The 144,179-nt window shown below is 43.0% G+C and overlaps 1 protein-coding gene across 1 annotated transcript; it reads right to left on the reverse strand.

Annotated features, from left to right (window-relative positions):
- Positions 1–57,944: 57,944 nt before the first annotated feature.
- Positions 57,945–104,975, reverse strand: MDFIC2 (MyoD family inhibitor domain containing 2; the record flags this gene model as incomplete). Its single annotated transcript, XM_082487816.1, has 4 exons — positions 57,945–58,204; positions 62,523–62,744; positions 76,632–76,670; positions 104,888–104,975. The coding sequence occupies 4 exons, from the start codon at positions 104,973–104,975 to the stop codon at positions 57,945–57,947; spliced, it is 609 nt and encodes a 202-aa protein (XP_082343942.1).
- Between the last annotated feature and the right edge of the window lie 39,204 nt (positions 104,976–144,179).

The raw sequence follows: 144,179 nt of genomic DNA on the forward strand, positions 1-144,179 counted from the left end.
GTTATTTCACGTTGATCAAAAAATGAGCACAGAATAAATGCTGGCCATGGTGTGAAACGCTCTTTGTAGCAAGCCAAAGGCCTCCGAATTCCGAGCAAATCTTTAGCACGTGCGGAAAAAAAAAAAAAGGAACAGAAATTGTTGCTGCCGTCACGTGTGTGCTTTAAATCTATTCACAAACATCTATGTTCGAGGCAAAGGTCCTTATTCGCATACATGCTCAGTAATTTGCAGCAGGGCTTTTTGCTCTTTCAGAGTTTGGATAACTCAATTTGTTACCGTCTTCTTTTCACCCTTTAAATTGACACTCTCGAAACCAATCGTTTCAGTCAATAAAAGCAATTGTGGGTACGCCGGGATACCATGGACGGCAGTGATCTAGAACGGATGCGCCAGCTTCACTTCATAAATTAAGACCAATTTAATGCCACCTACCAGTGCTGCTGCCGTGCTTTTATCAAAACGCGGTGGGCTTTGCCTGCTGTACCGTGCCCAAACTCAGCCATTCGCTTTCTTCCAGGGCTCAGCGTTCCCTAACCCCACGGGCTACGATTGTGTGATTACCGGTATTAGCACTGATTTTTTCCCCCCCTCTCCTTCCACGACAGCATCGGCATCTCGGTGGTGCTCAGTACCAATACGGTGCTAATTATGGAACAGTGCTTTGCGCTGGATTTGTTTACCGAAGGCACGACGGCAGCCAGAAAAGCCCAAGGAGACCTCCTTGTGGGTGTAAATCCCAACAGCTGGACCCACTGGGTTTGACTCCCGTGGGTTTAAAGCACTTTACACCCACTGGGGATCGGTCCTTAAGTAGCTTTCCTGGGAATACTGCAAGTGCGAGCGCTGGTGGAGGGGCAGAGCCACCCGAGCACACGGCACTAACAAGCTTGAACACGGTAATTAGCAAGCCGATCATTTTCCCCTCTCTGACTGACATGTGACATCTCTGAGACATTTTCAAAAGCTTCGGGTTTTGAAAGTGGTGGGTGTTCTGAATTTTTGGGACGCGCCTGTGCTCACATCCACACAAACACTGATTAGATAATATGATGTGTTTGCTTCAGACTATGGGTAATTTAAAAATTAAGGAGAATAATTTGTTCCAAGAGGCTATATATAATGTAATATGTTATATAAAATCTATTATGCATTATATCATGCATAATATTATATTATTTATATACATTTATATAACGTATATTATAAATTATAATATAAAGTATGATATAATGCACAATAGATGCAATATTATATTATTACTTTATGTTATAGCATATTGCATTATATCATATATTATAAATAACATCATTATGCTATATTTTATTAGTACTAGAGTGTACAAGTATTTTGTCTATAAACAGACGTGTAGAATAGATGAATGTGCGTGTGTGTATAATATTACTTCTGTTTCTCGGGAGGAGTCAAATATTGCATGTGCGTGTTTAATACATTGGTTTTGGCTTTGCCTAAATACGGACCTTCTGAATTTCTTCACGGCTTTATTTTTTTCTCATTTTTTTTTCTAGTAGCCCAGCTGCCGAGGCAAAAAACTTTAGATGGCAAAATGCAGATTTAGTGTTTTGTGTTGTGGGTGGGTAAATTCTTGTTGCTCCCTGCCGAGTACCAGGGAAAATGGCAAAGAGTTCATCTCAATACAGGGGATTGTCCATGTAGCGCCTAAGCTATCTTAATTTGTGGAGAATAAATAATTTTCGATTTCTGAATCCCTTCTAGTGCCGCACCCGCAGAAGCAGTTGGCGTACAACGCCTCGAAAGCCGGGGTCGTAAAATTAACCCAGACATTAGGAACCGAGTGGATTGACAGAGGAGTAAAAGTCAACTGCATTTCCCCGTAAGTAAAACACAGTCTCATTTTGAAAGTACAAAGAGAATGAAATGTTCTAAAAAGCTCAAATGAACAGTATCTCGGCAAATAAAGTTTCTAATTAGCAGGTGGATTGCATCCCTTTTTATGTTGTCTTTGCCTTAACAAAGGTTTAAATACTTAGAACCGAGCCTGCTCTGTTGCTGTGTATACTCAGGGATTTAAGAAGAGGTTTTAGCATTTGATAATAGGTTTTCCAATAACGTGAAGGGTAGTTTTTAGCATTTCTCTTCCAGATGAAATATTTCCTTAGTCTGTCCAAGCCTTCCGCGGTTAAAGAAAAGGCTTTTGACACTTAATAGACAATACTTCTTTCCCCCTCTTACTTGAGACAAATACATAGGTGCTTTAAAAGCCGCATTGTACTGCTGTAATTGAGATACTGTTCAGCTCTGACAATCACAGGAGGCCAGGTGTAATTTTGTAAATATATATATATATTTATTACAAATTACTTTTTCCTTATTTTTAGAGGCTTAAAGCTGTATGTTTTATTTTATGGTATTTATTCACAAAGAAAAGTTTCCTTACCGCATGCACTTTTTCTCTCCCCGTTTCTCACGCACGTACCCAACACAACACAGGCATTTTATTAAACAATTAACAGCGTGTGATAGCGCTAAGCAGAAACCCAAGTGGATAGCGTTAATTGGAAGTGGTCAAATTCCGTAGACCATCGAAGTCAATCAGAGTAAGTAAGAAGGGCAGGATTTTAACCCAGGAGTTAAATTGTGATAATGAAGATATAATGTACATCAAATTAGGAAAAACAAATTACATATTTTAATCCACAAAGTGGAGTTAAAAAAAGAAAATAATCACAGAGCTCAATGGCACACGCCTCTGTTTTCACTGTCGGTCTGCTCTGCACTTCCCTGTGCTAGCTGTCTTCCTTATGATTATATATTACTAATTATACCAGTGACTCCAGCCGTCGCTCTGTGTGATCCACAGATTCTTTAAACAGCGTCTTACTTTGTAATGGGATTTTTCCCATGCCAATGCTGTCAGCTCTGCAGCAGCGTGCTCACAACTAGCGCTAGTGAATTTACGCTGGTTTTCGGGAGCCGGGGAAGATGAAGGGAATTAGGGGAGCTCAGCAGGACCTGGCAGGAGTTGTGTCTGAAAATACACGGGTAATCTGTACCAACAGAGGTGGGATAGCGGTGCCACATTCACAGCGATCACGGATAAGGAGGATCTTAGATGAGGAATTACCCATTTCTAGGGGGGTTACATAATTTTTAAAAATATCCACCGAATGCTCAAAACTCGTTGTTCTGTATAAGTTGGAAACACACTCGTATTTGAAGAAGTCATGTTTCAGGAGGCAGTTGTCAGCGCATGGAGAACAAATAGTCACGCTTCTCTTTTTCTACTTTTCAAGCCAAAATGGGGTTGTACCTTGGTCATCCCTACCTGTCTTAAACTCGAGCTCTGAGCTCAAAATCCTATAACAGGGGTGTGTGTGTCGGGAGGGGTTCTTTGTGGAGGAATAGCCAGAAAGTGCGCACAGAGGACAACTGTTTCTGCTGCCTTTAAGGTCCCCTGCTCTGGACAGAGCTGTCCCCCCTCACGCAGCGGGGGGCCCCGACTGAACGGCCCCGGCAGCCGGGCAGAGCTTTTCCCCCTGGCAGCCCAAAGCTTCTGCCGAGTCCCTCGTGCCGGAGCAACCCGGGGAGCTCTGGGTGGCATTCAGAGGAAGGACCCTGCAGTGGTTTGTACAGCTCAGATCACTCCTCACCACAAGCAAAAGCCGCGTATGCTTGAGAGTGAATAAACATTCATGTTTACCTTTCTGGCTATATGGGACGTGAACCAGTGTTCCAACGCAGATTTGGACTTACCCTTAGAACCACGGACCCCACCGGTCTTGTTTTACCTCTTGATGTGACTCACCGAGGCGTAGGGACATCTTCAGCCCTCTTGAGCTTAGTACCCAACGCCAGGCACTACCCTCAATGCAGCAGCACATCTGTCGAAGCCATCAGAGTACTTTGCAGGTTGAAAGATGTCCCCTGTGCACAAGTCTTTCTGAGCACGGACGTCCAACCGAGCACGTAGTCATCTTACAACAGGAGTGAATTTTGAGGGGTGTGAGGAGCACAGAGGTAGATACAGGGCGTAATGGTACCCAAGATAATCTCTGGATAAGTAAAATATTGAAGTGTGTCCTTAAGTCCTCTGCCCTTCCCACTCACGGTTGCATTAATGCTTTAAGGCCCTCTCGGCATACCTCTGTCTGAAGCTCCCAACACTCCCGTCTGGCCTTAAACATTATTTCACCATGCAAACCTTTTGGCCTTTTTTCCCTCTTCCTATCTGGTCACTTTTTATCAACTTAATTTCTTAATGAGTGCATAAAACTTATGCAGAGCAACGCATAAAAGTTATCAGCGCATAAAATGTTATGGCAGCCTCCTCAGGGTAATTTATTGCATTTATAAAATTGACGATTCAGGCTTCTCTTGCTGGCCAGGCAAGCCCCGTGCCCATGGGGAGAAGGTGGACAAGACTCCCTGGATGCTTTGGCTGACTTTGCCTGTTGCTCTGTGGGGTTGGAACTCGATGATCTTCAAGGTCCTTTCCGACCTAAACCATTCTATGATTCCATGACCTCTGTGTATCGTGGAAACTGTGCTCGGCCCTTCTGCCACCATCTGGTGCAGTTGCCTCGTAGCCCACTGCACAGCTGACGCCGTGCAAAATTAAAAAGGTGCTGGAGTCTTCCTGAAAGGGACACGGGGTCAGGCTGCAGAGGGGACCTGGGTGTGAACAGAGATCTTGACAGAGCACTGACGGGCGGGCAATGCCTGGCTGCCCATGGAGTGTTTTAGTCCCTTTCCTGGTCCCTGCACACTTGAAGTGTGTTGGGTGTGATGGAACAGAGGACTTTTGAGGGCCTCTGGGTTTTGGCATGGGCAGCATTGGAACACTTCATTTTTGCAGCCATTGTGGCAAATCAATGTCCATTTTTGGGCTAATTGTATCTCTCTGCTTGATTTGCATGGCATAAAATGCCATTGTGTGATGACCTTTGGGATGGGTAAAGTTGACGACGATGACCAACTTTTGGAACTTGATCTTCAGCTCAACCCACAGCCACAGCCAGGCCAGCTTATCGGAGATCCAGTGGAACTCAGCAGTCCCAGGGGATGAACCATGTTGCCCACTGCTGGGCTCCAGGGATTTGGGTTTGGGCCACGATGGGCAGAGAGGCTTCATCCCCTGCATGCCTGCCTTGCTCCCCTGGGACGCTACGGAGGGACCATAGGGTGGTGTACCAGCTTTTAGCCTGGTGGGTACGAGGAGTCAGAAAGCAGGTAGGGCGGGATCACCGCTGGTTTTGGGTGTACTCCATCACGGGGGAAGGAGAGGCAGAGCTGGCAGGAGAAGGAGCACCCCAGCATCACCTGAAGGTGTCCCGATTAAGCAGCATTACTATCCCCATTAAGCAGCAGTTGTTGCTGTTGAGTATCTTTGGACTTAAATCTAATTCCTTGGGAGATGTCCCAATTAAGTGCATCTCTTGATTAAACACTTCCTGATTAAGTGGAGTGTACTTAACTCATTCAAATTAATAACTCATCTGAAAGAAATCAAGTTACACACAGATGGAATCCTTTTTTGCTCTCATTTGGGGATTGAGCGCACGTAACAATTCCAGTTAAGTATCTGGTAAGTGATATTTTTCCTAATGTGTCTCTTGGAGTGGAAATGTTTTAGGCAATTTTTTTTGGTTGTTGTTTTTTTTTTTTTTTTTTTCCTAATGTCTCAAATTGTCCTGTGTATCAATAATGAAATATTGACGCTCATGTCTAACGTTAAGGAACCAGCAGTTTGATATTACATTGACATGCAACAGAAAGTACTGATAGGCTCAGCACTGCATACGAGATGAGGTAGGGAATTAATGCATTGGCAGTTGTCTTTGCTGGAACTGGTTAGAAGCCAACTAAAATCTGCCTAAAAGGGTTCGACAACATTAAATTGCCCAACTTGGCACCAAAGCTTTCCCAGAAGATGTGTAGTATCAATGACATGCCTAATATTTATAGTGCCATCAGTATGTGTGTTTGCAACTTTTAAGTTTTGCGCTATATTTTTTTCTCATTTCTATAACGAAAATTTGTAATGAAGTTTTGTTACACATCTAAATTTTTGCTACTTGAAGGGAACCTCAAGAAAGGTCCGGCGAGAGGCACAGCGCTGTGATTTACAGGTTGCAGCGATCAGACCAAAGATCATTTTTCTGAACAGACTGAAAAATGTCCTCTTTCTAGCAAAATCTGTTGTGCTGGAGGACTATGTGTCGTGTTCCCTAATCTGCATTCCCTTGGGCTTAAAACATATATGTGAACTAAAAAAAAATAAATTATAAAATCACAGGGATGTGATCTCTGACAGTGTAAAGCCAGAATGATTATGTTGATGGCTTTGTAAGTACGGTGAGAGGCACGTAAGGGAAAGGAGCCCAACATATTTCACGTCTGCTGCTCAAAGCACGTTGCTCTGAAGAAAACCAGTTCTCGAGGAGTTTGGGTGAGCGAGGGGGGAGAGCGGGGGGCTGTGCTTTGGGGGGGAAATAACTAAACCCTCTGCAGTCCTATACTGGAATGTGTTTGATTTTATTACACCGCCAGAGCTTAAGCGAGCTGCATCGCCCAGTGTTTCTGAACTGCTCTGGTGTTTATTGACAATTACAATAAAAAATAAAGCCGATATTTAAATCCTGCCCGGTTAGCGAAAACAGAAATGTTTGGGGGAAAGTCTGAATTAGTTCCACTCCGTAACAGAGTAAATAGCAGATTTCAGCCTTCATTTAAAACAAAAGGTAAATCTCATACCCAGAATCCAGTGTGTCTCAAAAAATTATTTCCTTGGAAGTATAAATTGGGATGCCGATGAAGTTTCAGAACAAAACGGGTATTTTTATACTTTGTTCATTTCATATTTATCACTAGCTTGTTTGCTAATTTTCATTTGCAAGAGGCAATTCTTCCAGCTAACTGGCTGCCTCAATGGGCCACTGATTTCTTTGAAGTGACAGTCTGTAAATATGCATAAAAAAGAGATGCAATTAGCGTGTGTGTGGTTCAGTGCAGCCTGATTTCATTGGCAAGTTTACCCACAGTGTTGATAAGCTACATTATCTAGAAAATTGGCCGCTGAAAAACAGCACCTCTGATTGCCAGCAAAGGTTCCAGATAACAGGGTGCTGAAGAGAAATATAATTGAGGTTGAATATGTTAACCAAGGTGTCACATGCTCCTTAGAAGCGCTAATTTATCAGCATGTTGGAATTTTTATTAACATTTGGAATGCATTTCTACCACACTAATGAAGTGGAATTGGCAGTTCAGGTTTTAGTTATTGTCATTTCTGAGAAGTTAAATGTAATTTCTCGTTAGACACAGTTATGTAAATATATTTGTTCAGGGGCTGAAAAAATTATACATTTTGCAAAATACAAATATGTTGTTAAGGAGGAGTATGACAAATCAGTCGCAGTTTAAGTCATAAAAGCCAGCCAAATGTTCGCCCTGCATTGTGCTTTCCGGAGCATCACTCATTTTTAGGGCACCTGAAGAAAATGAACTTAGCCGAGTTTTAATAAATGCTGTAGTCGCTCATTAATGTAAAAGAGGCGAGACAGGTAAATGCTCTTTGTCGGGGTACTGCTTGAAGGGGAATTGCACTTGGACATGCCGCGCTTATCTTTACCTCTCCTTTTTTTGTGTGGAAAGGGTCGGGTGCCCAGAAGGGTGCTGTCTTTTCTTTCCCCCATTTTTTTGACACATGGAAAGTCGGGCTGTTTTCAGTTTCTGGGTGGTACACAAACGCGCTGTGTGACATTACGCTGCGAAGCGATGGGAAGAGACGTTGGTAGAAGGGTGACAGTTCCCAAGAGCTGTGACAAGACCTGGTTCAAGGCGCTTTCGGTTGCAATGTCATGCTTGTTTTCTATAAAAAAAAAAAAAAAAATAATTGGTGACTGTGAGTAACCTAAAAGTAAGGGGTACTGCATGTGTACATAGCATGTGTGTACTCACTTAAAGAAAACCACTCAGCCTGCCCCTCGGCAGCAAAAGGCAATAGGAAAGAAGCGCCACCAAAGTTTGCATCATGGCTTTCAGCAGAGGCAGAGCAGGTCTGACTTGAGCATCTCCTTTCTGCTCTTCCAGTTTTCCTTCCAAATTAACACCTCGCACACCTTTAAGAGGGAAAACCCCGTCCTCACCTCTTGGTGTGTTTGCTCGTTTGCAGGGGCATCGTCGATACGCCGCTCATCCGCTCCAAGGACCTGCGGCCGCTGGTGCGGCGCTGGCTGGCGGACATCCCCGCCGGCAGGCTGGCTCAGGCCACCGACCTGCAGGCTGCCGTCGTCTACTTGGCCTCCGAAGCCTCGGATTACATGACGGGCCATAATCTGGTCATCGAAGGTGGCCAGAGCCTGTGGTGAGGGGCATCCTCCAGCCTCACCTCGCAGGAGCGTCGGTCACTTCGGAAAGTGCGTATTAGAGTTTCGCTTAGCCCCAGTTTCGGCCTGTGTGGCGAAGTGGCCAGCTAATACGGAATGTTGTTTTCTTCTTTCGGGTGTTGCTTTGGAGACTCTTATAATGAAAAAAAAAAAAAAAAAAAAAAGAGGGGGGGGGAAGAGCAATTCTTCATTTTTAACATTTTCATATTTTCACTATGCATTCAGATTTCTGTTAAATTAGTATTTAATGATATAAAGGCACATTTACTGCCGTGAGATTTGGCTATTATTTAGTTTAACCGGGGGCATTTTTAAAGCAATCAATATTAGCTGGTCTGTGTAGTATATTGTTCTTAGGCAATTTTTTGTATTCAAGTTGTTCCAGTGACATCTGTGAGTGGTGAAAAACAGTTGGATGTAGTGTTAAAAAAAATAAATTAGTTCATTGCATTTGAACCTGAATGCTGCCGTTTTATATTTACTGGTGTTCTTAGTCTTTGACAGTGTTTTTATACAAACACCCACATAAATGCCCCTGAAAGAAAAGTACCGCACTTAATAGAGAATCGTGGTTGGTAATTGTAATGGCTCTAATCCAAAGCCCATTGAGGTAAGTGAGGACCGCTCATATACTTTAACTTAAACACATGTATAAGTGTTGATACAACTGGGTCTTTGTTTTCCTTGATAGGTAGAAGTAAGCAAAGGTCGTCTTCCAATTTTTTTTTTCCCCTCCTGTAAAATTCTGAAGACAACTCTCGGGTGTAAATCAGGGCCAGCTCAAATGGTATCAATACAGTTCTGTTGGCTGAAGAGCTCATTTCAGCAATAGCGCTGGGTTCGCTGCTTATAGGCAGTAAAACGCGGCACAATAACACCGTTTTGATAACGCTCTGAATTTATACAGACTTCCATCCTGAGGGCCTTTAACCATAACCTAAGGAGAATTTACGGGAAGGAATTCACTTGCAAATCCTCATGTCATTTGTTTTGCGTTTGGCAGCTCTTTGTTACCATAACATAAATAATTGTGGATGAATGTCATTACTTTGATTAAGTGCTACAAGTCCATACATTGGCTAGCCATTATTGTGGTGAATTGCTATAATGGCTTCAGACTTGACATTCACCGCCACATTGTAAGGTATGCATCTCGCTGACGTACTATCATCGTTATCGTGGATAAAGTGCAAGAAGATACTTGTCTTCATTAAATTTTCTATTAGACCATTGATAATTAATACATATCTCATGTTTCATCTCGAGTCGTTTTTCTGGGGAGTGTTGCTGTTAAGCGACTCAGGGCTAGAGCTTTTTGGCTTGAAATCCTTGCCTTGTGTGCATGATCTAATTTATTGACAATGCTCTGCAAACTCACAGGCTTAAGGAGAGCTCAGTTTTGGATAAATCTTCAAGAAAAACAATTAAGGATTTAAACATTTTATTATTTTTCTGGGCTCACAAAACCTTTTCTCTCCGAGCTCCCACACTTGCATCATTTTGTGTCATGCTCTGGAGGGCTCGGTGGAGTTCTCACATCCCTCTGGCTGGCTTTTCACCCAGAGGTTAATGTGCAAACATTGGTGAACTCATCAGGAGCTCTTCCAAGGGATCCTAGAGGGGCTTGTATACTATCGCTCGCACTGCCGGTGAACAGTTTGTTGCAGCTCCTACCTAAAGTGTAAAATAACAAACTTTAGCTAATTTGAAACATGAACTGCAGTTGGCACTGGGACTGTAACCAATGTTCTCGCTTTCTCAGTAGAAAGACAAAGGGCCGAACAGGCTGCCGAGGCTCAACTCCGGTTCCCTGTCCGGCCACGCTTGCGGGTTAGCACCCAAAGGCGCTGGCGGGGCGTTGCAGGAACCTGAAGTTCATTGCCCTGGTGCCGGGTGGTTTTGGGAAGAAGATTTTCAGCCAGTGAGGGTGGCTTTCACGAGCTTCAAATTAACTTTAAAAACAAAATCCAGACAGAAAAAAAACACCCCAGCCTTTAAAAAAAAACCAACACAAAAAAAACCCCAAATGATCTCTTAACTGAGCAGCCTCCAGTGTTTGGACTAGAGCTTGTCTCGCTCTGATCCGTTTGCCCCCAGGCTCTGCCTTTGAAGGGCTGAGCGGGCAGAGGAGTGAGTTTACCTGCGCAGGCTGATGTGGGGCTTGGACCCTGTCTGGAGACACGGCCGTATGCCCATGCGGACCCGGGCTCTGCCCCTTGTTGGCCCGGAGGGGCTGATGGAAGAGGCCCTTCTCATCGGTACTCACTCCCTGCTGCAGGAGGGGCTCAAGGCTAAGCTGCCCAAGGGAGCGCGGCTCTCGGTGCCAAGTGACGGGGGTGACAGGCGAACGCCCTCGCGGCACTTTTGGTTTGTGTGGCATCCTCACTTTGGCCAAGAAATGAATCCTGGAGGGCAGCAGCTGTCAGGAGGGGAATGGCTGTCCCCACGCGTGTGCGAGCTGGTCTGTGTCCTCTTGAGGACAGACCGTGCCCAGGGGCTCCAGCGAAGGCATTGTGGCTCTTCATGATTTCCTGGGGGAAAAGGCAGATTTCCACTCGGAAGCAGGGCTTCTGTCTGATGGAACCGACCTTCGCGTTTGGGTTGGGATCTGTGCCTCGCTGCGTGGTGGCTGCTCCCCGGGCTCGGGGCTCCCTGCCTTGCGCAGAGGGGGAGCCTCAGCGCTGCGGCCGTAAAGCCCTAAAGAAAGTGGAAGCTGTGATTTCCCCTTATAAGGGAAAAGCAGAAGCTCAAGAGGGATGTGGGAAAAGCTTTTTCCCCCCTCTTAGCCCAGAAGACCTGGGGGGGGGTGGGGGTGGGGTGAGGAAGGAAACCTTTTGGAAAAAAGCGCTTTTCTGGGGAATGCGGGTGAAGCAGTGAAATGGCAGCATCAGTGTTTAGTGAGGGGGTTCAGGGCAGACTCGGGGGCTCGCTGGGGTGGCGGCGGTGGGGTGGCAGTGGGATGGCGATGGTGGCAGTGGGGGGGCAGTAGGGTGGCATTGGTGGCGGTGCGGTGGCAGCGGGGTGGCAGTGTTGGCAGTGCGGTGGGGTGATGGTGGTGGCAGTGGGGTGGCGGTGGTGGCAGTGCGGTGGGGTGATGGTGGTGGCGGTGGTGGCAGTGCGGTGGGGTGATGGTGGTGGCGGGGCGGTGCGGTGCGGTGGCAGGCGGAGGCGCCGTTCCCGGCGGTACCTCTAGGAGGAAACCTCAACCTGTGTTGTGTCTGCGGGAGCCGTGCTTCCCGGCTCTGCTATTCAACTTTTATATTGTAGCTAAGTTAGTACTTTTGATATTTCTAAGTTTTTTTTTTTTTTTAAACATTTATGTAGAACACCACATAATTGCAGAAAAGATAATAGTCACATACCCTAGGGCTTGGTGTACACTTATGTTAAAAGTACAGCTTTTATTGGCAACTAAAGTAATAACCTTTCCATGTCAAATTGCTTTAAATTAAACTTAAAAAAAAAAAAAATGCTGGCTGATACCCACACTTAGTAATTGTCAAACATTAGCATAATGTGGAATACTAAAGCTGCCTAAATCTTGGGTTTAAAAATAATTATTTACTTAGGTAAATTCTCTATTCAAAAGCATAATATTAGATTTTTTTTTAACACAGTCTCCTCGATGTATATGTTAAAATGCAGACTTAAGCTTGACACAGAAGCGGGGCTGAATGTTTAAGTGGCCTCTGAGAGGAAAAAGGGGGATTTTATACCTTTAGCTCATCCATCCATTCATCATTAGTCACCCTGGAAGAAATATGCTAAGGTGACATCACCAAAGGTGTAGGTGCTGCAGGTGACATCTGGTGACCCAAGACCAGTGACCTGGAATACCTGCTGATGGCACCCATGCTGGAGCCCTGGAGCGCACACGTGGTGGAGGGGGACATCTGGGAGATGGGTGTCCCACCTATGTGGGTATGCAAAGCCAAGGGCAGCAGGTCGGTGAAATGTTTCATACAGGTGCATTTTACTTATCTTTGCCTGCACATAACTGGAACAAACGTGGTGGCGATCACGCACATTTCCAGTGCGAAGCAGGAGAGGAAACTGTGCACTGTGAGATGTGGCTCTCGGGGCTCCCTGCTGCTCGTGGGGGAAACTGGACCTACCAGGTGCCATGAGGACACAAGTCCTCATGGTTTTCTGCTTTTTGGGAGGCCCAGGCTCCAATGTGCTCTGCTGAGGACTTCCAGCCCTCTGCTAAGGCTTCCCTGTGGAGTCCGCCGTAGCACTGTGAGTCCACCAGTTCTTCCTCAGACACATACTGATGTTTTGCAGGAAGTTCAGCAAAACCCGTTTTGGGGTATTTTCTTAAAAAAAAATATCAGCATTTCCCTTAAGGCAAAAGGTTTTGTGGCAAATTCCTGCACCTTTGGCTAGCAAAATAGAAAGGAATTGCCTTTCCCACTCCTCTAGGTAGCAAGAAGCTCTGGGAGGCTCTTGCTGCCTTTCCGGCCAGAAACAGAAGGGAGCGGTAGCACCTGGGAACAAGAGGTTTATGATGTTCAAGAGAGAGAATGAAACAGTTGTTGGGAGGGAAAATGCAGGGAGCCGAGGACTGAAAATTGGATACCTTTCCCAGCCTTGCTTAATACCATATGTGTTTTACACTGTGGTTATAAATCTGATTATATATTAATTTCCACACTGTTTTAATTCTTTAAAGCAAGGAAGGAAAATACATCTTCTTCCTTGGAGAACCCCAATGCAGTCTTACAGCAGATGCCTTCTCACCAGAACAGGTTGAAATTCTTCAAAACTCTGAAATCACAGTGAGTGTTTGCTGTTAGATTTTCACCTACTCGGTGTCTTTTCTCCATTCAGTACCTCTTTCCTCTTTCTCTAGCGCTCTCCCTTCCCAACCTGTCCTGTCTGACCTCTTTCCCATGCTCTGCCGCCAGCGCTGCTGCTGTCGCCCCACGGCACCAAGGCAAACGGAGAAGAGCGGAGAGGGACTACGCAGAGTACGCTGAGAGTACGCACAGGTTACCCAGAAATACCTCCCGGTGCCAAGGCCTGGAGTTAGCCTTCATTTACTTGCACCCCAAATGACTCCATCACAATCCATGAAGCTTCTGGTACCAGGACTTTATCAGCCGTAGCGAGCGCAGGAAGGCTCTTGTTCATGGGTGAGTACGAGTAACCCCCACCTCAATCCCTTCCCATTGAATATGTTCTTGAATCCAGGGGTGGCCTGAAAATGTATTCGGCCATAAAGGAAATCTGTAGATCCCATTCCCACTTTTATTTAAGTCCTTTCCCAAACTGGGGCTTGATGAAGACTAATGCAGCCCTTGCTGGCTTGGGCGTGGGGACAAAATGCCCTCCCCTGGAAGGTGTCCTTCGGGACACAACCCCACGCCGGAGCCGCAAGCGCTTTCTGCCATGCTCTATTTGCTCCCCTTTCACCGGCATAGCGTGCTGTCTACAGACGCAGTTTGTGTCTTTAGGAAGCCTCATTAATTCACAGGATACATATTTTTTTGCTTGACAGTTTGTAACAGCTTCTTAAATGTGCAAACTAGCATTTTCAGATTTGTATTGAAATACCGACAAATAGATTTATGTTTCCATAGGCTACTTCCTATGTCTGGACAGACTACTGACACTACCTCACATGTACCGTTGTTGCATAAATGATATGTGAACGCATGAGAGAAGCCATTCATTTGAAACTGTTCAGAATGATTAAGGGCTTTAATTACAGCCCGGATTAAAACAAGGCTTTTAGTAAATAGCAAAATGGCAAATACTGTGTTATTCCGTTACAAACCTCCCTTGGTGACTGTGTGGTTTGTCTCTGTTGTTTCTCTTATTGTCATATCACTCATCCAAAGCTGATGTTCAAATCCCACCTAAGAAATGGTAACAGGCTTTACTTCGATGCTTACCTGTGAATAAGGTGTTGGAAGTGTTGGTTCACTTTTCCTATGCTGCACAGTGCCTGTGCTGTAATAGACGAATGAGTTGTGGCACTCGGTTCACTACCATCTATTGCTTTTTCCAAATCTCGGGTAGAGGTACTCACCATCCTGCATGAAACCATGTTAATGCTCTTCAGCAGGATTTCTCAGGGCAGCGCGATGCTCTGGGAGATCAGTTTTCTCCCCTTTTGCAGGGGACTGTTGCCCCTGGTGGCAGAAACGTTGGTTATATTTAGAGCCTCTGAGCAGCACCACACAGAACACCAGCTTCAGTGAACTTCAGCATCTTTCTGTCCAAGCGTTTCACATGCTCCTTAATCCTCTACATAAGGTGTTTTCTTTGTTTCTAATTTTAAACAGTTCTTTCACTGCAGAAATGTTGGGAAGTCTCTTCTGTGTGATGGAAATGGCTTGAGTGGGTCGCAAATGCTCAGAAGTCGTCCTCCCTCCTTCTCTCCTCCGGTACTTTCTGGAGTTAGTCTACTGGTCCTGAACGAAGAAGCAAATCTTCTCTCTTCTGAAGCTCCTCATAAATGTGCTTGCAGTTAATATGAGTCCTTTTATATTCTCTCCCTTCAAATTCTTTGGATTAAAACAAATACCGTCTGGTTCTTTTAGCTCTTTTGATTATATATTCAGAACTATTGTGTATCCTGGAAAATGAGTTCTTTTCAGTTTTCACTTTTCTTGACAACAAGCTGAAAAATTTCCCCAAATGAAAATTTTCTGCAAAAGTCTTGGTTTGTTCCAAGACCCATTTTTCAAATAAGTAACGTTTTGATGAAAAAATGCCAACCTGTTCTACTTAACAACTGTTCGTAGAACTGACGAGAGAAAAACAAGGAATTGGAGAAAAAAATTACCCAGTCTTTTATGTAGAGTTAATCTTTGAATATTCCTGTTGTTTCAGTAACAGACAAGATGTTGGTACAAGTAGATGAATATTTAAACATTAGCGTTGACACTGACTTATCTTCTCGATAACATATTGATCGCATTCTTTCTATAGAGATTATTATGGACTTCCCATAGAGTCAGTGAGCAGCTTAATGAAGTCACAGGCTGGATGTTTATGTAGGTATCTCCTTAGAGGTCGGTTACACAGGCAATCTATGTGCTGAATAAGCCCCCACAAACACACCTCAAGTGTAAAACTGGTTCGTGTTTCTGCTTTTTTATCACCGCTAGCACGTGCGATCGGGTAGAAAGGTTGGCGTTGCGAGGCAGTCTTAGCTTAGTGTCCGTTATTCATTGCATTTAAAATGACCGATAGCTTTTCTCTTTACCAAAGCATCTGGAAGCTGATGTAGGCTGTCCTTCCTAGGGAAACTGATGTTTTTCAGGCATTAAAATGATGCCTGAGAAGCGAGAAACTCCACAGCCCTTCCCATGGACACCTGTAAATTTGCGTCCACGCTTTTGGGAAGTCTCTGAAGGGTGCTGTGCTCTCAAGGGTGTCCCAGCGCTCCCAAGGACCGCAGGCAGGGAGCTGACTGCTGCCCCTGACACCAGGTGAGCCAGCCGGGCGGCTGTCACGGATACGAAATTTAACAGCGATAGAAGCATGCCGCTTGGATTAATACAGGATCTGTGCTATGTTAGTGGCACCAAATGAATTTTGCAGTGGATGGAGATGTATGGAAAGAGAGGATCTAAAATGAAAAACATATTTAGTGCAGTAGAATATATGCTAGTGTCTTTTAAGACAACTTTTTTTTTTTTTAAAATGAACAGTACTAGGAAGGAAAAACATAAGTACATAATAAATTATGACTCAGAGCAAAACTCTCATCGACTTTAAGAGGAAGGCACGATTTAATTTTCACTGTAGTTATTAAGAAATTACTCTCATTGACATGAAGATGAGAGGCGGAGAACACTGGTCTGTGGGACAGTGAACAGTTGTTAATTCCATTAATATTTAAACTGGACTGTAGGTTTGGAGTTATTTTTATAAATAGCTGCTTTATGCAAGTCTTGCAAAGTCATACCACTGCTTCAAGATCCTAAAAATCTTCAACGAGTAATTTGTCAGCCTCGCAGTTCTCAGCCGATGACTGTCTCTGCACACCTGGATGACGAAGAGTGTCATACAGGCAAGAGGACTTCTGAAAGGTGTTCAGGACAGTAGCGGTTTTGGGTTGTTGAAACTATTTTTGCGTGGAAGGTGCCCCCCTCTAGGTTGGAGGTGTCAGTTCTTGGTGGGGTGGGCATGCTCTGGGGAACAAGCGGGTGGGTTTTCTGAAGCTAGGTAGCGTGGACTTGCCAAGCAGAAATGTCTCCTTGCTGATATCCCACGCTGAAAACCATCACAGGGCGATACTGGAAACCACCTATTCCCCAGGGCGTTTGTGTGCTTCTCTGAAGATCAGCTTTGGGCAATAGGAGAGACCTTATGTCACGGCGTTGCTCTAAATATAGTTAGTCAAATTGTCTTGCTTGGCCGGGTTCCGTACAGACGTTTTTAGGTTTCAATCCATGTAGGTTTATCCCTAATTTGAGCTCCAGCCTTGAATGAACCCTAGATTTGGAGTCGAACTGGAGATGTATGGTACAACTTTTGACAATACAAGGACCTGAAATTTGGACAGTGCCAGAATAAATGCATGTATTGATCCAGGGTTGATTTAAATTAAACTGGGTTCGCTTAAAATATTCATGAACTGGAAAGGGTCAGTTAAAAGCTCCAAGCTGTGAGATTTATAACAGGCTTATCAAAGCAGATGCGTTTTGCATCATTTCTAACTTTTGACTGGTGAGAAGTTTAGATTTTTTTATAAATACATATACATTTTCTCTAGCAAATGTGTGTGTATATTTATATAGATATAATTTTTTTTCAAATACATCCCCATATGCACCCTCATTCTCGGAACATTTTGCTTTTACTCTCCCTGCGTTTCAGTAACTTGCCTCAGCTGTGCGCCGTGTTGCCTTCCAAATGTAATGCATCATAAATTTGTGATGGTTTGCCAAGCAAAAGAGGGCATTGAGCTTCTTTATGAAGAGGATATTCTTGCAAACTGGACCTCATCTATATCCCAGTGGAATTTTCTGATGCTTCCATATTACTCCCACGCAAAACTTTTAGGGAGTTATAGATTAGACATCAAAAACAGTAATTAAAGTCCAACTTACTCTACTTCAATATCTGTCTATCCTTTTCATTAGGGAGCAGAGACGTACCTTTCCTCTTCTATAACAGTCAGATCCAAACAGTCAGTCTAATGACCAGCCATCCAGTGCTTCTGCTTCTCAGGTTTCCAAACCTTCTTGGTTGGAGGATATTGCTTATGCTGTTGTGTGTACCATTAGGTGTACATCATGTAACTCCCAGATACATAGCTGCGTATTCAAAAATATTTGCATATGTACAATTAAGTGCAAAAAATTGTTACCAGGTGGACAGTTTGGTTTTGTGCTTGGAGCCTGGATGCCAGCAGTGGACATGGGTGTTGAAACTACACTGGTACCCTTTGACTGAGAGTAGTCACAAGGGACTGGGAAATTCTGAAATGTCTAAAGTAAGCCTGATCTCTTTTAGGGATGCATTTTTTTTTTTTTTTATTCAAGCGTATTTTGAAAGCTCACAGAGTGAAATAAACCTAAGGAGGTCTGTACGTAGTACTGAGAATCAAGCCCAGTTTGATACTGGAGGTCATGGCATTGCTGCAGTTTTCATCACTATCTGTACCAGCTTTGCTGTACCACTCTATACGCTCTACACACATGTGCTGCTCCTCCTAGTCTGCTCTCCTCTGCCCATGCCACCCCAGGTCACCACCTGAAAACTTAATGAAAACAATGAACATGAGAACACAGCACAATTCTGGCAAATGCATCTCCTTGGTTTTTTGGTTGGTTGTTTTTTGTGTTTTTTTCTCTTTTTTGGGTAGTGCTGGCAGAACCTCACTTCAAAGACTGTAACCAGCCATGCAGATGCTTCATCTGGTTTTGAGTCTGAAGAATTTTCCAAGAAGCCTGGAGAGAGGAGAAACCTGCCCATAGCCAACTGATGGATCTTGTTCTTAGTACTGCTTTGGTGCCTTATGGAAGAAAAGCCACCCTGGGAATGCAATGCAGGTTTGGTAGACCTGACCTCACAGATAGGAAAAGATCTCACAGAACTCTAAAACCCACTTTTGACTTCAGGAATGGGGCTGGGAAAACCCTGTGAAATGCATCACTACAGTGTTATCTGCATCGGTCTCAGAAGGCGGCACATGGTCTCTCTGGAGACCCTGGGTCTCCCTGCTTCAGGAACCAAGTGAGCCTTTATCACTGGCAGATGAGAGCTCATGCAGAGTACAGCCGAGGATTTCATCAGTCTGTGGCCTCTGCTTTAATGACCTCTGATTTAATGTACTCAGGAGCACGGAAGTTCCTGGAGCTCTTGCTGGGATGATGGGTCTTTGCAAAGATCTGGCTCTTCGCTGCTATTCAAGCCTTAGAGGGGTAATTATGCTACAACTGACTCACAAGCAAGAGAAAGCTTGTAGGCTTTCAGCTGTCTTTAATTTTACATTAGACAAAAAGCGATAAAGAACTTGTTTTCTGTAATCTATGGATTTAACTTTGAATAGCAGGTGGTAAATGTTCCAACAAATATGTATATATATATCAAATCTGTGAGTGCCCAAATATTTACATCTTCAGCCAAACAAAGGCTGGAGACTCACGTTGCCTGAGGGGAAGATTGTTTTAGAGAAACAGGTTGAAGGGAAATCAAGAACGGGAATTACAAATTTTCTTTCAGAGATGAGTGGTTGTGGTAAGGAGCAATCGCGTTCCTGATGGATCGCTGGCTTAGAGAGATAAGCCGGCTTGCAAAACGGGGTGTCCTGTTGTCTTTTGAGCCATGGTCTTGTTTCTTTGAGTACTGTGCACATTTGAATTGAAGTCTGTACAAGGAGCACGCCAACATTAGTCAAAGTTTGTACCAGCTTTCCCAGCATGGGCTGTCAATCTGGTTATATGGCAAGGGTACATGATCCGTAGCTGACGTATGGATCTGTGTTGGATGGCAGCACTGGTAAGTCTATCAGTTCTCCATTGCTAGGGTGGGAATCAGTAAGAACATCAGTGGATTTGTGGTGGTCCATGAGCCCCAAAAGTCTAGGAACTCTAACATTTGTAATGTAAAACCCCACAATAAGGAGAAAAGAGCGCTTTGCTCCACACTGCTCTGCCATTTCAAAATCTAAGAATGGCTAAAATCATGACATAAACATGGTGTTTACCAGGTGGCTGTTAAGCAGAGCTAAGGCTTCTCTGGGTAGTGAAATGTGTACAAATGTCCGGTCCCTTCCTGAATCTTGCAAGGTTGTAGGCTTCACGGCCTGCCTGTTGCACTTAAGCAAATTGGGAAAATTTGAGTAACTATCAGTTTTTGATTTCCCATCTTTTAATGTTGCCCTTAGGTTTTGAGTCAGGGAGACCAGAAGGTCCTAGTCGATCTCTATTACCCACTTCTTTCGTATGCCTTTTTCTTTAAGGTGAAGAATCCCAACTCATTTCCAGCTCTTCACATAAGGGTTTTTCCACAGCACTGATTATTCTATCACTTGCCTATAAACTACTTCTGAGTAACACTGATGTGCTAGCCCATAACACAGTGGTTCTGGTCCATACACTGGAACTATAATTCAGCAAGTTTTATGGTTTCTTCTCCCCCAAACTGTGCATCAAATGCAGATGCAGAACTTCAGTTGGACTGACAGAGCTCAGCGGTGCAACGCAGCGGTGTATTTTCCCAATGGAAAACTCCCCATTTTTTCAGTTAGTATTGCATGTTTCTGTCATTAGATTATTGGTAGCAGAAGATAAATATTTGTGTGTGTCTCTGCACTCAGTGGGAAGTCTTAACCTTCAGGAAGGTTTTCCAGAGTGTCAAGAAAAATACCATTAGTCTATAAACACAGGGGATAAAGCCTACCTTTGACCTTTGCTTGTGGGCTATTTACAGCCCGCTGGAAGCAGACTCGGACTGCACTGCCTAAGCAGCGGCAAAACCAAGGCAAGTGCAGGATAAATGCCAGGACAAACAGGTATACTTCGCTACGCTTTGATGTGTTCAGCGACAGATGCTGAAGCTTGGGTTTTTGCATGGGTATGTGTCACCTGTCATGAGCTGCAGATAGATCCAGCACTCTTTTAAAGAATTAGGGAAATGCAGGCAGGTGCAGCACGCTAAGGCAGAAGGAGGGAAACGGGGAAGAATGTCGTCTCTCCTCCCACCACGGCTGATGCAGCCTCTCCTGTGCATCAACACCCGCTAAATCTCTCTCATCCAGACTTCCATCATCTTTTATCTCCTTTGCTGCTATATCTTTTAGTCTCGGACACAAGCTGCTGATTTTCGTATTCAAGGCTCCTCTTGATCTATCTTGATATATCGTTTATCACCAAAATTTCACCATCCTCTCTCCAGTAGATAGAGATGGGGCTTTTTTTACCAACTTAGTATAACGGTGTAGAGGCTTCATTGTATGTTAGTTGAACGCTCTGTAACCACGTGCAAGCCTCATTTTCTTCCTCCAGCTCCTTCCCTTGCTTCCATGCTTGCAAAAATAGTTCTGGCTGGAGTGAGGTGTTACCCACCCATTCCCAAACAGGAGTAATTGACACAACGGTGACAGTGCTGATACCTGGGGCTTCTTGACCAGTATGGTTGAGGTAATAAAGAATGTATTAGTGATCCAGCCGTGAAAGTAGGGGTTTGCATCGTATAAAAATAAACCTGGGACATCATTCAATGGCAATGTAATATGTGCAGGATTCTGAATAGCTTGGTAGAAGAGAGAGCGGATGGAAAAATGAAATGATTAATTGTTGTACATATTTGAAATAGAGCAAGTAGAAAATAACTGTGAAGTTAAAGGGACATTCAATTTTTTTTGGAATTAGATTCCAATGTATCTGTAACTTCATGAAAAGAAAGATAAAAACATTCTGGAATTCAGCTTTTCAGTTTGCTATATTTTACCATATGATTGAGTTTAAATGTATTGGTGTATTGGATATGTTTTTCCATTTAAAAAGCTCTTGTAAATGAACTATTTATTTACATGAAAGAAAGGATTCCCAGTGCAGCCCACGATACTTCTCCCTCCAAGCCTGCCTTGAAAGAAGGTTGCCGTTTCATATTTGGCTCTAGCTTTCAATGTTCTCAAAATTAAAAAAAAAAAAGAAAGTATTCTTAAAACTAAATAAAACATACATATCAGTATTTCTGGTTGAATGAATGAGCCCTTCCCCTGAATAGACCTATTTGAATGGCTACTCAATGTTTTGTTAGAAAAGTATATTAAAAAGTTGAAACAGCCTGCTGAATGAAGGTGAGGGACAGAAACAAAATATAAAATGTGTCATGTGAAAAAAGAGCCCCTTATCCAAGAAGATCTTGGTAAAACTTTAAATGGAAAAGTGACATTCATCAAACGATTTCTATATCATCTGCACTGAATAATTTAGTTTTGGGTGAGATTCACTAACATCATTGCAGAGGAAGTGTAATTGAAAATTATGAAAGCTATATCTTTATTGTGTATTACAGCACATGCCTTTGATATGGCGTTATGTCTGCCACAGCGGGAAGTGTTTTTCAGAAAAAGTAAAATCTTGGGGACAGATTCTCAGTGGTGTAAATCAGTGTTACTCTGCTGAGAGCATCCTATGTGAGCAAGCTTCTGCCTGTACACCCAGAGTCCCGCATCTCTGTAATCACACAGACAAATTACTGATTAATTTCAGGGAAAGTTTACATGGGTAGAGCTAAGGAAGAGCTCTGCTGTTTTGTTTATAATGGAGAGCTCCAGTGTGATTTTAAAATTTCAGGGTCTTCTGCTCAAAGTTTATATAAATATATATTTTCTCCAAGTACAATTTCAGTTAAGTCTTGTTATTAATGATCACTATACAATGTCACAGGTCCCCGTGTCACTGCGTGCATCCTCGATCTAAGCAGCCTGTTATGTGAGGTCTTGACCGGGCACTGGCTTTGATAGCACAGACCCTTCGCTTCAAAAGGTGCTTCAGAAGTAGGATTCTGAGTAGGAGCCGGTCTGAATACAGAACTGGTGTCTAAATCGATGAAGATGTGCTGGCTGAGGACTTGCTAAATGTCTTTTACGGTGTACATGGCAAGTCCAATGTAATTTTTAATTCCTCCAAGAGTACCTGAATGGCTAAGGCCTCATCCCCAGGTGATTTATAGAAATCCACCCCTTGCCAAGGGCTGGCAAAAGGGGCCGATGCTGGTTTGATGCACTTAAATAATGTCTGAGCAGGGAGATTTAGCCTGGCCACGTGCGCCGGGGTAAGCTCCGACTGGGCAGAGCCCCGGTGCCCCAGGAGAATGGCCACCAGCTCCTCCAAGCTCAGCCGTTTCCCAGATGACTTGTGCTGGTGGAGAAAGTCTGCCCAAAGTAGAACACCATGAGTGACATTAGCATTCGGAGAGCATCTGTTCAGCCATCCCCAGTTAGCGTATGACTGTCAAACTGAGACACACGTCTATTCCCAATCCAACTCTTTAACCCCCGCTTTGCCTAACCCACCGCCACGTCTCCCGGGGCCGTTTCTCAGGGGAGAGGCAGGCCAGTGCTGCGCTCATCGGTAGGCACATGAATTAATTATGAAGGCCTGACTGCCTTATTAGCAAGCATCTTGCTTGCCAGTGCAAAGAGAGTGTACATGAACCCCCTATGGACACTTCTTTGATGTACCATATATATGCCTTTCTTGGCCAGTTGCCCTCTCCTCCTGTACAGGGACGCGGTTTTACTCTACGGGAAGGAGAGGTGGAAGTGTCGGCAGCCTGGGTAGCTAGGAGGTATTAACCGTCACGAGTGAAAACATGCGAGTGTGGTGTAAGGAGCTGGACCCGGTGAGGTACAGATTCCGTCCTGATTTCTTCGGGTGAGCCTTGGCTAGAGAAAGGCTGGCAACCACTCTCACAGCCCGTGTGAAACGCTGCCTGAAATGGCCCAGGGTGCAGAATGGCACACCAGCACTTCCAGGATTTACTGGTACTTTTCTACAAAGGGCGATGACACAAAGCATTTCTTTTGCAAGGGCTTCCGCATCTCCTTAGCGCAGCTTCCATTTCCATCGCTGACGGAAAGCCTGACCTGTCCTCCCCTCCCAAAGAGGGTGCGTGTGTAGATGAGTAGAATTTGAATGTTAATCAACACTTGCATGGTTCTTCAGAGCTCTTTGTGCAGCAATTACCTCTTTGGAAGAAAGGACAGTGTTTTTATTACTTTTAAAGAGAGGCTGATGGAGAAGAACTTGTCTTGTTGGCTCTGTGTTGCAAATATCTCCACTGTGAGTGTTCATCACTAAACTGTCAGCGTTTTCCAGGAGACACCACACCATAACCACAGGTTCAGCCATGCTACCCAGCGGGGAGTGCTGGTTCCCCTGAGGAGCTCAGTGCAGGACCAGGACCTGCGATATCAACCCAGAGAGGCTTTTGGCTTTTAATATCCTTTCAATGGCAGTCACTGCCAGTCCTGTGAGATCTGTATCCCCCCAGTTCACATCGCCGCATCACATGCTTCATCCCTAGGCCAGCAAGGATGTTTGATTAGCGGTTGGCCTTGTGGTAGAATATTGGACTGAAACCCTCAGGGCTGCAGATTTGACTATCCAAGGGCCTCCTTGGATGACCTTGGGCAAATGCCTTAATCCCTCTGCTCGAGTGGCCGCCTGCGCCATACGCAGATGTTTGGGGAGGTTCTGGCACACTTGTGCCCTGATCTTGTTTTGACCTCTCGCGGTGCAACTGGAACATGAATGTCAGTACTTACAAGGATGCATCACATGCTTTGCTTCTCTTTTAAAGGCAAGAGATTTTGAACTTTCCATGAGTTCATTTATTTATTAGCACAGAATGGTTTTTAATAGAGTTTGCTACTTAAAACTTTGCAAGCAATTAAGTGGGTTTGCTCAACAATGACAAATTATTATTTTCCAAGACTTGCGAAAAATGCCAGTGTGCTTGTATTCCAGTCCCCAAACTGTTAAAAAAACCTTTCTCACAGGTGTTTTAAATGTAATGCATTTTCAGATACCATTTATAAATGTCCAGTGGATAGAATTTTATTATTTTTTTTTTAATTTCCTTCATCTGATCTAGGTCTTTGATAAATACTACAGACAAACTGAGTGCTGTAGGATCAATCTTGACAGTTCTTCAATAAAAGGCTGTGTGGTTCTTCGTCAGTGTCTTCCTTTCAGTGACAGCTGCTTTGTTCTTTTTCAGTCAGATTTTCTAGTTAACACATCAAAAGTGTATCTGTGTACACGCAGTACTGAGAAAACAGTTCAAAGAGGCAGGAGATTCACTTTTAACTCTTCACTGCATCTCCCTGCACTTGTCACAGAAGATAGCTTATACAGAAAGCTTCAGAACAAGGTGAGGAGTTCACCAAGGAGCACTGTGAAGTACAGCGCATGTGGATTAGTCTTAAAACACAAATTGGTCAGTCAATCCACTTACCATCCCAAATTAGCTTTCTTTCGAGCCAAGCCATTAAGTGATAAGAAGTTTTCAGGTTTAGGCAGCAAAAGCCTCGCATCGGACACAGATAAAGCCATATGTTTGATCAAGCACTGAAGTTTTGTCTGATGGTTCTTGCTGTGGTGTCAATACCTTAAAACTAATTAAACCGAGTTCAGTGTTCGGTTTAAACTCGTTTCTTTGGAGGGTTGCCATCGGCTTCTAACCCAAGGTAAATAGTAAGGACAAGCAACTGCTTTGCATATCTCTTCTCCTATCTATTGTGGCTGAAAACTTATTTCTGATTACATTTTTAATCACCCATGCTTCACCCACCAGCTCAGCAATGTAGCACACAACTTGCAATGCTTTCTGCTACTTTACGGCTATTAAGCATCGCTCAGGTAAGGAGCCAGATCAGCAGAGTAAAGTGCTAACTCAGGAGAGCGTATTGCAAGCACCGTATCCTAGTCCGAGCAAGGTATCAAACCTGTGCTAAAGTCCAGTACTGTTAAATCTTACGGGAAGGTCTATTTTAAAGTGCCTGTCCACATGAGCTGTCTCCTGAATAAGACCAGGGAAAATGGTTGTGATCAGCAGCGATGGGAGCCTTCTCCAGGATTTCTGTCAGCCTTACAGCTCTGCACCAGTCACAGTTGCAAACTGCTGTTGTACCCTCAGGTGGCCCTGGCTAACCATAGAGCCTGTTTGGATGTGGGGCTGTGACCCTCAGGCATGAGTGAAGGCAGCGTGATATTTCTGGGAAGCGCTTGTGCCTGTCGGGGGGAATCATTCGCCCACCATGATGTCCCGCTTGAAGCCCCACTGGTGGGTTCACTGCGCCGTTAGGTGTCTGCCTCTCCAGTTTGGAGGCAGAGTCTTGTCTGGCAGGTGGGGATGGCAGGGACACCCTGCAATGTGGGTACAACAACGGGACCCACTTCACAACTACATCATCAGTAACCGGGGAGCAAGCATGTCTCCTGCCAGCTCGAGCTTCTCCTTTCTCTTTTTATTGTCCCCTTCATTGCTCCAATTTCTCTGTTTCATTCTTGTTTTAATTGCACAGAAGTTCGGAGCATCCACGTGTCTCTGTACCAAAAGCTACACTTCATATCTTAGGCAAAAGGATGCGTCACATGTTGGTGGGAAGGAAGAGGACATCCCATTGTCCCAGCAGCGCCAGGACGCAGGAGGTGAGCAGTGACCCCATCCTTCCCTCCCTCTGTTCTTCACCCAGTGCTGCTCTACTCCCTTGTGTGGTCTGTGTCTGCAGGTAGGGGCTACAGCATCTGGCGGTGAAATTTCCTGTGTTACCCAGACCTTGCCTGTGAAGTGTAAGTTGTTAAAGGCACACACACACACTGTATTGGTTGAGACGCGGCTGTGTTCTCCTTAGCTCAGCACTACCCATCAGCTCGCACTGACACGTCCTCTGTTTGACTCCTGCAGATAATGGAGACCAGAAACACGCGTCTTCCTGGAACGAGCCCCACCAGACAAGCTCTCCTCAGGCTGCCCTTGTTGTACCCTCCTGCGGTACGTACAGCCTCAGACACGAGGCGACAGAGCGTGTGGGAAGCCAACATCAAAGCCAGTGCTTGTTACGGACCCTTCCTTGGGTCCTGTCATCTCAGGAGTGGGCTGGATACCCCGGTGGCAAAATCACCACATTTCCACAGAATGGGATTTATAGAGTCTGGGGATTTTGTGTAGCAATCCTGGTAGAACCCATCAAAGGAAGGACAGCTGGTTACAGGAACAGATAAGGAGGTACGTACCACAGAATAAGGATTCTTCCAGGAAAGCAAGGGGGAGCCGGTGATTTATGTGTGGTGGAAATTAGTCATCATTAAAACAGATGGGTGGGAGGAATGAGAACAGGAGCTCAGTCCTAGGGTGGACTCCTGGGAGGTGGAGAGTGAGTCCAGCAGACACGTTCTCTGGGAGAAACACAAAACTGTGCTCAGCTCCTCTTGGGTACAAAGGACGTGGAAACACGTGCAGGACGGGGCCTCTGGACCTTAGCACACGGGGACATCCAACTGCTTCACACCAGTGAACGAAGGACCATCGCCTGGCAAGGGTCTTTATCCCAGTTTCTGATGGGACATAGAACTGTAAATGAGGCGGCATCTCTGGAGTGACTGGAAAATAGAGGCGGCTGTGTCTGAAATTTTGTGTGGACATATTTTGGTTAGAGAGGAAGAGTGACATAGCGAAAAGGGGTATAGTTAAAGACAAGAGGTAAAGAACACACTAATGAATGGGAGCCTTTGGTACAGAGGATATGTTTTCCATTAAGGAGATTATTTCTGACTGAATGTTACTGGAATAGATTCTAATAGGTGACCAGTAGCCATTATTTCTAGAAAAATAGGCTTCTCCCTCTCATCTGCACTGTATCATCAAATATTACGTGAAATTTGCCTAAACCCAACAAAATAAAAAGTACAGTAAGTATGATTTAGGGTGGAAAATTAGGCACTGAACAGGTGTTATAAATTATTTTAATATTTAAAACTGCTCAATAGAATACTCCCTTAGGGTAGCTGAGTATATGTTTATGTATTTTTTTTTTTTTTTTTCAGAAAGATGGCTTTGTAGCTAGCTAATGAAGGAGATATACACAGTACAGGGCAGCTCCTTTCCAGAGAAGGTGCTTGGGTGCAAGAAAGAGGTGTTGGACCAACCAGGTCTATCACTTTGTCCTCTCCCAATCGTTTCTGTGTGCTCACATTTCCAAAAAGCTGGGCACTGTCCAGCAAGTTGGCATCTCCTTGGTTGGTTTCTTGTACCTCCACCCCCATCTCACCTCCCTCACAACACGCCGGCTGAGATATAAAATCTTCAGCGCAAGGTTTTAGACAAATTCCTGAATTCTTTTTCCACACTGGAAAGCATCAGCGGGAATAGGCCCATTAATTTCAACGGTCCTCTGCCGTCAACTGGCATTAGCAATAGTGAGTGAAGGATCTGGAAAAATGTTTTTTATATACTGTCAGCCAGGTAGAAAGGTGGCAAAAGGAGTGCATTAAAAAATCTGCATTTATTTGTCAATATCAGAGTGTGCACTGTCAGTAACCTCTGGCTTACATTGTTTTATCATGTCAATATTTCATAGCATCATAATGCTATTATACGGCTGACTAATGGGAATGGCTATTAGCAGTGTTGATGTAGTTTGAAAATAGCAATCCATATTTTATGGACCAGAAAGAGACCAAGCCTTTACCTTAGACCTTAGCAAGCGTAAAAAGGGAGATAATGTAAATGAAATTTACCTTCTCATTTCCATCTTCCCCCAATTAGTTCATAATTCACATATTGTCCGTCTGCTTTCATGCTTTGAATGCACTTACACAAATTAAAATATCCTGAGGAGGTCTGTTGAAAACTCATCCTTTTCTAGCTTGAAGTAACAAAGACAGCTCTGCTCTGCCCAGCCTGAGAGCCTTACTAAATCACAGCTGTCCTTTATATTATGGGCTAGACGGTATTTCGAATGATTTACTAAAGTTAGTGACTAAGTATATGGACCGTTGCTGCGGGGTCTCTGGGCAGGGAAGAACAGGGGACTGTGACTCCCCAAGGTCTCAGCTGCTGATTGTAACATCTGTGACCACCATCAGGCTTGGTGCAAGTGGAACAGTCTAATTGTGAATGTGCATGACGCAGACCTTACCGAGAGGGAATTCATGCCGACGGACTGATCCACAATGCGCTCGGCTTGAAGCCTCTCCCCAGCACCCACTTGGTCCTAAACCCAGGGCTGCAAGCACAGGCTCTTCTCCTCGGTGGTCACGGCAGCGTTGGACCTGCTCGTGCTGCTCCGTCCCCTCCGCCCAGCACGTGGGTGGCAGATGAACTGTGCTGGTCCCTGAGCCGAGCAGGAGCTTGCGTGCATCTGTCTTCTCGGTCAGGAGGAAGCACGGTGTTTTGAACCAGTGGGATGCAGAACTGGAGCTGTACACATCATGGACAAGTATGCCCTTGGCCATGACCCCAACAGGGGCTGAGGTAGGAATATAAGAGAGACGTAACGCACGGTTTCAGATGTTAAGTCCTCCCACAGTGGATGGGACCCTGTTAGCTCTGTGGGCACTAGGTTTAATGCACTGGCCCTGTTTACCTGCTTGAGTATCCAAATATATTGAACACTTTGGTGCCTAGCAGAGAACCACATAGCTCTGCCTGAAATCCCAGCTCCCAAAACGCAGCTCCCCGTTACCGCGGAGGCCGGGAGGAGACGGACACATTGCTGCTCTGAATCCGTGCAGGTTTCTAATACAGGCTGTGGAGGGGCCAAGAAAAAAAAAAAACTTATTAGGCTGTCATCGTCAATCTTCTGCACTAACCTGCTCTAGACCTTCATGAAGTTAAGTCTATGACATTAGAAGAGAGAAGAGGAATGAAAATTGCAAATGGCCTGTGAATAGCCTGACTCTGAAAAGCTGCCATAATGCGGTTTTACACAGACCGACTAAATATACTTTAATAGTAACTTAATGGTGGAGCTAGAAATTAAATAGATTGTGTGTTAATTAGGTATTGGTTAATGCTATTATTTCACTTCATTATTCCATATTCCAGCCTGAAAACTGGAATCCACCCTCGGGCTGAGAGGCTGAAGTTCTCCCAGGCAGTGCAGACCTGAAGAAGACCCTCCTCGTGTATCACTTACACCCTAGTGAAGCTTTCGGTGTGCGACATAAGCGCATTTACTCAGTGAGAACAGCTTTAACAACACAGCTGAACTTTGCTACCTCAACAATTAGCAGCATATTATTAGCAGATTAGGAACTTGTTTCTAAGAAAAGAAAAATAATCTCCCCAAGCTAGAAGATCATTAGTAAAGTATTTAGGGAAGGTGATGGGAAGCTTTCATCAAGACATCCCATTAAAACAGTTCACAGTTTTTACCTTTACCTTTATTGTCCTCATTACACAGTATGCATTATTTATTAAAAATGCTGTCCACAGGGTAGTGGGCAGCAAATTGCCCTTTAAGCTAAGTGTTAATGAACAAGTGTAAGAACTTCCCAAGAAGGGGAGGATTTGGAAACCCGGCGGTCAGCCTGCTGCGTTCCAGAGAGCCAGATGTGTTGTCAAAGTTCATTTTTACAGTTATGGACATGATGTCAATGCTTCATGAGAATGCAGTGAGTTGTCAGTGCCGAGGTAAGCTTGGTGGAAAGGGTGGGAAAGTAGCTTAAATTAGTGAAAACTGAATTTATCCCAAGGCTTCTTAAAACTTCTTTGTCGTCTATGTTTCCCTTTGGATCAACGCGCTAACCGTACGCGGCGTTTTCTTTTAGTACAGTCATTGATGGTCCATAAAGGGTGAGAGTTACACTACATTGTTGCAACAGTAAATTGTAGAATGAAAAGTAGAAGAATGTAAAGGATAACTAGGTATTGCCAGGGAAAAAAAAAAGGGAAGTTTGATGTATTTGAGTCAGCATTATAGGTGCTTAAAATGAGATAATTTTCTAGTGGAATTTTGCAAAAAATCTATATTTTCTTTTTTTCCCCTGAAATCAGATAATTTTATTGTGCTGGGTATGAACAAAACTCCTTTTTTTCTCTCTCCCTCTTTTTTTTTTTTTTTTTTTGTAGTCATGTCATGTTTAAAAGCCTACACTTTCAAAAACAATTGGCATGCCTTCACCTGTCCCTTGGGATGTTTTATTAGCTCCTGATTCACAGTAAGCCCAAGCCTTTGCTCTCTAGCAATCAATTCTCTTGGGCAGCCACCCAAAAAGAGCAACTAAAACCAGCAATCGTTTTCTGAAATTCAGAGTGATGTGATGGTACGATGTTCGTACCATCAGCTGTGCTCGGGTGGATTTTCACATTCCCCTCGTGCCTGCCTGGAGGCACCGGCTCCCCCCGGGAACTAACATACGGGTCCAGCACCAGGGGACAGGACTCTACAAGTTCAGTGACACGATTTTTACCCCCTCTGAGATCTTACCCAGCCTGAACAATTGCAGATGTAGGTTTGCAGGATAGGAAGACCAGATTATTTTCTTCCTTGGCTGTTTCACTGTTAGCCTCCCTTAAGCACTTCGTTCCACGTAATCTGTGTGACTCGAGTCTATATTCTCCCTAAACTTTATCTAACATCCTTTGCATACTTTAAACTTTTACTACCATGGCACTTGCCAAGTTAATTTCCAGTCTTTTCTTTGTTACTCCTGGCTTACTGTTTCCCGACTCCTGCCCTGACACAGCTGTAAATCCTCTGATTCAAAGTCTGCACCGTCAAAGACCAACAGCAGCTTATCCGGGCCAGAAGGGAAGAACCTGGTCTTCAGTAATTAACGTAGGAACCATCAGATCATATGAGACCCCAGGCTATGGAGGCCTAATTTTGTGGGTAAAAATGACCCGTAAGAACTGCCCTGGAGCTAAAGGCAGTAATCTTTGCAGTAGGTCCCAAGGAAAGAGCCGGCTGAACGCAATGCCTCCTCCTTGCGCACGTTCTTTACAGGCTGGCGCACGTCTCATATTTTAAGACAATTCACGCCTTTTCTACTCTAATTATGTATAATGGTCTCTTCCTTCCTCCCACCTCCTTTTTTTTTTTTTTTTAATGTTTGCTAAGTTCCTTCTTTCGGGCATGTCTTTTGGCGAAGGGCTTCATCAGCTGCCTACCATGCGGCATTTCTGTTTTACCTGTTCCAAACTAGCGTTGCTCTATTAGCGCAGCTCCATTGCTTTTCATCCCTCTCAACTAGCTGGCTTGGAGTGCTGCAGGAAAAGTGTCTCGGTCACAGAGTGAGGTTTAAAAGCCTATGATTTAATCTAGGATATTTGAAAGGAAATATTTTTGGGGCAATGTTTTCACTTTTCTGGTAGTTGAAAGGAAATGGGAAATGGTAGCTTGGAGAACAGAGTGCAAACTGAGCATTTGTACAACATAGGCAAATTATTATCACCCCAGTTCAGTGAAACAGAAATCATAAGTTTTCTTTTTTTCTAAAGGAAATTGTAAATATGAATTTGTAATCCAATATTTATTGGCCTTGGTTTCTTCAAAATACATAGTTTCCAATCTGAATTTAAATATTTATGCAGTGGCACATATTCCTGTTATAGCTAATATAAGTAATATATTTATCTTTCAAGGCAGCAATATTTTTTCACTCAACCTTGACTTTTAAGCTTAAATATGCGGATAGGAAGTGGTGTTATCTAGAAGTTGTTGTCACTTATTTCCATGTACAAATCAAGATAATTCAGACTGCTCTTTTAAGAGGGAGCATTTTTTATTTCTGTGCTCCAGCTGATCAAGCAGATTATGATGGTTTATTGTCAGTTTTCATTTTTCTTTCTTGAGCTAGACAGATTTCTGTTACGTACCTTCCAAAATGAGAAGGTGAATTTCCACAGCCAGTGGAACTGCTGGGAAAAAGTTTAATCATAAATTATGTTTTTCCCTGCAAAAAGCCAGGATAAGATTTTCATACACGTGAAGTCTGTCTTGCATCATTCTCACACTTTAAAAGGCATACGATGGATATATATTTAGAAGAGCATGAGAGGGATTTAGGGTAACTGAGACTCTTGTCCATATCTCTGAGTAGGTGGAAACATCTGCTTCTGTAGGACATTTTTGATATATCCCTGACATATTTTTGTTTGGTATTAAATCCAGTGCAGCTATAGCCATGTACTCCTGCCGAGGAAGTGGTCCTGAGACCTTTCCAGTTCTTGCTCATTGTGTTTCCAATTCTCAGTTTTGCTTTGGCACTGAATTTTCTTTTTATCAGACAATCCTTACATACGCTAAGTTTTACTTTATTGTCCTAGTGCCCGAGGGATAACTTTTCCCCGAGAGAGTCCTTTCCTCCATCAGTTTTTCCTCATTTCCTCTGTCTTTCACCCAGCTGCATAGCAAAGGCAAGTGGTAGTGGAGTACGTCTTTCCCCCTCTGGAATAGGCCACTTTTGCGTGCATTGGTGCCGTAGTCAATGAGCCCCTGCCAGGGGCCATGAGCTCCCTGCCTGGGGAAGGGGCCGGTCTGTGATGCAGCAGGCGACTCGCTGGGCATGTGGGGAGAAACTGTGACAGATGGCACCCTTGTCCTGGGAAACAATTTTGTCCTCTTTTGGGAGATGGCAATGTTGGTTTCCTTCTGTCCTGCTGAGGAGGTTTGAGCCAGCTTTGGGAAACACCGCACTCAACTCTTCAAGAGGCGTGGCTTCAAAATTGATCCTTGGCCTTACTGTCCCAATAGCAGAATACACATAAAGTCTCATTTTCAGAGGTGCTGGTTTGCAGATGGAGCTCCCATTGGTTTTCACTGAATTTTTGAGCATGCATCCCAATTAGTCCAAAAAGAATTTCATGGGCCGGAGACTGTGGCTGCACCGCTTTCACTGTATCTTGAGCTCTTCATCCAGGAGGACAGCAGTGGAAGAGTCCTCCCTTCCCCCTTCCCCAAAAAGAAAGTCTCTCACACACCAGCATTGCAACAGAAGTATTATTCTGTCAATACAGTGGCCCTTGGGATGTCAATGGAAAAAGTTAAAAAACCTGAAGTCAAGAGAAAAGCCTAATACAGTTGCACTGACTTTGCATACACTTTCAATGAGCCATCACTGTGTCAATCAAGTGTCTAAGACTGAGCAATCTCACAATGTCAATGCAAGCTCTGTGCTAAAATCAATGGCAGAGTTCCTATTAATATTTGGAATTTCTATTTTCTTAGACTTTTAAAGCTATTTTCATATCTTTTGAATATTCAGTAATGCATGTGAGAAATATTGCTGCTCTTCAGCAGTCGTCTTGTTTTGTGCATTAAAAGTTGTGTGACAGTAAGTGAACCCACTTGCTGTCTCCTTTTTGTACAAGGGTGCCTTGAAAAGATCTCTGATCAGCTCTGTGCACATATACTAAAAGAACAAAATGTTCCCTGTGTGGTGAAACTCTCTGTGGTTTCCAAACCTGTCATCACCCCTTGCTTGCTCAGGCCTAGCAAAAGAGTCCAAGAAACCTTAGAGAAAATGTAATTTGTGCAAAGGCTTCATTGTTGGTACACGCAGACTTCCTTCTGCTCCTCTACAGACGACAGCCCTGACCTAAATGCCTGCAAGAACTTTCTGCCTAAACCCAACCACCTGGAATTATCCGGCTTCTCCCATAATTTTGTAAACTATAGGGAGACTTATCGATGGCTTTAAAATCATTATCCAATGGCCCATTAAATCTCCCTGCAGCTGAGTTATAAGGTGGGAAATAAGAGGCGGCAAGCGGAGAATATCGTTCCTCGGCATGGTATAGCCACCTACCCTACCAAGAGAGCAGAAGGCGAAGCAACACCGGGTTTCTGGAGATAATGCCGGCACATCAGCATTAGGCAATAATGGAGAATGTATTCCTCATCCTTCTTCTCCCCCAGACAGCTAGAGGTGATATATCTTTTGGCACTGTCAGCCTAATCTAGGTCAGTCCTATTGTCAGGCTCCTCAAATAGTACCTGTCCACAGTTAAAATTTATGTTGGAAAAGCATTAATGCAAGCTTTTAATAAGATGAAGAATTTAACAGTATGCTGTTATCTGGAGATGATATATTTTATATACAGGAGACATATTTAATTAGCTTTGGAATAGTCAAAGCGGCTCATGCAGAGGCAGGCATAGCTGTACCTCCACTCCTTCCCTCCTGTAATTAAAGACAGCAAATGCAAAGCACATATTAACTTTTCTGGTGGCTGAGCTGCCTTGCGTAGACCTTCATACACACTGCCGCTCAAATATAAATTAGCCCTTGCAAAGCACGCTTGGTGGATAAATACAAAGGAGGAAAAGGACTCCTTGAAGTTTCGCTGTTAGGTACCGATAGCAAGGGAGAAGGCCGGGAGCTGCGCGACCTGCGAACGGCTCAGGTCCTGCAGGGAGGAGGACGACCCAGAGGTGGGTGAGATGCTCCGGGTTCCAGGCCATCCCTGCACTCGGGGCTACTTCTACAGCCAAACCTTTCTCAGACATCTCTTGAAGTGGTGGGCCCAGCAGGAATGCAGGGAGCTGGGATGTCCCTGTCCTTGGGGAACCCCCCATTTCCTCCTGCTCAGCCTGTTTCAGAATAGTGATGTTCAGACACCCATCAGATGTGAGTGGGTCACCTCCCTCCTGCATGGGAAATGCTCTGGAGCCAACAATGTGGGTGAAGTCAATGACACCGTTCACTAGAGCTACCGTTGATGATCCTGTGCAAGTCATGATGAGCAACACTTCAGGTGATCCCTTTTGTCTCTCAGCCCTCATCTCTTCTTCTCTGTGTGTGCCAGAGCCTGTCAGGAAAACCTACATTTCACTGCCCCGTGCCTCCGGAGGCCCCATGCAGAGCAGTGGCCAAGGATGTCCTTGAAACCACATGAGCACTTCTGCTCTTCCAGTACAGCACGTGCAAAGGCTTCGCTCTGGATTATGGCCCACCTGTGCACCAAAATGCAAGTCCATGGGAGTGAGAAGGTTGCAGGGGTGAGTATGATGCTAAATGACACTACACCTGGTTTCACCTTCCTTATCTTTTCCTGCCCAGGAGACGGTAGACACTCTTGGCTAACAAGATGACGTTTCTTTGAGCCACATTGAGCCCGGTCACCCACGTGCATAGCCCTGGCATCGGGGTGCTCTGTACCACCGTGGATGGGGTCACGTCTGGCAGCGGATGGCTGAGAGACTCTTGCGTTGGGACCTCATAGCAGCGTGACAGCTAAGGTAAGCGCAGCTCTGCCGTGACCGTTGTCTTTGGGACAGCTTCCCGAAACACTCTGTGAGGGAGAACTTGTTTTTTAATACCAGAACAATTTTTAAGGACTGGTGATAAACAGCAAGTCTGTTTCAGAGGAATCACATTTATTAATGCATAGCAATGAAATAACTGTGAAAAGTCAGGAAAAATGCTTTAGTTCTCTCATAATAATGATACATCTGAGGTTAAATAGACAAACATGTTTTATAAATACAGTCTTCTAGGCTATTAAGGCTTTTCTCCTGGCTGAAAAGATACAAGAAATCACCATAAAATAACTAAATTTAAATGGCTTCTGTTCGAAAAAAACAGTTCACTCTTAATAAGTTGTTGAATAACAGGCATTTAAAGAAAGACATAACTATGATATTAAATAGATAAATGTAAAATACTCTGTGTGCATTTAAATGTGAAGATCACATTAGGAGTAGAAAATTACAAAAATTTAAATACTGTAGGAGGTTGTTATGTAGGTAGTCTATAAAAAACAGGCAATTTGGAATTCCTCTAAAGAACATAAACCCTAGATAGAGCTGCTAGTTCCTTTGATAAAGACAGGTCTCAAGCTGAAGGTTTGATGTTTAAAACCCCCAAAAGGTGTCTGAGCTATCTTTTTCTAAGGGATTATATAAGATAAAAGCTTGCACTGTAAGTCCCTATTTTAAGAAACAGAGTTGCTAGGAAGTTGCTAATACGAAAGGCTAATTGTGCATGCAATAAAAGTATCACTCCATTCACAAAATAAAGTGTTAACATTTTAATAAGGGTTGAAAATTGTCTGCTCAGGAGCTGCTGCGGGGTGTCTATCGCTCAGGGGCTGCTGCCCTGTCCCCCCTGGCACCATGGCTGCTCCTAGTCCAGTACCGTCACCGGGATGTCCCATGGACACCATGGAAGCACTGTTGTCGCTTACAGCAGTATTGAGGAAATAAGAGGGTGACATATCTAGGTTTTGTACAGTTCAGTCTTCCCAAACTGTTCCTGTCCCAATTACCTACTTCTTTTATTCAGTTCATCATGTTTTCTTCCCCTTCCAAGCTCCAGTTTCTCCCCCAGAAGTTCCCATTTGCCTGCATCAATTAGCTTGTTTGCCCTGGGATGTCTTCTCTTTCGGATATCTGGACTCGGGTGTCCAAGACACAATGCAGTTGCCAAACACTCCCTTTGCTGCCAGTGAAATGAGGGGCGCAAACCTCATTTCATACCTTGTGTTTCATATCTTACAATGTTTCATATCTGAAAAGGGCTGCAGCCCCTTATGGCTGTGCCTACCCCTTTCTGTGGGTTAGGGGTGCAGACCTAGACTGCTAATTGAGGCATTGCAATTAGTCGGATTTCTGCAGTTTGGTGAACCTAATCTAGGCTTCGGGGGATGAATCCAAAGCTGGTGCGAAATGTCATTCCTCCTCTGGATTTGCTGATTTAGGTGAGTGAGATCCAGGAGGGGACGTGTATTTTAATGTGCAGCAAAGGGAAACAAGAGCTGAGCACGATTGGGACAGTGGGGACCTTACACCCAGCACCACCCCCCGGCCCCGTGGCACAGGGCAGACCCCTCTCCTTTCCTCTCCTCTTCCTGGGCTGATGAACACATCTGGTTCAGAGGGTGCAGTCATCCCTTCCCACCCCCGGCATTTCAAGGGCTCATTTTATCCATCGAGGTCTTGTATTCCTGGCAATGCAGCGAGTTATCTCTGCGTACAAGAACTTGTATCAGAATTAGGACCCAGATCCTCAGCCAATGTAAATCGGCGTCGCTTCGTTAATGTGGCTTCCCCGGTGCTATCAGTGTAGCTGGGTTGATTTACAGCAGCTGAAAATCAGGCCCCAGAGCTTCCTTTTATTAAAACAGTCTTGATCTGTAAAATAAAGTTGCAAATAAGATGATGGTGACAGAAGGGGATAGCCTGCTTTGTAGTATCTTGTTCACTAACATTATAAATGATATGGAAATTCAGTTGATGTTTTGCCTTTAAAATATTAGTTAAATCATTCTGTCAACACATATTTTTTAATACATATCCTCCCTGTCAGATTTTGCACTTAATCTTGGAGTCTGTAGACAGCTCAAGAGCATCGCTTTCTGCAGCGACTTCTGCATCAAGGTCTCCTTTTCTGTTATATTCAGCTTGCATCTGTTTAAACACAAGATAGGAGATAAATGATAGTGCCAAGCTCAAACATACATCATCAGGGCTCTGATGTGAGGCTCTGGAAATGGCAGGCCAGATGGCGTAACGCAAAACTCAGACATCACAGTTTGTCATGCCGTGCTCCAGTCCACCGTACTAAAAATGGACTTCCCTGCGCACTTAGTCAATCATCTCTCCGGTGACCAGAAAGCAGGGGTCAAAGCAAGAGATGTCACGAAATAAAGGTTGTGGTCCGGCTCGGCAGCTGTTCAGCCCTCCAAATCTGGACGTCGTCCTTGCTAGCTACAGAGATGAAAGTAATAGCGGAAGGAGATTATTCCAGGTGATATTACTGGGTCTGAACAATCGCTGTAATGTTGTTTTTTTTTTTTATTAACATAAAAGAAAAAGTGCTTGCTAATTTTGTAGTACAGAGTCAAGAATGTAAGGACCCGTCTGGAATAACGCAGTATTAGAGAACTGGTTTTTTTGGAGGACACTGGTGAGATCAGTACGTAGATAAGTTCCTGAAATGTTTGCTGTAGGGAAACTACATAAATGCCATCCAGAGGAAAAAAAAAAAGTACCTCACTATATTTATGGGAGAAGAGTTAATTCGGGAGAAGAGAGGAGTGTCAGAACCAAAAGACACTCATTTGAATGAAAGTTTTTGCCGTTAATTTTGATTTACGATATACAACCGCATTTGAAATGTGGCCACACTTTACATTTTTAACATGCTGACCTCAAGACTGTATTCAGAAACTAGTCTTGCTGCTGAACAGGAGTCAAGATTGTATATATGAAGCTGCTAGAAGTAATTGCATTTCATTTTCGTTAATAATCAAAATACTTGTGCTTGGAGGCTAATTCATCACCACGTTCCTTCAGATCTCTGTGTGTGCAATTTCAGTGAAACCTGACAGTTCAGTTCTTTTGAAACCCTTTGAAAACAGCCGGCAGTATAAGGATCCTTCGCTCCACTTGTGTAGCAGTGTAAATCCTGGAATAACGCGGTAGCGAACTGAGCTTTCTGGTGCTAAAGGCGAGCGAGGAAAGGAACCGAAGCCTGCATCGGCAGATCAAACACCTCGCAAACCCACTGAATTTGAAACGTTGCTCCGAGTTATCAGAAGAATGTTTGTTATATTATGGAGGGCAAGTTTGTTTGCTAAGCTCTGTCAGCTGGGGAAAAGCATTGTATGCTGAATTTCTTTTGATTTAGCAAGGCAAGCTACTCCTTGCGCTGTTACACTTTGCGGTAGAAGAGATTGTTTCTTAGCTCATAAAATGCTCGTCTCTGTGAGATTTTGTTTTATCAGGCAGCAACTTCAGCGTGTGTGTGAGGAGTGGAAAAGATTCAACTAAAACATACCGGCATTTTTTTTTAAATTTGCTTCAATTTACTATTCTCTCTATATTTTCAAACTGCCCTGAGCGTAGACAGGGCTGAGTTAAGAGCCCAATGTACCTTAAAGCTTGTTTACCAACATTGATCAATGCACTGTGAAATCCAGTAGAACCCGAAATAAGACCACAAGAAATGCAAATGCTTTACCCAGACTCCTGCTATCTCCACACAGAGGCTGGACTTGCTCATCTGGGTAAGTCCTTTGAACAAGGTAAGGGATGCGCTGGTGCAGCAAAATACTGTCCCGTTTGAAAAAAAAATAAGAGTCAGAGTTGTCCCCTGAATATAAGTGAGTGGAATTGGTTCTTTACTTTACAAGGAGCAGATCGGTATTCGTTGCCGAAAAAGAGATTTTGGGAAGTACATGTTGACGATACAGTTAACTTGGTGGAACGGGCTGGTAAACGTAGAGTCAGCCTGTTTTGGAAGCGTAGAGTGAAGCTGAATTGTTTTTGTGGGAGTAAAACGCCAAGAGCCCATTGGTATTTTATAGAGCTTTGATTTGATAGGTTATTGATTTTGGCTTCGGGGCATATAGCCCCTGTTGAGAAAGTATCAAACTCACACTGAATAAAATCGTCAAAAGCCTTAAAACCAGTAGTGAGGGACTGGCTAGCTCTAACTGTGGCGCTTCAAATGGAGTGGGGAAGATGTGCCTTATTGCCTTCAGACCTCTGGAAGCAGTTATGTGTATTAAATACTGGAATAACTTGATATTTTAAAAGCTTATACGCTCATCCAAGTAAAATGGGTTTAGAAGACTGCTGGGAGTTTCATTATTTTATGACTAAATCGATACCCAGATTTATGCCTTTTGGACATAGAAACTTGAATTTAATTGAGAAAATGGATCTAATGAGGATAGACATTTTTTATGCAGGTGCCCTTGTTTAAAAACACACATGCACACAATTTTGTACCGCATGAAAAAAAAAAAAGCAACTTAGTTTTAAGGGTCGAATATACCCACCAAAGACGGAGACACACCCAGAACTGGGGAAAAGGCTACAGCAAAGAAATGGCAGTACTTCTGAACACCTGAGAAACCAAAGGATTTTTATTTTTTTTTTAACTCCTGAATACAAAATTAATTAGTTAACACAGAAAAGCATGTTATTTTCCAACCTACCAGCAAAATTAATGGCCAGGTGGCAATAACCTGGCCATCAAAATCGGCAGTACTACTGATTCAAGTGCCGCATCAGTATTTCCTATTTGCCATTCTCTGGGAAGCGTGTGATATTTATGGTACGCTTTTCGTAATACAAGCTATTATCTATAGTGATGAAAATCAGAAGGAAACTGTTTTTAATATATTTAGCTAAATTCTGCTCCTTGTATGGAATCAATTTAAAAAAAAGCCCCAGACAAGTATGTATGTATGTGCTTAATTTTATTCCCGTCTCCAAGACCAACTTTAGACCACATGCTTTGCCAAATCGAAATCAAAATGCAGAGTAACCCCATTGACTTCAGTGAAATAACTTGTGATTCAGTCCCATATATTTGTCTCAGTATGTGTTTCATTGGCTATAATAGGCAGAAACTATTTATGACACAAATTTCCTGGACTTTTACAGGCACAATTAGCACGCTGAAGGGCAGAAGAAAACTAGTAGGAAAAGCTAACAAGTATAGAAACGTAGATGGAGAAGTCATTAACATTTCATTTCTTCTATACATATACTCACACACACACACAAATGACTCTCCACTGGGAACGTACACATCTTGAAAATCTAAATTACACACTGAGAATAGGTTTGTGTTGCAATGTACTGCAAGAAATTTTCAAGTTTATAGTTGGCAAGAAATTAGCATTTACTATATAGAGAGACAACATGATGGAGTATATTTTGCTCTTTATGCTAAACTTCCATTGATTGCCATGGGAATATTCTATGTGTGGAAAGGCGGTAGGAGCTGTGCCTTTAACAGTAAACAACAGTGATAGTCGGTGATGTTTCTGTCTGCACTGAAATAAAGTGCTAATAAAAAAAATCTGTGTTCTTATTGTTTAAAAGCCACAGTCGATAGATTTTTATTTTCCCTACTGACTTGAACAGTAAACTCCTGTAAACAAAATCTGACGTGCCTCTCTTATTAAATGTAATTTAAATGAGCACTCTGAAAAAAAAACCAACCCAAAGACGCCTTCAGTGAAAAGATGCAAGGGATGGGATTTGGAAAGTCTCAGGCGGCGCTGCTTTTTCCCACGTATCGAGTTTTCTGTTCCTTGCAGAAATACTGCGGAGCCCCGTTCCCACGAGGTGCCTGGGACAGTGCGAGGACAAGTTGTGCCGGGGCTCGGCATCGTGCCCACCGGAGCTTCTGTGGCTGCGGGTCCCGTGCTTCGGCGAGCTGTACCCGGACCAGGTTTGACCCACGGAAACACCTCCCCCAGCAGACAGGGAGCCTAAGCAGGAGCTGCACGATTCCCTGGTGCCTCCTCCCTCCCCCTGAACTCCCCCGCATCCCAATCAATGGCTATTTTCCTTCCAATGCCAGCCGGGAGTTTTAATGACCGTTAATGGGATTTATGTATAGGCTTCAAGGGTAATGCAGAGCCTGCGGTGGCGCACGGTGTGTGCTCCACCCACCCAGCCGACCTGACCGGACATCATCGCTTTTATTTGGCAGCCAAATTTGTCCCTGAAGTTAATGGCAGGTTTGGGTGCAGGTAGAAGGTTGCACATGGCACGCAGAGCACTGGCTGCGGCAGATAAAGCCGGGGAGAGGAGCCAGCGCGCCTCTGCTGCGCTGGGGATCAGGCCTGGGGAAACGCGCTGTGGTCCAGGCTGGCCCGAGCATCCGCAAATGTGCAGCTGCTGATACTTCTGCAAATAGCTCCCAATAAAAATAAATCTCCAGAATGAATAACTGCAGGCTGCGCGCTTTGTATCTATTACTGCTCACTGTGCTGATAGAAATTCCCCGGCAAGTCTGTCTTGTTTTATTCAAGCGAGCAGATTTCTATTGGAGTTAGTGGCATGACTGTCATGTACAGTGAGCTGGATTTGTGCCTCGTTTTGCCCCAAGTAATTTTATAAGCAAGTGAATCCTGTGACGAGCCGATCGGATACCCTGCACAACGTATAACTTTGTCCCGTGACTCCTGTGTGAAGCCTGACTGTTGCTAACTAATTCTGTAAGTGTGGCGTGCTCAGGAGGAATTAGCTGCCTTTTAAAAATAGATTACTTCCCGTCACATTCCAGTATTTTTACTGAGTGTTTTTCGCACTAATTTTCTGTGTCTCGCTGATACTAACATTTCTGAAGATTTTTTTTTTTATAAACAACATACGATTAAAAAAAAAAAAAAAAGCCCTGGAAGAAAATCTGTAAGGATAGTGCCAAGGAACTGTGGAGTACTGGAAGAATGAACTTTTTTTTTTTTTGCCTGGATGCGAGTTCAAAATGGATCTCATTTTCCTGAAATGTTTGCATGAAGCAGGAACAGAGGGTAACGAAATTGCTGTAATGGCTATTAAAATCTTTCAGGTCGGTTGCGCCCACAAGATTTGCCGCGAGGACCAGTTCAGCATCTCCGTGTCAGGGCTGATGCTGGGGCAGAGGCACCCAGCGAGGGCTTAGGAGCAACGGCAGATCTCTGTGCAGGGCATACAGGACCAACCCAAAGCCTAAACTTCTGCCGTAACATCACCTTAATAAACCCGCTCACAGCCTCTCTTACAGTTGCAATAGAATGTAAAATATAGATGGGAAGACAAAGGATACACTTTTGCCTGTTAGCAGCAGTTTATGTTGGGATATTCAGAGTCTCTCTGACAGTCTCATCCTCTCTCCCCTACAAAGAACACCCAAGCGAGGGCTATTCACTTGGCCTCTCCTCAGAGAAGAAGGAGGCTTTCAGCTTCGTGATTAAACCTAGCTAAACTGCTTAAAAAAGTCTTCACTTTCATGCTACAGCAATTTGCATTAGGTTTTTGCCAAACAATTTTTTTTTTTCAGGCATGTTTTTTTGCTTTATTCTGCACATGAATAGAGTCCAGGTAAAATATTTTTAATTCATTTCAGGCTGGATTAGTTATTGGAAAAAAAGAGGTATTTTTTTTCCTTGTTGTTACTTGATTTAATTAGTGCTCTGTTTTTAAAGTGGCAAGCCCAACTTTGCCAAGTCTGGCTCTCTGACTCATGCTAACGGGGTTTTATAGCCCCACCTGCATCTAAGAGAAGGAAAAAAGCCCCAAAGCTTTATTTTTAACTCCACCTCGTCCATTCCATTAAAACACACACAAGTCCCAGTGCCCACTGCCTGCCCAGCGCTGGTCCGCAGGGGGCTGAGCCGAAGCCCACCGAAACCCACGGCACTGGTGGTCTGTGGGATCTGCGGGAGACTGCTGCTGCGGGCGGGGGGGAGGCAGGCAAGGAAGCCTAAACCATGACACTGCTGTACCGGGTTTGCTATAGACGATGCGTAAGTGAGCTTCAGGGAGAGAGCTTTTAATTTTGTATTATTAATATTCTTCTTCCCCTATAGGAATTTGTGTCCTCGCACCCCTCCCGCAGCCGAGCACTGTGTGGGTGGATGAGGGGCTGCCTGCAGTGGGTGACCCAAAAACCTCTCTGCTTTACCCAACCTCTATGTCAGGTCCAAGAAAGAGAAAAGATGCGACTGCAATTCCCATCTTTGGTTGGTTTTTTTTTTCATTCTCTCTTTTCCCTTTCTCAAACCAGACTGTAGCTGTGCTTTGCACTCCTGGACCACACGCAGATGTGGATGGAGGCTGCAGGGATGAGCGTGCAGATGTGCACGCGTGTGCTCCACAGTCCCCTTCCCACCTCACGGACCTCAGGGCAGGTCTCCCTCTTCTGACTCACCAGGAATCTGGGCATGAACCTTTAATCCCATTGGGAAAATGACATATTTACACTTGCTGGGGCTTTTTGCAGCATGATGGGGCCTGTTGTGGCGAATGTCTTCAGTCTGAAAAGGTTTTGAATAAAAGAAGGTTTTTTAAGTTATGAGAACTATCCAGGTTTTGACATTTAAAAATTTTCCTTTTTGCTTTGAAATTTTCATTTCTTTATACTTTAGGCTAAAACAAATAAAAATTCTATAAGGTAAAAGACTGAAGAAAAGATTTCAAAATTATCAAGGTGAGCTATTCGCTTTAACTCTGCTTTTTTTTCCCCAATGGTCAGCTCAGAAACAATTATTTTTTAACATCCCTCCTTCATTTATCTTGAACAGGGGCAGAACAAACCACTGAGATGTCAAAAACTCCGACAAGGAGGGAGAACGCCATCGTCCCAGGCTTTGCACAGAGGAACCCTCCCGTGAAGGTATCGGTGTCTCCTCCCTCCGTGGGTCCCAAATCCCTATGCCGGAGGATCGTGGATGGAGAAGGATGGAGGAGAATTGGGCTTTGTTTATCTGCTCTCCCACCACCTTGCCTCATCCCGTTGGCCCACGAGGGCCCCGATCCTGCTCTTCCCAACGCCGCTGGCAACCTCCCCGCTGGCTTTGGCAGGAACGGGCCTTTCACTGTTGATTTTTTTCCCTGTCAATCAGTTACTTTGACATCTAAATGTCAAATGACACCACATGGCATTTTTTTTTTTTCCTTTTTTTTTTCCCTTGCTTGTAATTTAATTGCAAGCACAAAATGGTGGGTGCAGCGCGAAGGGTTTCGAGAGAATGTATCATTAGCAAATTCAATTAGCTGGCACTGGCGCTTGCTGGCATGGAGGGCTCTGACGACGGTGCCAGGGAGGCTGCTGCCGCACAGAGGGGGCCACGGCGGAGCGGCAGCTCTCCCAGGCTTTTCTGGCTCACCTTTTCTCCATCCCCTTCGGGAGCAGGAGAGCCATCCCTCCTCAACAGCTCGGTATGAGAGGCTGTGCGGTCAAACTCTCGCTCTGCAATGATAATAATACGAGGGTCTGTCCTGCTTCCAGGAATTGTCTTACTGTATGAGCAAATCAGCATTTCTTCAATTGTAACATCATTCCTGGAAATAGTGTTACGTGACATGCCCTCGCTGCCTGTCTCGGTGTGAATGAGAATACAGCAAAGCTCATGTTTTCCATTGTTGAAATACTAGCATAAATCTTTCACTAATGCACTGCTGTCTTTTATTATAACAGTCACTGCAGCATAGAAAAGTACGTCAAATCTCTCCTTGTTGGTGCAGTCAGTTGTTGGCATCGCCCTGACATGTTGTTTCTTTCCTTAAAATGGCTTTGTAAAGGGACTAAAATGAGTTGCTCAGCCTCTGGCAGCACCTTTGCATGTTTTGACAAATCTGAGCCTTCAATGTTGTACGTAAGAAGGTTCAAAACAGTGGGGAAACAGAGTCCTAATGACAGGTTTTGACAAAAGTCAGCCCCGTGTCACAAACGACAGTCCTGGAACTCGTTATGGGGGCAGATTCTGCACAACGCGAGGGAGGTGATGCGAGGGACGAGGGCAGGCTCCAGGGGAGGGATCTCCCTCTGGCCGTGGGGTGGCCGGGAGCATCCATCCTGCGCCTTCAGGATGCTCCTGTGTTCTCTGCGACACCGCGCGTGCGGGGCCCTCACGTCAGCATGTGGACGGCAGCTTGCAGGAGCCCAGGGTAAGGCACAGCTGTGTTTAGGTGAAAATCAGCTGTCCTTTGCAAAGGACAGATTTAGGCTGCCCTGCCAGGGCGGCAGACTGGGAGCTGCCTTTGCCTGTGCTTTCTGAGGGAGGCTGAGGTTGCTGTGAGGTGTGACGGTACCTCTGCGCTTTGTCTTTCCCCTTCAGAGCTGAGTACTTCTGTTGTGTAGGAAGGGGAGCTAAGAGTCGGAGGCTTAAGGCCGGTTAAGCAAATGGTTATATAGAGAAATAATAAAGCCACACCGAGGTAAGGAACTAATGAGGAGCTGCCTGAACCCCGGAGCATCCCGTATCCCTCTGTCTGTGCCTTCTCTCATCACTTGTCTTGTGTTGTTGTCGCCTTCCTGTGTTGTAAGCTCCTCAAACAGGCTCATGCCTTCTTGGATATCCGTGTGGCCCCTTGTGGCTTTTGAATGCTGCCCCAAGAGAAGAAATTACTCTTTTGTGGTAGAAGGCTTCACCGCAGCTTGCAGCGGCACCAGGGGCTGGGGCCGCCCTGCTGCCGGGGAAAAGGCTGCTGAGGCAGAAGCAGGCCTCATGCTTTACCCCAGGCCCCCAGGAGCAGCCGGCGGGGAATGACCACTGGCAAAGGCAACAAAATACAGAGGGAGAAAGTCTATTCATCCAAAAAGTGCTTATCTTCACCGCTCTTCCCCTGACCAGTGCTGGGCTGGCGCCTCGCTGTCTCTCTCGCTCCCCGTGCAGCGCAGGATGCTCCCCGTCAGCCGCCCCCACCAGGACACCGGCTTTTCTCTACCACTTAAAAAATTGCTGTGCTTAAAACTGCCTCTTCTCTCTCTGCAAGAGGCGAACGCAGCTCCTCTCAGCTCCTTTCCGAGCAGCAAAGGGCACAGCCTACATCAGCTCTGCCCTTGGTTCTCTATCTCTCCAAGCTTTCTTCCTTCTGGGCAAGAAGGAACTTCTTCTTACCTGTAAGACCTTCGTCCTACACCCCAGACTGGGAAAAGCTGCTTCTCCTGAAGACAAAGGTTCTTGTTAGCTGCGGAGGAGAGCTTGTCTCGTAGGTCCTTGCAGCACAGCGTGGGCAGCAGTGCCAAACCGCTGCAGAAGCTCAAGCCCTCTTCAGAAAGAGGATAGCTCATGTCCCCTATTCTCCTGTTTCTCTGCTTCTTGGTTTCCAAACTATGTGATTCCAAAGCGGATTTCCCTTCAGTGCCCATGACAGCTGCGTAAAGGACATACTGACATTTTTTTCCGCATGGGGAAACTGAGGCAGGACTTTTGCATGAGTCAGCCGGGCTGCAAATGGATTCTGTGGCAGGACTGGGATCAAATGGTGCCTCAGATGAAAGTTTTCTCCCCAGAGGCATCAGACAGCCTAATCTCTATGCAGACAGCGCAAAACTACTGCAATTTCTCGGGAGCACGAGCTCTGCCCCAGCCCTTTTCCCAGGCCTGCTTCCCAGGGCTGCTGCGGGGTAACTTTCCGATGCCCCCTGCAAAAGACTGCAAAGCACTTGGCACGGGTGCAAATAAGCAGAAAGCGTTTGGCAAAGCTCCCTGGCATTTTTGGGGGTTGTTTTTTTTCTCCCTTCTCTCTCCCCCCCGCCCCCCCCCGCCTTCCGCACAAGATGTTTTACAGCCTTTGTGCGCCCATATAGATGCTGGTTTCTGGCATGTGGTGTGCCGGAGACTGCAGGCGGTTGCCGGAGCCTCGGGAGTGCAGCTGGCCTTTAAACCCGGTTTTATAGGAAGGAAACTCTCCAGTCCCGCTGGAGGAAGGTATGATCTTGTGACACTTAGTGGAAATAGAACAGGTTTAGTTTGGTCAAAGGGGGAGTATTTCCAAGGAAACATGAGGTTTTTAGGAGGGTTCCAAAGCCAAGGCAAGTCCAAAAATTTGCAGTCCAATTGTCCTGCTTTCCCAGACTAATTTTATGGGGAGGCCCTAAGATGTGAACGAGGAGAGATCTTGTGCAGCCTGAAAAATAAAATTAACACCAGTATGAAAAGGACTGAAGCCCAGAGAACCACCAGCGTCTTATTTTTTTTTTTTAACTGAAGGATGCAAAGGCTGAGCTCAACGTGTAACTGAGGTCCATTTGGAATAATGTATTTCATACCTGCTTATGAGAAGAAAGTAAAGTAAGATCCTTTTGGATGGAGGCAAGCCGGGTTTGAGTGCAATAGATGAGAATAGGGATGTTCTTTCTCTTTCTTCTCTTGTAGGACTTTCTGCCCTGTCCGGGGTCCTTTCCCCTCAGCCCGCCATTTCTCCCTCTTTTAGGTAGGTAACTCCATCCCTCAAAAATCAGCGTGTCCTTCATTTCAGTGCTTAGCACCATTACAGTTCTCAGACAAAGTTCAACACAAACCTGTATCCCCCTGGCCAAGAAGCAAGCCTGGACTGTACCACCTCCCTCCACAAAACTGATGGTGACGTTTCTCTTTCTTGCCAGAGACTTTGGAGCTCCCCTTGAGTCTCCGTACTTTTGTTTTGTGCCTTATATGTGTTTTGATCCCCTCTCTTTCTCTTTCCCACTCCAGCCCTGCACACCAGCTCACCCTCTCGCTGTAGGCATCCCTGGTACGTCACCTCCAGGGTTTCAGAGGGGTTGTTAGAGAGCAGGGAATGACAAAACCTGGGTACCCTGGGTTGGGATGGATGGCTGCAGCGTCTGCCGGCGGCGGCTGCTGTAGGGAAACCAGAGCACTGATATTTATACCACTTAAGTTGCCTCACTCCCCCGAGTGACTCTCCACAGAGTTGCTTTCCCAGGTGTGACTGTTTAGAGTACAGTCCTCCCTGTAAGTCAGATATTCTGTAATAAAATAGACTTCAGTGACTTCATTGCTATATATAAAGTTTCCCTCAAACCTTTTCCGAACTGAGTCCTGTCTCCTCCCTAGGAAGCATCTGCTTCCCATTGCCAAATTCTTCTGCGTTCCTGTCCCTTTGGTCGTGTTTTCTCTGAATCCTTTAAAAAATGTGCATTTTGGCTGCGCGGTCATGCCAAGGAGTGTGAGAGTTTGCACATTTCGAGCAGGGATTGGCCCGTCTCGAATTGGTGCATCCAGAGAACCTGTCACAAGTTCCTTGAAGCACTTCTGCCTTCTGTTGTGCTGGCACCGAGCTGACGGGCGCTCATTTTGCATGTCTCGGCTCCGCGCTTGGCTGGTGAGGATATTTGCAAGGCTGGATATTTCTGGTTCTACTCCACGGAAGCCTTAAATGGAGTATTTGCTGTGCCCTGCCTTACGAAAAGGAGCCTAGTAATAAAACTTTGAAGGCTCCTGTTCAAAGCCCTTATGTCAGACCTGCCTGGGCGGTGGTACGTCTCTCTCTCTGTTTGCTAAAGGAGTTTCTGGATTTTTTTGGCTGTCGCTACACTCCCTTAGCTCCCCTGCAGCTCTCCTTGCTTTGCCTTACCAGTGGGTTTCATAGGGCTTACCAGTGCCGTTTCTTCCTATACCGTTCAAGCCATTTTTCACACGTAGATTCAAAGGTTTGGAAGTGGCTTGTGAGGCCGTTCTGATTGTTTGCTGTTGTGCGGGACTGCACTGATGCTGTTCCCAGTGCTTTGAACCACCCTGTAGGGCCAACAGCAGAAAGTGCTTATGGCCCGAAACCCCAGAGCAGCTCCTTTTCCATGAAAGACGCCTTCAGAGCCATAAAAGCTACATTTCTGCTCAGCCCCTTAGGACTTTTCCCTCAGGCGGCGGCAGAAGGAGCCTGTGCTGACCGATTAGCAAACACCAGCAGCTGTAGATCTCTATCGTCCAGTTGAGCCACATCCCTTTGAGGTTACCAAGCTAGAAGTGATAGCATACGGATGCAGGTCTATCACCTGTCTCATCTGTCAGTGGTGACTTAATTATCTGACACCTGGAATCCTCTTGCTGCCCAAACAGAAGTAAGAGGAAGGAATGACTGATTTAAAACCTCCTTTCTCCGAGTAGATGCCGATCCTGTGTTGCCAGATAATTTTAATGGTGCCTTCTGACCTTAAGAGGGATGAATCTAAGTTAAATATCAGGCATTTGGATCTCGGCAAAGTTCAGATTTCCAAAATGAAGAAACACAAACAGCTAGAAAGGCGACACTGCGCCTTCTCTGGATGGCTGAACAAGTGCCATTAGCGCTTGAGTGTATTCCCAACTAGATATAAAAGGAATCGGGAGTGTTAAGGAAAAACAGAGTAAAGTGAATGCCTATTACAGCTGTCGCAATAGGAAAGTTGCAACATTTGCTTGTAGGAAAAGATGCAGAAGCACACGGAGTACCTGTTAGTGCGAGCGAAGCCAGACTTGGGCAGGATTTCAAGTGTTACAGACACAATCCTGAAGGCTATATGCAGAGCAGCGTGACTTTTCCATGATGCTGGTTAAGAAGACGTGCCATTGCAAAATCTTTTTTTTTTTTTTTTTATTTTAAGGCTGCTTAAGTTTTCTTGGGCCTTTGTAGAGTAGACACATCTTAGGAGTGTTGAGTGCGCCAGGGGATTGAACCGAGGGAACAGCGTCCTTGGCTGGGTTATAGACACGGCTTGTCCCTTGGCCCCTCTCGCTGCAGAGCAGATTTCTAGCTGAGAAATAAACTTCTCAGAGGAAAAAATCCACCCTCGGTCCCTTTGTTCTGCTTTCCCGTTTGCAGGCTGTACAGCCTTGTATTTCTTCCTCTTTCATCTTTAAAATTAGGACCTCTCTGGGTCTATAAAACACTGGGCATGACAGAGCCGTTACAGGCAAAGATAGGGGAGGTTGTTCCACCAGAGATTCTGGAGTTTGGGGAAAAATACTGGTTCAGATAGATGTTAGAAAATGAAAGAACTCATGTAGAAGGATGGTCAAAGAAAACTCATTCTGAAAAAAAAAAAAAAAGGAAGGTTTCTGTTCTAGTTATCATTTTGTATTTTAATGAAGTGGAACAGATGGTTGACCTGAATCTCAAGGACTTCCCAGGCTCCCAGGAAAGCACCCGGGTCGTTCTTCTTTCTGTGGGCTTCTTTCTGTGGGCAAAGCCCCATGGAGCCCTCCAGGGAAACGAGCAGTTCCCAGTGTTACCTTTCCCGTGATGTTGCAAGGTCTGCTTTAGAAAATGACCACTCTGTCATGAACAACAATTTTACTGGAAAACTTTGCTCAGCCCTAGCTCTGATAATTATACAGCTTCTAAAGGTATTAACAAATAATGTTGGTTCTGGCTTTGTCTTAAGAAGGTTTCTGTCATGATTAATCTTTGCCCACTCTCCATCCTTCCTTGCTTCTTGGAACACAGAGGTACTGCTATAAACATTTGTGAGTATAAATATAGATTTCTGTGTACACATATACACTCAAGTGTACAAATTGATATTTTCTCATATCATACAATCGTGTGTCGTATAACTTAATATAATATTATGTGTCTGCAATGAGAAGACACATTTTTCTGTCCTGGGTAGTCAAAGTGAAGAATCAAACGTTAATTTCTTTCTGCTTGAAATTTGCACAAAGTAAGTTAGAGCCGACTTTGCTGCGCCATGATAAACTTTGCACAGTATATCTTGTATAAAGGTAAAATACATTTTCCATGACTTAAACCTTTGTGGATCGGTGCTATGCTAAGGGCAATTAGATTTAACATCCCTGGAAGCTCCAACGGCATTTTAAAGGACTCGCTCTTTTGTTCCAACTCTAGCGCTCAGAGAGACTGAGACATTTTTGGAATGGCTTTTGATGGACTTAGATGAAAATTTATACGACTAAGAACTGGATTTGTTCCTCTGGAATATTATGGATTATTTTTATGTGGGAATTACATAAGTGTGCAGAGCTGCATGCAGTTGGCTTAATGTAGCTAAAAATATATCTTCTGACTTCCATTTGGAAAGGTAGCTGGATTTTTCCAGCTTCCCCTCTCAGTGATGACTTTATGGTGTGTATGGGTTATAGATTATAGGAAAAATTGAAATTTATAGTAGAATCAAGAGTTTTAAAATGGATTATTTTTGATTATATCTTTGAGAAGATGAATATTGATGCATGTCCTTCTCCACTCCCGATTTTGAACTGTGTTGAACTCCATTACAAATGAAACTTATTTCAGAGAGCCCATCTGGCTGTAAACAAGGACAGGAGTGGGCAGCGCGTGAGGAAGCCGAAGTCTCCAGGAGCTGGGGCAAAGGCCCGCTGATGCTTGTCCTGCTTTCATACCATGGCTCATTTGCCTCTGGTACAGCAGGAATCACAGAGATTACCCAGTTCCAGGGAGCAACCGGAGATCACGAGCTGCTAACAACTGCTATCAGTTACATTAGCCAAAGCTACCCCATCTCTTTTTGCTTTCTAATCATTTACCTGTCCCTCCTTCTGTCTCTCTCTGTATATACAGTAGACTTTGTTGGACACTGTACTATCAAAAAAAAATGCTTCTTGGAGAGACATTTTTCCAGCTCCATTTTTGATGAAAAGGTTCATGAAGTGGAGGGTGAACTCTCCTGTTCCAAAGCACAACAGATTAGAAAACCTGATCCTTGTATTTCAAACAGTTGTCTGTCCCATGTAACACCAACCTTCGGCACATTGTGCTTCACCCTCCACGTGGAGCAAAGTTATAACACCCCAAAAGTTTTTTAGGAGCTGAAACTGTGGTTTGTGGGCAGCTTTGCTGTTTCCTGAGTAGAAGAGTTTGTGTGGATGAGGATCGTATCAAGTGATAAGGCACATTGACACTCTGAGGGAACGAATGATGCAATTACACTGCAATAAAGATGAACAAAGGGTGTCTCTGTAAACTAACTGCACGCTTGTTACTTACCTAGAACAAGTACAGTATAAAATTGACGTGCTAACAGGATACTTCCACTGGTTTTTTAAATGCTGCGTAAGATGGAACACGTTTTACAGCACAGAACCAAAATCCCGCTTTTCTTTTGCTTCTTCTGTCCCAGTGTGTATGTTTTCTAAAAGGGACATGTCACTTGGGCTGTATAATCTTATCATATTTAGATGTGATTTAAATCCTGCCTTTTCTCAGCTGCGCTAATGGAATCACTCACGCTTTTTATACAGTTGATCTAATAATATTTTCTTCACTGCTCTCTGGTATTATTTTTTACTTCGTAGAAATCGTGGCAAAACTGGCAATATAAATTGAGTCTGCATTTTAATGATATTGATGGTGATTTTCTGGTGCGCTTGTATAAGGTATTTTTTTCTCTCTCTCTTTGTACCATGGTCATTTTAATATCCTGTGGCATGAGCCACAGGAATGACTGTTTCGGTTGCAAGATTCTCCAATAAGGAAGCAGACTTTTCCAATATTACTTTGTCACTTAAACTGCTCTGTTCAGGCAGGCCATCAACAGAAGGTCCACGTGACACCTTCTTTTTTTGCTTTTTATTTTATAAGCAAGATAATCTAGCGGCCTGTGAACTTGCCAGTTGGAAGTCCATGGTCCCTCTTCATTGCACAGAGAATGGTGGCACACCGCTGGAAAGCTCTAGGAGACGATAAGTCAGTGACTTGTGGCGTTTTCTGATTTGTAGATTTCTTAGATTTCAAATGGGGTTGATGAATAGATGCTTTTTATTTAGTGACAATAGATTTTTTTTTTTTCTGGATACACCTAGAAAGAGGACAAAGTATCTATCGTAAGAAGGACTGACTCTGTTTCAGTTTCTACTTGTGCAGCCTCCATGATGACTTTAATGGGTGTGGGCACGATGAGTGTGTCCCTTAAGAGTGAATTTTCTCCTTATTTTAAAGGGGATCTGAGATGCCAACTGCTGCCTCAGGAGAGCGAAGCCCTTTACAGAGGCAGCAGATGCAGTGAGGCATTGCTCCTTCTATTGTGCTTCAACTCTGACCACAGAAGAGCGAGCTCTTGGGACAGAAAGTGCTCTGTTTACACTCAGCCCTTGGCATTCTTCCTAAGGGTACCAATTATAACGGTGTTTTTTTGTGAGGCGGGCACGCATCCATTATGACTTGGCTTGCACCCACCAACTCATTTTGCACAGGCCATGGAACATGCATCAGATGGCAACGATTCCTGTTCGTGTGCAAATTTAAGGAAATCTAGATCCTTACCAGCAGAATGATGGATTCCATAGAATTGTTCTGTTGTGCAATTATACAAAGTATGCTAAGAGAAAGTGCAGTTTCTCAATAATTCCCTCCCTCTTTTTTTTAAAAAAAAACCAAACCCACAGGAATGATAGATTATTAATCATGATTAATACTCAGTTACTGTGAATTACAGTGGAGCGGTGCCTGGAAATCCCAGTCTGTTTGGTAAACTTATTTTCTTGCATAATATTTCCCTGCATTTAAGAGGCTTAAAATACAGCTTGTCATAGATGAAGATTAAAGCAATGGAACCACCCACCTCATGTAATTAAAAGAAAAATTTAATAGATACATACTCTCTTAGTCCAAAGCTATTGAATGTTTTTCAATACTGTACCAGCATAACAACAGGAGAAATACAGTTGTGAACATCTTAATTATTCCCGTATTTTGCTTTCTTCCTGAGAACCAAAGTCTTCTAGAGCTCAACTGTAGCGTTCAGCCTGAATCCCTAAGCAGCACTGGAGTTACGGCAGAGTTGTGCATTGTCTCGACATTTGGAAGATGTGGTCATTCTGGTTGTGATTGCTTAAGAGAGTATGAACAACCAAAATGCTCCAGGAAGCAGAGGAATGTCAAAGGAGATAATATACTACGCTCCAGCCCTGTATTTGGGGGTGTGCATGGGCTAATTTTTGTTAGCCCATATCTAAAGGGACTTGTAGTGTGCACGGAGATTAAGGCACCAGAATGACGTTATGGAAGGGCTCATGTTCAGCCAGAGAATTTCATTTCCTTTGAGATAACTGCTCTATAACCTTTCAGAAGCACCCTGAGGCCTTTCACATTCAGTCCTCTGTGTGCGGGGGGCTGTGCAATATTTAGCAAATGACAATTTCTGCTGCAAAGAGCTTGCGTCCTAATCTGTATTGTGTCCAGAGAACACAGTGAAAGGAGGTGAAAAGACATTTTCCTCTTAAGGCTGAGACAGCTGGGTCATTTCCAAGAGCAGATCCTTAGAGAGCATGCCATGGTCCCTTCCTCTAGAAGGTAGCAATATAGCTCTTCATTATTATCTCTGTCTCTCTCTTCCCCCAACCAATCTGTCAGCGCATTTATGGTGCTGAAGGGAGGCGTCGTGTCGGAGCGATGTTCCCGTTTGCAAAATGGTAACTTCTATTTGTTGTTCTGAGGAGCTGGTTTCACACGCTGCGGAGCTGACATCTCTCCGGGAGCACAGCTGAGTCCAACATGTTCAGAACAGCCATCCACCCAAACGCCTCCTACTCAAGCGCTCAGACCTTCCTTCCCAGTAAATAAAAAATACAGAGACAGCCTTGAATTGTTCCAAATATTTCTGTTTCACTGGAATGTCTACCCAAGTTCAGATCTGATAAACGGCTGTTTCTCTGGCCTAGGAAGTCAGTTTAGTGTGGGAATAGGATGGCTCTCCAAAGAGGAAACTCAGTTTCTGGAGTAGTTAATGGAAAAGTCAGACTGGTTTTCTCTGGTGTCAATGTTTTAGAGGGTTCCTGTATGTCATGAAAAAACAATGTTGCAATTAACGATTTTATGACAGAAAGCAAAATCATCTTAAGGTGCTGCTTCTACTACGTTGTAGGAAATAACATTCTCTTCAAGGTTTGATTGCTCATACAGAAGACCTCTAAAAATCTACTTCCTAAACCAGGAAACGGAGCAACGTGCCATTGTACGCGTTAGGCAAGGAGATATTGCTGCATTATTTAAAACACCACCATTCACTACAACAGCAGCTCTCAATATATCCCACACTGTGATTCAATTCATATTGTTGGGACATCCTGTCTAGCCATGGCTACGGCCGTCACTATTGTAATTCTGTCTTTGAGCTTACCCATGCCCTATAGTAGACATGACTTCAGTGTGTCAACCTACAGGTTACAATGGGAAAAAAAGCTCTTTTGAATAATGATTCCTTGGAAAAGAGTTGAAAAACAAATTATTTGTGCCGGCAGTCCTTAATTCAGCTCCACAGCTGATGCATGGAGACCCACTTGCCATTGAGACACACTTGCCCAGTGTGGTCAACGTGTATTACCTTGCAAAGCTCAGAGCTGGCTTGAAAGACGAGTTCCCCATCTCTGAGTCCCTCACCAGCAGCATTTTGGGGTATGCCACCCTCTGGTTTCCTCTCTTGGGCTCCTTCCAGCCATTGCGTGCGAAATGTCTCCTTTTGGATGGCAGCATCAAGACTGGTACTTCCTTGAGAAATGACACGTGGGGCAAATTTTCTCCTTTTCTGACTCTTAAATGCTTTGGGTCGTTGTCTTTACTCATACATGCCCACTCACCACTTTGTCGAGGACAACCTATGGTAGAAAGTAGAATGACCCAAACCTCTGTGGCCCGATAACGTTGCACTGAGAGTTTAGTCGTGAGTCTCAGGATTGGGAGATTAAAGATCAAAAATCTATAGGAGAGCGCAAACTGGAGCATTATAACTCAGCGTTGCCCAGTCCTGGGTGTGTAAAACCAGTGCCTCCCAGGTGGTGGTGGTTAGTGCTTTTTGGGTTAGGGTCCAGACCCAGCCGGCAGGCTAGCACAGGTGTGGCCATTAAGAACTAATCACTTTCTTCCTTTAGGCGGCTACGACTCGCAATATGATGTCTCAATTAAGCAAACCTCTTTTACTCCCCACCGATGTCCTGGAAGGAGCACAGAAAGGAGGTACGCTGGGCTGCTCGCTGCATTTCTAACGTCTGTTGTCCTTAAGTCACTGAGTCTTGTAAGATACCTGCACAGAGATCGTTAACAGTTCTACCAGCTTCTTACTTTCTGATTTTCTGAAAACATTAATTTTTCAGAAGTGCGGGGGGGGGAGAAGGGGAAAGGAAATTCACAAGGATTTTTGTTTCCATTCAATATCCATGTGTCAGGACTACGGATTTTAAGCTCAGACTATTAAACGAGTGGCTTCAATGATTTCAGCAATGCTGAGCATCCCAGCATCTGGTCCAGGATTCTTGTTTGGGATTCCCCAGGCCCTTCTGCACTGTGGGGTTTGGGGGAGAAGTTTTAGTGCCTACACAAAGCAAACACCGTCTTTGCTGTTAGTCTATAAGTATCAAATGTGAGCAAGCAGCTCTGTATTCCTCTGCGCTTAATACCTGTGTTCTGCACCCTCAGGCAGCTGCATTTACATGCTTTTGTTGTCATACGTGTAATGTGCAATGTGTATTTCCTTTTTATTAATCAGACCTGCCATCAGAAAAGAGATAGAGGGAGTTTGAAAGCACAAGCAGGATAGATACTGTCATTTTGCAATCTTTTGTGCACAGGTGGAGATGCCTGTTTCCCCTACAACGGGTGGCAATATTCTGCTGCTCGCAGGAATCTTACAAATGAAAAGCAGGCAAAAGGAGTTACTGGCTATCCGCGGGGTAATTCTCCTCTGGAAGTGTGCAGTCAATTCCCATTTAGGCTAATTACACTTAAGGAGCCCTTTCCTATAACTAATGAACAATAGGCATAACCTGTTATTACATAACCATAGGCACGCACATTAATACACCGTCGAATTGCACTACCCTGTTAAAATGCTTCCTCTACAAAATTCACTGGAGATTTTTAGAGGCATTTGCTGTAATTACCGCTAGCATGGTTTCTAATTCATTTAATTTTCTTTTCTACCTAAACTGAGCATATAAGTGTGTTTTAAGAGATTGAATAAATAAATTTTTAATTATAAAATGATGCTATATCATACATTATTAATAATAACCAACAATGTGTAATACATGTTTAGGTATGAATCCATTAGGAAGATGAACAAATATATATCAGTCCTAAAATAATGTCCTAATTTGTCCTGTGTTTATGAATGGGGAAATCCGTGTTTAAAGCAATTAGAGGTTTATAAAAACCTTGGATTGACGGCGGGTAAAGCATTGAGCACGCTTGGCACTGAGGAATTCTGTTGCCGTCTATGGCAAAGGAGAAGACCCTTTTTTGCCCTTTATTGGTTTCGGCAGTTTGTGGAATCATACAACCAGAATGGTACAGGTATACAGACCTCCAGGGTGGGGGCAGCACGATGCACATAGTCCTGGTTGGCAAACACTCTGGTTATTATTGTTATCTTTAAAAAATAAAATAAAATAAAATAAATCTCCTTTGTTCTCTGTCAGTTCACTTTCAGGCAGTTTTGAGGCATTCTGTCATTTATTTTCCTATTAGCGATAGCAGACTTCGGAAATCTCCATGGCAAGTTCCAGACATTCACCAGTCTCGTGGCAGGACTCAAAAATGCTGCAATCAATGTCACAGTCACAGTTGCAGTCGTTGTTGGTGTGGTCTTCGTTGGAGGTCTGGTAGTATCTATTGTATGGACAACAGGTATCTGTCAGCCAATGTTCACAGGTATCAGGCAGCATTATAAGAAAGTCCCAAAACTGGCAGAACAAGCAGGCCAGGATAAGCGTTGCGCATTCATCTAAGGAAAAGGAAAAGCAGTGAGACATAAGAGAAAGGGCGTGCGCAATTACCCAGGTTCAGGCTGGTGTGACTACACAGAAATGAGATGCAAGACAGCACGCAGGGCAGGCTAAAAATACATTGATGATAACTACTCCCATAAAGTCAAGTGAAAGGATCTATTTTCTGTGTTGTTTGTTCTGGAAAAAGAACAGCGGCATGAAAATAATTTGAATGAAGATATTCTGCGGCAGTGAATTTCAGAGGAACAAGTACTCTGAACCAACTTTACGGTTGAGACCTATGAATTCAAAGGTCTTTTTCAACCTAAGTGATTCTGTCATTCTGTACTCCTAAAGTGTTTGGGCTACAAATGTCAGCACAGGAGTGCACCTCATGCAGCAGGGATGCTCTGCTGGGGGGTTGCAGCCTTGCAGGGGTCTGGAAGTGCTGCTGTTTTGCGATGCCACATGTGCTACCTGATCAACACACGTGACATTGCAGTTTATTTTCTTTTTCACAAGAGTTTGCAATTAAAGATAAAATCATCAGGCGGCTCCTGCTATTTCTAAAAAGGTAAAAAAATAATAAAATCCACAAAAATAACCCCAAAAATCTTTCAGGGGCATTTTTGTCTGCACACGAAGAGTTCGGAACTGAATCCTTCTCCTTTAAACAATTCCTTTTTGGGCTGTAGGTCCGTTATGGTCTGAGTCAATCCTTGCTGGAAGTTGGTGCACAAACACCCAAAGCTTTTGTGGAGAGTGGATGAGTCCCTCAGACTCTCCGGGTCTCGTTCTTACTTTTCTACCTGGTCAGTCTGGATGGATGGGGTAGCGCGTCCCTGGCTCATGAACTCGATGTGGCATCTGCATAGGGACTGAGACGATCTCATGAACACGACCAAATCCACACACACAGGGGACAAAAAGAGTGCAGATTCGTCATGTGCTTATAGTTTGGGTTTCTGTAAGTAGTCTGTTTCAGTAAAAATGTTTAATGACAGCTATATTGCCCAACCAAAGCCAGTGAATATTCCTGAAAGCTTGGTCACTGTGACAAAAACTTTGTGTTATATTTGTTCCCTTCACAAATCAACTAATTAACTCCCCACCGTTCAATCGACAGCATCTGGGGAGGCTGCCTCCGGGTGCAGCAGGGCTCGGAGCAGGTGTGAGATTCTGACGGTGTGAATCCAGTTGGAGCGCCAAGACCCAGACCTTTCAATTTTTTTTCTTCCCTCCTTGTTTTTGGAAAGGAAAAATGCCTTCAACAATATGAATGCCTTTTCATTGGTTCTTTCAGGAAAACATATGGTTATAACCACATTTCTTGCCCTAGGATGACTAACTGTGAACTCATTCAACTGCATTGGTTCTGTTGTGGCATTTTCTATCTCACGTAACATAAAGTTCACTGCCAGGAAGTTTCCAGAATTATGCTTTTTTTTTCTTCTTCTTCTTTTTAAGAAAGCTTTCTTGATGAAAAACAAAATTAAAAAATCATTCCAGTTTCTTTATTAAAAAAAAAAAAGCAGTTAAAGCAGGTAGCAAGAATAAATAACATGTGATTGAACTTCTTTCTAAGTAGCATATCATCACCAATGCTATCAATTTTAATACTTATTTAAATATGTCAAGATCTATTTAAGTTCAGACAAGCACAACTAACTTCTAAGTCAGTTCTGTAGAATAAGAATGACTAGATTTCAGTGATACTTAGTAAATTCGCGCTTATATTTTTTTCTAACTAAATGAACTGAAATAATTATAAAATTGAAACATTTTATAAGGTGACACTGCTGCATTTAATTGTATGAAATTTGCACTGTAGAAAATGTAATCATGTTATCCAGTAGTCCTTGGTGTAATTAAGAGTATTCTTTCTAGATATCTTACGTTTGTGAAATTTCCTTTGTATACATAGATGTGAGAGGTGAAATTCAAAATTATATATCAATTAAGGATCTTTCAATTTTTTTTTCCCTCTCCAAAGATCTGTTTTCTAACAACAGGGTTTTTTTCCTGAGTACGTTAACCATAATGGTGCTTATGTAATCTGGAAGGAATAGATATGATTCTTAGGGTTTCATCCAGGAAAGAGAGCACACAAAAAGCAGAAGATTTTAATAATAAAGTAATGTTTCAGCACAGAGTCTGTGATGTGCAGTAAAGATGCTTTTAAATTCCCATCAGAGCACACACCATGAACTGTGATAATGGATGTAACACATTTCGAAAAATCTGCATGTGTGAGGCTTTTTTGTCCTGTTTTAAGTGGGGTAATGTATATAAATAATAGATATTAGCAATTAAACATCCATTCCTATGCATTCATTTATATATTTGAAAATAAATTAGCCACAAACTACTTAAAAGAAGATGCGATCTCCTGTTTTCTCCTCTGTTTTCCCTGCTGTTTGTGAAACGGCATTTCTGCGTTTATCTCACCGAGAACAACGACCTCGGCTCTCATTCTCCACATTAGTAGGTTAATTAGCACAAAAGAAGAACTTCTAATAATTTTGCCGGCCCGCCTCATCTCCACATTTTCCTGCTCTTGTTTGGTGGCTGTCAGCTCACCCAGGTGATGCCCTGGGCAAAGCCGGTGCAAAGCTCGTTGAAGCCACGGTGATCACCCTGGGTGAGACCTATGAGCTTTGGATCCGCTCCTCTCTGAGCGCAGGGAACAAAATAATCGCCGATTTCCGCAGCTATCGCTCTGTCTTCAGAGGTTCTCCATGCACCAGCGAACAGGATTTGGCCTCGTGTGTGTGGAATAAGCAGTAACTTGTCAGTAGAGTGAGCAGAGTATGCAGTGACAACCACAAATCTGGCTTCCTTTGGTTTTCTTGGCTTCCGTCCAGCCCTTAACATTATTAATTGAGCACAGATTGGTTTTTTTGTTAATTTCCTTCACTTTTAGCTTTTTTAAGGAGTATGAAATCTGTTATTTGCATCACATGGTACACACCTGTGTGCCAGTAATGGTTGAGGGGCCCGATCCGGTAGTCAGCAAACTGAGAAAATAGTGAGTGTCTGCACTAGAGAACGAGTCCCTTAAATGAAATAAATACTTCAGATCCTTCATTGAAATTAAATGTTTTCTAATAGATGTATCAGAGACATCCTTTTTATTACAGGGTCAGTAGTACAACAGAGATGGTAATGGTTCCTGGAGAGCATGGCGGTTTATTGTGTTGATCTGTATTTAGAAATTCTTAATTTAGGAATTGTTAAATGATATACATGATAGATCCTAACTCCATTTGATATAACACACTAAGTCATTATTGCAAAAGGCACACATAAAAAACTTGAAAAATGCTTCACATCCACTGGAATAACCAGGAATAGATAGTTCTTGGCATAATTCCACGGAAATCGGGGATGTTATATCACTTAGATTAGCAGGAGTCTGTAATGAGTGTCCACCACCCGTTCTATTCCTCAACTCTTGGTTATACTGCTGCCTCTGAAACTCTTACAAAAATGATGCAGGTGTTCGGCTCTTCAACTTGGGCTTTTACACAGCAGAAAGGATCAGATCCTCTTTGGAAAAGGTAAGACGACTCCGATCATTAGCCCCGGAGCAAGCGGTGGTTTAGCAATGTTCATTTGTGACAATGCACTTGACCTATTGGGCGTCTGCTGCAATTTTGGTTTGCAACTATCTTTCACAGCGCTTTGTTGCTTCTTCAAAATGCAGAGCACACTGAACTAACCAGAAGTCCCATCCACGTGTATCCGCCTGGCCCAGCCATCAGAGACAGTTTTCTGCAGAAGCAGGTCAGAGCATGAAGGGATCTCCTCACCCACATGGGTTTTGCAGTGCAGTCAGCGGAGGGAGGATGGTGATGGGTGAGCAGAATGGTGGGGTTGGACGTAACGGTCTATACAAGAACCGCATATACAAGTCCATAGAAGTAATATGCTGAGCACCAAACACAGCATCTGTTCAGCAACCACGGCAGCTGCTGCAGTACCAACGGCAAAAGCAAGAGCCTCTGCTGTTGGGCAGAAATGTGTCCACGCGAGACATTCTGTTTATGTGATACCGACACTAGCACCTCTGTGCAAACGCTCATTACAAAAGTACAAATGCTCTGACCTGCTCTTCTATGACTCTAATATCATTGACAATTTAAGATCACCTTCTACAGGTTCTCATCTATCACAAAAATGCCTGCAGGGCAACTTAATGCTGCTTTTGGCTATGTTCTGGAACCTCCTGTTCAGCGTGTAAGCATTTATTTCAAAAGTTAGATACACATAGTGCTCTTGCAATGGGCATTATTTAGAAATCAGCTTAAATGTGATCTGTTTTATAAAACATACCGTCACTGTCTCTCTGATGTACTGATGCGTCATCTTCAATGTAAGTGAATTCTCTGCATTTCTCCAGGGAAGCGATGGATGATGTACTCGCGTCTGACAATTTCTTCTCATTTTTGGTACCCTTTGATGAAGCGTCTGTGATGCTGAATTCTGCGACAGAACTCATAACAATATCTTTCATAGGCTTTTCATCTGTATGTTTTTCATTTGTAAGCTGGTTATCTGCTGGGATTAGGAATAAAACAGACTTGTTTGCAATACTGAGAGATCTAAAAGAATAACGTATGCAGAATTTCCAAGCCTACAGTTGTTTACTTCCAAGGCCTAACCCTACTTACCTAATGATTTCAGTCTCTTTAGGCAAGTAAAGTTCATTCATAGTATAAGCATTTGTGAACTTGCATTCCAAGGTTTTCTCTTAAACCCAGTGGACTTTGAAGCTAAATAATAATTCACTCCCACTGGGTGGGTTCAGGGTAGGAGAGAGGAACAGAACTATTGCCTCAGTCGACACCCATTTCAAGTGTGATATACTGACTTCAATTTGTGATGTAAAAGAAAGCAAAAAAGAAAAAAAAATCTTGCGATTTTTCAACAGCAGCTCTGTTTCCCTAAATTTACAGCCAACAATGTGTGGGTAGGTTGTACCTAGATGCAGATGTGCCAGCTCGCCATGGCTCGTAGTCTAGTAGCAAAGAAAGCCAGATGGTCTTTGTTTAACATCCAGATTCGTTATTTCGTAACTTCATCCACACTTGTGTTGTTGGCCTGGAAGTCAACTAGAAGATGGGATACTTCACATGCTGTCAGCGTGCCAGAGAGGCAGCTCAAAAACCAGAGGGAGAGCTTAATTTTAAGCCCCAACTAGGGGAAAGGTTAAGAAGAGTTCTGAGCTCAATTTATTCTCAAAGAACTTCTCAGGCACAGATAAACATGGGTTGATATATAGTTTCACTTACTCTGCGAAGTGATCAAGAGGCCAAGAAACACAGTCATTCTCTCTATGGTTGGGATGATAAAACCTCATCAGTTCTTATCTACAGCTGATTAACTCCTGCACCTCACATCAAGCACAGCCTCACTTTTTATCTTACTTAAATCTGGTGATATGCTTGCTCTTGAGCTATATACAGAAAATCAATCTTTACAAACACCTCAGTTTTGCAAACATTACTTTCTGAGAGGAACAGTAAGTCTGCTCTCCGCTGCAAGGAGCCAGGAGAGAGACCCTGCATATCTCTTGTTTTTCAGGTACCTCTGACCCCTGACAGATATTAAAGAAAAGCCAAGAAAAGGTTGATAGAGAGTGAAACCTTGTTGAGACTGCAGTTGTGTCCTATGGTATCCTTGCAGCCAAAAAGAGGAAACGTGGATGGGATGGGTGAATTGTAAGGTAGGTGAAAAACCACCGGGACCATTGGGCTCGAAGTAGGGGGAAACAAGGATTTGAGGTCTAACTGGTACCTGGAGCAAGTCCAGTGAAGGCCAGCAAGGTGGTGAGGGGTCTGGAGCATCTGATGTATGAGGAGAGGCTAAGGGAGCTAGGCTTGGTTGGCCTGGAAAAGAGAAGGTAAAGAACAGTGCTGGATGCTGTCTTCTGCTTCATAACGAGGGTGATGGAGAAGCCAGAGCCCGACTCCTCCCAGCAGTGCACAGAGGTAGAAGGACAAGAGGCCACGTCACAAGCTGCATCAAGAGCAATTGGGATTGCATATGGAAACAAATTCTTCATCATGGGAGGAGTACAGCACTGGGGCAGCCCCCGGTGAGGCTGGGGAAGTGTGGAGAGCTCAGCTGGGCACGGACCCCGGCAACCTGCTCTTACTGCGGAGTTAGCCCTGGTTTGAGGCAAAGGCCAGACGAGGTGACTTCTAGAAGTTCCTTCCAAGCTAATTTTTCTATGATTCTATTTACTTACAGAATGTGTGAGCAATTCACTTAAATTTTTTACTCGTAGTCAGATTCCATGCTGGTTTAGAACATCTTCATGCAGTGAAATACGTAGAAGCAGAAAAGCTGGGTAAAGGTTAGCAGAGTAAGACCTTGGGAGAGGATAAGAAGGAAAATTAAGCTACCATTTTCATTTAAAAATGAAATTTTTAAATTTCATTTAAAAATGTGTGTTGGCAGATGTTTTGGCTTGATTTTGAACTTGTAATAACGACAAACTCTACTACGAAGGAAATGTGGTTTTTCCCTGTGCTGGAGAATTTACAGGTTGGCCGTAGGCAGGGAGTGACCGGTGGGATAGAGAGAAGTGGAGGGAAGGAAACAATAAGACGGCAGTGGCTCAAAGAGGAGTCTCAGAAACTTGTAACTGTCAGTTTTTGTGAGTGTTATGATGAAGGAAAGCCACAGGCAAGACTTGGGAAGGGCAGGAGAGGCGGTGGCTCCTCCGGCTGTGAGCAAGTAGTGCAAAGCACAGCGGTGTTCGCCTGCAGGTTGTACACTTGGTCATAGCAAACCAGCATCCCGTGCAAAGCACATCTGATTTTACCCATCTTTGATAATTTATTGATGGTTTTCCCCCCATAGTAAGTAAATACAGCTTTTTCTTTTTCTCTTCTGTGACTTCTTGGCCAGCCTCTCGAGTCCAAAATGTGAAAATTCATGCATTTTGGATGTACTTACAAGTGCAGTAACCACTGTTTTCCTGTGTTTATAAATCAATGACATACCATAATTTTTCCTGCACTTTCATTCGTTAACATACTTTCTCCAGGAAAAGTTGTGCTGATTGAAGTGGCAGAGCTCTGGAGGAAGCAATGTCCGGCTTATGCATTGGATTTATATAATAATTGATTTGTGAGTCCAAAATACACATGCCCCACCTGTTATTCAGGTGCCAATCTTACAAATGGATCTTGTTTGTCCAGGCTGAGAGTTACAAACAGGCTGAGCTGTTGAATACACACAGATCAGATTGAAAGGCCTCGGCAAGAATGACGTTTTCTATCATTTTCCACTTTCAAAATTGCCCCAAAAGTCTAAACTGGATATATTTTAAATTGCAATGTATCTGTTGAGTTCCCCATTTCTGCAACAATACAATGGCCCACAGAATGCATTTACGCATTCAGCAAACGAGACTGAAAGAAATCAGACGCAAGTAATCAGTAAATGCCAGACTAACATTTACTGTATCCACCGACTTCTACTATTCATGCTTCGAGTCAATTTTTATTCTTGAAGTGCTGTTGAAGAGAAATCAAAACCAGAAATAGAAAGGCATAGACATAACCTGAATTTTTCAATACAGCACCATCAAACAAAAGGGTAACAAAAGCTGTCATTCAAGGACTCTTCTGTTTGTTAAAGCACACTACATCTTTGAAAATACAGTACATTTTAGTGTCAGACTCTTAGTTTGAAAAGCTCCCTTTAAGTAATGTTATACTTGTCTTGTACAGCTAGATCAAGTCTTCATGCAATCACCGTAACAAGCAACTTGCTATGACAAGCGAGATCCTTGCTTCCAGAAAACAGTGCGATAGAGGCTAAAGCAGTGCACAATTATAGGTCTCCATTTCATTTTATGCAATTACCTTCAGTTCAGCTGTGAGCCCATCTACATTATGTCTTTTATCAATTTAATGTTTGCACAAAGTGTCTAAAGAAATAAAGATTATGCTAGACCAGCATAAAAAAAAAAAGCGGTTAGCACTTTTTTTTTGGTCTTTTATAGTTTGCGGCTGCATGGAACAGTAGTAGGTTGAGACTTTGAAACAAATAAGTGGAGCCAAATAGACTTTAAAATATATTGTGTACAACTGATATTATTTATGATTTCTGTTAAATGAGAATGTAAAAGAAAATAATTTACAATTAGAGATGGGCAGAGGGTCAAACTTTGTTACTGTCTTTTAAGAGCCTGTATTCAGTTTCGGATATCCACAAATGTCTGTGTTTTTAATGTGTAGAAATCATCCACAGAAGTGAATTAAAAGGGAAAAATAAGTGTATCATGATGAAGAAAGCTCAGATTATTCAGCGCTAGACTGCGAGGAAGAGGGAGCTAGAGGTAAACCCCCACAATGAGCCATTTTTAAATAGTATTGTGAAGTAGCAACTTTCTTCCTCACGCGGGGAAGCTGGGGCTTGCCTTGGCTGCTGCAGTGGAAGACTGGGATCATTCACCCGTGTTTGTATTACAGATAGGTAGTCTCAACACCCACATGAAATTTCTATTTGTTTTTTTTTTTTTTTTTTTTTTTAAAGTTGGGTTGTTCAGGCAGCTGACTACAGTGTCTAAATTCATGAAGGCACGAAGTAAATCACTTGCTTTCCACTGATGCCAGTCCCAGATCCCCCCGGTTAATGGCGAGGAGCAGTGATACCAAGGCTGCTGTTTACAGTAGGTCCCCTGACATCTCTTTCTTTTCACTGGCTTAGGCACAAACCAGGGTCTTGCAGCCCTGGAGAATAGGAGGCTGGAGTTTCCTAGCACAGTTTTGAAATTAGCTTTCATATAGTGGCATATAAGGGCTCTAAGTCTGATTTTGGCAAGGGACAGGGGGTGGGGGGGAAGGCGCTCTGTTCTGCTGGATGGGGACTGCAGCAATATGGGTAACGCCAAAGAGCTGTTAGGAACGCCAAAGAACTGGCTAGGGGGAGTTGCCACTGAAAGAGAAGGAGAACTGCTCTGTCGCCCTACGTAGGGCTCATAAGCATCTTGCAAGCAAAGGACAAGGGAGCCTGCGGCTCTGCTCGCCGGTGGCATTTGTTCCCAATCCATCCTGGCAATGGCCCTTTGCCTCACCCCCCTGTGACAAGGAGTCCCAAGGGTTAACGGTGAACTGTGTGGAAAACTCGAGCAGTTTAGGATGTGTGACTTTTTAATTTCACCGTGTTCGTGTATCAGTGCTGCGAAGGAACCAAAGGAACGCCTGGCTGATCTCCCTGCCATTCGTTATCCCGTGCACCGCTGTCGCTACCTGTCTATTTAATATATCACGTGCTCGTCACTGAAAGAGCTGCGTGCCATGTTCATTCAGTCCTGAGAGGAAGCAGGCAGAGCTACATCAGATCTGATGGATGATAACTTGTACGTATAAAGGCTTAAACCGAACTCACTTGGTTTGAAAAGACTCATCGTGAAGTGAAACCCAAACCCCAGGTTTCAATGGCCATGTTTCAGAAAAGAAAAAGTAAAAGGAAAACCAAAATACTTTTGCTTGCTAATCTAAAGGACACAATTTGTCTGCCAGCAGGAATGGGAGGGGATGCCAGAGGTATCTCTGCACGGTGTGACACGTGCATGGGGCCAGCAGCTTACCTGGATGGTCCTCGCTGCTCGGCGTCACCCCAGGGAGTGCCGGTAGAGGCAGGGAGCTGGTGCAGCTGTCTTGGTGGAAGAACAAAACAACATTGCAGAGGGACACTGTAAATAGATGTGGTTTGGCATATGCATCTCCCACAGCCGCTTAGCGACAGTCATTGACTTCAGGAGTTGTTGCTTTGGGGGCTAACAGAAGCAAGCGCGCTTCCTTGTGAGGGGAGGTTACGTGGGATGGTGCACTGTTTCTGTTACCCTCTGTCTCACTTCTGGAAAGGAAGCCAAAAGTAAAACAAATTGCTAAGAGAGAAAGTTTCACCTGGGAAGACGGTAAGAGGATCTCTTGCAAACACAGAAGTTCCCGTTTGAAGTATGTACAGAAAATTTGAGGGCTGGGAGGTCTGCAATGGAATGTGGGGTATCATCCATACCCAAACACCCCGGAAACCTTAGAGGAGGTTCTCAAATCATCAGCAAAGGTGGAGAGAGGAAGCTAAAGCTCCAACCTCTGCAGCTTAGCCATCTTGACGGACAAGAGGCCCAAGGTCCTTGTGGTGGCAAGCCCAGGTCCCCACATAGGTGCTGAGCTCCTCCACCTCTGCTGTGCTTGCCAGGCCATCCACTCCACGCGTAGGACTTGGAGGCTTAAACCTTCCTTCCTTCTCTCTCCCAGGGTCGTGAAGTAGGAGGGGGTGTGGGATTATCCCTACAGCAAGGGCAGCAGATGGAACAAACTCCATGGGAACTGCTCTCATCCACGTAGGAGAGGCCAAAGGGAGAGCGGGTGTCGCAGGCGACCTGAAGCAAGCTGCTCTAGACTAATGATATGTCATGGGTGCTTTCATAGTTTTGTGCCCATTACGTTTTGCTGAGCTCAGGCATAAGGATACAGGGGATTTAGAGACTGTTTATTTTTGTTGTAAGGAAACAGGAAATAGTACACAAGGCTATAAATATATATTGGGCTCCATATGACATCATGAACTTGTGCAAGTGCTTCTCTTCTGATTTATGATGATGGACTGGTAATTCACAGGAGCTTTGGGTTTATTTTATTTTGCTGTTGCAGTAACAAAGCTAATGGTGCAATCCCTGGAGGGAGTATTTTATCAATACTGAATTTTTGACCTCATTGCATACGTTTTAACTTCATGAATTAGTGACACAGCTGACTGTAAAGCCTTCTATAGGCTTATTATAAATCTATCACAGGACTGGCAAAAAAATTTGGCCCAGATCCTAAACCCTGACAGGCATGTGTTGATGGACTGCATAGCAAGCACTTCCACTAATATTTCTCACTAATTATACCATATATTAAGAAAAATGAATGAAGCCAATGTTTATATGCAGCTTTAACTGCTTTTGATATAAGAAAGTAACAGAATCACTAATAAATTTTCACCTTCAACATTTCTATTCATTATAATTTTTACCATGATGAATGAAGTTAGAGCTGGAGAGGGAGGGGGTTCATCTTGAAATCTGTTCAGTGAATGACTGAATTTACTTCCCTTCCCCAACTTGTGTTGAGGAAGGAGGGAACAGATGGACACAGGAAGAAGAGGGAGGCGAGTGCGGAACGAAGGAGATGGGTGAGGAACAGATGGAGTCGGGGGAAAGCGAAGAGGAGAGTCAGCAAGGATGGTGGGAAAGTTTTCCACTTGACCTTGAGTTGAAATGAAGGTGTGCGTACAGCATGGGGCAGCTAGATTTTGGGATGCAGCCTTTTTTCTCTCTGTGGCACTCATGCCTCAAAGTCTTGTGGACCATTCCAGCAGTGCGGGCCATCCCAGGGGATCTGCAGAACCAGAACCTAGATTTTCCTGAGGGGACGGCTGCTGCAGAAGGGCGTCTGCACCGTGTTCAAGTCCCATAATGGTAACGGCAGAGGAGAAACGTGTGCAAATGCAGTACCCGAAATGGGTTGGGATGCGGTAAGTCTCCCAGGCGTACCAGCCAACCCAGAAACTGGAGCTTATGATTTTGAAGAGGTATCCTACGCCCTGTTTGTTAGAGTCTGATAGCCACAATACTCAAAGTGATTTATGATTTTCCCTGCTTAAATTAAGACATTTGAGATGGCCTGATTTTCAGAATATGCTGAGTATCTGCGCTTTAAGGTGTGTTGAATTATATAGCCCAAATCACTAGTAAGTCCTGGAAAACCTTGATTGTAATCTCAGTTCTATGAAATTGCCAGCATATAGTCCATTGGTTCTGGCTTCGCTAGCTGAAGAATGGAAGAGGTGAAAGTTAAATATTGGCCATGTGTGTCATTCCCTTTGAAGAAAATGGGAGCCATGTGCACTCACCTAACAGCAAAGTTTGGCCCCAACTATGATTTCACAGCTGGGCCCTAACTTCAGGAATGCCAAAGCACTAAATGACTCAATTGGAGTAATCTGATCAATGCTGTATTTTCACTGTGGATTTAAATTGCATGCACAGCAAGAGCAGAGTTAGTTTTCTTCTCTCTCAAAATCACTTTTCTCTGCAGATTTGATAGCATAAATATGAAGTTTTGCTCTCATCACACAAGTAAGTGAAATGGCAGAAAACGTATGTCAAATAAAATGCACAACATTACGTCCTTTTTACTTTCTGGAGGCTGTTTAAGAAAATGGCTTCATTAATTTTGACTGAATAAAAGGTTCCTTTAAGGGGTTTCAATAGGTGACATGAAAAATGTTAATACGAATGATCAAGACAATGGAGGTTAAAACTGTTTTGAAAATATGTTTCTTTTATAGATCTCAGCTGTTGGAAGAGTTACAGAATAAATATACGGTAGTGCTGACATTCAGCGCTGTTTCATCTTAGCGAAAGAGTTTTTAATAAAGAAAATTCTTTTCAAGGAATGCTTTCTGCAGCCAGTCTTCAAAAAGAGGTTTTCCCCCCTCCTAGTTTAATAAAATTAAAGTAATTTATGTCATATTGATATGTCGATATGTTTTTCAATAAACTTTTTCACAGAGATTTTTTTTTTAAATTCTCTTCACTTTAAAAATTATAATTATATGTCTTCCTCCCACTTTGAAAATGGCACAAGGTGCTCATTTGCAGAGCTCTACTGTTCAAATCTTCACTGAGAATAGAAATGTCATGACTCAGTTAACAATGCTTTATTATTCACATTGATCTTTTTTTATAGTGTTCTTTATCTCAAAAACATTGTAAATCAGATATCTTCCTCCCACTCTTTTGTTCATTTGCAAATTTTTATTATTCTAGTTTAAAAAAGCAATGGAGTGTCAAGAGTCAGTGTATATTGTTTATGTTCTTTTTTGCTGTAAAATTACTTTTAACTATAAAAAGTAAGATGTACAGCAGGAAAAAAAAAAGCTGGATTTAAGGATGCTTAAAAAAGAATTGAAGGGATCAGTGTGAATTTTGTGTTGTTCGCTTACACTTTAGAGTTGTAACGGACTTTGCAAGAAGGGGGGCCAAACGCTTTCTGAAAAGGTTTTTATGTGCTAATTCAAAAGTCCCTATTGCATCAGACATCATCATCCGCATTAGACACCGAACATAATTCATGCTCTCAACGAACACAATAGCAAAATTCACAACTGCTTTTGTAGCATATTCACTGGATGGTTTACAGGTGCCTGCCCGGAGACCTGCACTCGCCATCGCCCAGTGTCAGAGCCTGGCGCCAGGTCCTCAGGAGCCCTCGGCTGATAAGCACCGAGATAAATCACCGGATTTTCACGGGACCTTCACAGCTTTGGTATCAAGTGTTAACCACAGCAGAAACATAACCTCAGCTGGTCACCAGGCAATGCAGTCACTGAAAGCCACGGGCCAGGGTGAGGGATACGGCCGTGCATCCTCCGGGAGAGCCGTGCCGGAGCTCTCAGGGTTTGTTTCTATATTGGATCTTCTAAATTCTCCTTCAGCCACTGTTTTCCTTCCTACCAACTTTTTCTTTAGGTCTGTATTTATGTCCTGGCTGTTGGGACTGTATGAAATAAATCCATTATAGTAATTGGAGTTAGTCCAGAGAGCAGCAGGATCTCATGGCATTTCATGTACTGATTGCTGATAGGTTGTTTTTTTTTTTTTTCTTTTGCCTGTTTTGAATTAATTTACTCCAGTTTATGATCAGGGCACCCTGTTGTTACTCCAGCAGCTCTTGAAAGAGATCATCCTCTCTGAGAGTCTCCAAGAAGGAGTGGCTATTTCTGAAGTTGAATTTATGCCCCAGATTTGGGGTTTGGATCTTGCAGGTGGTGTGCGGCTCTATCATGTGAAACAACCCTGAAAAGCGTTTGTAAAGAAAAATAAAGTCTTTCTGTATTCTTTTGTTTCTTTCTTTTTTTTTTTTTCTGTTTCAAGGCTGCACTTTCCTGACATTTTACTAAAAGGGATAATTAAACATACTCAGAGCAATAACTCTCAAACTGAACCCAGACGGAAAACACACAGCCCTGTCCTTCCCCCTCCAAGTGGAGGGCTGAGCATCTCTCTGTTTCTATTAATGTCAGTAGGTCACCCCAGCCATCATAGGGCCCTGCCGGTCCCTGTCCCCTCCCTGGGCTGCAGGGATTTGGGATGCAGAGCCCCACGCAGAGCCTCCGGGGTCAGGCGGCTGATGGGGCTGCATGGACACCCCGCACCGGGTGCTGGGGCAGGTCCACCCCAGCGCTCATGGGCAGCTGCTTGTTGTATCGGCTGGGAGAACTCAAAACCCTCAAATTCTCTTTACTCCTCACTGCAGAGTGTGAAGTTGGAGATTCTGATGCATTATCTTATTAGAACCGATCGTGTTGTTTTCAAATTAAAGAAAAAACAAACCTTATTATTATTATATTGCCTCGACAGCACTGATGCATTAATTCAGTCTTTCTTCCTTCCTTCCTCTCTCCCCATCTATGATGTTAAGACTATCTGCCAATATGACCAAGTTTCAGAAACAAAGTTCTAACCAGAACAGAGTGGCCAGAAGTGGACAAGGCTTTATTTAATACGTTGGCACAGTAACTAAAGGTCGGTCTCAGCCATGGACATACTTGTGTAATTGCTCACTCTGTTTAGTTTGGGAAATTTATAGGTAATGTAAATCAGAAAATATTGAGTTTATTACAAAAGAATTTTTTTCCACATAAAACTCTGTGTCATTAAATTTGGAAAGCACATAAAATTCTCAGTTTTATTTTTGGTAAGCAGTATCTATTGAAAAGTGAAAATATCAGAAGGATCTCTAGGCAGAATTTGTGAACTTTCCAATGAAAAGGCTGCACAGAATCTTCCTTTCATGTCCCAAGGTCTCTGGCAACTGTGCCACTTTCTGAATGAAACTGAAGTTATGTGCCAAGAGTTTGTTCCCAAAGCAGGTATTATACACGGTTATGGTCACAAAGGTATCCGTGCACAGTATTAATGCCAGTGGAGTTCTGAGGCCGTCAGCATTTTGATTTGGTGGAGGGGAACACCATCAAAACCACATATATTCTTAAAATATATTCAAAGAGTTTAAATGCCGTCAAATAGAGCTGCAAATCACAGAAGATGCAGCATTTCTCATAGATGGTCCTTAAAGCTCTACTCATGGTAAATTGGCATGTGATAATAGGACTACAAAACCCCATGTCTTCTAATAAGTTATAAAAGCTTTTCTTTGATTCAAATCCAATGATGAGTGGTGATCTGTGAGAGTGTTATGCTCCTAGAGATTTTCCTAGCAAACTCTTCCATTTTTTTCTCTCTCATCTTCACGTTATAGTGGAACGCAACCGGGAGCTGGACTTGTCCACTATAGCAAACTTTATTAATCTTATTACCATCTGAGCACCTCCCTGTGTGCTGCTGAGCAGCCTTTGGTGGACTGCACTGGAAAAACCATTTATTTAGCTCTGCAAGGGCCTGATCCAGTATCAGCAGATGGCAATGGAAAGAATTCCAGGGAGCTCAACAGATCAGGATCCAAACCAAGCCCCAGTACAGTAGCCTTTCTCTGGATTTCTTTTCGCTTTTCCTCAGCAAGAGTCGTAGACAAAGCAATTAGGAATATCTGAAGTAGAAGATGTATCATGCCATACATTTTTTCACAAAACATTTTTTTCCCGGGGGGCACCGAAGATGCAGAACATCTATTCTGGGGGCACACAGAAGACATCCAGTGTTTCTTAATTATGTAATAATTACTTTTAGGACAGTGTAGTCTTCCCGGCTCTGGCAAAGACAAACATGGTAACTGTTCTGCTCACAGTATTAAATACATTTCTCTCGCTACGCGGTGGAAGGATGTGTTTAAACTCACAGTCTATCACTATTCCTGGATAGTGTAGGAGAGCCCAGGAACACTCAAGATGTCTTTTCCTGCGTATATTAACCTGTTCAGAACAAAATAGTGTTCTCAGAAAACATGACTCTTACGGCAGAAGAAAGTTTCCTTCATGACTGTGCTACACAGGTTTCCCAACATCTGCTTGTTCCTTTGGGTGCATGAAATATTAGGTTCAGCCTGCTTGCAAGCACAAACATATAGTTTCTTCTCACCATGGCACCTTCACCATGGTCATTTCCACCTGGCTTTGTAATGTAATGCTGGCAAGTGTGGTACTAGCACAATGTCTTCATTGTACGAGCTTTCAGAGGAGAGCCGCGGAGTTCCTGCAACCTCGGTGAAACACCAGTGTCTCCCCAGCGCCGGCTGTTTGTCCGGCTTTGCGGGGAACCACAAGGAACCCAAGGAGTTTTGCTGGTGTCCGATGTGAGCGGTGAACACCAGAGGTTTCAGGTGTTACTAAGTGGTAGGTCAGCACGCTCAAGGATCCAAGGGATGGTTGGGCGACCTTCAGCGCACCGAGCTCGGCAAAGCCCCAGGAGCGGCACCCCCGGTCCGTCCCCCTCGGGGCTGCCCGGGCAGGGGGTGGGTGAGAGCTCAACCCTCTCCTCAACGCTTCCTCGCATCAAAACTTTCACGGAAGCTTTTGCTCAAGGCTCAGGTGGGCAAACCCTTCCAAGCAAGGAGGTCACAGCCCAGGCCCTGAGAGGAAAAAGTGGGTGTCAGTGAAACGGAAGAGGTGTCGCTGTTTTTAACACTGAGATTAGGCAAAACCTAACCCCCATTAATCCTTCAGAGCAGGGCCTCTGGTTTGTTCTTTTTTCAGTCTATTCTGTATTCAAAGCAAGTACATTTTTTCTGTCACTATACCGCTATTGTTAACAACTGTAAATGTATTAAAAACACAGGGGCATTTTAGTATGTGTATTGTGCATAAGAAATATTGTTACATGACAAGCTCCAATTGGCAAGTGAAAAGAGGTTTTATTGAAGGAAATAGCAGTAGCAAACAGTGAACTATGCAGAATAATGGTAATTGTTCCTTTAACATTGGCAGCGCACATTCACTTAATATGAGTGCTCCTCTGTCTCTGCCTCATCCAGACCCAGAGGACCTGTTAGACAAGCAGGCAGCCACCTCTCTCTGGGATCAAGCTGTCAATGCAAACTTGCTTTCTTTCTATTTCTCGGAGCTAAGCTATACCCCCAGAGCTCCCGAAGCTTTTCCTGAGTGAAAGCTTTAAAAAAGCTCCATTCTAAATTACATCACACGAGCTGTTCTCTTCAGACTGACAGAACAAAAGCGGGGAGGGGGGATGAGGGGGGGGGGGGGAAGGAATGCCAAAAGTACCGTCTGAATGACTTCCGAGTTGCATAAAATGATTTACCTCCTCATGCTTTATCAGAGCAGACTAACGCTGGCTTGACCTTGCCTACCAAACCCCCAGCAGTGTCCTCTAACTAAGCAGAGAAAGTTCGCACGGTGTGTGTTTGCAATACAAATAGACACAGGGCCGCCGGGTGCAGGCCTTTTGCCTGCCGCAACGGGGCCTGGGGTGGCCCATTAAGAAAGGTCCTCATGGGGGCACGTTGCTTTCTAAATTTTTTTAGATGGCGTGGTCTCTGACGCAGCCAGCTCCTGGCTACTGGAAGAGCACAGCCTGTGGGTGCTGCACAGCCTGGTGCGTTCACCCGTTTAATCAGCGACATCCCAATTAATGGTCACGGTGAGGACTGTTGAGGGCCACTGCCAAGATCTGAGAGGTCTCTCAGGCTGGGTCCAGCTGGGACTCTGCAATTAAAGGTCATCATCAGAAGCAAAGGGAGCAGATAAGCATTCCTCACTTCTGCGGTGGCTGAGTAGGAAGCAGACATTGGCATACCTCCCCCTTCCAAAGGCCTTCATGTGGTACCAATTAGTTGGAGAGCCTTCACTGAGGAAAACACCCTCAGCTGGGGAGGAAGGGGGCCACAGGCCTTTCTCCTTCTTCAGCAGATATATAAAGGTAAGAGGAAGAGAGCATCATGATGGCTGTTCTCCAGGTAAGGTGTAGAACCAGCAGCCCTTGTAAGGTGGCTAGATGTCAGTTTGGGGGATGTCTGATCCCAGAGTAACCTACTGAGATCCTGAAAATTGAAATATGCATGTTTTGTGTGGCTCATAGGCTGACTCTTTTGGGGTTCTTACTCAATTTTCATAGGAAAAATGTTTGTGAGGTTTAAGAACTTGTTATCCTCGTACTCAAAAGCTTGTAGGCTTAGCCCACTCCACAGCACTTCTATGCTTGTTCTGCTATTTTGAGTAAACCTTAAAATGTTTAAGTCATTAATATAAAGAATAGTCTCATTTTAAAGATGGCCTGAAATCTGAAACAGATGATGAGTCAGTACTAAGGCAAAAAATGTTGCTGACTTTCCCTGTGGGATTAGAATAATTGAGCTTGTTTTCTTGCGTGAAAGCGGCAACTTCAGTAGTTGCGGAGATGTGGAGCCGTGCCCTGTGTAGGGTGGGGAGAAGGAGCTGAGAAGGTGGGGGGCTTACCTGAGCCTCCAAGGGGCTGTAGGATGGGGCTGTCCAGTTCTGCAAAACAAGAATGGGAGAGGAAGGCTTCACAAAGCAGGAAAAGTTCCTCAGCTGGTGGGGTGGGTTTCTTATCCCACACAGGCACCAGTGTTTTGTAAACTGCTCACAACTGTATAGTTATCAGAGGAAAGCAAAAAGTCAACCTCTTGGGGCTGGAGGCTTAGTTCCCTAATTAACTTCACAAATATGGAAAAAATAGATCTTAATAGAAGCTGGGATATACCTCTTCACCTTAAGGACCCAGTGTCCTCTGGCCTCTTGCTGAGATGATTTTTATTCCGCCCTCCCGCAGGGGACACAGCCAGTTCTCATATGGTCAACACAACTTGTCTTACCCAGAGGAGCAGAGCCTGCCTGAGGATCCTGACTCACCAATGCAGCATTGCCGAGTGAGTAAAGTTTATATTTTTTGCTATGTCTTTTTTTCTTTTTGGTGGCTTACGTCAGAGTTGTCTTCGCATATGGGATCAGTGAAATGGCTCTGCCTTGATCCATAAGGGACCATCCTAATGCCCATTAAAGCTGATGGAAATGTTTGGCTTCGGGGTGTACTATATCAGGTGTTGTATCTGCTTCCTATGCCAAATCGTGAAAATCTTAATTAGGCAAAATCTTCATTAAAATAATTGCAACCGAGAAAAAGACTTGTAATGAACCTGAATACAGACCTCATCACTGTGTGCTTTGTCACATCCCTGTTCCTACCAATGGTACATATGAAGATGCTGGGCTTCCAATTTTTGAATCTAGCAGAATAAGTTATTAAACATAACCACTATAATACATGCAGCCTAGTTTTCTGAAGCACGGTTATAGGATATGGTGGGGGTTCAAGTTTAGCTCACCCATCTTTATTTTTTGGTTTCAGCATGGCAATGTTTCCTGTGCTTCTTTAGGTATATTAGGGCTTTGCAGTGCCTTTTATGACTGTGGTACCTGAGTATCTCAAACTCAATAGTGATGGCAAAGCAGAACACTTCACGCTGTTTGTAGTGCTATGCATTTCTCTTCTGCTTGGAGGGGAAGACATAAGTCTTATCTAAATGACTGAATACTTGGGTGATGTTGTGATCCCACTGGGTGGGAGGTTTTGTGCCACACGGGGATCATCCAAAGAAATGTTCTGCAGTTTTGTTTTGTTTTGGTTTTTTTTTTTTGTTTTTTTTTTTTTTTTTGGTAAATCTGTATTTGGGTGCAAATTGTGACAAATGCTAGCCTACCTTGTAAATCTGAAGTTGTGCTTGTAATAGTGGCAACCAGAAGCTTGCTTGCTTATAAAATGTGGAACATATGATCTGGAAATAACTTTGAGACAACAGACAGGGTGCCATGGTCCTATTTCCAGGCTCTTGATTCAAGTACAGCCGCCCTTTCCGCAGGACAGCAGCGCAGCTCCCCGTGGCATGGGGACAAGTGCCCGGAGGCGAAGGCTTGTGAGCCTCTGACACTATGCCACAAGCAAGACCTGGAGTCCATGGGGCGCTGTGTGGCTGAGAAGAGATTCGTTTGCTTATGCCACCGTGCAGACCACACTACCCTCCGCTCCCACCCTGCAGCGAATCACCTCCTGTATTGCTCTGCCTGGTACGCCGCTAGCTACGTGCTTTGGGGTCACATAGTGAGTTACTTGCTGTCATGAGGACCAAGGTCCAGAAAGTTTACTTAGGAATCCGTAGCTAACTTTTCTCCCTTCTACAAGCATGTCTAAGCCAAGCTTTGTGCTCCCTTTGAGCTTTACTAAAAGGAGAACAGAAATATTTACCTCTTTCTGTGTGTTTGTTTCAAGCTGTGATTCTTCTGGGAGGTGTGATTTGTTTGCGTCTTTCCATAACAAGTGACAAGGGTTAAGGTTGCATCTGGGCCAACCTCTTTCAAAGTGGTTTCAAGTAGTTTACTTAAAGAGGGATTATTTCATCTGCCACAGCGTAAGAGGCAGCTCTAAGGTGGTGTCCAGCTTGCACAGAACAAAGCCACTGAACATTAGCTTAAGGCAGGGAATTTAAGGTCCAATAGACAGTAAGATCACAGAGCATAGAGTGATAGTTTGCAAGTGTGCTGCACCTGAAGAAAAAAGAAATTGCTCGATTTTATTTTTTTTTTTTTTTCCTTTCCTGGTGGTACCAGAAAGACTGGGAAAGGCTGGCAACAACTGCCCATTGCAGGTGGTGACTGCTTGCATCCTGGCTGCCCCTCGGTGAGTGCTTGCACTCACCGTTAAATTTTTGTGTGCCTCAAATAATCCCCTACTAAGTGGGGACACGTATAGTTCCTAATCATACATGATTGTTTAGGTGCTGAAGTCGGGTCTGTCAGTTAATATATGCTCTGTAAATGCAGTTGTCAATGTCTTGTGGTTGCCTTGTTCAGCTTCAGAAAGAATCTTAAATTTTTGTGCAACAAACTTCTACAGCTATTACAGCTTATGGTCACTAGTTAGCTACAGCAAGAGGGTCAAACTTTGGAAACTGTAGTTTCTTTTCCGCCTGTAGGTTTCCTCCCCCTTCAAGTCTGTTTTCTACTCTTGCCAGTACCCTGCCTTCTGTTTAAAGGCATTAGTAATACCAAATAAAGCTAAAGATGCTCGTTATACCAACTAAGTTGTTTCCTTTTTAATCAGAGCACACGCTTATGCCAGGTTTGGCATGAAGAATCTGTGTATGTGTCTGGTTTAGGGCACAGAAAGCTGATCATTTGTTAGAAGACTAGTGCGTCGCGTATAATTTTGGTTTTAGTTGTACAATTTACTGGGAGGTTGGTATGAGCATTGGTAACTTAATTTTTGCTTGGTTGGAGGTGCTGGAAATATAAAGAATAGGAAATAAAAGGCTATTGCCATGTGTGCGGAACTGTGGTTTGGTAGCAGCAGGTGTCTTGTAGTTAAGTGGCCATCAAAACCTTTTTTTGGGTGGCAATAAATTAAAAAAATCTTCAGAAAATATATCAGTTTTCAAAGAGTAAAGAAAGATGCAGCACTTATTGTAACACAGGTTTGCAGTCTGTTTCCGATTATCCTTTTGGCTGGAGAGTTGTGGTTTCTAATTGTAAGGTTAAGGAATCCTTTTTATCTATCTCTTGCCTCCTAATCCTATGCTAGACAGTATTGTTTTCTGTGCCTTTTGTCTTCTGGGGAAGGAGACAATCTCTGGCTCGTGCAAACATCTTGTTAAAGTCTGCTGAGGATTAGGGGGTGTGACAGTTTTCTTGCTGAGCCTTTTTATTGGGGATTTTTATGCCTGCTTTTCTGGGAGGTCTTTGAAATGTCTTTTATGTAGCAATCATTTCACTCTTGCTTTGTTGTCTCAAACGTTGAGGCTGTATTCTTCTCATCTGTTCCTGTTTATATTCCATACTAGCTGGTCATAACAGTTAAGCTCGAAACCATCATCACGCCCCGCGCTTCTGAGTTGCAGGAGTGTTGCTAACTGCTTTAGGACGATTGCAAGTCTGAGCTTTATTTTAGGGCCTCTGAAGCTTCAGCCTGGTTGGTTGGTATGAAATACTGTTAAAGAGGTTCTAACCTAGGGGCAGGATGTTTCAAGTGTCCACAGGCAGGTATAGCCATTTAACAATCCTCCTGTAATGAGAGAGGTCCCCCTCAGGACAGCGTTCACCACACCAGCTGTAGCTGGTGCGAGAGGTGTTCAGTCTGGCCTGAGCTCCTACAATAATCCACGGAAGAGACAAGCCCGTCCTGCTGGCGAGTCATTCCATCTTGACAGGAGAGTTTAAGCCAGGAAAAAACTGCTCTTTGAAAGACTTGTTTTGCCCCAGCCCTCACCCCACCCCCCTGCAGTTGCCTGCAGACAAAATGCAGATAATTACCCAGACCAGAAACCAAACTTCTAGGTGACTAAAGTTGGATAATATAAAGACTGGTCCTGGCCAAAGAAATGAAAGGACTTGGCTTTTCATGAGAAATTTGAAAAACTTTGGTAGTTTCACATTTCGCTTTCAGAAAGCTATGGGGGTGGTCAATGTACTGAAGTACAGGTAAAACACAAGATCTTGTTTCTTAAAAAAAATTTATTAAATCAATGCTTCTGTATCTTGAGTGGCTATCTTAAGACACACTGACTTCTCATATTTTGATTTTTTTTTTTCAATGAGATGGTAAGCACATTATTGCTGGTTTCCCACAGGGCTTATTTCTGACACTACGTAAGCTCAGGTGCAGCTGGGCAGATCCCAGGTTGGAGGTTAAGCGAGGAGCCAGGGTTATGTAGTCTTGCTAATAATGAAGGCATCAGAAGCGGGTTTCTGAGACATTTGTATGGGAAAAACTGGTTGCATCACCTTCCCCTCCGACAAGATTAAGGTAAAAATAGTGTTTTCCCGAAGTCATTACCAAAACTAAGTGACTAATGTGCACAAGATGCTGTTTCAATCTTTTAATCTATCTAAACCCTTAGTTGTTTCACTGAACGGTGTATCTTATCTTTACAGAGGAAGAAGCTACCTGCTTAGGTGTTTATCTTTTGTGCTAATAAATACTTTCCTAAAAGCTATTTTTTCTCTCCCTATTTAAAATTTGCCCCATGTAACAGCATTTCCACCTGCCTTTGCTTGCAGCCACTCTAGCCTAATTTTTGTGTCTAAAGCCATATATATCGTTCCATTTCACACTTAACCACAAAACCCACTCTTCCAGATATGACCTCAGTTTATTTTATATTGCATGTCTTTTTCTTAAAGTATTTTATACATAGCATAATATGCAATGATACGGCACTGATGTTTATCAAAATTGTTTCACACTGCACTTATTTCTATTCTTGTCTTTTGGATCAAGTACAATACAGCTGCAGATTAATACCACCTTTAAAAATAGGTTTAATGTGTTTATTTTCTTAACACATTCACTCCATCCACTAACTTGTTATATGGATTATGTTTAATGCGAATCTTGTGGGACTATCCAAGGGCATTTATTTTCTATTGAAATAACAATTAAGATAACACACAAACTAATATAGTAATCAAATAAACCTGACAAATAACAAACTTTTTTAAAGCTGCAGAGGCATGCTAACAAATCTATTTGATCAATATATGGGATGTGAGAAAAGAGGAGACAAGATTGACTGATGAATAAAATGGAACTGACACAAATAGGCTGACAGCCAGTCGCAAGTCTCTTTAGGGCAAATGCAATTAACTTAGAATAATAGACTCAAATTTGATGGTTAGAAATGCATTTTTATTAACAATCACAGACTGAATCATTATGCGCTCTTATGAATAAAATTGTAGTTATACTGAAAGTCTGTGTATACATGTATGCATGTACATACAAAAAAGCCTTGTTGAAGGAGAGCTTTATTTTTGTGACAGAATAGCTGTATGAGATTTAAAATATAAAGCATACACAAGTATAAATCTAAATATTCAAACCAGCAATATAAAAACCACATATGTGGCATGCTAGTATTAATGATAAAGGCAATAAGCATCGGTCCCAGGACTGCTTGTTCTTTTGGGATGTGAAATTGCAATTGGGGATTTACAGATTTCATTCTGAGGCAGAGAAGTCATTACTAGAAACATAAGCTCATTCTCTTTACTTTAATAGCTATTTTAAATCATTCATTTAGAAAATACATTAACTATTTATTGTATAGGCAGTACACTTCTGTTGGCATTCCATTTTCATGCCTTTTCATAATCCTTTTTAACAAATTATTTTATTAAAAGAAGATTAGAATTAGCAAAAGGATCCTACCAATTTTTGAAAATGCTACTCTTGAAGAAGGATATTTCCCATTATTAACAGGTATGCAGTATTAAAACTTTAAAGGGAGGGAATATATTCAATTGCTAATGTGTCCTTTTTCTTTTGACCTTCATTGCAAAGGCTGATTGCTATTGGTAAATTACTTTCGAAATTATTAATCTCATTTAATTTCTGAATAAATATATAATCTTCTTTTTCCCCCCAAAAAATCCTTGGGATTTAGATATGAAAAGAGCTGCCTATAGGATATGTTATGGTGCAGATGTCTCTTATTTGTGGGAAAAGATAAAATAAACCACTTAAGGCAGAGAATCTCTACGTGGTATTAGCAAAGTATAACATGACTATGAAACCATGATACCTGCAATGCTTGGTGCTTAAATAACTGGGGGGGGGAAGTGTAGTGGTAGGAAGTAAAACTGCACTGGAAATTATTTAAACCCTCTGTCTTAAAGCTCGGTGTCCTTGGTGGACCACTGGTTGTCCAGGGACAGGATAGCATCAAAACATGATGCTCTGTCGTTGCCTATAGCATGAAGAATCTGGTGTGACACGTCCTTGTGGTTCTGCGACAATTTCTGGGGTTGCGCGACTGTTTCCAAGAAGCAACCACCCTCGGTTTTCTCCACTTCGAAGGCGGTTTTAATCCACCCTGTTCCTCAGAAGCGAGGAGTGCGCAGATGTACTGGGAAGGCAAACCGTCTAGTGCCTGGTAGGGGAGAGGCTCATGGAAACCATTGAGAACAGGGACAGCGTGTGGCTGGGGAACAGATTTTCCTGGTAAACACCTGGTGTCTGGGGGAAATTGTAGGCTGCCATTTTGGTTTTCTGCCTTGAATCAGCCCTAAAGTCATTGCCATGAGGGAAAAACTTGGGAACTCCAATGGCTGCAGGAGACTTTCCATCTGTGGTGGTTTTTTTTTTCCTCTCCTCTCATAATCTATTCTAGATATTCACAGCAGCCCACTGCAACGTTTCCTGAGCTGGCTTCTCGGAGAGCTGGTATTGCCTAATCTTAGAGATAAGATGGATGGATCACATGTTGTTCTAGCACCACCAAACCTGGTGTGTGCCTAAAAAGGGAATAATTCTGTCAGGTCTGGCATAGTTGTTTTACGTTTACACAGAAATTGTTGCAAAATGCTCAGATTGGGACTGCTAAAGATTTCTCACAGAACTGCATTTGGTGTAGAGGGAGTTTGAGTAGTCAACTTCATGTATCTATTCAGTTTCTCCTTACCATCTCTGTAGATGTGTCACTGGAGACCGATGGAAGAAAAATGACTTCTTCAATGTGATATCAGAAAAAGAATGTGTGCTCTTTTATGTCCAGTTACTGAATGCTTTAAACGAGAAGAGGGTCTTAAAATAGCTTATATGAAAGTTTAAGTAGGTAAACAGACTAAGGAAGGAAGACCAGATATCTGCTGATTTAAAGGGGAGCAGCTTCTTTGTAGTCGATGCCCAACTTGAACAGGGGGCTGGGCCTGTGGACTCAGTTCTTCCATCTTGTTGGTTTTAGGCTAGTGAAATACTGGTGAACTCCACGCAACGTTGATGGATCGTGATGTTAGAGAAAGGAGGCTCAGGCCCTGCACGATGATAAACTAATCCTTCACCGATGTAATGGTCCAACCAGAACATGCGTGGCTCACTCCATCCATAAATATCTTGGGGTCTGCTTCTGACCACATTTAAATTTGTTCACACCAGCCTCATCTCACTTGCTTGAATGGGCTTACTCCTGAGTTAGAATGATACATGTCAGAGAAAATCCAGGCCCTTAAAAATTGAATCTTAGTTTCTCTTAATAGCTGCTCCGAACTTCCAAAAAATATATTAGAAAGCAAAAGATGCTTTTAAGCACATTAGGTTTTTTCTTAACCCAGCAGTAGTAGACTTGTTGGTGATGTATCATACTTACAATATGTTTCAATTGGCATTCAGGTTCCGTATTTTTCTATTCCCTTCTCAGAAGTTATTTCATTAAAAAAAAAAACTAGGACTAACAAAATGTAGCTACCAGGTTTTGAAAATACTTATCCTGAAAAGGATATTTTTCCCCAGCACCTGCCATTTTTGTTCCACTCCATCTTAAACCCGTTCAAGTTCAGAACTCTGATTTCACCATTTCATGCTCTCAAAATATTAAGATTCCATTCCCCATTCCTCATCGGTTTACACTTTCCTCAGTTTTTATCTTCTACAAATATGGCTTGGCCAAGATGTTCTCGATGAAACAAAAATACTTTCCCTTTCCTTTCTGTTCACCTCATCCTCGAGCAGGTGCCAGGCAATCTGCGGTGGCTGTTCTGCTACCTGAGAAGCATTCATATATAGAAACACCAGGCCAGCCTCTGTTGTCACAGCGTGGAACGCCAAAAATAGATGACATAAGAACATATTTCTTCCCGTGAAGATTTCTGCAGCTACGTGAAGTCTCCAGATAAGCAGGTTTTAGTGTTAGAAGAGAATAGTGTTGGAATGAAGAATCTAGACCGTGTTTTTATAATATAAAAAGAATCTCTATAATATATATGTTTGATTAGGGATAGACATATTTGAATATTCCTTCCTCCTCCAGTGATGAAGAGCTGTGCCAACAACTGGTCCTTCATGTCAGGCATGATTGGAAAGCCACAAAAAAGTAAATTGCTTACAAAAGCCATATTGTAACTTATTTAATTGCACAGCACTGATTAGCTGTGTGATTCAAGGCTATCTTGAAGGCTGAGTTGCACTAGACATGTTGTGTTAGTGCCACTGCCATGGGGGAAACCGGTATATTTTTAAAGCCAAGGAACAGTGCCAAAAAGTATTACAGATGATACATCTGGAAAGGACCTCCCAGTTCAGCTAGTCCCAGCCTGCATGACATGAAAATACCTGTAGGCTAATCCCTTAGGTGTTTTCCCTCTCATGTCATCTTAGACACCATCAAGTGACAGTGCCTGAAAAGCTTCCTGAGGCAGAGCATTGACTAATCATCCTCGCCTGGAAGATATTTCCCTACCATCCAACCTACATTTTTTTTCCCTTTCCCCAAATAAGTATAAGGGTAGGTGTCCCACTGTGGAAGCGGAAAGAAATGTAATGGGGTAAGAAACTCCAGGTGGACTAAAGCAGTCAGTGCTGCGGGTTCTTCAAAACTTGATTTTTTTTTTTTTCTTTTTTTTTTTTTTTCCCTGGAATAGTTTTTTTCCTCCCGGATATTGATGGTGCTGTTACTTATGCTTTCCTTCACAGTAAAGGGTCACATTTTGTTCTCTCATGTGGGTTTTTATTAAACCAAATTGCTCTTAAAGACACCAAGGCAACTGTCACTTCAGTTAGGACCTGAGCTTGCTAAGGTTTGATAGATAGTTTATTTATAACGGGCAGCGTCGGTGATGATGGGACAAGGGATTGATTCTGCTTTAGCTTCTATGGCAGTGCTAATAAAGTTCTCTGGCTCCCAGATAACATCTAACAGGCCCTATACTGCAGTCTGGTTAAGACTCAGCTGGTGGTTACTGTCCGGTAAATGTTCAACATATTTGAGTAACGCATTAGTAGAAAGTTAACTGTAGTGACTGGTGATTTCTGCCGTGGCCTGAAATCTGTCAAACTGGATGCACAGTGCAGATATTGTTGAAATGGTTCTGTCCCTGAAAACTTGAGTTTTACTTAGGCAGTTGAATTGTGACAATTTTACAGATAATAAGCAGCGGTGAGGACATGGATTTTCTTTTTTTTTTTTTCTTAAGAACACAAACGCAGCCTAGGAATAGCCAGGCACAAAACTTTCCTCTTTTGAGTATTAAAGAGGTAGTAAAAAGCATATTTTTCTCCAGTTTTAAATAGTCCGAGTTATAAACTTTAGCCTCTATACTTCTTAAGATTTGCTTTATTTTCTTTTGTAATCAGAGGACTACACTGATTCACTTTCTAGGTGGCTTTCCAGCTGTTTATAGTGTATCTTTCTAATTTCTTTAGCTTCTGTTTGAATTCTTCATAGAAGAACACTTATGTAATTTCACTGAAACTTCTAATGTTCTCCCAAGAGAAGGTGAATTTGAGGGTTACCATTATGCTTCTCTTCAAACCATCTCTCCCAAAATATTAAGGGAGGAAAACCAGAAAATTGCACTGAAATGGCAAAAAACACCTATATATAATGCTGCCGCCTTGTGAACCTAAGCAGAAGAATTGTAACTCCCTTGGAATTCAGGGTAGTCCATAGAGTTTTGTGATTTTGGGGGACCAGGCTAGTTCAGGACAATTATACTGTCTGACTGGAGCTCATAGAACCGCCCTCGGTAATTTTTCCTTCAGAGGGATTTATTCTTTGCTGCATTAGTGATCGCAGTCAAACCCCACTGCGTATCACCAGGGCCCCCGTCTTTAAGGCGAGGTGCTGCCCCCGGAGAGCCAAAGGGAGTTTTGCCATTGACTTTGATGAAAGTAGGAACAAGCCCTGTATTTGCAACTTAAAGCAAGTAGGTTAGAATTATGAAGAATGATTATTTAAAATAGCAATGATGTAATATCAGTGTCAATTCCATTATTTTAACAGATGTAAATTTGCTCTGCTCTTGAACTCTGGTGAATTTTAATGGCAATATTAAAGAGATACTATTAAGACTACTTAAAAGAACTATTTGTAAAAAGTGTCTCCAGTTAGGGGGGGGGGAAAGTTTAAATTGCTTTTTTATTCAGTCTGCACAATTATTTATTTGAATGGGTTTGTATATTGCAAATTAATATGTATTAGAAGCTGAAAAGATGACACAATAATTCCAGTAGCCATTGGATATGGGAGAGCTTGCACTATTTAGACAAAGCAAATGGACTTCTTATCCAACCATAATTTAGGTAGTCTTCGTCACAGGGCAAACAAGGATTTTATGATGTACACTATGGGCAATGTAGTTGAAGAAAGTAGTTGAAAATCAGCATCTAACTAACTTTAGGGTAAATTTACATACATTCCAAGGCAACTTCCATGCCAATAACTCCAGTGTTGTACGTGGCTGATGATGGCTACTGTCACTTCCCTGGTAGTCAAAGGGAATTGAGGATTTGGATGTATTCTACAGGGTCCAGTTCTAACTTTACATGCAGCCTGCATTCCAGTTGGACGCTGATGGAGCAGGAGGGCCGTGTGGCCAGTCCTGGAAAGAGACCTCTTAAAACTTATGTACAAGGCTGTTAACATCTGCTCTTTCAAAAGTGGTGTGTTTTCTGGAGGGAAAGTTTAGTTGTTTTAAAACCAATTCTAGGGCCACAGTCCACAGCTCACGAAGTTAAATGGGAGATTTTGAGCAGGCTGACATTGAACAAGCCAGGTTATCACAGGCCAAAAAAGAAGGTGTTGCAACTTGTGTGTGTGTGGTGTTTTTTTGTGGTGTTTTTTTTTTTTTTTTGTAAAAGAATTGGAAGAGTAATAAACAACACTAGAAAATGAGACTGAGAATCAGGGGGAAACCAGACTCTAATAACTCAGTACTGGCATTTTTATTAAGGGCTCAACCTTTCTGTCATTAAAATCAATGGCAGTCCTTTGTGATCTTTATCTCACCTACAGCTACTAATTTTGGGTCCTCCAATTATTTCTGTTTATTTCTCGGAAACAAGCAGAGCTCATCTTCATTAAGAAGTGCAGGGCACTGGCAACTGCAGTTGAGGCTCTTGGCTACCCAGGAAGGTGGATATTTAGAATATCTAGGTATTATGTATATCTAATATAGTATTAGATATAAAAGCTTGCTTCGATACTGTCTCAATCTTTAGGATGCCTCAGTTCCTCAAGACAGGTGGTGGCATAGGGCAAGGTGAAACAAGCCTGCAAAGTTGGGATCTGAACTGTTCAGAGTTTAAAAAGGCTCTGGGCTGAGCTGTCACTTGGTTTGCCATAGAGTACCTTCCTGTCCCGATGTCCAAATCTAAGAAAGAATTAATTTCATGCTTCTACATAATTGCTTCACCTCCACTACTATTAATTACCTTCATGGAGCAAATAGGCTGTTTTAGTGGTTAATGGCTGAAAAGGATTTGAGACTCTCAAATGAAAAGCAAATATTTGTTGTGTTTTTTTTTTTTTTAACCTGATTAGGAAAAATAAATATAAAGTGCCCGAGCACAGCTGGACACTGTGAATTACTTGACCTAGCGATTGTTTCTTCAAAGTATTTGAGTACAGTCTGAGAATGCATTCTTGGAAGTATTCAGTTTTTTGATGGAAGAAGAAATGTCTCTTTCCATTAGTTTTTATTTCTTCCTCTTGCTGCAGACAAACCAGAATATTACAAAGGGCAAATCCATGAAACTTTTTCTAACTTTCCCTCGGGGGGAGAAAGCAGGCTTTTTCATCTTAAAATGACAGTCATTCAGTTGTGCAAAAAACGCCTTTCATTTCTGCAAAAGCCACCACATTGAAAAATATAAACTGACCTATTATGGCAGGAGAGAAGGTGAGAGTGTATTTGTCTGTAGCACGCTTGTTTAAAGCCATACAGCTAGGTGTAGACATCACTGTGTATAAATACTGTCTCCATGGGCAGAGAGCACTTCTTTTTTTTCTGCTGTCAGTGGAAGCACACCATGACTACCACTTTTTTGCTGTTATCTCTGGATATAGCAAAGTTTACTATATTGCGCAACAAACCATAGCGGTCAGCTGCTCAAAGTGCATCTCCTTGGTCATCAGGTCACCCTGCTTTTGCCACAACTGACCCGGTGCAGAGTGCTCGATGCAGCCTGTTTGTAGCGCAGTTGACCAAGTAACTATAACTCTGCATAAAGTTTTAAAGCAGAGCCAAATGCAGCCTAAAGGGCAAGCTTGGAAGAGATCTCCTGCCAGAATTCAACCCCCTTTCTGCCAGTCTACTTGTAACTTACTGGTACAGTCTACACAGGGCTCTTGAGATTAATAAATATATAATCCTGTATCCCACAGCCCATTACCACACAGTGGTTGAAACATTTCCCATTAACAAAACACAGGACATGCAGGTAAAAATATCAATGCATCTCATTAAAGAGAGGGGAAAATGGAAAATATGTATTACATTAAAGCCAAGTTTTGCGCTCTTTTGCAAAGTTTGAGGGGAAAAACATATTTCTCCAGGTGGTCCCTCAAGTGGAGGGAAGGATACAGTTTCTTGGCCGCACCAGCAATTAGAAACAGGGCAACACTATATACAAGATGTGGCCTCTAATTTAGACCAAGGCATTCTTCACCCCCCTCTTCTATCAGAAGCAGATACAGTAACACACATAAGCACAAGCCGAACCCCAAGCACATGAATAATTCTAGTGACTTTGCTTTTGAAATCTTGGTCAAAAGAATCATACCCAATGTTTGCTTTTTGTCAGCATTGCATAGGTTGTTTCAGGTTGCACAGCAACCCGTAGAGTCCTGTGCTCTGACTTTCTTCAGCAATAATAAAGAGCTTGTGTGTGACAAAGAGATGAAGGTGGGGCTGAAGTATGTGGGGACTGAACCTTTGGGAGAAATAATACAGGAAAACTGTATGTGATGAATACATGCATTGCAGACCCATGACACGAAAAGCAAACAGGCCAAACCACTCAAACCTTTGTGCAATAAAATATTTTCTTACCATTTTATGGGAGTGCTTGAGACTGAAATCAGTACTGCAAAATACTGGGAGTGGAACACTGGCATTAATTTCAATGAGCAGCTTGGTCAACCACTAGGTCTCAATTTTTCGACCCTCTGTTGAACCAGCTTATGCCTGGGCACAGAGGAGCAGATGTTCAGATTGTGCACTGGGCCCAGAAGGGAGCATGGCAGTTGCTAGACACTCTGCCTGAAAGAGGAGATTCAGCTGGACCAAAGTCCCTTTATTCTTGTGAGTAGATAAACTTACTCTTTCACTCCTTGGGCTGAAATAATCGAGCCCGTAACTCAGCGGGAGTTTTTTTAGGGAAGCAGCTCTGTTTGGTATAGACTTGTAGACTTTTATACACCATTTCTCAGATAAATGCAAGCATGTCGAGCATCCGAACAGGTCTCCTACCATGCTTTAGGGTACCTTAGGCAAAACCTGGTGTATCAGTTTCTACCTGGGATCTTTCTACCTCACTGTTAATGTAGTGTTTCTGGAAAGTCCTTTAATCTCTGGAAAAAAATAGCCAAAGAAATTAGAAGCTTGGAATGGGAGGTCTGTTGGTTTTCTGCTCTCATAAACTGCCTGCAAAACACACGTGGCCCTTAAAGGGCCGTATTGGGGGGAGAATTCCCCTGGCAGTGCAGCACCACATGTTTCTGCTAGCCCATGCGCTGCGTGCAGCTGCACAACGTATCGCATAACGCCGTCAACTACAGGCACGCCGGCTTGCCATTCCGATAGGGCCCCAAAAACTGTAAATAGCAATAGGCAAGAAAACTCCCTGGGACACGGCACTCGATTGACCCATGAATGCTTGAGCCAACTGCCCAAGGCTTGTACTCCGTGTGTGAGACTTGACAGGTGGCCATGCCTGGCCCAAGGCACTTAGTTTGTCCCAGGCCCTTGCCATGGCTGCCTACCCTGGTCTTGAGGCCGGAGCCTGGATGTCTGCCAGGCTGGCTACGAAGGCGCTGTGGCTTGCTTGGGGTGGAGGAGATGCTGTGGCCCCCAGACTGAAGGCCATGCTCCTTGTAGGGTCCTGAGAATAACTGGGAATCCCGAATCCTTTTGCTGACATTGCACTGAAAATGCACTTTCTATGGGCAGAAGGGGCACACAGTGTGTGTGCAGGTAAGATTTTACTGTTAGTCCAGCTCATGTTTCAACAGTCCAAATCCTTTAACTGAGAAAAGCCTTGATTATGTAGTCACAACTGCTGTACAATCACACCTAACCTTCCCAGTGCCTACCCTCTTTATGTGGTGGTGTGCTCACCCTACCCATGGAGTCGTCCCAGTGCCAGATGATGTCCCATCCCACATGACACCCCGAAGCACCTGCTGTGTTTCCACCTTGTCCATCTTACCTTGTCTCCAGGTAATGCCTACCCACAGGGATCCAAAACAGATGAGGGTGCTTCTATAGAGCCAGCAGGGCTACCCTGCTGGGGGTGTGTGACCTTGAGTAACTCCTCTGTAAGGTCTATCGGGTTATGGGGCAGGAAAGCATGAAGAAGCAATGTTAGACATTGTGATGTGATGGTACAAGGGCAGTAATAGGGGTGTCTCTGTCTCTTTGCCTCCATCCTTTCTCAAACAGTTTGGGAAGTTACACGTGAATCTCAGCAATGTTGCCAGTAGTAGTTGTCCTAGGCAGCCAGCAGTATCCCAAGTCTTCATCCTGAACTGTTGCCGGTGACTGCACGCTGTGCAGCACCATTCAAGAAGTTCAAAGACTAGAAATGGCAAGTGGTGGTGACTTGGGCTGTGCAGCTTCGAAGAGGACTTGCCCTGGTGTTGCTGGGCAGCAGTAAGGAATTCTGCAAAGAGGAAACCCTAGGCGCCCAAGGTCTGCCCTGCATACGACAGAGAGCATAGTTCTTTCTCTGGACCAAGTGGGCAGGAGGTGGGTGGAGTGCAGCTGAGAGCTGCCACAACCTCGGCTCTGCTCCCCTGAGCTTCTTGCAAGAGTAACTGCCCAGGCACGAGACAGGAGATAAATTAATTTACACCTCTCCAGTGCTATGGGAACATACCTTCTGTTGTGAAGCAAGAAGAGGGGGAGCGGTGCTGTGCTTCTGGCAGGTGGGATGGGAGCCAAGGGGAAGTTAGGTTAGATGCTGGCCCAAAAAGCACTACCTAGACATGTGCACCACTTGTTTTCCCAAAGCTGATGAGAATATATAATTCTAGTTCAATCATTCAATGCTCAGTTATCTGACAAGTTTTTGTTTTATGAAAAAGTATGTTCACAGACTTAAAAAAAAAAAATAAAAAAATCCCAACTTGGGAAAACTATGGCATTTTACATATAAAACTGTTTTATTTTGTGTGAAATTTAACTGAAATGATCTTAATGACTTATGTAAAGTGAAATACCGGGTTTTCCTTTTTCTTTCTCTTTTAGCCCTGGTCTCACACAGGCATATTAATGATTATTTGTCAAAATCACACTGTTTGCTTACAAGGTACGAAGGCTTTTTAGACACTATAATGACAGCTTTTGATTCACTTGATAATATTTAGAATAAGCCATAAAAGCCAATCTCTGAACGAACAGACCGCTTTTATTGGCTTTTAGTGCTATTACTGCGATCATAAGTGGTAAATTGGCCTAATGCAAGTAATACTGCTGTGTCATACTGTAAAAACCGCTGCTTAGTTTTATATTTTATTTATTTTTCATGAAAAAATTTTAAGGCATGGAGACTGTACTACCCTCCTACAACTATTGGTGATTCCCTCCAAGCAAGAGCTGGGGAAGCTTCTGGTGTTTGGACTTTCTTTTCTTAGTGATCACCATCCCTGATGGGACAGGGCTGATCATAAAGTGAGGGACCAAGAGTGTGAGTCAAGTGAATATCTACCTGAAGCTCATAGGCTATTTATTTAAATAATAAATAAATTAGGAAAAAAAAATCGTTTCTTAGCTGGAACATGAAATGGGCATATTTCAAATATGTTATGCTAGATTTTTTTTATGTCTTGTTTTATAAAAACAATAGCATTTTTTTAAATATTAAACAATTAAAATAGCTAAAGAAGACAATAAGTTTGGTCAGAACTTTGTCTAACCAGAGTGACTACCAGGTACTGTAATTGCTTTTTCCTATGGTTTTTTTGACTTTCTTCTCCCTCCTCCCACCATCTCTTCTATTGTTTTGCCCGCTCCTGTAATATAAGCATGGATTTCAGAGACTTAAAATTCCAGTAATATCCAACTTCTCTTTTAATCAGGAAAAAGAAAAGCTTATCATAGAATTTTATTTGGTTTTGCAGTATTTATATATGAGGGAAACTGTTAAGAAGCAGCAAAGTGAAGAGGCTTACATCTACTTTGGAGTTTCCATTCTTTTCTCTTCCCCTTTGCCCACATACTATCAAAGTGGGCTCTTTTCAGTCGGGAATACTAACTGATTTATCAGCTGTGATGTAAGTTTAGGACCAGCAATCAGTCTTAAAGCCACTAGATTTCACTTTGTTCTGAGTCAAACTGAGAACTGTTACACATGTAATAGTGTGGGCTACCCAGCATATTAGGCTTCTGTTAACCAACAAGAGAGAAGTTGTGATTTAGCTTAGTATTGACTACTTTGGTATTCATTGAGTGTGCAGAGCAAGGGCAGCTCACACGGTGGAAAGCTGAAAGAACAGCATCTGATAGAAGTGTGTTACACGAAGCAGTCCTACAAAATTGTAATTACCCGAGGATGCGCTCTGTTTTGCTAAGACTTCTCTCAACTTATTTCTAAGGTCTCTGTAGTAAGAGCGAATGTCACGCAGAGAACCAGCATGAAGCGTGGGTTAGCAGAGCGAAGTTAACCTCAAAGACCCTTTTTCTGACTGTCAACACAGAAGTTGGAAAACTTAGGAAGGCCAGAGTTAGGGAATACCAGTCTGACTTTAGCTATAGTGATACTTAATAAGAGCGTGTTGTTGGGGCTGTTTGATCTGAGAACCAACAGTGAGGCAACAAAGATGACAAATGGTTCTTGTTTGGGGGGTGAGGAAAAGCATAGTATGTTTTAAATTTAACTAAAACTTGAATATTCCAAAGCCAAATATAACTTCGTTATGGTATACTATGGGGCCATTAAAAAATTAGTCTAATGACAGAGAAAAGCCTGAGTAATAATCACTAATTTTACTGAATGCACACTTGAAATAATTATTTGTTTTTAATATGCTGTGGGAACAGGGAGAATCATATTCCCTTTCATTTCGGCATCCGAGTATTTATGGATATGTGATAGCATTTTGGCACATGTGTTAGTTGCCATGGGCATGTAACAAAACATCCAGTTTGTGTTAAAAGGGTTTAACCCCTTTTTAAGACAACTTTTTTTACGAAGATCACATGGCAGAAAACTCTTCTCTGTAAATCTGATGTCTGAGGAACTTGCTTCAGTAGGAAGATATTGATTTGCTATGTGTTTTGCTCTGAAGAACTCAAGTGGTCTTACCCCAAATTTACACCTCTGCCTATAAATTACAGGTGCAGTGGCATAGCAAAACAGTGTTCCTGGCTGCATCTCTGCCGCTGCAATAGCATTTTTCTTTCATTTGAAACTACATGTAGACATATTTCAGCAAGAACAACATCGTTTGTCAGTGATTGGTTCTCGCGTGTCTCAGCACTGTGGTGGCAATGTTTGGGCTTTTCTGCAGAGCACAAGAGTGAGCAGTGCACCTACTTCTCTATCTCTGGAGCCTACTGATGTGTTCAGGAAGAAGTTTTTCTTCCTGCACGTATTTCTGTGCTGTGTATATTCATTTATATGTGAGAGAAGAAAACATTATCATGTTTAACTGCTGCAATCATAAGCACATTAAGTAGACAGATAATAAACAATCCATCTCAATTTATGATTAAGTTAATTGTGTTTTTCTAACGTGTTTATTCAGATTAAAGACTGAAATTAGAATGAGACTGTATAATCAGGAGACCCTAAAAGACTGTTTGACTCCTTTGAAATAAAAATTAATTTAGCTTAGGGGGGATAGCAAGGATCTCTGTACCACTTAAATAGCTCTTCGATGGTAAAAAGGCCTTGTGCGACTCTCTCGAGGTGAATCTCAGTTGTAGTAAGAGCTATAAAGAAGCTCAGCTGACACTGAGGGCTTCGGCACCTAATTTTTGCATATGCCCTTCTGCCCAGCAGGCACCAGAGTCACGCGTCTGCACAGCATGTGCAGAGGATGAGGTCACTGGGAGCAATAAGCTGACGGGAGAGATGAGGAAACAAAGGGAGTTAAAGTAGGAAAACTACTGTAAGGAATGGGGAGAAGGACCCCCCCGATGTACTTATGGCTGCTCCATTCGCATTGGGCACCTCTGCCAGCCACTGCTCCTGAGGCAGAGCCGGAGGAGATGCTCTCTTCCCTTCCCGCCTATGTGAGTGGGATCCCTGCTGGTGAGAGCAGCTGGTGGATGGGGCAGTGCCCAGGCTCAAATCCCTCTCTGTCTGCTCTCAGCAGTGTGGTGAGACCGCCTGTCAAAAGTTTTCCACCTTTTCCTGGATAGATGAGTGCTCTCTCTAGCAGGGACTAGAGCCAATCTCCTGCCCTTCGTGCAGGTGCCCTACCTGTTGGGCTATAGGATCCTTTCCTCTCTCAAAGCGATGAGCTTTAAGTAGTTCATCCAGACGTAGACACTTGAGAATCTCCAAACCACGATGTTGCGTAGAGTATCTGGTAGCTGGGGACCAGAGTTTTCTTCTGCAAGGTGTGAATCTGAGTCCTCATACAATCGTGTGCTCCCAGCCCAGATCTGAAGTCGCAGAACTACTCACTAATCACTGAGCTGTTCTGATAAGGGGGTTTAGTCCAGTATTGTATTATTGGACGTTTAGAGCAGTCACTCTTGACGACTAAGTACCTTTCCATTTGGATTTAGTTCTAAATACTTATTTAAAAAAATAGATGGAAAAATAATGCTTTTGAACCTCAGTGAACAATGAATATTTAAACTAATTCCACTTCTGGTCTTTGTCTAAACTTTTCCTGTAACATCTCTCATAAGCAATAGATAACCAGCATGCTCAGGATTTACCTCATCTACTGCAGTTTGGTTTGAGTACTTAGAAGCAGTTGTATTTTGGAGAAGGATCACAAATCTTCAATGAGAAGGGAGGCCTTTTTTTTTTCATAATCTTATCTTTAATCTAAATATTTCACTGAACCCTTCCAATGCTGAGGATTTTGTTACACCTCTACGTGACTGTCTGTCTCTACATATCAGTATATAATCTTGCAGGCCCATAAAACACCTTCTGAAAACTGGCACTGAACTGCTTACGTCCACGATTATCCTGCCTTCAAGCTCAGGGTAAATCAGGCCTGCGTAGTGCTTGTTTTGATAGGATTTCTATCAAGGAATTAAGTTCTATAAATTAACTAAATGCTCATTAATAGATTTGAGATGCCTGTTTTTCATAGCTTTTAAACATCTAATACCCAATTAGATTCAAAGGTCTTACTGTCTCCCTCCAGGAGAAACTGAGAAACTGATAATAACCCTGAGGACATTTGCATTACTACTCCACATTAGAAGGAATACAAATAATTAGTTTTTTGGAGCTTTTGGAAAAGTAAGGTAAAGTTGACTAAAGAAACTGATACTGGGCTCCATTTCCACCTTGAAGAGAAACAAACTACCCTGTGAAAGTGACGCGGGTACTGGAATCTAAGGCCAACAACATCCCTAACAGGGAGCAGATGTACTATCAAACACTAAAAATGATGAGGCTTCTGAAATACTTATTGCTTTTATTAGTACTGATTTTTTTTTTTTTTCTTCATCATCCAGGTTACTTAATTCTGTTTAGTACAGGCATCTTTCTGGCTTGTATTGCCTTAGAGGAGATCAATTTGGCATTTGACCTTTCCCTCCATGAATTGAAGTGGTAAAAATGAGACATGCTGCTTCGTTCCTCCTGCCTTGTTGATGCCCTAAGACCATTACAGGTATCTATCTTAAATATACTGGGACAAATGAAATCCTTTGCGAGCCAATGCAGCTCCATTGCTTTAATGGAATTACTCATCGCTTTGACACTGACCCTTCGGCTAAGATTTTCTGTGCACCACAGTTTGCCATTGTGGTGGGTTGACCCTGGCTAGATGTCGGATGACCACCAAAGCTGTTCTATCACTCCCCCTCCTCGGTTAGGCAGGGGGAGAGAAAATATAACAAAAGGCTCAAGATAAAGACAGGGAGAGATTATTCATCAATTACTGGCATGGGCAAACCAGACTGGACTTGGGGAAAATGAATTTAATCTATTACCAATCAAATCAGAGTTGGATAATGAGTACTAAAATCAAATCCTAAAGCACCTTCCCCCCAAGGCTCCCTTCTTCCCGGGCTCAACTCGGCTCCCGATTTCTCTACCTCCTTCTCCCACAGCAGTGAAGGGGATGGGGAATAAGGGTTGTGATCAGTTCATCACACATTGTTTTGGCCGCTCCTTCCTCCTCAGGGGGAGGACTATTCACTCTTCCCCTGCCCCAGTGTCGGGTCCCTCCCATGCGATACGGTCCTCCACAAACTTTTCCAAGGTGAGCCCTTCCTATGGGCTGCAATTTTTCACGAACTGCTCCAGCATGGGCCCTTTCCATGGGGTCCACTAGGTCTCCCTCAAGGTCACAAGTCCTACCAGCAAACTTGCTCTAGTGTGGGCTACAGGTCCTGTCAGGAGACTGCTACGCTATGGGCTTCCCATGGGGTCACAGCCTCCTTCGGGCATCCACCTCCTCTGGCGTGGGGTCCCTCCATGGGCTGCAGGTGGATATCTGCTCCACTGTTAACCTCCACGGGCTGCAGCGGGACAGCCTGCCTTGCCTTGGTCTTCACCATGGGCTGCAGGGGCATCTCTGCTCCAGCACCTGGACCACCTCCTCCCCCTCCTTCAGTGACCTTGGTGTCTGTAGAGTTGTTGCTCTCACATATTCTCACTCCTCTCTGGCTGCAATTGTGCAGGGTGCTTTCCCCCTCCCCTCACACACACACCCACCCCCACACCCCCACACCCTCCTTCTTAAATCTGTTATCCCAGAGGTGCCGTCACCGTTGCTGATGGGCTTGGCCTGGGCCAGAGGTGGATCAGTCTTGGAGCTGGCTGGCATTGGCTCTACCAGACATGGGGGAGGGCTTCTAGAAGCTTCTCCCAAAAGCCACCCCTGTAGCTCTCCGGCTACAAAAACTTTGCCAAGCAAACCCAATACATCCATCCATCTTAAGTAGGAAGCGCCTTTGGGTATGTAGATTCTGCTCTAAAAGGTATGTTGTTGAGAAATTCAACAACAAATGAGTGTCTATATTGTTATTCCATGTTTTGCTCTACTGACACAACTGAGGGCAAAATTCTGAATATTTTGCCCAAGTACAGAAAAGAATAGAATTGGCCTGGAAAACTTCCAGGGGGTGAATGAAACAACATCTTCAGGTCATCTCCAGCATTGGCAGCTGAATGAAATAGACTTATCTTCCTTTGTGGAACAAATTTACTTAAGGTGATTGAACCTAAATAAACCTTTGCTTACATTTTTACAGTCAATGTCCAGCATAGGAATGTGACTTTAAGCTTAACCCTACCACCCAGAGAAGTACCACTGTCTTTATTGTACATTCATTCCACTTTTGTGGCAGTATTCAAAGTCTTACATCTCCAAGGACCCTCCAGTTCAAAGATCAAGGACCACTCGGTTTATAAAACTATAATTAGGAGTGGTGAGCTGGGACCATTGCAGATTTCATATACTCCTTCTCCATTGGAAGAGAGTCTTTAAATCTGCTGTTTTACAACTTAAAGGAAGGGCTGTCTTGATTAATTCATTTGGTCATAGTTCTGAAGCTGACATGGCATATTCCAGGAGTTTAAGCCCCCTGGGATACTTGTCATCGGTTTTTAAACGTGTTTTTTTTGTGTGTGTGGTGTTCTTATCTGGAAAAAGTCTGCTTGGATTACAGCATTCATCTTATAAGCGTTTGGCACTTTCTCTTACATGAAACTGAGAGGTATTTCTTTGCTATCAGTCTTCTATAACGCTTTTCAATCCAATGACTTAATTCAGGCTGGAAGAAGAGAGTGAAAAAGGCTTCTGGACCCAAGTCAGGAAAATTCAGGAAACAAGTGTCCAAGCGCGTATGTAAAATTGCTTTCACTGACTTCTGAGTTTTTAGAAAGAAATTCTGAAAATGTCATTTAGGTCCCTAAACACAGGGATGTATGTCGGATCGGAACACTCTGCTGAGATTCATCTCCCTGAAACCAAAGTACAAGCCTCGTAATGGTTACTCCAGACCCTGCAAACCAGGTAAAAACCTGTAAGGCTGTGAAAGAACTGGGAAATTCCCTGAGTGTCTCCAGGACAACTCTCCTGCAAAACCAGCCTTGTGGCGTTATGTCCTCCCCGCTTTATTACTACCTGTAAAAGTCTCTTAAAGCCCCTGGGTAACCAGTGAGAGGGACGTGCTGGGGAAAAGGCATTTCTGAGTGTTGCAATAGAGGCAGGTTTTGCTATTACCCCCAGGAATATAACCCCAGGACCAGGCTATGGGATGTTTTGCTGTGGTGCAGTCAGAAATAGTCTGCTCCTGTGTTGGATTTCTGGGATGCACCGCTAAGAAATGTGGCACACTCTTGCCCAATGGGATTACTTCTGGAATAAAGTATCATTTGAGTAATGTGAATAATGTCACTACAGCCAGGTCTGTGATATGAGTAAATCTCCCTTTTCATATGAACCATAGTCCTTGGAGGGATGAAATATAATCCTGAACAGAGGCTCTATTTACCACTTAAGCCCTATTTTATGGCTTAAGTGCTGACCTTGTACCGACCCTCAGTACAGGGCTGAATTTCACCCTACGGCGAAAATCTGCTGGCTAGTGCAGCCGATTAAAGAAATTGGGGCTAGACTCTTTACTATTTGCAAGACAATGAAAACAGGCTTATTTTAGGCAAAAATGCTTCTGATTTATGAGAATTTTAGTGCAGAAAGGGGCTATTTTGGAGAAAGTCTTGAGATTAGCATTTCAGTTACATTTTTGGCAGCGGAGCAAGGAAGCCATTTCATTAACTTTTCACTGGAAGTTATATATGGAGGGCATTTGTGTACACAGCTGGGCAGCATAAAACAGGAGGGCTTTGTGTGAAAATATCCTGAAATGAAATTTCATTTCTGTCCAACTTGGATCTGCGTTCCCGGGCTGCTGTGGCCAGTTTTGGATGAAACCGTCGGAGGGCAGTATTAGGCCCTCACACGTTTTCCCTTCCATTTGCAATGGATGCAGAAACAGTGAACAGACTATTGCCGGCCCCTGTGCAAAATCAGTGTCACCTTTTACAGCTTTATGTCAGTCAGATAAGCCCCCGCCTGCTCCCATATATCCATATGGCTGTAATCATCAAGTGATACCAAGAGATTAAATGTTTGTAAGGAACCCCAAAAGCCACATGCTGAGGCTGGTGTGAGTTTAGCTCTGCTTTGACCTTCTTTCCCACCAGATGGGTGCTAATCGGGCACTAAATTGCCACCATGGTGGAAGGAGCCCTGGTCCACATGGAAGAGGCAGCTCTGTGGTTGTGGCTGTGCTGTGCAAGGTGGGAGCATCTCTTGAGTCAGCCCCTCGGAGTGTTACTCTTCCTTGGGTACTGTGTTTCTAAAGGCATGTCTTCTGTAGCTTTCCAGACTTCCTCTAACAACTGTGCTTGATTAGGAGCCCTTAGAGATGTTTCTTGCTTGGGGCACGATGGTCTGCTTGTTGCATGTCTTTATAGAATCACAGAATCATCTATGTTGGAAGGGACCTTTATTATCAAGTCCAACCATCAACCTAACACTGACAAAACCACCACTAAACCATGTCCCTCAGCACCACATCTACCCATCTTTTAAATACTTCCAGGGATGATGACTCGACCACTTCCCTGGGCAGCCTGTTCCAATGTTTGATAACTTTTTTGGTGAAGAAATTTTTCCTAATATCCATCCTAAACCTCCTCTGGTGCAGCTTAAGGCCATTTCCGCTTGTCCTATTGTGGGTGCATGAAATAGGTGGGGTCCATGCAGAGGACACTTCTTTAATACTACCTTCAAGTTACATTGGTTGTTCTTTACTTACACGTACATATTCATATTTTAAACACTTTTTCATTCATGTCATTGTACATGTGTTACCCCCACTTATACATGTTTTGCCTTGACGTGTGCAGAGGATTGCTACTTCAGTTTTTCAGGGCAGAAATACAGGTAACTCTGCAAAGGTGTCTTTGCAAATAAGCCCATGTTTCACTCTGCCCTGTTTCATAGCTGATGGCATGAGGAACTCAATCTCCATCCAATACTGCTTTCCATCTCCAATGATGAGCTCTTCCCCATGGGAAGAAACAAGCAGAGATAACTGCCTCTTAGACAGAGATAACTCCTAGACAAAATAGGAGTCATTGTCTGGCTTTATTATATTCAAGTCCCAGGATTTCTTTGGGTTGTTTCTCACCAGTGCCAAGGTCAGAGAAGCAGGAAAAGAGGCTAAGAACTGCCTTTTCGCAGTGCTCATTTGTACCAATTCTGGTTGATTTGCACGTGATGGTCTGATGCATACCCTCCAAACACAGGTTTTCTCATCTATTGAGTGATCCTTAGAAAGAATAGTCCTGAGGAACATGCCATACTGTCAGAGAAGATTGCTGATATAAATTCTTCACCCTGAGACATCTCGGGATAGGACTCTGATCATTTCGCCATCCTCACTTGCTCTCTTAAACCAGGGAGTCTATCATGTTGTCCACACCCAGACTTAAGTGCTCAGTGCCTTAGGAGGTAGAGATGTTTTAGAACTTTCTCAGTCTGGTAAACCTAGAGCATGCTTTTACCTGTCTGCTTCCCTGTTTACATTTTTATTATTATTTCATTAGAGTTCTACAATCTGTTAGGTGCTGCAGAGGACCTCAGGCCCTTCACCAAAGAAAAGCTTGTAGGATAAGTAAGAAAAGGAGGTAGCAAATGTGCCAATGTCCATTCTAAAAATACAGTCTAGGGCCATTATTACGCAGATGTTTCTCTCTGAGACTCTTCTGGCTTGTGCAGCATTATCTTTTTTTCCATGTCAACTTTAACTCCCATCAGTCTTCTGGTGCACTTGTGGCAGGGGTGCAGGAGCACAGCGGTGGGTGCAAATGACTTACTGAGAGGCAGGGGCATGAGTAGGATCACTTATACTCTTCCTGCTGATAGGATAAGATACAATCCTATATGCACAGCCTGTTTTTCTATAATACTCTTAACAAGGCTGGTTTGGTTTCTGTTTTGCTTTATGGAAGAAGTTTTTCCTTGGAATGAGGTTTTGATCTCTGCATTTAGAGGCTTAAAGACAGAAGAAAAATTTCTTCTTCCAAAACAAGTAGAAGATAAATAACTGGCAGCCAGATTAAAATCGTCCTCCCCCCTTCTATGATTAAACAGCTTCTAATGTTAAAAGCCAACAAAAAAAGTAATTGGTACCTTACTTTGACGTTGACCCACCGCACTACCAGTCCACAAGCTATTACTTTGCAAAGCATTAGGAAAAAAAAAAAGAAGTCTAGGAAAGATACTAAAGCCACAGCCTAGTCTATATCTTTAGTTTATTTCTGATACTATGTGGTTCATGATTGTTTCTTTTAGAAGGAACAAATAATCAATGCAAAACCATGAATAAAAATAACTTTTCTTTAAAACTGGATGCTAAAAGAACATACAGTCTTCTTACTGTGCCTGATGGAAACAGTACAAGTCTGTTCTCCACAATTCATTGTTTATTAGAATGCCTGAAATCTATACATGAGGTATTTTTAAAACGTTTAAACATAGAAGTTAAGCTTCTGCTCCAGACAATTTGGTTCGCTATATTCTAAAAACCCACAGTGTACCACAGAAGTGCTTAAAGCAAACAAACAATAACAACATTTTAAAAAAGCAAACTGCAATATAAGATAAAATAATGTCCATATCCTTATCTCATGGAAAAATTCCTTTCCTTGTGAGACACATTTCAGCTATTTATTGACTCAGCTGCTGTACAAGACCTTCAAGGCCCAATTCTGCTCTGTGGCACTTTAGAGAGAAGAGGTGTCAATAGACAACGTTTGTCTCTTCCTGAGGGAGATTATAGCTCCTCCAAGTACAAAACAATCAAAACGTTACTAATGATCTGGAAACTCTGGATGGTGTCTCTCCTTTGAAAGTGGAGAAATGAAACATTGTGGGTTAGCAGCTCTAAGTAAAATGAACTCGGGAAGGTACAGGTGTGAGAGACGCCACCAGGCTTCTGGAGCAGGTCCGGACCAGAGGATGAATAACCGTATGGAACACTGAGGGCCCATGCCACCAGTCTTCTCCTGCTCAGAGACATGGACCAGTTAAAGTCCCCTGTACCTTTTTACCCGTTTTGTAAAGCTGCAAATATCTGGTGCTCTACTCGATTCTGATGGAATACGTACTTGGTTCAGTTACGTGTTTGCTGTTTACAAGCGAAAGTGCGATGTTGCCTTGTAGGATCAGACCCACATCTCACTCAGCTCTATCGCTCTCTGTGATGCTCAAACTGCAAATCTTCCACTTGCAGAGTTTTTACCGGCGTTAGCAGACACCTTGCAAGCAGCGAGTTTTGGGTGTCGGGCCAAACAAAGCCTGCGTGTTGGCCCGTTGGCTCCGCTCGAGCGCGCGACTTTCATTCTGCAGAAGTGCTGCATAAACCATGAGGACTGCAAGGCAGAGATGTGAATTTAGGCCTCCTTCATTGCAGCCCCTCTTGCAGCTAAACGATCTAACCTCCGATTAACTACGTGAGCTTAAAATGGTGACGCGCGTTTCACAGATGGTAACAGCAGCTATAAATGAGCCTTTTCCTCAATACCCCCAAAGTTAATGTTTTCGAAATATGAGGTCACTTGTTGAGCCTCCCCAAAATACTTTAGTTAGGATTAGAATATAACTGTTCGCATTAAAAAATGTAATTTGCACCTAACCACAGCTATTTAATTTGTATCACATGTATCCTGAAAGTCTCTGCTTTGAGACTTCATTTAATTCATGGTCGTGTGTGTGTGTGTATGAAAGTAACTCTGCTGTTACCAACAAACACACAAAGGTGTAATAAGCTATGTACGAACTTGGCAAATCAATTTTTCTAGCAAGAAATATATTCGAAGAACCTTCCTTCTTTGAGTCCAGGCACGTGTGATAAGAGAACCTTTGCAATGGTACGTCTGTCTTCTAAATAGTTTAACTAATAGACTGTAGTATTTGAAATACCAGTATTTGACAAATGATTTACCCAACACCTGCCATTTTTCTGCCTTTAAAACTGGAAAGGTCTCCTATACTTATCTTTTATAACTTCTCTACTTCTGAGAGTCTATATTTCATAATCTCGTACAACCGATGCTACTTTATTCTAACACACTGCCAAATCCAAAGATTCAGGGTTGATCTCTACTCATGTTTGAGAAAACCAAACAAATGTTAATCCAATTCAGCAATAGCTTGAGTTAATAAAAACTTTTCATCAGAATTAAGATGATGGTCCATACTTCTTAATGGCTTATGGTTCATGTCAAATAGAACTTCCCCAGGAATGCAAGGCGATTAGAAAAAATGAACTTTCAGCTTACTTGAAAATTTGGTAATCTAGGCCTTCGTGTAAGCAAATATACGTTCAGGTTTCATAGAAATCAAGCGATGGAATTCATGTCATAGAAATTCCTGGCCATATTTAAGCCTGTAAAGTATTCTTATGCCTTTTTATTCAAAAAAGAATTTTTAACAAATGAGAAATATCTCTGAACAAAACCCAGTAACTAATAACTCAGCAATGTAACTTACCTTTCTTCAGCCAAGAAATATTTTGCTTGTCATGTTCAAAACTTTCTGCTGGTTTAATTTTTACCTTGTCTGTCTCTGCTTCTGACATCTGCGGGGGAGAAAAGAATTTCGGGATGTCAAGTTCTTTTAAAGAAAGTTTCTGACAAAGAAATACATTCTCTGTTTAGGTTCCTGCTGTAATAAATTGTGATTACTTACACAGACACATTTTTTTTTTCTGCAGATTATTGATACTAGGTGATATCTCAGTCATTAAATTTATGTTCTGTTCCTAAATGCCTTATCAATATTACATAGTTGCTGTTTGTAGATGGATTCTTTTGTAATGTAACTATAAATTACATTATGAAATAAATGAGTGATATGCTTATAGCATGCTGATAATAGATGTACATATAACACACAGAATAGATACGGTCTGGCTAAAAAGGAGGCACCCAGTCTGCCTGTTTATCGTGGTTCAAAGTTGCTGCAAAGCCTGCTGCCGGAGAGGTATAATTATGTAAACAATGATAAATATTTATAAAGGCCACTTGAAAGAAGTGTCTCAAAAAAAAAAAAAAAAAATCTTTACTGCCACTTGCAACAATTTATTTGCTGTAATGAGAAGAATCACATGCAAGTTACAGTACCTGAGGGTATTATGTATACAGTAGCTGTCAGCCCGTACGCTGTGGGTTACTTCCACTGCCTGCTAGGAATAAGATTAGGCTGTCCAGGCTTCTTCTAACTGCTTTCTATTTTCACTGACTCCAGTTAGCTAAAGCATTTCTCTATTTTTACCTGTATCTTCCAACCGGGGGTGAAAGCAGCAGGGTTCAGGCGCCGAGGAGGAGTGCTTTCGGCCGAATCCCTCGCTGTGTGTTGATGTCCAGCATTCCCATGCACTGACAAAACCGAAAGGATGAGCAGTGCACTCTCTGCCTGCTGTGTGGTGCTAGATTTGTCTTGCTGCCAGAATCAGCCAACTTATTGCTGAAAGGGTGGTTTGTTGTTGTGTTTTGTTTTGTTTTTTTTTTCTTTTTTCCTCCTTTTTGTTTGCATGCACTTCTTGAGCCAGGGAAGGTAGAGGAGGAGGGGGGGGGAATCGGCATCCCAGCACTAGTAGAGTGATTTTAAAAAAAAAAAAAAAATCAAAAGCTTTGCAAAACGAAAAATTGGTTTGGAAAGGTTATTATTGCAGTTCATAACCCAGTGAATCTGCAAGAGGAGGAAGAAAATAAAAAGGGAACCAAGAAATTAATAGTGACAAATCAGATAAATGTGTCAATGTTTTGGCTAAATGTAAATTAAAATACTGAAGGATGTAGAAATTAGACCCTAAAAGTCTATTTTACAGCTGCCACTTTGGCAAGGAAAAGGTCTACTCCCATGGTGGGCTGAGTGCTGCGACTCTCTGGAGCTCAGGAGGGTGAAATCCGTCACCACCAGGGAGGGCAGGTCTGCGGAGACGAACGGTCGGTACCTCCATCGCAACAATGCTGAGCGGTCTCCAGCGGGGACAGCCCTTGTGCTGGGGGGGCTTTGACAGTCAGCAGCACGGAGGACGGGGTGGCAGTCTGGATTACCCCGTACCTTGAAGGCGCTAAAAATTTAAGGTTATTAGTTGGCTTTTAGAAGTCTCTTGCCGTAGTTACCAGCAATACTGCTCTCATATTAGTAAGAGTAGAGTCAAGACCGAAGAGATCAAGGTTTTAGGGTGCTTAGATGTTGAGCCTTCCTTTTTCTGTAGGACAAAAAGAAAATGCTGCTCTGCTTCCCAGAACTGAATTTTGAAAGAGTTGGTTGCAGAGCACATCCAGAATTACTCAGTTATCTTACCTTTTAAGCAATATTTACAAAAATTCAAGCAGCATTTGTCACCAGATACTGTAATCCAAGATCCCAGTGCTTAAGTGTGGCCAATAAATAATAACATATTCCCTTTGTTATGACAATTATCTTCCTCTACTCTCCCATCACATGTCATTCTTGCAAGAAAAAAATGTTTTCTTTATTTTTTTTTTTTTTAAATCTCCTGTGCCAACATCACGGAGGTTCTTCTACCATCTTTAGCTAATTGTGAATTGCATGGTAAGTGCCTACTTACATCTCCAAATTGCAATGATTAGTCTTGCTTGGTTTGAAAACCTATTTTAAGCAGGGTACTTTGGGAATAATTGCAACCACAGGGGGGAAACATCTAGGGGTAATATTTTAAGATCTTTGTTCCATTCCCCTTGGATGCAGCTTTGAGAATCATGTATTTTCAATTGCAGTTCCTCTCTTTTTCCCAGAAACACCTATTTTTTTTCCATGTTGTTGCACCTGCAATGCATTAAATATATCAGCGGCGTTGATTCTTCAGCTGGATTTGTCAGGGCAGCTTATAGAGCTCCTGGTGGGTCCTCATAAAACCAGCTGGGCTCCACACACATCAGCCTAGACCTATCTGATTGCAACTTGGACCTGATGCTACTGTGCATTTCAGTGGCACTCTTTAAAATTGAAGTTATGAGTTGTTTCCAAAACAAACTAGAGAGAAAATTCTTTCTAGTTCTAGCACCCCCTCCCTGTTTTTCTAGAGATTTTGTCAAAATCCAAATGTCTCCCAAAGAAAGTAAAACGGACAAGAAAAGCCCCTCCAAAACCACAGCCCTGAAAGCTGCTGTTGCTTGAGATTATGGCCCCTGAAGTCTTGTCCTTAAGGGTTTTTCTCTGAGCAGGAGATAGGAGTGAGTCCAGACTCAGTCTCCGGGGGTGTGAGACACCAGCATCGCTGACTGCCTATTGCTAAATGTATCCCCCGAGCCATGACAATACCAACTTGGCAAAACCAAGCAAGCACAGAGCTGGCTTTATATCTGTGCTTCAACAAAGATAACGCAGATTTCTGTTCTGAGATGATCTGCTCTTCTCAGCTCACATGCCCTGTAGGACCCCTCTACATGTCAGTAGCATGCAAATCTGCAGAAGTTACCTAACCTGAACCTCAGGAATTAGCCCACCAGTGAGTTAAGAAAACATTAAATGAGTTTCCTATTCAGAGTATTCTCCATTGCTGACGTTCAATGAATGGTCCTAATGTTTTCAATCTGGGAACATTAAATGTAACCTTTCTTAATCTTGGTCAACTCCAGTTTTCTGCAGAGACATGCTTCTGTGTGCTATTTTTTGCCTCATTTAATTAAGTTATTTTGGATAAATGCATCAATAATTCTGTTTCCTAATCAATCTTAAAGTAGTTAAAGGACAGGCAGGCTTGCCATGCATCCTCGGTAATGCCAGGCTCTGCAAATGAGGAAAAAAACATTATGAGAGAAGGTCATTAAAATATTGAGTAAACTTATTTCTATTAAAGCTGTAATTGAATTTTTAAAGCCGTGGCCCATTTTAAACACCGAACTTTAGTTTATGGTTTGATAATTCATTTCACTTTTATTTTATAGGTTTTATTTTATAGCTATTAAGTAGCTATGGGCCATCACTTGTTTCTTTTCTTTCCAGATTGCAAAATAGGGCATTTATATGGAGGATAAAAAAAAAAAAAAATCACAATGCCAAAATGGATGCGATATCAATCGGTTGCCAGATAAATGTACTGTATCGAGTGCTTGTTGAGATTTGAGAGTATATTTTTCTGGTCTGCTCAACTGGGAGTGCATTCAAGTCTTTGCAGAGTTGGAGAACAGGAAACTTTAATGGCTTGCAATAACCATCAAAGCAGAGGAACAACCTCATTGTTGGTCCCAGCAAGCATCGAGACTATTAAGGTTTCCTTGTGCGCTTAATGTTAAGTCAGGAGTCCAGAATCAGATTCTGTCCTGAGTCTAAGGAAGGATGTGTAGCCATAGCCAGGAGAGTTTTTGGTTACATCCATGGCTGCAGCACTTACAACATTGTATTTCACTACCTGGAGTGACTTTTTACTTGAGGATATGAACTGCGTGCCTGGAAGTTGAGTTTTCCACAGTACAGCATTAGATTAAGCAGTTACTTCTTTCTTGCATAATCCAGGCAAAATTTAGCCACTTGTCCACTGGCAAGTGGCGCTCTGTAGCTTTGGAATGCCCTACACTGCAGTAAATGTGGATTTAAAAAAAAAAAAAGTATGATGAAACTATGCCTTTGCTCCCTTTTGCACCCTGGGGTGATCATTTCCAATAATAAAGTGAGTATAATGTGATGTGCCCTGTCAAAGTTAAGGAATGTCTTCTTGATCATGCATCTGTAGGTAGAATATTAAGTTGTGGGAACACGATATACAGCCAAATTATCCTGGTGATTACATGTAAAATGCATGGTTTTTTAGCCGAACCGTCATGTCCTGCGAGTGCTTCAAATGCAAAACAGCCTGTTTATAGAGACTGCCTCAAACTGGCACTGACAAATGATCTATATGCTGCAGAGGCTCTAAGCGGTACAAAGACAGTTGGATTTTACTGCCCATCTCTCTGTCTTATAGCCACTCTGGATAATTTTTCAGTAACTCGGTGTCCTGCAAGGGGAGACATGGGACTTTATTTCACTCTTCCAGTCCGTGCCACTGTAGGTTGGTGAATGTCTGGGAATACGCTTAGGCTGGAGGATGGAATAAAAGCTTGAAAAGGGTCACAAAGGCAGGTTAGCACAGAGGTCACTAATAATGGAGAGGAAGAACACACCAGTCAGATTAAGAATGCTCCATATTTCCACTGAACAGTAAAGAAAAGAGAGACACTGCATGTCTTTCACCTTTCAAGAGGGCAGGAGGGAGGTTGCTTGGTGTCCGTGCTAAAAAGTGCGATGGAGACAATGTTAGGAGAAGAGGATGAAGGGCAAGTCCAAAATAAAGTCGAGAGGATGCTAGTGTGGTGCTGGGGTGGGGAAGGCAGAAAGAACCAACCTCTAACCCTGGAGCCGCGAAACTCCTGGCCGAGCTGGGGAAAGGCCCCTGGATGCAGCACTACTCTATGGCCACTTTCCCCCCTGCCAGCAGCAAAAATACCTTAAACCCAAGAGCTTTTAACAAAATTGATATACAGTATCAATTACGTTATAATTATGTTATGGGATAATTTGCCCTTGTAAAGGTTTGGTGCGTTTGGGAAAGTGGGTGAAACAGGTCCCTTGGGTGCGCCCCTCCAGGCCCAGGGATGCCTGCTGCAGGACACCTTTCTAGACAAATATCTGAAAGCCTCTTGGGCTTTACAGGAAAAATTGGGAAAGACTTGATAAAATGAGATGGTAAATAAGCTGAATGGTGTAATTGGTGCCGTATCGCAGTGTATACCGGTGTAAGTGAGACAGGAATGTGACCATCTCGTGCGTGGAGGGGATGAATCCTTTGGCAGGTGGCTGTAACCAACAGTAGTTATAAGACTTTTATGGGGGTGTACAGGAGTTTGTCTAACAGGTGTGAAAAATGAAGATTGTATCTTTATTGCAAAGGTTCATTACTACCGCCTAGAAACTGGCCGTCTTGGATTATTGCGAGGCCCCTAGTTCAATATTTTTACAGGAATTTTAAAGAAGCTCAGGAGACCATTTACTCCTTGCTTAGCTCAATGTAGGATTGACTTTCAGTGTGCCTCCTTGCCAGTACTCAGACAACCTGTTCTTGCAGTCCCACAAAGACATCCAGGTACATGCCCTCTCCAGGCAGCCTATTCCAGTGCTTTTCTATCCTGATAACAAATACATAAACTTTTCTTGATGTCTAACCTAAGTCCTCCTTTGCTGCAAATCCAACTCTTTACCTCTTGTCCTTTCTCTTCTCTCTGTGCAAACCTGAGTTTCCTATCCCTTTGCGACAATCCTCTCAGCAGGTGTAGGAGCATCATTACATCTTCTCTCAGCCTTTTTCTACACTTACATGTAGATAATATTCATTAGCCTATGATCAGTCTTATGAGCTTTGTTGAGCTTCACCTTTCTGGTAACGTGGTGTCCAAAAGCAGTCACGTTCTTCCTAAGATATTGCCCACATGGGATAGAGCGGTAAAGTCACTGGCATGTTTTACAAGTTTTCTTCCTGTTTATACATCCCAGTATGATGTTTGTCTTTTTCATGACAGCATGAAATTGTTGACTTATGTTTGGTTTATAATCCATCCTGTTCCCAAAATTCTATCTGCAGCATAGCAATGTAACCAGTCGGGTTCTTTTTTTTAATGCAACTGTTTATTGCTAGGATTGTGCAGCTGTGCTTCCTGAGCTTCAGCCCAATCTTCTCCATACTGTTTGCCTGGTTTATGAGGATTGTTTTGAACTCTTGTCCTGTCCTCTAAAGTGTTTGTGAGCCTTGACCTGTTGTGGTTGGGCTGGTGGCGGCTTGCAGAATTCCCGTGGCAATCACTTGCTTCTGCAATATAAGTATTTAGAGTAGGTCAGAAATGAGATTTACGTTTCCCAAACTGCACTTTCACGGATGGTACAGTTTGTTCCCTTGCAGGAGTCCATGAATGCCTTTAATCTCTGGTTCTTCATGGTTTGAAGGACCACAGAGGCAACTTCTGGAGTGTCAGTATGACTCGCCTGTGTGCTTAAGTACATATGTGGGGCCATAGAGAAATATGGCTCAACAGTGGTTTGCTACATCTTCCATCATATGTAGAAACCCAGTGGCAAGTATTTTTTAATGAAGAGGAACCTGAGCACTTATGGACTCCTTTGCCGATTGGCAAAGCCTGACAGCACCTCCCTGGACAGCACTATCCCAGACGAGATGTCAGTGAAAGCACTGCGCTTTTTAAACAGAGAGAAAACTGACTTTCCCTTCGTGCTTTTAAGTAAGCTGCTTCCCAACAGTGGTTGAAATGTGGTCGCCTTCTCGGAGGCGCTGAGTACAGCTGAGGAGGAGGGGCTTTGTCTAAATTACTCTTATAAGAAAAAGACAAAGCTCGACCTCTCCCTTATTTCAGGAAGACGTCAAGGGAACTTGTAGCGGCCTTGAACTCAGCACTGCTGTTTCTCAGATAACTGTTACTGAAGTGAGTTTCTTGCTCTTTTGCCAAGTTTGTTTGCCTTTGTTTGAATCCTTATCAGGCCAGAGAGAAAGCAGCAGTAGAGAGAAAACAGCAACTTTGTGAACCCTCAGGTAGGGTCTCCCCGGGGTGCAGGGAACCTCAGGTCAAGCTCCTGAATGGTTGTGCTAGAATCTAGCTGGAGTGAACCAGATCTAACAGGAGACATTAAGAACTTGTCCTAAAGGAACCAATAGGTTGGTGGTTTGGGGATTTACTTGGGATCTTTCTTGCTAATGCTTCTAGGAAATGCTTTGTAGAGGTCTGTGACTTGGGCTAGCGAAAGAAGAAAAATTGTGAAGTCTCAAAGTTTTGTGGAAGAGGAAATAGGTTTCCCGCCTGAGCACATACAACTGCAACTGAAGTCAATGTTGAGCTCTGGGAGTTCAGCACCCTGAAAGTAAGGCCTGACGTCTAAATGAAATTGAACTTCAAAAAGAAAAGTAGTTTTCTGGCCCTTTTGGAGCCAAAACAAAAAAGTATTTATTCTATTTGATCAGCTATTCACAAATGATGCCTTTGTATCTTTAAAATAACTACAAACCAAATTTAAAACTGGAAGCTCTCATCTTTGATGTTATCTGCAGATAAGATAGAGCTTTGAAGCACTAACAGAGACTAATTGGAACAGAATACCAATACAACTGAAAATTAATGGAAAACACAAGAACTGTTTGGAGCGCTATCACTCTAAACTGGGACCATTTCTTTTCAAATGCTATAGAATTTCAGCAAAAAAGTGCAGTTCTCTGGAGTGTACATGAAAGAGGAGAATTGTCTGATTCAATGTAGCATGATACTTCAAAAACAATCATAGAGTTTAAAGTTATTTGTATGTATTCATTGTATTTTTAAGTATCAAATTCTTTCAAATATATAACAGGCTGGAGGAGGGTGGGGAAGGTGTGTCACAGGTGAAATAGTATCAAATTCGTATTTTTATTTGAAACAGGCTCTTTTTTCCAGTTTTGTTTTGAAGACAGCATTTCTTTCCATCCTGAGCTTGAAAAGAATTTGTCAAAGTTTCTGGAAGGGAAGAAAAAAAAAAAATAGTAGTGCTATATATAGAAAGCATGCAGATGAGAATAGAGCAAAATTATATCTGCAATCAACCCTAGACCTGAACATAGATAATAAATTGTCATCAGTCCTAACAGTATGCAAGTGATACAAAGGAGACTAAAATTCGCCCTGGAGTTTCAACTCATCACCAATATGCCAAGCCTGCCCTGATGCTCTACCAGGTTTGGTTGGCTCATGGTGAGGCAAACCAGGGAAGCACAAGAGCAGGGTGGGAACGTGCTTTGGAGCCGTTCTGGGGAATGACTTGCCCTGGTGCAAGCTCAGGCACCACTTTGGATGCGCTGCTTTGCACTGTGGGCAACCTCAAACCCTAAACTGGGATGTTCCTTTCCAAATTTGCTGAGGTAGTGGAAGTAGCATCCTTGCTCCTAGTAGCATATGAAGGCAGTGTGCGCTCTCGGTCTGTCCAAGAAACCCGCTTGGTATTAAAAGAAAATTATTCTGTTTGCTCAGCCAAGTACCCTGATATTAAGCAATGCCAGAACTGAGGTTGCTCAGGCAACCTTATTTCTACTCCCTCATTCATTAACATACTAGGTAATCGTATAACTGAAGCTACTAATTTTTAGTTCAAACCATATATTGTGCAAGTTTGCTTGTTCTACCATGGAAAGCCTGGGAATAAGGTTTCAGAGAGTTTTCCAAATACTGCGCAGGCTCTGCTGAAAATGTGAGGAGCAGGAGGTATGTGTCCGTTCTGAACAATCTGTCAAGTGTGAGCGAAATCTCCTTTGAAGAGAACTGCTCATCCGTAAGGTCCCAGCATGGAGACCCTCTGCCTTCCTGGGACAACACTTCACCTTCTATTGTCTCACCCTTGTGAGGGCTACCCAGGCATCCCAACCGCTGTACCCACGGCCCTACCTACCCCTTTCTTTAGCTGTAGTTCTCTCCTTGAGCAGCATCCCTCTGACCAGACTGATATCCACTTAATTCTGGGGAGCGCTCAGCTCTTTATCTCAGTTTAGTTGTAAAAAAAACACCTATCCTTGTCAAAATTACAATTGAAAATATTGTTGATGTCACTGCCTAAGATGGTTCAAAACACTTACCTTGACTGTTCTATTTTCTCAGTTGGTTTTCTACCTAAATAGTCGTCAGTTCTTAATCCAATAGTGACTGTATTTTCAAATATTAGCTAGGTGGAAAAACATAGAATTTGTGTATTTCTGCAAAGGTGGCCTTCTGCTGTGCGGTTTGGATGAAAAGCAGTCTAACACTCGTATTCAACTATGCTTGGCTTTCATCTTGAAAGTAAAAGATGTCTCTTTTACCTGTAACACTAAAAAATAGTACAGTATCAGCAGCTTTTGTTTTAATGCCCATTGCTTTTTCTTCTTGAGAACCTGGAATTTTGCAATCCTGCTAAGTGCTTGTTTTCTCCGATAAATATTCTGCACTGTTGCTGTATTTCTGTTGTTAGGTTTCTCAGGGGACAAAGGCAGTAAAGAAAGAAAATGAATAAATAAACAGCTCAAAGTCTTGAGTGTCCAAAAATATTGCAGTATCTTGATTTGAATAATCAAAAACTGAGACACTTTATTTGGGTACATTTCATCACATCGAAAGCTTTGCATGCAAATCTAAAGTCTGCCATTCCCTCCAATCCCTTTGAACATTTTCATTGATGATCTTTTTCTGGTTTGTCTGTTCCAACAAAAGGACAAGTCTACATATTATTTACAAGTAAAGTTAACAACTCTTGCATTTAATGTGAAAAAAAAAAAAAAAAAAAAAAAAAAAACAAAAACAAAACCAACCCACAGAATAGAAAGGGGGGATGGCATTATCTTCCCATGTTTTTGCAACGTCTAAGTAAGATCCCTTGATTTTCTTCTGTTGTTTTACTGCAGGAACATGAGAAATATCTACCTTTGATGTAGATCTCTTTCAGAATATTTTAAGCTGTACTTTTCTTAGTCTTATCTGGAAATACTGAAAATAATTAATCTAATTAAAAACAGCAACAAGACCCCTGCTCCCAGTACTTTATCGGGAAGTTGAACTTAGAGGGGGGGCTTAATGCAGTCATCCCGAACAAGAGCATTTTAGTGGACTTCTGTTTCTAATTAAACTCCACACAAAGCCAAGGGTCAGTGAAGTCTGATTTCTCTCAACATCTGAGAATGCCAGGAGGGCTCATTCAAATTACGTCTTTGGACCAGATCTGTTTCTTTCTGTGTCTGATCACAAAACCCAAGGAAAACATCACAGGCAAATTTGAAGAATGAGGAGGAGGTCCTCATTCCTACCATCCAGCCAGGCCTCGATTCTTCAAGCGATCTGATCTCCATAGCCTCCCTGTGCCCAATCCCTCATTTCACATCCTCATTTCCTTCAGTTTGTGTCATGATGTAAAACCCCACTGACACAAAGTACACTGAACGCACCCAGGAGCACTTCTAAACATCCTCAGATACAACTGTCTCTCCAGGTCTGTCCCAAATACATGGGGAAAGAAACCCAAACTCATTGGTTGGATGGGGCGGTGACACAAACGGAGGGATCTGGCTGGCTCTGGGGCTGTGCTGTGTGTCAGCAAGGAGGCTGATGCAGCCCTTGGAGATGATGATGAGTGACATGAGTACATTGCGATGGGAGACTCCAAAGGCTCTCATTGCCTGGCCCAGCTTGTTCAACAGTACTTAATTTTTAACGTGGAAATTTCTGAAATATGCGTCTTAGAACATCTGCTTAGCTTGCCTAGAAAGCTTTAATAATTAATGGAAATTCAGACTTGAGGTATAGTAATGATTTATATGGGGAGATGTCTTTACACAATCTGCTCTCAAAGCTTTCTAGAGTATTACTCTTAGTGTCTAATTAACTTCCGAAGAGTGATACCGCTCCTTCCACTACACTGATTGATCAAGGGCTTAACTGCGAGTCATATTTTCCAAGTGATTCCCCAGTGTCCTCTCAGCTCTTATGAGTTCCTGCTGAGGAACAGAGATGTCTTGGACATCAAGAACTACTTTCAAGTTTTCAGATACAGTATCTCAGACGTCAGGGTGTTCCTGTTTGCTATTTAGCCCACGTAGCCATAGCACAGAAATTTCTAGTCTTTAGGTACGACTTTGTGTGATGTGATCTAAATATTTTTCTTTTCCCCAGTAGCAAGTCTTCCTGGTACTTCTTTTGGAGCATGTTCCTTTCACTCTTTGGGATTCACAGTGATAAGGATACACTAATATACTAAATTACGTTAAAAATTCTAGTAACTAATAATGATTTAGAACTAAATTGTGGTATTGCGAGTATCAGCTACCAACTAAGAACTTTGAAAATACAGGGTCATTTCCTTGTTCTGCCATTCACATGGTGAGTGATCTGGGTAAATCATTGTATTTTCCCCGTCTGTAGAAGAGACAGTGATCTTATGTTGTGATCTAGCTAGGGGAAAAAAAAAGCTACAGAGACCCTAGGACTGTTCTAATTAGTACCATATCTATTTTCAGGCTCTTAGGTATTTTATGTGTTTAAATTAAAGCTGTGTCAAAGTGGGGGAAAAAAAAAAAAGAAAACAGGACAGTAAACAGGAGCAGGGAAGGTTCCATGCACTTCAGGGTTTGTTCTTACAGCCACCAAATTTTGGCTGTGGCAAGTAATATGAAGTCCTAGACAGCCATGGACATGGAACGCCAAGAGCAGCACAGCTCTTTCAGACTCACTCGCTTCTGAAGAACACATCAGTCCCTTCCCAGAATCATTTTTAGGGTGACCACAGGACGCTGGGCAAAAATGCCCATTTTCTCAGTATTTAATTCTCCATTTAAGACCTGTTTGTCCCACCAGTTCCCTGTTCCTTGCTTGTAATCTCAATGGATCTCTTAGGTTTTGGCACAAGTTGTCTTGTTATGAGTAACCAACACATTTTTATAAATATTTGCTCACCCATCGCCACATTTACTTTTGATATTGGCAGCTCATCATCAGCTGATGAAGCAGACCTTGAAGAGAGGCCATTCTTCACAAGAAGCACAGCTCCTCTTGGGCTGCAGACAGGCTATCCTGACCCCAGGAGGTCATACTACCACTGACACCATTTTTCAAGCGTATTAGGTTCTAAAATCTGCTATTTTCTTAATCAGTTTCCGTCCTGTTTATGGTGGTGAGTCTTCTCTAGAGCAGGCTGCTCTTACACCAGTACTGGGTGTGCCATATATTCCCAGGATATTTTTTTTATCCTTTCCAAGAAGGCTGTGCCTTCTCTTTGCACCTAAGGGCTTTGTGGTGACAGCACTGGCTTTGGAGACTATGTGTTCAGGCTCATCTATAACTGACAGCTACCAGCTTGAGAGCATCTACTTCCTTAGGATCCAAATATTCCTCTGACAGGATTAATGGCCCCACCTTTTAAGAAATTAGCTACATCTCCATTTCCTCTTTCCATCCAAACAGCATTTCTGATACTAATAACATCAGCCAGAGCAAAAGAGGAGATAAAAGCACTGGTGGCAGAGTTCCACGTGTGAAGGAAGGTGTCATAAAATCTTGGAGGGCTCATCCAATGTTTGTACCAAAATTAATAACTGGCTTTGTCATTTAAATCAGCCTGCAACCCTAATATATTTATCCTGAAACCTCATCAGGAAAAAGCTAGTCTGAGAGTCCTACACCGGAACTTCTTAGAGTATTTCATTTCTGTGGAGCTAGAATGGAGCTATTTAGTGTATCTCCACAAGTTACAAGCAGAGGCTGATAACAGAATTCAGGCACTTTGGGTTTTCTCTTTCTTTCTTGTACAGAGTTATGTTGTTGTTCAGTTCATTCTGTTCAGGTATGAGTGAGTTTGGGAGCTGCTTTGACAAATGCCTTATGCTGGAGTTCCCCAAGGAGAACTACATAGGGACAGATGCACATGTCGGTCTGGCATTTCTTCCAAACTGAAGCATTAAGACTTGATGCAAATTACATTAGAGCTATCCTACGATCATGCTTCAACTGAATTCTTATGTACTTTATCAAGAGGAGAGAATAAATGGAAAGTATCTAAAGAAGAAATAAGGATCTTCCCCAAATAATTGTCTTGTCAAAATTAAATATCTTTAATTTTTTTTTTAATATCTGGGTATCAACTAATGCTTCATCCTCCTATTTGTACCATTGCTTTCAGAAAGAAGCAGTTTATCATGAAAAAAAAGTGTTAGGTACAGGTGGAGCACAAATATAATTAATTCCAAATAATAATGCCTTGTCCAAATACAAAAATGTAACACTGGGGTTGTCTAATGTCCTATGTTGGCCTAGAACCACCCCTATGGAAGAATAAAACTCGGGCTAGCTTTTCTGCAGGTTTTGTAAAGTTAATCTCTTGGGAAAATCTTACCCAAAATCAGTTACGGAAATATTGCCACGTACTCAAAGAATTATAGGTATGTTTCTTTTATGTTAACTCTTAACGGTATTGGTAGAATCCCCTTAAATGTCTATATCCTAAACCAAAACCTCCCAAAATATGGCGTGCCAGCCATACCAAATAGGCACACGGTTTGATATGTCACCGTTACTGCTTCTGGTGGTGCTTCCAACCTCTGAGTTGCTACAGATGAAAACTTTGTGTACCTGTGTTTGCTGGGTAAGAGTAAATACTAGTTCATGTAAGAAAGTAGTCCCTTGATACAGATACCTGTGCCTCCTCATGCAGATATCTTGTTTATCAGCCTGCCTCCCTCCTTGTGGTACAGCATAGAACTGCCTTGGCTTAAAAACAAAAAGGGTGGGAGGAAAACCCTTACAAATGCAGCCATGCAGTTGTCTTAGTGCAAATGCATAATTTTGAAACGCTCACATTCTTATTACAGTGATTTTAATAACAAAATACATTGCCCGTACAGCGTGGTGTTAAACGTGTGCGGCTCTTTAGAGGAGAAGAGCTGCAGACAGCAACATTTAAATTGTGGGGCTTCTCCAGGGTGAAGCTACAGAAGAGCTGATCAGTAAAGCAAGAAATCACTGCTCTAGCGTGTAAGGGAAAGAGGTAATAGGGATGCTGCTACCTGAGGAAAAGGGCAAGTCCTCTTACAGATAAGGGAAGAGAGAGCTGTAAGGGGAGAAAACCACGTAAGGAAAGATTAGAGTTTTTTCAAAAGTGGGAAATTATTTAACATTGAAGTTGTATCTCAAGCCAGCCCTGTCTATCCCAAGACTACTGCACGTTTGTAACCTCAACTTTGCAGACCACACTGTTTCTCTTAGATAACAAGGATATGCAGATAGTAAGAGGCACAAAAATAAATTAGAAAAGGATTTCTTTAATGCTTCTAATAATGTATTTGGACATGATTATCATAATGAATCTTGTAAAAGGAATTCACTGTTTCCCCTTTTATATGATGTATTTCTGACCTTAACCCACTTGATATGCGATTCCTATTCAGCGAAGGTGCCCATAATAGAGGGGCAAGAAGCACGATCAGAGTTCAAACAATAGGGTAAGAAATGCAGAGTAGTGGGAAAAAGCTTCCATTTTCCCATAAGCTGGGGCATAGAAGATACTGCAGCCTCAGCTCTACAGTATCTTATGAACAAACAAATTATGCATGAGTTTGCTCAGGGGACTACTCAGCTACTCAACAATAATGGGTAATTGCCCTCACAAACTTATCCTCATATCACTCATACACACCAACACTTATACTGAAAAGAAAAGACGCGAAGAACAAATTTCAATATAAAACACATTATTATTATGAAAATGACACATTTCCATTTAACCCTTTTCTAGCAAAAAGAACTTGCTGCATTTCAACGAAAATGGGGCTAGGAAATTTTAAATGTTAGTCTCAGTATTTTCCCTTGGAAGGCATACTCAAGATTGTTTTACTTGGCACATTCTGTACTCTTCATTGTAGCAAAGGCTTGCGGGTATCTAATGACACAATCACAGAATGCCATAGAAATTTGGAACAAAATCCCCATCTTCGATACAATTCAGCAGATTCACGCCATATGGAAATCCTGCTGTTTAATGTAACACCATTAAAAGCCACATATTGCTAAATTCATCTCTCAAAGATTTTTGCAAAAGTTGCAGGAACAATATTATTTCTGAGTTTTTAACCTTTATTCAGCCTCCAGCATTCTTAAGAGTCAAATGCGTGTTTCATATCTGGAAATCCAACTATTTCACATGCTGGTGGTACTTTGATTTCACAAACATACGTAGTAATATAATGGTCTTGTCTCCTTTGTAAAGAACCAGTAAGTTACAACTTGATCAACAACTCGAAAAGAGATGAACCATAGCTAGAGGTCAGCGTCCTAAAATATGATAGATTCATTTTCATTTATTCTCTACATCTTCACCCTAAGCATCTTATTCATTCCTTTTGTTTTCCATATACTCTCAGTTCTAGGCGGTAAGTTCCTGGGCCTAAGATTGTGTGTTAACATTTTGAATAACGAAGCCCTTTGGTATTTCTGGACTGCAAATGAAATCATCGATTAAAGATTTGTTGCACAGCTATTTGTGTGCATTTTTAGTCCATCCCTTTAGGAAAATCTTCTCCTGAAGGCAGTTGTTAAGGGCAAGCAATACGAGTAGACAGAAGGAAGTTCTGGCTGCTTTACCAAAGCTTTACCCAACATTTTCAACCACATCTGCATAGATCTCGCTCTCCTTACTGGACTGCCCATAGGTGCAAGGATTTCCCAGCTTCATCTGCTTGCAAGAATTGCATCAGAAAGGATACAGGAAATGATAAAGATTCCTCTAGTTGCAGTGTGTTTCCTCAAAATCCTGCTGAAATCTGAAGCAATGCTTCTACCCAATGTGAGACTATGTGACTAATACCACCACAGAGAGGCGCCATGAAAATGGAATGTGCGTGTGTTTGCCGTGCTGAAAGGGGTATCTTTAAACTCAGAAGTACCTTGTGTAAAGTCTGTGTACTGGGGACCTTAGAGGCACCTGAGAAGAGTCCTACAGGAGCTGTAAGCCATCTGTTCAATCCGAACCTATTTCATATTTATCAATTCTCTTTTCCATGTCTAAAGCTGGGGTAGGGATTAGCATGAGAGTTGGGGCTAGCATCTCCAGGTGTGGCAGTTGTAGCCACAATCCCAAAGTGGCTACCTTTCCAGATGCCGAGGCCTCCTGAACACGTGGTGATCACGGGTGTCTAGAGAAGGGCCAACATCTTTCTCAAAATATTGTTCAGGAAGGATAATGGCAGGTGGAACCTGAGAGGTGTCACAGAGGCTTCTGTTGTTTAGATAACTATGTCAAGGAAGAGCAAGATGAGTTGGGGCCATCACCTCCAAGAGGTTAGAGAGGAGGAGTCAATGGACCTAAACTGGGAAGGGAGAGGAAACATAGGCAGCTGTTTGTCTTTTGGTTGCAAATTCATGGTTCACAAGAATATTGACCCTGATCTAGGTGGCAAAACTTATTCTGGTAAATTTTCAGAAGTGGCTTTACACAGCTATTGGCAGTCTTCTAAGTCTGGAGTTTCAGCTCCAGAGTTGCAACAAGAAAATGACTCTCTCTCACTTTGTCAATAGGAGCAAAGTGGACTTTACACCTCCTTAGGGAAAACTAGCAGAGCAGCAAACAGTCATAAAGGAAAGAATAGCTCTTTTAATAAGATCAGCACACTCTGAGTAACAAATTACCTGGATGAGAGGAGCACTGGTCCTAGAAACCTTCCCAGGTTCTGGCTGGTGCCCTTCTAGCAAGTCACAATGTGTCTCTGTAGCAGGACCCAGTGAAGCTGCGTTCGAGGGTTGTGATGACATTTGTATGTCCCTAATATATTTATAACTCGGGACATAGTACCTGTGTGTATGTCTCACATTTTTTTCCTAGTGGATATGCAGAGATTTAAGCGGGTGAAAATGTGTCCACAAAGGACCGTAAAGAAGAAAAGGAGTTATAAGGTAATGCAGCAAGAGCACTGATGCATGGTTATTGAAAGTAAAAATGGTTAACACGTGGAAAGAGGTATATAAATGACTGCAATCCACTTTTTCAAATGTCTTTCCCTGTTGCTCTTAGCAATATCACTGAATATGATCAAATCATTTTTCCACTCCTTTGCCACAGTAACTTTCGCAAGTTAACAGCCATCTTAAAAAGAGGGCACAGGGTCCACAACAGATAACGCACGTTCTGTCGTCTGATTCTCAAACGCTGTTAGGGCTCTTCTTGTCGGACTTTAAAACCACTCGCAACTGGCTTGCCTTTGCTCCCACTGGTGTGGTCAAGCGTGCTGGGGGCTGTGCCTGGGCTCCCCGCTCTGCTTATGTGGGGGCTGCAGGATGAGGCCATCGGCTGCGGGTTCGGTAGCACCCAGCGTGCGTCAGTTCCCCATGTGTAAGCCTTGGTATGGTTTTAATTTATTTTTAAGAACACAAAGATACATGATTTAAATATTGTGAAATCCTGTATGTATTTTGGCTCAGTCAGTCATATGCCTGTTTACTCACAGATTCCCCAAAATCTGCATTTCCTCAGGCATTCATGTCTTTCAGATTCTTTATGCTGCTTTTTCTGCCTCAGTTATTTCTTAACACCATGCTGCCTGCTTTTCCTTAGGCCCAGAGGAATATGGCCTTTTTTTGTTAGCCTTGGTTTTAGCACCGCGTGGTCAAGTGATCAGTGCTTGGCTCCCTAACCGTGGGGCCAACAGCACGTACCATCAAGGTGGGAAACACCTTTCTGCCCCCTGCCTGCATCCATCCCCCTCCTTGAAAAAAAAAAACAAAACCCCAACAAACAAACAAAAAAAAAACCCAAACAAAAAACCCCAATTGTGAACAATATCATACTCACAAGATGAACCACTTGACCCCAAGCGCGAATCCAGGCTGGGCGGAGAATGGGTTGAGAGCAACCCTGAGGAGAAGGACTTGGGGAGTGTCGGTGGATGAGAAGCTCAGTATGAGCCAGCGATGTGCACCGGCAGCCCAAAAAGCCACCTGCACCCCGGGCTGCATCCCCAGCAACATGGCCAGCAGGGCGAGGGGGGGGATTCTGCCCCTCTGCTCTGCCAAGACCCCACCTGGAGTGCTGCCTCCAGCTCTGGGGCCCCCAACGTAAGAAGGATGTGGGACCTGCTGGAGCGGGTCCAGAAGAGGAGGGCCATGAAATGATCCGAGGGCTGGAGCCCCTCTGCTGTGAGGAGAGGCTGAGAGAGTTGGGGCTGTTCAGCCTGGAGAAGAGAAGGCTCCGGGGAGAACTTATAGCCCCTTCCAGTACCTAAAGGGGACCTCCAGGAAAGACGGGGAGGGACCCTTGGTCAGGGACTGTAGTGACAGGACAAGAGTAATGGTTTTAAACTGAAAGAAGGTAGATTCAGATTAGATATCAGGAAGAAATTTTTTACTGTGATCATGGTGAGCCCCTGGTGCAGGTTGCCCCGAGAAGCTGTGGCTGCCCCATCCCTGGAGGTGTTCAAGGCCAGGTTGGACGGGGCTTGGAGCAACCTGGGCTGGTGGGAGGTGTCTCTGCCCAGGGCAGGGGGTTATAATGAGATGATCTTTAAGGTGCCGTCCAACCCAAATCATTCTATGAAGAATGGCAAATGAGCTCTGCTCGGTAGCTGGTTACTGCTGAGCAATGTAGGCTTGTGACCTCCCAAACCAGGAGCAGGGTCAGAGCTTTCTAACATCCTGGGCAAAAACTGTGTTTAAACTTAAAAGAGGATTGTGAAACATCTCCCTCCTTGGTGTAGTCTTTGTGTAGGACAGGTTGAGGCTGCTGGTTGCTGGAAAGGCTGGATTGTGGATTGCATTTTGCTTGGAAATACCAGACAAGGAGCACAAGTAGGTTGCTGAAGGGTTGGGTTTCCCTGCTAGGGGATGGGTGCCCACCTCTGTACCTGGGTGTCAGCCTCTCCGTACCACGCTTTCCTCGATGCAGAGGGGGCAAACCTCTTCCTTTCCTGTCTCTCCAAACATACCACCCCGGGGCCAGGACCATGTGCCTGTGCTGCACTCCATGTAATGGGATTCTGTTTCGGGTTGAAACATCTTGATGTTAACAAACAAAAGCAAATTAAAAAGGTTTGAACACTTTGGGTTCCCTGGGAAAGGTGGACTGCAGGAAAAAAACACACCTGCAGACTCCAGTAAGCTTTGTCTTTCCTGTCATTGAGCAATCTCTGTCATTGAATTCCCCTTTCCTTCTCTTACCAGAAAGATTTTTTTTTTTTTTTTTTTTTTTTTTAATAAATACCACAAGTTTAGGGCACTTGCTTTATCAAAGAGTTTGCAATCCTGATTAGGAAATCTATTTAACCTGGTGTCAATTGGCCTCCTTGATGTGAAAATCCACCCAAATCCTGGGAGAGAGGGCAGGCAGTGCCCCAGTCACGCTTTCTGCGGGAATAACTTGTTTTAGGAAGAAGCAGAGCAAAAGCGAAGGCATGCTAAACAGTCAAAAAAGTGAGGGGAATGTCTCAGTGGAGCATTGAAGGGAATAGATGCTCATGCCGGTGATGAGATTTTGTTTTAATCATAGTGATAAACCTTTTAATTTTGGTGCACAGCAACAGCAGCTTTAAAAATGAAATAAAGGGTTTGTGACTAGCGAGAGTCCTTGGTGTTGCTTCCAGAGCATTGCTTGGGCTGTTATTAAAGCCCTGCCAATGGTTTCAAGTGGAACAGCTAATGTTTCAAGTGTTCATAAATAATTGTTTAATGTTCCAAGCACTTTAGGAGCAGGTTTTAAAAACTAGCCTTGCACTGATTATTTCCACTGCTCTAAAAACATTATTTTGACAGTAGCTTTGTCTGCTACTTGGAGGTTTCTGCGAAAAGGAAAAAAAGAAAACAACCACCATCCTCTGTGAGTTGATATAGAGGGATGCACCTAGCCCTGGACCTGTAAGATAAAACCCTAAAACTGGCAGATTTCCCCTCCAAAACTGGCCAAAATTTGGAATAACATTGTGGTATTGTGAGAGCAGGGCCACATCCGTGGCTGGTGTTCACGGGGTGATGATGGCCCATTGCTGCGGGTGCTGGGGGATGCGGTGGGATGGCACTGGGTCCCAGGGAGGTTGTAGATTACCTTGATTTACCCGTCCCTGTAGGTGATGCTTTAAAGCAGGGCTAGATGTGAGCTCTTTTTTGTTGTATCCAGTGTAAAACACAGCCCGATCAGAGCCAAGAGCTTGGTAGTTTAAAGAAAAATGGTGGAGTAAAACGGAAGGGCCGGAATCCTGGGGAGCGGAAAGCTTGGGAAGAGGTGGAGGCTGTTTGCTGAGGCTGCGCACAAGCCAGGGCTGCCAGACACGGGACGCGTCCTGGTCCTGCGCTGCTTCCCCAGTGGGGGAAGCAGCCCCTCGGGGGGTCAGGAAGGGGAGCAGGATCGGGCCTCAGAGACCGGGCAGATCCCGCATCACCCCTGTTGTCGCTCCCGTGCTCTCCGGGGCTGTCAGCAGGCTGAAGTTTCAGTTGGGAGGTAGTAAAATGTGCAGCTCAAAGCAATCATTTTGGTCAAATGATCGCTCTTAATTAGTGATTTTGGTTGCTCAAACCAAGCTTTCTTTTTCTTCTTGTGGGGGAGTAAGAAACTTTTATAAGCAGTCATCCCATTGAAGTAAAATAGGTTTGAAGATGCGCTGACTATTCCTAGCTGTGGTGAACGTTCGCAGTAGTTCAGAGCGCGCCATGCAGTTTGATCCCTGTAACTTTCTAGGTTTTGCCTGAATGCTTTTCCCCAATATGATGCTTTAGTTCTATTTTGCTGTTGCGCATACCACTCTCATTTCTGATGGCTGAAATCCTATTTTTAAAAGCAGTATTTCCTTGAAAAGATCTGTATGAGCATATAGAAGCACACACAGATTTTAAGGAATTAGAAATTTCTATTTAGTAAGTAGGATTAAGAAATTTCATGTGTGTCTATATATATTTTTATAAATGTTTGTGTTTAAAAAAATATATATAAGCATATATATACTAAGGATAGTCATAGAAGTATCAGTCCTCGTTTGGATGAATGCTTTCAAGATGGGGCCTTAGCTCTTAGCCCTCCTGTGAGAATTTAACTAGCAGGTCTTCCACTGCAAAAATACATTCCCCTTTGTTTGCTGTTATAATTTGGAGATAAAAAGCATGCCGCACGCCTGTATGTCTGCTGTTTATTAAAACTAGATTGTGCAGTAAGACTGGAAGCTTGCGCAAACATCAGTTACCACCCTATTTGTGGCCTTTTCTGGTTTGATTTTTTAATTTTTCTTTTTTTTTTTTTTCTCTTCCAGTTGATGTATCTCTTAGATATTATCTCATCAGTTATCTGTTCAGGTGTAGAGAGCTGGTTAAGCGAGCAGTGAGCGGGCCCAGGATACCTTTGTCAGGCAGGAGGGAGGGAGCGGGGGGGGGGGAGAGGGGGAAGAGGGGAAGAAGGGAAAAAAAAACCAAACCCAAAACAAAACAAAAAAAAAGCTTTTGAGGCCAATTGTTGGATCTGCCAAATATCTGCAGCGAGCATCTCTGCTCGGCCGGGATTATTCTTGCTTGGCTGCCCTCTGCCGGCATCGCCGCACGGTGCAGAGCCGGCGGGGCACCGCCACCGCCGCCGGGTCCGGCCGCGCAGCGCACCGCGTACCGCGCAGCGCACCGCGCAGCGCACCGCGGGGTAGGGGGAGGCGATGGTTTAATTAAGCATGAAAAATAGCCAGCATTTGTATGGATCAAAGAAAACAATTATGCATAATGGTTGAACAGAAAACAATTGACAATTATTGAATGAGAGGATTGCTCTAATTAATCCAAAAGATATACCCACTGCTAAATGAGGTGAAGAAAAAGCTCAAGAATAGATTTAACTCTGGAGCGTAATATAGCTGAGGCAAGGGGGCAGTTTATGACTCAACACAGTAGAATTTCTCCTTGTAAATGTGATTGCTAACATTTTTTTTCAGTCACAATTTTCCTAACTTGCAAATGAATCTGAAATATGTAGAAATAATAGTGTCTGTCGTGTAAAATGAATGCATGTTTTTCTTCTTTAAGGTTTTATTTTTAACTGTCTCTAGTAAAAGTGCGTTAGTCATATTTATCTCACTCATGAAAGAGCCTCTTTCTGTAACTCGCTTCAGATTTAACCCCTTTAAGGTTATCTACAGTGTCAGCACATTGTCTGCTTTAGGACGTCAGTGTCTGTCCCTAACTCTTTAGGGATGGTTTATTGACATTTGGAAGGCCATACTGTGTTAAGGAATAAATGTAAATTCAACAACAAACAGCAGAATGTCACCACTGTCCTGTTTGTGGTCAAGCAAACTTATCAACGCATAGGGAAAATTAAGGCTGAGGAAAGCAGTGGTGAGGAGGGGGTGCCGCTTCCTTCCATCTTTCTCCAGCGTTTCCTTGCCCCTCCTCACCATTTCCATTTCCTCTTATATTTCCCGATTTAAAAGACAGATGATCAGTACCTGTGACCCTTAAATTTCTTATTCTTTGTTACATTTACATGGAGAAGATTATTAAATCTGCAGATAGAATTAGAGGCCAAACTAAAATCTTTTGTATTGATATAATCATGGGAGTTATTTTAAATGTGATGGATGTAACTTGAGAGCAGAGTACGTCCAGGCTGTCTAAAAGGCAGACACTATATGAGTATTTATGAAAAAATCTGTGTGCTCTTAAGATGTCACGCATAATCCGCACTGTGTGTCTCTTCAGTGTCACAAGCACATTTACATAGATTGTCATGAATTTCAAATTGCACCTCAAATCAATGCCAGAGCAAAATTACCTTCGAGCACAATGCAGCCTTCCTTTAAGAGTTAATCATACAGGTCTCGCTCTGTTTGGAGGCAGAGCTAGCCCTCCCATGACACTCGCAGCTCGCTGCTCATGGAGTGCCAACGTCAGGTGCCCCGACACGTTTGTAGCACCTCTACGGGACTGAATGCCAGCAGCATCAGGTGCCATCTCGTACCCTCCGCAGAATACAAAGCTTGAAAACGGTGCATTACAAATGCAGCTATCTCCTTAACTGGTGCGAGCGGTGTCTCCGAAGGCTACCGTGTACATGCTTTGGGCTCTGTTTTGACAAACCATTTGTAAACATCCCATGGGGGCTTTGCTCCAACAGGTACAAGAGCTCTGAAGCAAGCTTTTTCCCAATGCTGTAATATTGTTGTCGTCATCTAATTGCATGTGCCTCGATTGTGGGGAGTGATGCCTCGAGTGTGCTATTCTCCGGTTCAGTCTAACCATAAAAGGCTAAACACGGCCTTGCTCCAACTCCATTGGTTGCACACATCCAAATTGGATTAAGGCTCAGTCAAGAAGACCTCTTGATTGTGGGGAGACAAAAAGAGATGGAGGTTTTACAAGGACCTGCTCAGGGTGACACCCCAGCACCTGGTAGGAACAGCTGTGTCACCTGATCCCGGGCTTCTTGTCGTGTCCCGGAGCACATTGCATCTCTCCAGAGGGTAAAAGCTTCCACTATGCCCAGGAACAGCATTTAGCCAGTGTAACGCGCTTATTTCTGGAGAGAGACCATACGGCTGAAGCAGTTTCTTGCAGCAGCTTACCAGTTACAAGGGCTGTAAATCATGGTGTGTCCGATATTTTTGCCGTGGGTCTCTCCACCAAAGGCCACTCTTCTACTCTGCAAACCACTGGCTCCAGGAAAAAGGCTTCCAGCAAGCACGGTCATGCGAGCCCGAGGCTTGAATTGCCACGTGAACCGGGGGCACAACGATCCTCGGGCGCTGCCGCCGCTTCGGTAACCGATGGGAAGGGAAGGAGGAGCGTTCGGGCCGATGGCATTGCAGCGATGAGAGACATGTAAATGCCAGCAATGCTATTTAGCATTTCTCAAGCAAGAGAATGGGCCAGCAGATACGCCGTGGATCCTCGCCAAGCATGTAGGGGGACATGTTGTTAACTTGCTGGTGGCTGCTGTAGCCAAGAAACCGAGTAGCCATGTAGGGACTGTGGCGGGCGGGAGGGAGAGAGAAAGAGAGAGAGCACATGTAGAAATAAGGCTTCTCACTCAACAAATTCTGCTGTTTGCCTGGAGAAAAAGAGGTATTTTTGCAAGCGGGGACTTAGGAACAAGATGAAATCTTCCCACTTTTATCAGCGAGGCAGTTAGTGACAAGCACATGGTGAAAGGCTCAAATTCTGGCGCAAATTATCATGAAAATAACTGAACGCACAGAAAATTTGGAATTGCAAATATCAGGAAGCCATGGCTTTGTGGACTGCTAAGATGGAAAAGACATTTATTCTAAGGGGTTTGTGGTTTAATTTAGCCCTCTGGGCACTGTCCTCACTTTGTGGATTTGCTGCAGGTTGAAACATCTCCACTAAGAGAGACAACTGGTGGTTTATGTACATAGAAAACACAATAATCCCAGGCACGTGGGACATCTAGGAAAATATGGAAACTCTGACCAGGGCTGGGGCGTGCTGTCCTGTGAATGTTCTCCTGGAGATCAGTTCTCTGTGTGCTTAGCTGCTCACCCCAAACTATGGAGAATTCCATTTTCCTTTCCCATCGCAGTTTAGAAGATGCAGAGAGCTGAAAGCGAGCGTTTTGTTCCATCCGTAAGGTAGCTGCAGTTTGGTGGTAGGTGAAGTAATGACTATATATAGTCACTAAAGTGCCTTTGGATAGTTCTGGAGAACAACTGCTGTATAAGTTTAAGGTATTATTATTATTAAGGTATTATTATCCTGAGTTTGCCACAAGTTGCAACGAGACTGTAAGAATTACCTTGGAGCACCTAATACTGGCACAGTTGCAGAGTTTAAAGTTCTCTTTCTGTCAATATTGTGTTAATTTTATCTGGTGCTTTTGATTAAACAAGCTAATCTGGAACAATTTCAGTAGCTGATTTTCTAAATAGAAAAGGCACTAATACATCAAGTTGCACCCCTCTGGCATCTAGAGAAAGGAAAATCCTTTCTGAACAAATCAGATGTGGTCACACTGAGTCCTAAACACTGCTCAGCTACCATCATGCTGATTTAATCAATCCTCATAGGGTAAAAAAAGGTAGAAAGTGGAGAATAATATGCCCGACGATGAGATATTTTAATGAAATGCGTTGGGATAATTTAGTGGGGAATGAAAATACTATGGATAAAAGTGAGTCAGAAAGCATGAAAAATGCCAAACATATCAGAACACGTGTATAATATCAAACAATGGTTGAACATCCTTAATCTGTGCTTCGCAGGTAGAGGGGTGGATTGGAGGTGGTTCGGCTGTGAATCAGTGGGGTCAGGGAGGGCGCGGTACAAAAGTGAGAAGACAGCTGTAGTTGGGGAATCGATGGGAACAGGTCTTTTGGGGTTCGGTGGTTGCCACATCTCACTGGTTCATCAGAAAGCTTGCAGGGAGAGGTACCGGAGCAGAGCTGCTGCCTTTTAATTGTTAAGCCTATATACTTTTTGTATTGCCGACTGTGGAGGCTGAAATAGGGTTCTCAGGATCTTCATAAGAACCATTGTGGGCTGAGCTAAAATAAGTGACTTTGCATATTGAGGGAAAAGCAGATACGTTGGCCTCTGTGGACCTGCAGTGCCCTGGATAAATCGTCTCTCTTCACGTATGATGTTATCCGTGTGAGGAAGGCAGAAGGGTGTTGCAAGTTCCTGCAGAAGGACAGAGGGAGTTAGGTGGTCATGTTTTACTGTTTGGACCACAGTCTGAAGGTAAAGAGAAGCTCACTGTAATCTGTACTTTAAACTTTCGTCGATAAGACTGATCTGAGAGAGGAATTTGGGACACAAAGGCACAGCCAAGTAGGTTCAGGTAAAAAGATCTCAAGCAGAATTTAGGTAAAATCCCTGTAGCTACATGAGTCTGAGAGCTTTGGGTGCTGGAAGGCACCAAGAGATACTCCTTACGCTGACATGTAATGCTGAATGTGTGCGAACAAAAAATAGACCGGTGCTGTAATCATCCCGTCCTGCCACATACCGCCAGATGCGGTGTTGACAGCTGCACAACAGGAACTTGTAAAAATAAAAAAAACCCCACCCAACAACAAAAGGCAAAACGAGAATTTACAGACAGATTAAAACATATGCATCTAATATGTGTGTTATTTCTGTGGGCCTAACAAATTACAAAGCAGGAAAACCACAGGACAGGTCTTGAACTGATGTTGAATTCCCACACCTTGATTAACCAGCTGGAGATCAGGTCCATAGTTTTTCTGAAGAGCTTCTCCCCCCCCCGCCCCGAATGCACACAGGGAGCAGATCTTTTGAGTAGGAAGGTGCCATTTTTACACAGTCACTGTTCAGACCATAGCCACACTTGAAGCCAAAAATAGAAAATATATTTTAGAACTTGTTAAATTAAAAAAAAAAGGAGAGGAAAGAAAAACCTCCAGCAGAACTTTGCATTCTCTGACTTTTCAGACTTTCAGGTCTGCTCTCCTGATTACACATTTTCTAGCTGATGACATGCCATCAGCTAAAGATGGATTTTAAACACAAGTCATGTCAAAAGTTTCATTTAACCTCTTCAATGTAACAAGCTGCTGATGGTTTACATTTCTGACAGTGGAGGTAAATTAATCTGTGATGGATGTTTGGAAGGGAGAAAGAAGATTTGCAAAGAGCGAGGAAGAAGTAAAACGGTAACTGGTGAAGGCACTGGACATCTTCTGGAGTGTAGTGAGTGGTGGGTGGGACGTGGGTGTGGTGCTATTTCTAGATCTGGATCTAGATCTAGTATAGATATATCACACTCACTATGTGTATGTATGCATGGTTTTTAAATAAAAATAGTTTTCCATTATCCTGTGCAAGTCTGACATTTGATGAGGTAGAATATTTCCAGATGGGTTGGATTTTGGAGAATAAGGGAGTAGGTTATGATTTGTCTAATGAAATGTTAATTTTTTGGCAGTCAGAGGGGTTTAGGGTAAATCAGTTAAACCCAAAGATGATTAAAAAGGGATTTGTGAGACTTTGGAGTAGTAATTAGTATTAATTGAGGCCATCACTATTTTATATGATAAAGGTAGTATGCGTGTGTAGTCGGACAACAAAAAAACACGGGGCTCATGTCCCTCCTTGCTGGGGGTGTAAAAGTTTGGGAGGGAACTCTTGTTAGTAAGTAATCCCAAGAGACATAACACGGTAAAGCCTTGACACAAGAAAATTCAGCCAGGAGACAGTTGATTTCTCAGCTGGGAGGTACTTCGGGAAGAGATGGCATCTTGCCGTCTCCACCAGGACTTGGTAATAATTCTCACTATTCATGAACAGATGTCTTTGGTTAGATTCCCTAAGTGCATTTGAATTCATTAAAGGATCTAGGGAATCAAGATATTAATTTTAAATTATTACATATTATAGATTTTATTTTCTGGAAGAATGGGAACACGGCAACAAAGAGGTTGTAGTAAAGGTGGTAAACGATGTCAAGATAGCATAATCACAGAATACTGTTGTGCCGCTCCAGGCTGTGTTGCTTTAACACTGGCTATCTAAAATAGTTTGGTGAAAGAGAGAGTTACAAACTGTGTGTAATGTGAGACCGAAATTCTGTAGTTGGAGACATTCATAAGTGATATTTGTCCTGATATGCAACTGGAATGAAGTATTAGCGCTCTGTCGAAATCACTGCGAGGATACCAATTTACAGCAGATGAGGACATGGCCAGCTAACCTGACGCATCCCATAATGGCAAGCTGAGCTATTAGTAAGGGCTGAATTGAGGGACCAATAGGCTTAGGCTATGGTATGTGAGTTATTCTCAATGATCAGTACTTTGATATTTTACTGGGACACCAGAAGATTAATACAAACTCCATGCAGATGAAACTTGTACTTTTCAAGAGCAGCCTGCAAGCCTTCCTTTCCCGGGTCAGCTACTTTAGGGAACTCTGGAGACAACATTTTGAAACTGAACATCCAAAAGCTTTTCAGATCTTCATGACTAAACTCTATTCCTGTACTTGGTTGTATTAACAGATGTGATTTTTGTCAATGGGAACTTGGCAGAAGAACAAATTTCATCAGCTAATATTTGTAAACTGCTTTGAGATCCACTGATGGAAGGAAACCTGGACTGAGAATAAAAAATGCCAACTATTGAAGTTTGTTTGCTGAATTTTCCATCTTTGAATCTATATTTATAGGATTTCTTCACATCTCTTTAATTATCGCCTTCCAATTTTATTCCTCTGTCTTTCCTCCCCATTTTCTGTGTACAGATGGTGCTTTAGTCATTTTTCTGTTCACCCAAGGTTTTGCTACACAAAGAGGGGCCAGGTCATTTCAATTGGTCTCACAGGTACACTCTATTTGAGTCTACTACTTCCTCTAACCTCTTATTAAAGAGAAATTAACCCATTACAGCAAATACTCAGGATCTTTATCCTGCTTGATATTAAAATATCGATATTAAAATGTTGATATTAAAATATCAAGCAGTGTCTCATTCCAGAGTCTGCCTCAAAGGATGGTTTGTTTTTTTCCCCCAGTTGGTTTATAATTTCTCCACTTTCAATGTTTCTTGTTGCTCTTCTATCTCCTGATTTGGCAATGGACTTGAATGAAGAGAATCTTCTGCAAAAGGCATTGCCAGTGAGATGGCCTGAGAACGATGCAGATGATGGGCAGGTCAAGACAACTCATCTGCAGTAGTATTAAGCTGCAGCACATCTTGCAAGGACCCTTTGGTCCTCTTTTGATGCATTCATCAGCATGGACATGACTGAAAAAAAAATGCAAGTGTGCATTTCTTCTCCTTGCACGTGAAAAATTCCTAGCTGGACGCATCCTTACAGTTGCAAAAATAGTTAATGTAGTACAAGATATCTTTTTTTTTTTGTCATTTCTTTGCACAGGCTCCAGAATTGCAGAATTTTTTAACGTATAAGAATTTGCCTGGGCAGACATCTCTTCTGAAGTTGGTGTATGCCTTATTTTCCCCCAGCACTAATGCAACATATGTTTCAAGCCAGTCCTGATAATGTTTTTCAGTGGTATTCATCGGTGATATTTGTAGTGAGTTTCTTGGTGTAATTGTAATTCAGAAGTTGTCTGTAGCCCTGTGATATGTGCATAATTGTCCCTGTCCACTGTAACCACCAGCACCTCTTGTCAGCAGGATTGATGGTAATGTTTTGGTTCCTTTTTTAATAATTAATTGCTGTTCCTTCCAACAACAGGGGATTCAAGTGGAGCTTTTGTTGTTCTAAATTTGAAATCTTAAGTCTGTGGAGATGTTTCCAGGAGGTTTTTTCTCCGGTTCAACATACACTCTAACCACAGGTGTTGTATCATCAAAGAAAGAACCCATATGCTAATTTAAAAATAACAGGCCTGTTTATTGTTGCAGTGCATCATCATCAAAGAAAACAACAACAACCACCTGTCTTTAGCTGTATAATTAAACTGATGGGTCTTTATTCTCCACTAAATGATATGGTAATATATGGATATGAAGAATAAGAGAAATCATCCTTTTAAACTTTTGAGATGTTCGCAGCACTGTCGAAAACTGGGTGGGTTTTTTTTGTTTGCTTGTTTTAAATTAGGGTTGTTTTAAAAAAAAAAATCTGTTACTAGTAAGATCCTTTTCCTGGTGTAGTTAGGCTTCCTTTAGCACTTTTTACCATGTTGGAAATTCATCTTTCGATAGCTTTGGATGGCCACCTGTTCTGGTATCTCTTTCTGCACGGTCTTCAGTGATTCATTCCATTTCATTTTTATCACCTTTTCCTTTATCACTCTCAAAGGCCCACTTTGGTTGTCTTTCTCCAAGCAAAGGCAAACTCGGCACCGAAGCTGGTCCATATTGTGACCAAACACAAGGCACGTGCTTCTTGCCTTCCTTTCTGTCCCACCACCGAGACCCAGCCAGCACAACTACTCTCGCAGGCAGTGGTGGTCCTGTTCTGCACACAATAAAAATCTGCTGCTGCTTTTAACACCAGCGCGACACTGATGTTTCTTCCCACCAAGCACTAGCAAATGCCTCAGGCTTTGAATGTTGACTTCTTGGTAAAGGAATCAGTCGTTGAACCCATAGGTACTTAAGGTTCATTTAGACTATTCGCACACAGATACCAGCACTGGAACGGCTCGGTCAGACCTCCACAGCCAAAACTCTGGCTAATTGACCAAGCTTCCTATCAAAACCCAACTCTTGGAGAACATGCCTACTCCTACAGTTACTTTAATTGGAGAACAAATTATAATGTTGTTTTCACAGATCACTCTTTCTCCAGAAACTCTTTTGACACAGAAAGTTGCATAACTGGTGCTCTTAGATGAGTAATCTGAATCATGTTTTCTTTTGAAAGGCCAATCCGAAATCCCTTTTGCTATCCACGAGACTTGTTAGTGCAGGCAGAAGACTGTGTTGGCCTGCAGGGATGTGTCATATTCAACCTGTCATATAGGACATGGCTCACAAAGAATTTGGGGCATTAGGAATTTAAAGTCTTTGACAAACCGGTAACTTTCATTCTGAATTTGCTCAAGAATTACTGAGTCCTACTTTTTCTATGATGCCTTTTTGCTGTGCCCTTATTTAAATATTTTACTCTGATTAAAGAGGAAAGGTATGCCAGGTCATCTGGGGGGCTCTGCACCTTTCTCTGTTCTTGCAGGGAGGGAGGAGGGGGGCGCCCACCTCTCTGAAATCCTTTCTTCCAGAATTCAGACTCGTCTTTTTAGACTTGTTATCACTTTTGCACCTTCGTGTTGTCTCGGACCCTTAAGACAAGAAAAACATGCCTGCCTACGAGGTGTGCCTTCTGGGTAGAAGTACTGCCATGAGGTAGTGGGTTGGTATCTTCACCTTGGCAGTTGTGGGTTTATTATTCCGAGGGCAGTGGTTTGTTTTTGAGCCGAGTTGTTGAAGCAGATGTTCTTTACCTCAAGATAGTAGAAAGGTGCATTTTCTTCACTGGGCAGATGTGAATGAGTCAATGCCAGGCAGAAGTGTTTCTCTGGTGGATGTTTTGTGGCTGAGGTTTAAAGATTTGTTTATAAAGTTGGCAGTGTGAATTTGGGGTCTGTTGTATCTTATTAGTTCAGGTGCTATAACTGGACAATAAAAGCGTGTGGGTTTGAGTAAAGGAGCCAATATACCTTCAATCCTTCCTGCACAGGCAGAAGAGGTGGTCTGCAGAAGCCGTGCTAGTCCCTACTCTTGTTTAATGAGCATTGCAGTAAACCTGACAGTCTTTTCCACATGAATGTCCAAGCCACAAATTAGCTCCGCTGGCCTGCTTAGCTTTCTTTGATTATTGGTCTGAAACTGCTTTACACTGTTATCCCAAATGCCATCCTGCAAAGTGCTTAATTTTGCAGTGCAGGTCCCCCTCCAGGTTACGGTACACACCTGATTGCACTGGCAGATCTCTCCGGTACTTTTCTCTAGGACTCTGTTCTGTAGACTTATTTCTAATCATCCATAAATAGACTCATCTGTGTTAGGTCTGTATGTCTGAGTAAGGGAAGCCACATGACAGCACGCCTCACTTGTTGGAGCAACAGCAGATCTGGGGAGAAAACTTGGCTTCATGGGAGTGGATGGAAAATTCTCATTGAATTAAATGCATCCAAAATCCCTGACAGCTTCTTCTGCAGACTCAGATTCCTTGTGTGGGACGGGGTGAGCTGCACAGGCTCGGTTTATCTTTCAAAAATATGGCTAGTAATACTCAGTTCTGTAACAGCTCTGAATCCCGGGAGAATAAGAAGATGAAAAAAGTATTTAACTTATTTTTTCTGTTAACATGTGCGGTGCAGTTTGTTTTGCCTTTTCTGGATAGTGGGTTTAGCCATCGTATTTTATCAAATATGCATGTTACAGGAAGTTTAGGAATAAAGCATTACGACTAGTTAATCAAGGTTGTTAAGAACTTAGGACACGTGTTGAAGGGTTTACAGGATCAGTATGTACATTTCACTGTAGAGCTGGGCTAAGAAATAGGTTTTTGACGAATAATTTGACAGTTTCAGCTTGTTTTTCTGTTTTATGACTTCAGTGAATAAGCACGTAACTCTGGCATTTACTGAAGATGATTGAGGGAAACATGAAATAAAAAAAAAAAAGAAATCCCCATTATATTTGGTCATTGAAATAATTTCTTTTCCTGATGCTTTTCCTTTTAGGAAAAATAATAATGAAAGTGTTCCTGGTAGAAACCAGAATCTTTCAAAACTGACTCTTCAAAGCTTTGAGAAATCCCAAGGATTTTGTCAGAGCACAACTGATGATGCAACAACCTAAACCAATGAAAACTAAAATCAGAGCTGTAAAACAATTATAGAGCATTACAACTAAAAGTGTATGTAATTTTTTTTCCCCAAGAGGACTACAATTTTTACTATCTTTTTGGTAGTTTTAAAATGTTATTCAAAATATTCAAAATGCCTTTGCAGGTTGTGAGCATGCGTAAATACCGTTCACATGCTGTTGCTTATTTCCCCAGGCTGCAGGACAGGTAGTAGCCCCAAGGAACCGTCTTCCCCATCTCTCCACCTTAAGGCAAGACCACCTGTACCTGTCATATCTGATGGACACTTGTCTAATCCATTCTTAAGACCTCCAATGACAGAGGCTCTCCACCCTCCCCAAGCAATCTGTTCTAGTGCTTCGCTAGCCTCATTGTTCAGTAATTTTCCCTAATGTTTAACCTTAATCTTTCTTGCTGCAATTTAATCCCATTACTGCTTCTCCTATCTGCCATGGGCATGGAAAATAGATTTCTCCCTTCTTTGCAGCAGCTTTTTATATGTTTGAAGGCTGCTCTCCTACGCCCTGTCTGACTTGCCTTCTTAAAGCTAAGCCACCTCAGTTTGTTCATTCCTCGGAGGTCCTCGTGGTCTCTAGCCCTGCAATGACTTCTTCAGATTGCATACGGGTGGTTTGCATCTTTCTCCAAACACATTTCTCAAGTTTCCGCGCTGTGTTTTATGTAGCCGAGGAAACCTTGATGCTGCGAAGCCTTGCAGAGCGGGAGACTTAAAGTCAGTGGAACGAGCGGGTAAAAAGCTACACCTTTGTGCATGTCTCTGGACAGGTCCCCCCCATCACTGGAGATGTCACAGACCGTTGACTCGTGCCAGTTGCTCCTTGCATAGAGCGGAGAGAGTATGTTTTGCGTTTTGCTCCTTGGCAGAATAGATTTTAGCTCCCGGGGGCTCCTGCAGCAGCTGTCACAGGGCAGCCAGAGGTGGTCTCCACCTCCCTGCTCCCACTGCTCCCTACCCTCCACACGCGTACCTGCCTCACACCACACTGCAGCATTATTTTCTGCCCTCTTCTACAGCCTGGGCATATGGACCTGAAGTAGAAACTTACGGATATATGCAAATGTTTTAATGATGCTATTTGCATATCTGGAAGTGATTTACAAAACGCTGCACATGGAGCTGCTTAAAACTTGGCACCAAGAGTTCGTAGAGGATCATGGCTCAACACAACAGAAAGTGAATATTCAGCTGGTTTTTGCCAGCTCTCACAGAGAGGCAGTGCAGTTTTGGCGACTGTTGAAGCAAGTCTGTCAATGAAGGAAGACGCTTGAGTCCTTACATGAGTTTCAGCCCAGCCCAGGGGGAAAACATCCCGTGATGTACTGCCTTTCTCTGCTTTCTTGCCACTTTGGGATGCACAGCCGACTGCAGTTGGTCTTGGTGGTGGGCAATGCTCTCCTGCAAACCCTCAGGAGTGCAGGCAGACGGGGGGCCGGGGGGGTCTTGGGGGTCGGAGCAGCCCAGGGACTGTTTTATGCCGAAATCTACACCATTCTTACAGATTTTTTTTTTTTTTTTTAAATTTGTTTTCCCCTCCTGGCATATGCATTTATAATACTTGGAGATGCACTAAATTTAAATACCTGAGTTCGGATTCTTTTCAGAAAGAGGCAGCATTTTACATTGATCTGCGTCATATCTTTTTAGGTGGGACCCCCTTTTCAGAGCCCCCGTGTTGTGAACCAAATTCACCTTTCCCGTACATATTAGTAGGAGCTAATAATGTCAAAACTTTTACACAGGCATTCCCTATGGAAGTGTTGTGAGAGGTGGGGAGCTGTGCTGGTGCAAACGGGCAGCACCTAATCCTGCAGCATCGCTGACCTATATCTTTCAAAATCTCAGTGGTATAGGACAATCTCAAAAGGAAAGGAGGGGAGGTCAGATTGCACTTATTTGTGTTCATCTTTAGGTTTGCCAGCTCTTTTTCCTCTGTTTTCCTTTATTTTGGCTTGACGTTAGTGCGTTGGAACTTTTGGAGAATGCATAGAAAATACGTTGCTGTAATAGTCAAAAATAAACATGCTCTCAGGCCCCTGAATGCAGGCATCTGATAAGTGAATATCAAATTAACTTAGCAGGAGTTGAGTTCAAGCTCACAAGAAATTGTAGGTTTTTTATATATGAGAAGGAAGATCCTTGCAGAACACCTTTAATGCTACGGGTTTCCGTGAGTCCAGGTGGAGACTGGACAAGTCCTTGGAAGAGGAATCCACAGAGTGCTATTAAACAGAAAGAAATCACACAGGACTAAGAAAAAAATACAGCCAAGAAGTATTTAAGGGAGGAAATTTTATATAAGCTTGACCTGTCATTACACTCCTGCCCAGGATCTGCTTGTGTTTGGTGGTGGAGGCAGGGCCCATGGTGAGAAGGACCTTTGCCCAGCACAGCCATTCTTAGGATTGCTCGACTTCCTTGCCGTCAGACGGAAGGTTTTGTGCCATCTTACAGCAAAAGGAAGGAGAAACACAACGTCATTCTGAATAGCGTGTTTAGACACCCAGAGCGTAAGTGAACCCTGTACGCCCATGATGAAAATATCCCTTTCCCAAATGCCCTTTGTTGTGTGCGCGCAAGGGCGTAGCTGAGGGGCCCTGCACACTAAATCACAGGTTTCTCGCCTACTTATGTCAAGAAACGAGCGGTTACAGCAGATGAGGGAAGTGCAAGGAAACAGCAAGACAGGGTATCTTGCGGTGCACCAGCTTCTGAGCCATTGCCAAGCATTTTGTCAGCTTTGTAAGGAAAAAAAAAAAAAAAAAAAAAAATTAAAAAGCATTTTAAAGTGAGAGAACCTAATTCAGGGCTGGGTTGCTCCAGCTGCTAAAGGCTGCTCTTCACAGAAATATTTGCTGTTACAGCCTGTTTACAGGGTTTGGTGTACTGCTTGCAACTGCGTGTCTATGGGATATGGTGGTATGGTTGGATACTAAAGGCGAAATGTTTTCTCTAAAAGGAAACAAGAATGTCCTGTTGCAAAAGACAAAATCGTTCCCTAGACTGTCCCCGCTCCAGACAATGCACAGCTAACATACCGCTTACAGCACGTTTTGTTGCCGTTCTGCTAACATTGCATGTACTTTATATTTTCTTTGCAATTGTATAAATAGCATATAGGAAGAGGGAGACTATTTAGGGAAAATACTAATTAAAACGAACAATAGAAAATAGGAGATCTTATGTTTCTAAAATTGGAGGCTGGTTATTCAGTAATAAATAGCCCTGTCATTATTAGTTTGCAGTCCCTCCTTTCTCTCGCCTGACACACACAATATCACTGTTATCCGTGGTTTGCCTGTCTAAACATGGTTTCTTTCCAGCGCTCTACATTGTTTGCTAGCCCCTGTTACAAAAGCTTCTGGGCTTATCTGGCAAAAGAAAATAAGGAGAAATATTCTTTCTAAACAAAATGAATTTGATGAAGGAATAAAAAGAACATTAACAAAGGTACTTCCATGCACTGCTCGCTAGGTACTGCTTGTTGGCCTCCGGTAATTTCAGAAACCTGGGAGCACGGACCGTGATTTCATTTCCTAATAATTAGTAAGTGTTTTGATGTGTTTGACGGCTTTGTTGAGAACGTGCTTGCAAGGGAAAGTTTGATTTGCGTCTTGGAGTACGGTGAGTAATTGCTACGTGCAGGCATGGCTGCGGTGGGGGCTGCGCTTGTGAGAAAGGCAAAAAGATTCGTGCCTGCACGAGTAGGGACCTTGATTTCATAGAATCATAGAATTGTCTAGGTTGGAAGGGACCTGTAAGACAATCGAGTCCAACTATCACCCCAAAACTGCCAAAACCACCAGTAAAACATATCCCTAAGCACCACCTCTAACTGTCTTTTCAATACCTCCAGGGGTGGTGATTCCACCACTTCCCTGGGCAAAGGTTCTACCAAGTCCCCATGCCAGGCTAACGAGCAGCTTCAGGACTTTTACATCCTAAGCGAAAGCATGGAGATGGGTTAAATTTTTGGTTCCTTGGTGTACATAATGGATAACAATTTTTGGCTGATAGCGGGACCCTGCTGAATCACTGTCAACAGGGGTTGACAGCAGGAATCTCCATTGGCGGGTGCAGTTAGTGCAGTTATGAATTACCTGGGCTTTTCCCACTACGGAAGATCAGCTCTTCCCAGAGGACCCACCACCACGTGATCCACAAACTTGCCCTCCTGATGGGCTTTTAAATATTCGGGAATGAGTCCTGCCTGTGCCGGACCAATCATTTTGTGTTACTCAGTCCTGAGATTGTGGTGTTCATCACCAGATTGTGTTTGGATCCATTTGAAAGATGCTGGACTAAATGCAGTCACCTTGTGCTGTCATTGCTTCATTTCTATTGTTGTCTGGAACAAAAAACAACCTCTATGAAAGGTGAAAAGGGGATGTAGAAGGTGTAGGAATCTGTGTTGACTCAAGGGACAGTAGTAGGGGAAACGGAGAAAGGAAGAGAACAAAATTCCCAGGGAATAAAATAAATACAAAGGAGGAGCAGGAAAGAACAAGGCATGAGCAGCCATAAAAATCCAGTGCTGTCAGCTGAAAATTGGGGCGATTCTGTCATATTAATGACAGGAAACCAGACCTCTGTTGGCTTTCACTGAGAGCTGCAAGCAGCTGCTGTGGAAGGAAGGTGACTCGAACATAAGTGAAAATATCTAAGACATTGTGCACTTATTTTGTAGAGAGAGAATTTAGTGAGGATTCGTCTGTCATTATCATATCCTCTGTTGAACGTGTTGCCCTTGGCAATGGGTACTCAGTAACTAATTTAGCTTTTTTTGTTATTCAGTAGTACCATTTTCATGCTTAGTTCACCTAGGAGCTGTGATTTTCAAAAGTAAAGAACAGAAATCCCTGAATTATAAACTAGAATTCACAAAACATATATTTTGATTCCTGATGCCGCCCTTCTCCTGGCATTTGATATATCAGTTGCAAGTAGATTGCTTGCTAATTGCTTTACAGGATCTCCTGTTTTCAGTCATAACTACATATTAAGGGGAGGTGTTGATGGAAGTCAGATCTTTACGTTTTACTAAATGACTTGAAACTGAGTGCAACTTTTACAAACCCAAAGTATACAGGTAAGGAAATATCAGTAGACATTGCTGCCAACTTCATTCCCAGCACGGGGCCAGGCTGTTAACTGCTGTATGTCAAAGTGCCAAGCGCAGGTGTGTAGTGGTCCAGATAAAGGGAAACCCACAACTCTCTGCAAAATAACGTATGGCTGTGACACTTAAAACAAGAACACTAAAATAAATTTTTCTCTTGCAAAAAAAGAAAATAAATTGGTAGGCAATTTGACCTGCACAAGTCTGCACAAGTTCTTTTTAAAGACTTGCGTGAAAGACCCTGTGTAGCAGTTTATGTGGGGTTTAATTTATTTAAGTTGAGGGAGAAGAGCTGGCTTGACCTTGCTGAGATTCCATCCTGTGGCTCCTGCCAGCCTAGGTAGTCCCAGCCCAGTGCTTAGGTCATTCAGCCATTCCTTGCTTTGCCTTTAGCACTTCACCAGTGCAATATTGTATAATAAAAAGGAGAAGTTAAGATACTGCGCACAGTAGACATCAGCCCACATTTAAAGCCCTAAGTGAACGAGCAGTAAAATCTTCTAGGAGTGTAAAACTCAGATTTCCCTACATCTATCTGTGGTGACTCAAATAGTGAACTTGAAACAAGCAGTGCATGGTGTGATACTGAACCGTTCACAATCATGTGCTAAGTTTTGTAAACTTTAAAAACTCCACAACGGTTTAGAAACAAAGGCACCAGCCTGAGATATGAGATTCTGGGAACAGACTCCTCTCCCTTCACAGCACTGATTTCCAAATCTGTGCTGGTCAGAAGCTGTTACATTAGGGGGAAAATACTGATTTTGCATGAGTTTAGCTTTATTCCCTCTTGTTACAAGTGTAGATCTTTGATTTACTGTAGTGCGTTGACCCAGAAGGATTTACCTTTTGCTTTCAGCGGGCCTCCGGGGTGGCCCCTTTCATAGTTTGTCCGTTTGGATTACAGACTCCTTGGGACAATGGCTGTTTCACATCAGCATGTGAGGCCCCCTTCTGCTAGTCGTTGTACAGATCTCAGGGGAAATCTCCTTTAGTGGCCAACTCCAGGGTACCAAGCAACCCTGACCTCAACGGTTTTTGGCTGAATGAGTGGGTGGACAGAGCGAGCTGTCTCGTCCTATTTTGACAGGAGCGGTGGCATGTCTCTGGGCAGTGGGTAGCACTGTCCCCTCTCTCTGCATGGTCCCAGGCAGTCCTGCAGAGACAAGCGAGGCAGAGGACAGGCTCCGATGTTCTGGAGAACTGTCCTTCACCACCTCTGCAACTTGGCTTCTTCACTGCATTAGGTCCTTCCGAGGTTTTTGCTGCCTTCCCCTCCTCTTCCTGCTCATTCTTTGTTCCCTTTGGCTTCATTTGTCCTCCCTCCCCAAGTAATTTAAAAAAAATATAGAACACTAAAGTTATTTAGGAAGTGAGGTGGTTTTCAGAGTTAAACAACACTGACAGAAAGTACTTTCTCTTCATTTAGTATTTTTAAAGAAGTAATAAGTAGCACGGCAGGATACAATCGTAATAATATGAACAGCTCCGAGGTATCTGAAGCTTTATTCCTTTGCCTCCCGCCTCTCCTGATCACCATAAGTCATGCATGAGCTATTACTTTTACTGTACATAATTTCTAGTATCCTTTGAGATCCAATCACTCCTCTGATAAAGTGATTTTCTGACTTTTTCAGCCGTGCTTACATAGCTGTTTGTGTATGTGTGGATGTAATTTATCTGTTTATTATAATTTTAATAATGAAAAGAAAGTGAAATGCTATTATAAAGCTCAGCATGGTAATCAGTTTGTTGTTATTGCTGGTCATGACAATCATTTTAAAGTCTCCATTTTGCTAATGGCATACCTTAAATTTTTCCAAGTTGGGTGGGATTTAGCCATGACTTTAATGAAGATACGTGGTAGTAGAACAGGAAAATTAGGCC

This window comes from Vanellus vanellus (assembly GCF_965231255.1).
Source record: "Vanellus vanellus genome assembly, chromosome: 9".
Classification (NCBI taxonomy): Eukaryota; Metazoa; Chordata; class Aves; order Charadriiformes; family Charadriidae; genus Vanellus; species Vanellus vanellus.